This window comes from Aquarana catesbeiana, linkage group LG06 (genome assembly GCF_042186555.1).
Source record: "Aquarana catesbeiana isolate 2022-GZ linkage group LG06, ASM4218655v1, whole genome shotgun sequence".
NCBI classification, from domain to species: Eukaryota; Metazoa; Chordata; class Amphibia; order Anura; family Ranidae; genus Aquarana; species Aquarana catesbeiana.
In genome coordinates this window covers 15,463,104-15,607,282 of record NC_133329.1, presented here as the reverse complement: position 1 = coordinate 15,607,282, position 144,179 = coordinate 15,463,104, and the positions used below count along the sequence as shown (strand labels likewise).

The 144,179-nt window shown below is 43.8% G+C and overlaps 2 protein-coding genes across 6 annotated transcripts; both read left to right on the top strand.

Moving 5' to 3' along the window:
• Window positions 1-40,816: 40,816 nt before the first annotated feature.
• Window positions 40,817-69,134, top strand: LOC141147861 (3-oxoacyl-[acyl-carrier-protein] reductase FabG-like). The gene is made up of 8 exons (XM_073635029.1): window positions 40,817-40,837; window positions 43,689-43,859; window positions 44,025-44,203; window positions 52,028-52,121; window positions 56,134-56,203; window positions 59,741-59,777; window positions 62,427-62,490; window positions 66,833-69,134. The coding sequence occupies exons 1-8, from the start codon at window positions 40,817-40,819 to the stop codon at window positions 66,986-66,988; spliced, it is 792 nt and encodes a 263-aa protein (XP_073491130.1). The 3' UTR covers window positions 66,989-69,134.
• A 4,318-nt stretch (window positions 69,135-73,452) lies between these two features.
• Window positions 73,453-132,570, top strand: LOC141148171 (3-oxoacyl-[acyl-carrier-protein] reductase FabG-like). 5 transcript variants are annotated; one of them, XM_073635362.1, is made up of 10 exons: window positions 73,460-73,562; window positions 79,466-79,548; window positions 79,781-79,873; window positions 81,981-82,151; window positions 82,389-82,567; window positions 84,185-84,278; window positions 90,216-90,285; window positions 91,489-91,525; window positions 98,373-98,436; window positions 101,203-101,446. In XM_073635362.1, the coding sequence occupies exons 3-10, from the start codon at window positions 79,853-79,855 to the stop codon at window positions 101,356-101,358; spliced, it is 792 nt and encodes a 263-aa protein (XP_073491463.1). In that variant the 5' UTR covers window positions 73,460-73,562; window positions 79,466-79,548; window positions 79,781-79,852; the 3' UTR covers window positions 101,359-101,446. The 5 variants fall into 5 exon arrangements, with proteins under 5 accessions (XP_073491462.1, XP_073491465.1, XP_073491463.1 ...); XM_073635361.1 differs by lacking the exon at window positions 79,466-79,548 and having other exon boundaries at window positions 73,453-73,562; XM_073635364.1 differs by lacking the exons at window positions 79,466-79,548; window positions 79,781-79,873; window positions 81,981-82,151; ... (4 more) ...; window positions 98,373-98,436; window positions 101,203-101,446 and adding exons at window positions 114,149-114,241; window positions 114,974-115,144; window positions 115,299-115,477; ... (3 more) ...; window positions 129,284-129,347; window positions 132,329-132,570 and having other exon boundaries at window positions 73,454-73,562.
• Window positions 132,571-144,179: the final 11,609 nt, after the last annotated feature.

Genomic DNA, 144,179 nt, shown 5'->3' with positions numbered 1-144,179 from the left:
CAAGCACAACCAGATCACCTAAAATAGAGTAGAAAAATTACATAAAATAAAAGGCAGCCATGCATAGATTACCGTAAGCTGGTGTGTCAGACACTGACCTGGTGGGGTGCCCATGTCGCCCACCTCTCCTTCCTCCACATCCTCAATGGGACTTGGGCTTATTTCCCAATCATGTTTTGCTTTGGGTTGGCTGAGTGATTTTTCCCCTATGTGAAACAAAAAATTATTTTAATCTAATTAGCACACAGATATTTTAGTACATAGTAATTTTCCAACATTTGTAATGAAGTGGTTTGTGTAGAGTTCCTATTTTACCTCAATATTTAAAATTAGAAAGACATATCGGATAGATAGATATCAATATCTCAAAATATAGTTACTAATCTTTTGATCTCTCTCTATATCTGGAACAAAATCTCAAACTATCTAACTAAATGTAAAGCCAAAAAATTAAGATAACTTCAAATCTTCCAAAAGAATGTTTTAAATTTCTATATCTATCTATCTACCTATCTCTATATTTCTCTCTCTCTCTCTCTCTCTCTCTCTCTCTCTCTCTCTCTCTCTCGTTTATATATAGTTAGATATGTATGTGTATATATATGTATGTGTGTATATATATATATATATGTGTGTGTGTATATATGTGTGTGTATATATATATATATGTGTGTGTGTATATATATATACACATGTATATATATGTGTATATGTATATATAGATATATATCTATAGATATGTAACTAACGAGGTTTCTTAAAAGATCGTTTAAAACGATGAAAACAAAAATCGGATAGGAAGGAAAAGCACATGGAGCAATATACAAGGTAATAAACACAAGATAAAAACACGACAAGTACTTACTTTTTTTAAGAACTTTCCGGATACGTCGGTATTGATCCGGCTCCCTGAGTTTCAGGTCAGACCATCTTTTTCGCAGTTGGTCTTTGGAGCGCTGGACCCCAAAAGATGCCTGCAAAGTTTCCACGACCTTCGCCATGATTTTGGCCTTGCGCAAATTTGGCCGTGCGTACGGCCCATACTTCCCATCATAGTCGTCTTTGTGAAGAATGGCCACCATCTCCACCATCTCTTTAAAACTCATATTAGAGGCCTTAAATCTAGGCCTCACAGATTTTGTTGACGTTCCAGCCTCCGGGCTGTCTCCACTACCTGAGGTCGTCAACATTTCAGGTGTCTCCGCCATTCTTTAACTCCACTACGCGCCGTAACAAAAAATGGGCGGAGAACATGAGTTAAAATCGAACGTCAGGGGCGGGCGACGCAGGCGGAGTTTCACACATGCGTAGTGTATAAAGAGGGGCCTTGCGCACGTGTCGTACGTACGTTCTGTGCGTCGAATTAGGGGGCGGAGAACATGAGTTAATTTCGAACGTCAGGGGCGGGCGACGCAGGCGGAGTTTCACACATGCGTAGTGTATAAAGAGGGGCCTTGCGCACGTGTCGTACGTACGTTCTGTGGTAGGTGATAGTGGACCTGGACGTTACAAAACGAAGGTAATTTTAGATATATTCTTTTTTTTTTTTTTTTTTTTTTTGGTTTTTATGGTCATGACTTTGTAGCAAGCGGCCTATATGGCTTGATAGATTGATGAGGCCTACATAGGGAGAAGATGATGAGGGGTTAGCCGAAACCTATAATAAAAGTGTTTTTTGTCTTGTGACTTCATCTTTTCCAGATATAATGAATCCCCTATTTAAGGATCCAGAGTTCCTTACATCTTTTATTTCCAAATATCGAGAGATGAGGAATTTGTGGGAGGTGAAACACCCTCAGTATTATGCTAAGCATGTGAGGAAGTCAACGCTGGAGAGACTTCTGGCCTTTGTCCAGGCGACCATCCCGGAAGCAACAATGGAGACATTGCTCAAGAAAATTGGGGTCTTGAGGAACATGTATAAGAGGGAGCATAAGAAGATCCAGGAATCAAGGAGATCAGGAGCATCAGCAGATGATGTTTATGTACCCAGGCTGTGGTACTACAATCAACTCCGTTTTCTGGATGACCAGAATGAAGCCAGGCCATCACTTTCAACCCTTCCCTCCACCCTTCCCTCCACCCTTCCCTCCACCCCAGCAGAGGCTGATGAGGAGCAAGCTGGGTCTTCCATCCTGGATGAACCAGATATGACCATCTGGAGTCAGGTAAATTATTTTAACAAATATTTACTGTACTAATATTAATGATGTTAACTGGATGTTATAATTGTCTAAAATAATTTGGCACTCAAAATTGTGTATACATATCAATTGACAGTAGTGGCTAAATATGTTTGGCACCTGCTTGAAATAATTATGGTGTCTGATTAGACTCTTTTATTAAAGAGAAGTATTCACATTGAATTTGCTATTCATGAGAAGCAAACTGTGTGTCATTGATGAACCCAAAAAAATATACTCAAACTATTGTCCTTTTTTTATACACAGGATGAGTCCATCCAGGAGGAATGGGGGGAAAGTGGCAGGCAGGAGGAGACCAGGCCCATGGACAGCCTGGAGGAGGCCGGATTCACCATCATCCTGGAGGAGGCTGGGCCCAGTGTCAGGCAGGAGGTGGCTGCTCCCAGTGAGGTGGCTGCTCCCAGTGAGGTGGCTGGGCTAAGTGAGGTGGCTGGGCCAAGTGAGGTGGCTGGGCCCAGTAGGAGCCTGACCGAATCCCAAGTGCCTCCCCTCCACCTTCCCAAAAAAAGGGCCAGGAAGGGGATGGTCACACAGGACGCATCCCTGCGCCTCATGCAAGAGGCCACCCGTTTTTTAAGGAGCCCCCCTGAAGCGGAAGAATCCTATGGCTGCTACTTAGCCAGCAGGCTTCTTCAGATGAATAGGGAGCAGCGCCTCATTTGTGAGCGCCTATTTGGGGAAACAATCCATAAGGGGCTGCAGGGCACGCTAACACAAAACACCCAACTACATGAGGCAGCCCCCCCTCCTCCTCCTCCTCCTCCTCCTCCTCCTCCTCCTGCCACAACTGAAACACCAGAGCCACAGCCTCAAAAGAAGGCTACAGGGAAGGCTGCAGGGCAGCGTGGAGGAAAGGCTGCAGGGAAGAGAAGAAAATGATGACCTGGGTTCAGTCTGGTCTGACAGAAGACGCAGGCTGTTGTAGGACCACAGTCTGGGGACATCTAGATCATCTGCTGGTGCTGTTGATCTCTGGGATTCTTGGACCAGATTGTGCTCCCTCTTATATGGACTCCTCAAGATCCCAATTTTCTGGTACACCGACTTTTTCCAGCGTTGACTTCCTCTTTATTTTATTTTGACCATGAATAAATGGATATTTTTTGAGTTTAGCAAAAGACTTTATGTGTTTTCTTTGAAATCATTGATTTTACACACAATGTTAAATTAACAAGGGACAACAATCTCATTGAGTTTGAAAAAAAACACACCAAAAATACATTACTAATGTTAATAATGTTCAAGTGGTAAGTCTTGAAAATCCAAAAAATTACGTAACCAAAAACGGTGCTTTGGGTTAACTTTATCTAAAAACTAAAAAATAAACACTATAAAAAAAAAAAAAAAAAATAATGGGTTCTTTGTGTTAACTTTACAAACCTAAAAAAAATAAAAAAAAAAAAAAAAAAAAATAAAAAGGGGAAAAAGTATTATTAGTATGGAAACATTGTTTTAAAAAGGCATACTATATCATTCATGAGATCAAAGAGAAAAAGAATCCAGAAATCAGTTTGGGAGAACTCTGATTATGAACAGCAAAACACCTTCGTTCTTTAGAGCCTTCGTAAAGAAGAAATAAAATGCGCTGCATTGAACGATCACAGATTTTGCAGCGTGATGAATGTGCTACCTACAATACGAACACTAGTTTTACTAGACCGAGTGCTTCCGTTTAGTTTTTGCTTATGAGCATGCGTCGTTTTTTTGTCCGTCGGACTAGCATACAGACGAGCGGACTTCGGGGTCCGTCGTACTTACGACGTAAAGATTTGAAGCATGCTTCAAATCTAAAGTCCGTCGGATTTGAGGCTAAAAAAGTCCGTTGAAAGTCCGGAGAAGCCCACACACGATCGGATTACCAGCCACCTTTAGTCCGTCAGCGTCCGTTGGACTTTTGTAGACGAAAAGTCCGACCGTGTGTACGCGGCATAACAGTTTTTTGGTAGCGTTTTGAATCAGTCGCTGACAGTCGGGAGCTTTTTTGCCTGTGAGTCTCACTAGTGTACCCCTAAATTTAGAGGCCAAAATGGCAAATCGAAGGTACACTAGTGAAGAGGCCTACAGGATTCTGAGCATGACAGATAGTGAAGAGGAAGTCACTCATCTGTCAAGTTCAGGCTCAGAATACGATCCTGTAGAGGACAGCGGCTCCATGACAGATAGCTCTGACGACGGAGTTGTGGTCCCTGCTAAGGTCAGGCGTACCAGACCCCGAACTTATGCTGTCCTTGAAGTGCAAGAACCGCAGGGCTCTCGTATGGAGCAGAGAGGTACTAGTGCCGCTACTCCTTCTGGTGAACTGGCAAGCACCAGCGGCCTAGTACACCCTGGTCGTACATCCAGCACTGCAGTATCACGTGGTGACGTGGCGAGTCCCATAAGTGCAGTTCAAGCTGGCGAGGTGGCAAGCACTAGTAGTGTCCCGCTGCCACCAAGAAGACGAACACAGGCCCGTCGTGCCCATAGTGCCCTTCCTGCTGCATTGGCCAATCCGAATTGGGTACCCACCACTTCTGCAGCACCCGTACTTCCCCCTTTCACTGGCCAACCCGGAATTCAGGTGGAAACCGTTGACTTTACGCCACTGGATTTTTATTCGCTGTTTTTCACCGAAGATCTCTATAGCTCTATTGTGGACCAAAGCAATTTATACGCTGGTCAATACATCACCACTATGCCCCAGTCCACCCTTGCCAGAGATTGGAGACCAATTACGGTCTCCGAATTTAAGATCTTTCTGGGCCTTTCCCTCCTCATGGGGTTGAATAAAAAGAGTGAGTTGCGGTCATATTGGTCCACTGACCCAATTTACCATTCACCCTTGTTCTCTGCTTCCATGGCCAGGGCACGATACGAGCAGATTTTGCAGTTCATGCACTTCAACGACAATGAACTCTGTCGTCCTCGTGGAGACCCTGAATACGATCGGCTCTACAAAATTCGGCCCCTCGTAAACCACTTCAACCAACGTTTTGCAGACTTGTTTACCCCCCATCAAGTTGTCTGCGTTGATGAGTCCCTGGTTAAATTTTCTGGCCGCTTGTCATTCAAACAGTACCTTCCCAGCAAGCGTGCCAGATACGGGGTCAAGATGTATAAGCTCTGTGACAGGGCCACAGGCTATACATGTAGATTTATGGTTTACGAGGGAAAAGATAGTCACGTAGAGCCGACAAACTGCCCTGACTACATAGGAAGCGCTGGCAAGATAGTGTGGGACTTGGTGTCACCCTTATTCGGAAAGGGGTACCACTTGTACGTGGACAATTATTATACGAGCGTGCCACTTTTTAGCCACCTTTTTGATCATCAGATTGGAGCATGTGGCACCGTGCGACCTAATCGCCGGGGCTTTCCCCAGCGGCTTGTAGATTCCCGTCTTAGGCTGGGGGAGAGAGCCTGCTTGAAGTATAATAATTTGCTCGCTATGAAGTGGAGGGATAAGAAGAATGTTTTCGTTCTCACCTCCCTTCATGCAGACACGATGGTCCAAATTCCTACGGCGACTGGTGTTGTGGAGAAACCCCTCTGTGTCCACGAATATAACCTTAATATGGGAGGGGTGGACCTCAACGACCAGTTGTTGGCGCCGTACCTAATTGCCCGTAAGGCCAGACGCTGGTACAAAAAAGTGTCTGTTTATTTATTTCAATTGGCTTTGCTGAATGCTTATGTGCTATACAGAGCTTCAGGACGGACTGGATCCTTCCTTAAATTCCAGGAAGAGATCGTCAGAGCCCTTCTGTATCCAGACGGTGCTCCACCTCACCAACCCCAACCAAATGCAGTAAGCCGGCTGCATGAGAGGCATTTTCTTTATGCCCTCCCGAGTACCCCTACCCAACGAACCCCCCAAAAAAGATGTCGTGTCTGCAGCAAGCGCGGATTTAGGCGTGACACCCGGTATTGTTGTCCCCTCTGTCCTGGCAATCCTGGTCTTTGCATTGGTGAATGTTTTGAACGCTACCACACACTAGTGGAGTATTAGCGTAGGGTACAGCACTGCACAGACTAGGCACACTTCCACAGGGTCTCCCAAGATGCTGTCGCATTTTGAGAGACCCAAACCTGGTACCAGTTAAAAAAGTTAAAGTTACAAAAAAAAGTGTAAAAAAAACAAAAAAAAGTGTAAAAAAAAGAAAAAAACACAAAAAAATATAAAATAAAAAAACCAAAAATAGTTGTTGTTTTATTGTTCTCTCTCTATTCTCTCTCTATTGTTCTGCATTCTATACTGCAATGTTTTATTGTTATGTTTTTATCATGTTTGCTTTATAGGTATGCAATTTTTTTATACTTTGTTTTTTTTATTGTTAACCACCTTTGTGTTTTCAGGTATGCCATTCAGCTGCAGAGCGGATTTATTTATCTTGACAGCAACAGCGTTTGCTCCCACGATACATAAAGCCGCGACTCCAGCGCTGTCGGAGGTGATTTCACCACCACAGTTACATACTTCAGCATATATGCCGAAGCGTGGGGGCAGCAGTGGGTGGAGGAGCGATTTGCTCCTGCCTTTTGCGGGAGGATGCCCCCATGCTTCGGCATATATATTTTTTAGGTAGGCACAGGTTGCGTTAAATGTTTTATTTTTTACTATGTTTTTTTTGTATTTTGCTTTGCAGGTATGGTAAGTATTACTGTTATACTGTAATGTTACTTTGTTTTTTTGTTAACCATCATTTGCTTAGCAGGTACGCCATTCAGCTGCAGAGCGGATTTATTTATCTTGACAGCAACAGCGTTTGCTCCCACGATACATAAAGCCGCGACTCCAGCGCTGTCGGAGGTGATTTCACCACCACAGTTACATACTTCAGCATATATGCCGAAGCGTGGGGGCAGCAGTGGGTGGAGGAGCGATTTGCTCCTGCCTTTTGCGGGAGGATGCCCCCATGCTTCGGCATATATATACGGTGCATGTATGCCCATCATTAGAAGTGGGTGGATGAAGGGAGGTATTCTAATGGTGGGCATACCCACCGATCAATATCTTTTTTTCGTTCAGCCCACAGGCTGCATGAAAAAAAAGTTTACAATGTATGCCCAACAAGGACCAGCAACGTACTGGTATGTTGCTGGACTTTGAGTGGTTATACCAGAATGATGCCTGCAGGTTTAGGTATCATCTTGGTATCATTCTTTTCAGCCAGTGGTCGGCTTTCTTGTAAAAGCAATCCTAGCGGCTAATTAGCCTCTAGACTGCTTTTACAAGCAGTGGGAGGGAATGCCCCCCCCCCACACCGTCGTCCATGTTTTTCTCTGGCTCTCCTGTCCCAACAGGGAACTTGAGAATGCAGCCGGTGATTCAGCCAGCTGACCATAGAGCTGATCAGAGACCAGAATGGCTCCAAACATCTCTATGGCCTAAGAAACTGGAAGCTACAAGCATTTCATGACTTAGATTTCGCCGGATGTAAACAGCGCCATTGGGAAATTGGGAAAGCATTTTATCACACCGATCTTGGTGTGGTCAGATGCTTTGAGGGCAGAGGAGAGATCTAGGGTCTAATAGACTCCAATTTTTTCTAAAAAGAGTACCTGTCACTACCTATTGCTATCATGGGGGATATTTACATTCCCTGAGATAACAATAAAAATGATAAAAAAAAAATAAAAATGAAAAGAACAGTTTAAAAATAAGATAAAAAAGCAAAAAAAATAATAAAAAAAAAAAAAAAAAAAGCACCCCTGCCCCCCCCTGCTCTCGCACAAAGGCGAACGCAAGCGTCGGTCTGGCGTCAAATGTAAACAGCAATTGCACCATGCATGTGAGGTATCACCGCGAAGGTCAGATCGAGGGCAGTAATTTTAGCAGTAGACCTCCTCTGTAAATCTAAAGTGGTAACCTTTAAAGGCTTTTAAAAATGTATTTAGTTTGTCGCCACTGCACGTTTGTGCGCAATTTTAAAGCATGTCATGTTTGGTATCCATGTACTCGGCCTAAGATCATCTTTTTTATTTCATCAAACATTTTGACAAAATAGTGTGTTTTAGTGTATTAAAATTTAAAAAAGTGTGTTTTTTCCCCAAAAAATGCGTTTGAAAAATCGCTGCGCAAATACTGTGTGAAAAAAAAAAATGAAACACCCACCATTTTAATCTGTAGGGCATTTGCTTTAAAAAAATATATAATGTCTGGGGGTTCAAAGTAATTTTTTTGCAAAAAAAAATAATTTTTTCATGTAAACAATAAGTGTCAGAAAGGGCTTTGTCTTCAAGTGGTTAGAAGAGTGGTCGATGTGTGACATAAGCTTCTAAATGTTGTGCATAAAATGCCAGGACAGTTCAAAACCCCCCCAAATGACCCCATTTTGGAAAGTAGACACCCCAAGCTATTTGCTGAGAGGCATGTCGAGTCCATTGAATATTTTATATTGTGACACAAGTTGCGGGAAAAAGACAATTTTTTTTTTTTTTTTTGCACAAAGTTGTCACTAAATGATATATTGCTCAAACATGCCATGGGAATATGTGAAATTACACCCCAAAATACATTCTGTTGCTTCTCCTGAGTACGGGGATACCACATGTGTGAGACTTTTTGGGAGCCTAGCCGCGTACGGAGCCCCGAAAACCAAGCCCCGCCTTCAGGATTTCTAAGGGCGTAAATTTTTGATTTCACTCTTCACTGCCTATCACAGTTTCGGAGGCCATGGAATGCCCAGATGGCACAACCCCCCCCCAAATGACCCCATTTTGGAAAATAGACACCCAAAGCTATTTGCTGAGAGGTATAGTGAGTATTTTGCAGACCTCACTTTTTGTCACAAAGTTTTGAAAATTGAAAAAAGAAAAAAAAAATACGTTTTTCTTGCCTTTCTTCATTTTCAAAAACAAATGAGAGCTGCAAAATACTCACCATGCCTCTCAGCAAATAGCTTGGGGTGTCTACTTTCCAAAATGGGGTCATTTGGGGGGGTTTTGTGCCATCTTGGCATTTTATGGCCTTCAAAAGTGTGATAGGTAGTGAGGAGTAAAATCAAAAATGTATGCCCTTAGAAATCCTGAAGGCGGTGCTTGGTTTTCGGGGCCCCGTACGCGGCTAGGCTCCCAAAAAGTCCCACACATGTGGTATCCCCGTACTCAGGAGAAGCAGCAGAATATATTTTGGGGTGTAATTCCACATATGCCCATGGCCTGTGTGAGCAATATATCATTTAGTGACAACTTTGTGCAAAAAAAAATTAAAAAAAAAAAAAAATTGTCACTTTCCCGCAACTTGTGTCAAAATATAAAATATTCCATGGACTCAACATGCCTCTCAGCAAATAGCTTGGGGTGTATACTTTCCAAAATGGGGTCAATTGGGGGGGGGTTTGTGCCATCTGGGCATTTTATGGCCTTCAAAAATGTGATAGGTAGTGGGGAGTGAAATTACAACTTTACACCCTTAGAAATCCTGAAGGCGGTGCTGGGTTTTCGGGGCCCCGTACGCAGCTAGGCTCCCAAAAAGTCCCACACATGTGGTATCCCCGTACTCAGGAGAATCAGCAGAATGTATTTTGGGGTGCAATTCCACATATGCCCATGGCCTGTGTGAGCAATATATCATTTAGTGACAACTTTGTGCAAAAAAAAAAAAAAAAATTGTCACTTTCCAGCAACTTGTGTCAAAAAATAAAATATTCCATGGACTCAACATACCTCTCAGCAAATAGCTTGGGGTGTCTACTTTCCAAAATGGGGTCATTTGGGGGTGTTTTGTGCCATCTTGGCATTTTATGGCCTTCAAAACTGTGATAGGTAGTGAGGAGTGTAATCAAAAATCTATGCCCTTAGAAATCCTGAAGGCGGTGCTTGGTTTTCGGGGCCCCATACGCGGCTAGGCTCCCAAAAAGTCCCACACATGTGGTATCCCCGTACTCAGGAGAAGCAGCTGAATGTATTTTGGGGTGCAATTCCACATATGCCCATGGCCTGTGTGAGCAATATATCATTTAGTGACAACTTTTTGTAAATTTTTTTTTTTTTTTTTTTTGTCATTCAATCACCTGGGACAAAAAAAATAAATATTCAATGGGTTCAACATGCCTCTCAGCAATTTCCTTGGGGTGTCTACTTTCCAAAATGGGGTCATTTGGGGGGGTTTGTACTGCCCTGCCATTTTAGCACCTCAAGAAATGACATAGGCAGTCATAAACTAAAAGCTGTGTAAATTCCAGAAAATGTACCCTAGTTTGTAGGCGCTATAACTTTTGCGCAAACCAATAAATATACGCTTATTGACTTTTTTTTTTACCAAAGACATGTGGCCGAATACATTTTGGCCTAAATGTATGACTAAAATTGAGTTTATTGGATTTTTTTTATAACAAAAAGTAGAAAATATAATTTTTTTTCAAAATTTTCGGTCTTTTTCCGTTTATAGCGCAAAAAATAAAAATGGCAGAGGTGATCAAATACCATCAAAAGAAAGCTCTATTTGTGGGAAGAAAAGGACGCAAATTTCGTTTGGGTACACCATTGCATGACCGTGCAATTAGCAGTTAAAGCGACGCAGTGCCAAATTGTAAAAAGTGCTCTGGTCAGGAAGGGGGTAAATCCTTCCGGGGCTGAAGTGGTTAAGACCGGGATGTTCACTTTCACATTTGATTTTTAATTTTGCAGAGGAACCCTGTGCTTAGAGAACTAAATCCTGATATACTGGAATGAACTAGATGGAAATGGTATTGATGTGTGTGGCACACGCACTCACACACACATTGGAATAAAATATCTGCTCTTAGTTCTCCTCTCCTAAAGATTCTATGTTGAAGATATGGGAGGAGTTACCTTTATCTCTAAGTGAGTAAGTTCTGATAAAGTCAAATCTTTTACAGCGATTGATGCAATCCCTATCTTTTTTATGGTTCGTGCAGATGACATGTCTAAAAGAAATAATGGGAATAGACATTTCTCATCCAAAGAGGGAAAGAAAATGGAATTAATGGATTAAAATTAAATTCTAAGCAGATTAGGCTGGGACTCCAAAATATCTCATGGTACAATGCCACCACCCTGGTAAGAATTGCTTTAGCTTTTTTTTTTTTTTTTTTTTTTTTTTTTTTTAATATCTCTGTATTTGGAACAGCAAAGCTAAGGGTGTCTCTATATCCTATCTTGTTACACACAAAGAAAAAAATGAGTACCTGGAAAAACAATTGGGTCACCCTTCTTTACAGATATCCTGAAGGCCAGGAACCTATCTCTGGTAATATCAAGAGAAAAGATTTGAGAACTTATGTTATTTGCCAATCAGAGGTAACATAAATCAGAAGTGAAGATAAAACTATCTTTCATTTTAGCTAGAGTAAGGGAGGGTGTAGATAGATTTTTGCAATCTGTTCCAATGGGGAAATTTTGCTTCACCTCTTGTCTCATAGGTAAAACAGGAAGTGAAAGGAAATCCCTTCAACCTGAGGGAATCCCCATTGAAATATTTCTGTTCTGGGGACAACCCAAACTTTTTTTTTTTTTTTTTTTCTTCTCTTTTTTTTACTTCTCTTTTTTTTCTTCTCTTTTTTTTACTTCTCTTTTTTTTTCCTCTCTTTTTTTTACTTCTCTTTTTTTTCTTCTCTTTTTTTTTTCTTCTCTTTTTTTTTCTTCTCTTTTTTTTTTCTTCTCTTTTTTTTCTTCTCTTTTTTTTACTTCTCTTTTTTTTCTTCTCTTTTTTTTTTCTTCTCTTTTTTTTTCTTCTCTTTTTTTTACTTCTCTTTTTTTTTTTTTCTTCTACTTTTTTTTTCTACTCCCCCCCCCCCCCCCCCCCCCAAGGCAGTGCAAAGCCTACCACCATGTAACTTATTTGACAATCCCCTGTCTATTTGCATAGAATATAGCCATTACAAATTTGTTAACATTCATTTCATTGGGGTTCAGATTTGACACCCAAACTTCTGTAATGGTGGCCAAAGCCTGCTCAACCTTAATGCACGTTCATCTCATCCCTAATCAATACTGTACATAGAGCTGAGGGAAGGACCCAGCAGCTTCACCCCTTACCGGCTGGCGGCTGCATTCACAACTCCTACAAGAGGGGCAAAGATGAGACAAGTTTTAAATTGAAACATGAACGATATACAAAGTCTTTTTCAAATAAACAATGTCATCAGATGAAAATCCAACCACAATCCTGTCATCCAGGGAAAGTAGATTCAACATCAGTCCCGATGACCCAACGCTATTCCCACCCTGGTGTCCTCACAACCAGCGACTTATCCTTGCCTGGCACATTTTAATAGACATGTGAATGTAAACCAACATTGTAAAGAAAAAAGGTCTGGTATGGATTTTAAGAGGGATCCCCAAGAAAAAAAAAAAGTGCCCCCCATTTCATACCTGACTGAGTCTGGTAGGAGTTTAGGTGGGAACCCATGCAAAAAAAAAAAAGCACGGAGTTCCCCCTTAAATCCATGCCAGACCCTTTTCAGAGGATGCAGCCTGGGTGGCCAGGAAAGTGGGGACAAGCATGCGCCCCCCCGCCAAACCATATCCGGCCATAAGCCCTCAACGTGGGGCAGGAGGGAGCTTGCAAAGCAACTTGTCCCCATGTTTATGAGGACAAGGGCCTCTTTCCTGCAGCCTTAGCCTAGTTCTTTGAACTCAATGTGCATTCCTGCCCTACCGGTGAGTAAATGTGCTCCAATCAATACATAAATCAAACATGAATCCTCTAAGTGTGAAGCTGCTGCAAACACCAAACTTGTGTTCTCCCGATGCTGGACAATATATTAACTAACAAAATGCAGTGCTGCTATACGCTTGTGCAGTGAAAATATTCAATAAAATTAAAGTCAAATCTATTTCCGTGTCACAATACAATATATATGTATCACATAACTTAAAATAAGTCCATCAACAGACAAATGAATGATCGGTAGAAGCTCTTCATCGACACATTGTTTCTTTAGTGCTCATAAAAGTCCCACACCTCCTTGATATTTTTAGGTGCTTCTTTATGAACTCACATGTGCCACCTCTGTGCTCCTAAAACTCTCACCTTCATACATCGGACATGACGCCTAATTATATCATCAACCATCAAGTTTGTTGCTCTACAGATGGTTTCCCAGCCTCCTCTCCACTAGGGGGCCCTCCAGATATCGTTTTACAATGTTTCCAATGCTAATGGGAACTGTCCCTTTAAGACACCAGATTGCTCATGTACAGGTAGGCATGTTAGGAGAAAACATATACAGAGCCTCTCATTGTGTAGTATTTAAAATGTGCCTGAGGTATTTGCACTTACAATATAAAAAGCACCACTAAAAAAAGAGAAAACCAGGGCAGAGCGCCCTCCTATGTCACTTCTGGTCAGCAGCTGCCTCCGACATGCCCCACGCGTCTTCATCTTCATGACTACGTGACCTCATCAAGGGAACTGGATTGGCAGTCAATGAAGGCTTTTTATACACTGGGGGCAATGATGGAACAGTCGCCATTTTGTTGAAGCCTATTTACTGATCGGTGGCCATTTTGTTGTATGTATAATGACCTTTGCTCCTTTTGTTGAGGATGTAAACATAATTAGCGACTTTCTTGATTAGATCTACATCTAGCCATAACCAAAATGATAAACCTTCTTATAGCTTGCGCTGATTTTTTTTTTTTTTTAAAAGCTAAACCTTGGGATGTTTTTAAGAACTGATATGTTGTTATGCCCTGTACACGCGGTCGGATTTTCTGATGGAAAATGTGTGATAGGACCTTGTTGTCAGAAATTCCGACCGTGTGTGGGCTCCATCACACATTTTCCATCGGATTTTCCGACACAAAAAGTTTGAGAGCAGGCTATAAAATTTTCCGACAACAAAACCCGTTGTCGGAAAATCCGATCGTGTGTACACAAATCCGACACACAAAATGCCACGCATGCTCAGAATAAAGAGAGGAAAGCTATTAGCTACTGCCCCGTTTATAGTCCCGACGTACGTGTTTTACGTCACCGCGTTCAGAACGATCGGATTTTCCGACAACTTTGTGTGACCGTGTGTATGCAAGACAAGTTTGAGCCAACATCCGTCGGAAAAAATCCATGAATATTGTTGTCGGAATGCACGATCAATGTCCGACCGTGTGTACAGGGCATTACACATTGGGGGTTATTTACGAAAGACAAATCCACTTTGCACTAGTGCACTTGGAAGTGCAGTCGCTGTAAATCTGTTTGTTTTCGTTTTAAGTACAATTAAGTACATCATTTTTCTTCTTTTTTTTTTTTTTTTTTTTTTTAAACATTGTCCAGAAGGAAAATAAAAGAGATACAAAGTAACATTCTTTATAAACTTTGCTCAGACGGGAGACAGAGAGATACAAAGTACCTTTTCTGTGCACTGACAAAAAATTTAGTTTTCGTTTCATTTGTTTTTTTGCTTTTTTCGGAAATTCAGAAATTCTGAAATTCAAAGTTTCGGAAATTAAAAAATTCAAAAGTTTTGGAATTAACGGATTTATTGAAATTTTTTAAAAAACGAATTTGGAAATAAACAAATTGCACATGTCTAGTAAGCATATCCCTGTGTTCCAGAACATGGGGTGGAGGAATACTGTGATACCAATATGGACTAGTAGGTGTGAAGAAAAAAAAGATCACCACTGCTACCAGGTAAATCACTGGTAAGGAGCGGCCTCAGCCCACATGCCTCCATCAAACCTCACACACCCCCATTGCAATTTGCCCCGCCCACCTGGGCTTAGTCATAGGGTGGGAGCGTAGAGCGGGATGAAAGCATTTTATACGTCATTAGCTGCACGGAGAGAATACTGATAAAAGGTCAAAAACAGGCGTAAACTAACTAAAGAGCAACCAGAGTCAAAACTGCAGCGGAGAAAAAGAATGTATAGAAAATGTGTAAGCAACAACTATGAGAGAGGGTTGTTTTAAACCACAATTAAAATAAATAAATAAATGAAAGGTGGAATAACGAAATAAAGAATCTTAATGAAAGGAAAAAAAATATTTAAAAAATGGCTAAAACAAAGATAAAATATCATGGAAAAAAAGTGAATAATAGGAAGGATGAATAATGTGACGGACCTGGCCGGGACAGAGGCTGTTGGAGAGGACTGTATGCAAGCCTCTTGCCCACCGATTATGGGCCCTAGCATTTGGGGGAATGGTGCTCTCTGTGAGCTGTATGCCTGGGGACCCTGGGGTTGGTGTTACTTTGGATTCAGCTCCATGTCCCCCCAAAAACACACAGACTCTGGGAACCCTTTATATGCCATATTAGAATGGTGACTGATTTATACCATTGGGACTCGTACTGTTAAATGCTAATGTCATCAATTCTGCTATAATGTGTTTATTGTAAATAAGTCTAGTGTGGCTCTAAGAGTCTTTTCACCCATTGTTGTTTGTGTTAATTAACTGTGTGAAGCTCGGTGACCACAAGTCTGGGCGAAATGTCTCAGTCACCTAGGCTGTATAAAGGATTAGATAATTAGCTCATGTTAATTAGGTTACAGTTGTATTGTTAGAGGAGGTTCCAACAGCATATAAAGTCTTGTAACTTTGATTCATAATAAACAGTCCATGTTAGCAGTGAAGCAAGTGTCGCCTTGTTTTCTGCTCAGAGAGGTTGGAATATCTGATATCTGTATACAGACTGGGAGGAAGTGGTATATGGCGGAAGCACTTCAAGCGGAGTGTGGGACGTTCCGTGACAAATAAAATAAATGAAGAGTGGAAATAAATCCTTCTAAGAAAAAAATCAACCTCTTGGCACCAACAGTACGCAAATATGCGGCCTCTTGGCGAGTGGGGCCTTAACGCCGGGTGGCGGCATATTTGCGTACCAGAATGTAAATAAATCACCCCAGTTTTTGGTGAAATGGCTTTGGCGGTGCTCTTCTCTGTTTAGGAGATACAGAGTAATTTAAAAAAAAAAAAAGCTTGCGTGCAGAAGCGAACGCATACGTGAGCAGCACCTGCATTTGAAAACAGTGTTCAAACCACACATGTGAGGTATCACCGCGATCGGTAGAGCGACAGCAATAATTCTAGCCCTAGACCTCCTCTGTAACTAAAAACATTTTTTTTTCCAAATTACATTAATTTGATTTATTTATTTTTATTGCATTTTGGTGTAAATATGAGATGTGAAGTCTTTTTGACCCCCCAGATCTCATATTTAAGAGGACCTGCCATGCTTGTGTTCTATTACAAGGGATGTTTACATTCTTTGTAATGGGAATAAAAGTGACCCTTTTTTTTTAAAAAGAACAGTGTAAAAATAAAAAATAAAAGGTAAAATAAATAAGAAAAATAAAAGAATTTTTTTAAATGCGCCCCGTCCCGCCGAGCTTGCGCGCAGAAGCGAACGCATACGTGAGTAGCGCCTGCATATGAAAATGGTGTTCAAAACACACATGTGAGGTATCGCCGCGATCGGTAGAGCGAGAGCAATATTTCTAGCCCTAGACCTCCTCTCTAACTCAAAACGTGCAACCTGTAGATTTTTTTTAAAAGTCGCCTATGGAGATTTTTAAGGGTAAAAGTTTGTCGCCATTTCACGAGCGGGGCGCAATTTTGAAGCGTGACATGTTGGGTATCAATTTACTTAGTGTAACATTATCTTTCACAATATAAAAAAAGATTGGGCTAACTTTACTGTTGTCTTATTTTTTAATTCATAAAAATGTATTTTTTCCAAAAAAAGTGCGCTTGTAAGACCGCTGCGCAAATACGGTGTGACAAAGTATTGCAATGACCGCCATTTTATTCTCTAGGGTTTTAGAAAAAAATATATATAATGTTTGGGGGTTCTAAGTAAATTTCTAGCAAAAAAATAAACTGTATTTAACTTGTAAACAACAAATCTCAGAAAGAGGCTCGGTCCTTAACCACTTCCCGACCGCCGCACGACTATACACGTCCTAAGTTTGAACGGGGATATCGTTGTTATGGCAGCAGCTAGCTGCCATAACCCCGGTATCCCCGTTTTCGTGCGGCGGCCGGCTTTCAGATAAAAGTGGTCCCTGCGGCGGATTCGCCGCGAGATCACTTTTATCGGTGGCGGGAAAGGGGCCCCCCCCTCCCGCCGCGATCCGGTGCCCTCCGCCGCTTGCCGGAGCCGTCGGTAGCGGCGGAGGCGATCGTGTCCTTCTGCGTGGTGTGTCTGGAGACGAGTGAGGCCAAGATGGCACTCACTCGTCTCCATGATACTGCTGGGCGGAAGCGACGTAAAAACGTCACTTCCGTCCACGCCTCTTAAAGGCATATTTTTTCAAATGTCATTTTTCTAAATGACTTTTTTTTTTTTTTTATTGCATTTTAGTGTAAATATGAGATCTGAGGTCTTTTTGACCACAGATCTCATATTTAAGAGGTCCTGCCATGCTTTTTTCTATTACAAGGGATGTTTACATTCCTTGTAATAGAAATAAAAGTGACACAATTTTTTTTTTTTTTTTTTAAACAGTGTAAAAATAAATAAAATATTTTAAAATAAATAATAAAAATAAAAAAAAAAAATTTTTAAACTCCCTGTCCCGATGAGCTCACGCGCAGAAGCGAACGCATACGCGAGTAGCGCCCGCATATGAAAACGGTGGTCAAACCACACATGTGAGGTATCACAGCGACCGGTAGAGCGAGAGCAATAATTCTAGCCCTAGACCTCCTCTGTACCGCAAAATATGCAACCTGTAGAATTTTTTAAACGTCGCCTATGGAGATTTTTGAGGGTAAAAGTTTGACGCCATTCCACGAGCGGGCGCAATTTTCAAGCATGACATGTTGGGTATCAATTTACTTGGCGTAACATTATCTTTCACAATATAAAAAAAAAATTGGGATAACTTTACTGTTGTTTTATTTTTTTATTCAAAAAAGTGAATTTTTTCCAAAAAAAAGTGCGCTTATAAGACCGCTGCGCAAATACGGTGCAAAAAAATGTATTGCAATGACCGCCATTGTATTCTCTAGGGTGTTAGAAGAAAAACCATATATAATGTTTGGGGGTTCTAAGTAATTTTCTAGCAGAAAAACCTGTTTTAAACATGTAAACACCTAAAATCCAAAACGAGGCTGGTCCTTAAGTGGTTAAGTGGTTATGTGGTTAAGTTAAATCTCTCATAACGTTTTAGTATGTAGTGCTACTAATAGTAGGACAATATGACATTGCCTTGCAGATGTTTTTTTTTTCTTTAACTGCAGTTTACTACTGCAAATCTGACTTGCAATGTGTTGCAGCACGTGCTGATAACTTTTAGATCTGTTGTATCTCAAATGCTGAATTCTGGTCTATTACTTGCTAGATAGAAAAAAATAATGTTATAGCAGAAACTATCCAGTAAAGAGATTTTTTTTTTTTTTTTTGTTAGTTCAAATTAATCAGAGCATAGGTGTGCGCAGCCTATTGCATTAGGGTGTGCACTCTTAAGCTTAAACACACATGCGTGTGCGATTGCCTACATATATATGACCCCGTCACATTGATCTCCCTGCCGCCACAGTGAAAGAGAAGAGCATAAACACTTCTCTTATAGCAGAGCCGGTAAGAGGGAGATCTTTCCCCTGTTTCTGCTGCTACACAGAGCGATAACACTAATGTGCACGGGGTGATTAGGGTGTACCTGGGCACACCCAGCACACCCTGTGCGCACGCCTATGAATCAGAGTGGGATGCTGTTCCCAGATAGCAAGTAATTTCAAAAGTTTGAAAATGACTTTCTAAGCTCTTACTAGACTTGCCAGGCATTGTATGACTCCAGATCAACTTTCTTTGCAAACATTCTGCAAGTTCTGCTGCAAGTTCTGGTTCAGTTATGTTGTGTAATAATATAGTCATCCCACCACAGGGGGGCACTGTCTTAGCTCCCAACAAATGACCCCATTTTGGAAAATAGACACCCAAAGCTATTTGCTGAGAGGTATAGTGAGTATTTTGCAGACCTCACTTTTTGTCACAAACTTTAGAAATTTGAAAAAAGAAAAAAAAATATGTTTTTCTTGTCTTTCTTCATTTTCAAAAACAAATGAGAGCTGCAAAATACTCACCATGCCTCTCAGCAAATAGCTTGGGGTGTCTACTTTCCAAAATGGGGTCATTTTGGGGGGTTTTGTGCTATCTTGGCATTTTATGGCCTTCAAAACTGTGATGGGTAGTGAGGAGTGAAATCAAAAATTAACGCTCTTAGAAATCCTGAAGGCGGTGATTGGATTTTGGGGCCCCGTATGAAGCTAGGCACCCAAAAAGTGCCACTCATGTGGTATCCCTGTACTCAGGAGAAGCATCAGAATGTATTTTGGGGTGTAATTCCACATATGCCCATGGCATGTTTGAGCAATATATCATTTAGTGACAACTTTGTGCAAAAAAAAAAAAAATTGTCACTTTCCTGCAACTTGTGTCAAAAAATAAAATATTCCATGGACTCAACATGCCTCTCAGCAAATAGCTTGGGGTATCTACTTTCCAAAATGTGGTCATTTGGGGGGGTTTTGTGCCATCTTGGCATTTTATGGCCTTCAAAACTGTGATAGGTAGTGAGGAGTGAAATCAAAAATTTATGCCCTTAGAAATCCTGAAGGCGGTGCTTGGTTTTCGGGGCTCCGTACGCGGCTAGGCTCCCAAAAAGTCCCACACGTGTGGTATCCCTGTACTCAGGAGAAGCAGCAGAATGTATTTTGGGGTGTAATTCCACATATGCCCATGGCATGTTTGAGCAATATATCATTTTGTGACAACTTTGTGCAAAAAAAAAAAAAAAAATTGTCACTTTCCCGCAACTTGTGTCAAAATATAAAATATTCCATGGACTCAACATGCCTCTCAGCAAATAGCTTGGGGTGTCTACTTTCCAAAATGGGGTCATTTGGGGTTTTTTTTTGCCATCTGGGCATTTTATGGCCTTCAAAAATGTGATAGGTAGTGAGGAGTGAAATCACAACTTTACGCCCTTGGAAATCCTGAAGGCGGTGATTGGTTTTCGGGGCCCCGTACGCAGCTAGGCTCCCAAAAAGTCCCACACATGTGGTATCCCCGTACTCAGGAGAATCAGCAGAATGTATTTTGGGGTGCAATTCCACATATGCCCATGGCCTGTGTGAGCAATATATCATTTAGTGACAACTTTGTGCAAAAAAAAAAAAAAAAATTGTCACTTTCCAGCAACTTGTGTCAAAAAATAAAATATTCCATGGACTCAACATACCTCTCAGCAAATAGCTTGGGGTGTCTACTTTCCAAAATGGGGTCATTTGGGGGTGTTTTGTGCCATCTTTGCATTTTATGGCCTTCAAAACTGTGATAGGTAGTGAGGAGTGAAATCAAAAATTTATGCCCTTAGAAATCCTGAAGGCGGTGCTTGGTTTTCGGGGCCCCATACGCGGCTAGGCTCCCAAAAAGTCCCACACATGTGGTATCCCCGTACTCAAGAGAAGCAGCTGAATGTATTTTGGGGTGCAATTCCACATATGCCCATGGCCTGTGTGAGCAATATATCATTTAGTGACAACTTTTTGTAAATTTTTTTTTTTTTTTTTTTTTGTCATTCAATCACCTGGGACAAAAAAAATAAATATTCAATGGGTTCAACATGCCTCTCAGCAATTTCCTTGGGGTGTCTACTTTCCAAAATGGGGTCATTTGGGGGGGTTTGTACTGCCCTGCCATTTTAGCACCTCAAGAAATGACATAGGCAGTCATAAACTAAAAGCTGTGTAAATTCCAGAAAATGTACCCTAGTTTGTAGGCGCTATAACTTTTGCGCAAACCAATAAATATACGCTTATTGACTTTTTTTTTTACCAAAGACATGTGGCCGAATACATTTTGGCCTAAATGTATGACTAAAATTGAGTTTATTGGATTTTTTTTATAACAAAAAGTAGAAAATATAATTTTTTTTCAAAATTTTCGGTCTTTTTCCGTTTATAGCGCAAAAAATAAAAATGGCAGAGGTGATCAAATACCATCAAAAGAAAGCTCTATTTGTGGGAAGAAAAGGACGCAAATTTCGTTTGGGTACACCATTGCATGACCGTGCAATTAGCAGTTAAAGCGACGCAGTGCCAAATTGTAAAAAGTGCTCTGGTCAGGAAGGGGGTAAATCCTTCCGGGGCTGAAGTGGTTAAGACCGGGATGTTCACTTTCACATTTGATTTTTAATTTTGCAGAGGAACCCTGTGCTTAGAGAACTAAATCCTGATATACTGGAATGAACTAGATGGAAATGGTATTGATGTGTGTGGCACACGCACTCACACACACATTGGAATAAAATATCTGCTCTTAGTTCTCCTCTCCTAAAGATTCTATGTTGAAGATATGGGAGGAGTTACCTTTATCTCTAAGTGAGTAAGTTCTGATAAAGTCAAATCTTTTACAGCGATTGATGCAATCCCTATCTTTTTTATGGTTCGTGCAGATGACATGTCTAAAAGAAATAATGGGAATAGACATTTCTCATCCAAAGAGGGAAAGAAAATGGAATTAATGGATTAAAATTAAATTCTAAGCAGATTAGGCTGGGACTCCAAAATATCTCATGGTACAATGCCACCACCCTGGTAAGAATTGCTTTAGCTTTTTTTTTTTTTTTTTTTTTTTTTTTTTTAATATCTCTGTATTTGGAACAGCAAAGCTAAGGGTGTCTCTATATCCTATCTTGTTACACACAAAGAAAAAAATGAGTACCTGGAAAAACAATTGGGTCACCCTTCTTTACAGATATCCTGAAGGCCAGGAACCTATCTCTGGTAATATCAAGAGAAAAGATTTGAGAACTTATGTTATTTGCCAATCAGAGGTAACATAAATCAGAAGTGAAGATAAAACTATCTTTCATTTTAGCTAGAGTAAGGGAGGGTGTAGATAGATTTTTGCAATCTGTTCCAATGGGGAAATTTTGCTTCACCTCTTGTCTCATAGGTAAAACAGGAAGTGAAAGGAAATCCCTTCAACCTGAGGGAATCCCCATTGAAATATTTCTGTTCTGGGGACAACCCAAACTTTTTTTTTTTTTTTTTTCTTCTCTTTTTTTTACTTCTCTTTTTTTTCTTCTCTTTTTTTTACTTCTCTTTTTTTTTCCTCTCTTTTTTTTACTTCTCTTTTTTTTCTTCTCTTTTTTTTTCTTCTCTTTTTTTTTCTTCTCTTTTTTTTTTCTTCTCTTTTTTTTCTTCTCTTTTTTTTACTTCTCTTTTTTTTCTTCTCTTTTTTTTTTTCTTCTCTTTTTTTTTCTTCTCTTTTTTTTACTTCTCTTTTTTTTTTTCTTCTACTTTTTTTTTCTACTTTTTTTTTTCTCCCCCCCCCCCCCCCCCAAGGCAGTGCAAAGCCTACCACCATGTAACTTATTTGACAATCCCCTGTCTATTTGCATAGAATATAGCCATTACAAATTTGTTAACATTCATTTCATTGGGGTTCAGATTTGACACCCAAACTTCTGTAATGGTGGCCAAAGCCTGCTCAACCTCAATGCACGTTCAGCTCATCCCTAATCAATACTGTACATAGAGCTGAGGGAAGGACCCAGCAGCTTCACCCCTTACCGGCTGGCGGCTGCATTCACAACTCCTACAAGAGGGGCAAAGATGAGACAAGTTTTAAATTGAAACATGAACGATATACAAAGTCTTTTTCAAATAAACAATGTCATCAGATGAAAATCCAACCACAATCCTGTCATCCAGGGAAAGTAGATTCAACATCAGTCCCGATGACCCAACGCTATTCCCACCCTGGTGTCCTCACAACCAGCGACTTATCCTTGCCTGGCACATTTTAATAGACATGTGAATGTAAACCAACATTGTAAAGAAAAAAGGTCTGGTATGGATTTTAAGAGGGATCCCCAAGAAAAAAAAAAAGTGCCCCCCATTTCATACCTGACTGAGTCTGGTAGGAGTTTAGGTGGGAACCCATGCAAAAAAAAAAAAGCACGGAGTTCCCCCTTAAATCCATGCCAGACCCTTTTCAGAGGATGCAGCCTGGGTGGCCAGGAAAGTGGGGACAAGCATGCGCCCCCCCGCCAAACCATATCCGGCCATAAGCCCTCAACGTGGGGCAGGAGGGAGCTTGCAAAGCAACTTGTCCCCATGTTTATGAGGACAAGGGCCTCTTTCCTGCAGCCTTAGCCTAGTTCTTTGAACTCAATGTGCATTCCTGCCCTACCGGTGAGTAAATGTGCTCCAATCAATACATAAATCAAACATGAATCCTCTAAGTGTGAAGCTGCTGCAAACACCAAACTTGTGTTCTCCCGATGCTGGACAATATATTAACTAACAAAATGCAGTGCTGCTATACGCTTGTGCAGTGAAAATATTCAATAAAATTAAAGTCAAATCTATTTCCGTGTCACAATACAATATATATGTATCACATAACTTAAAATAAGTCCATCAACAGACAAATGAATGATCGGTAGAAGCTCTTCATCGACACATTGTTTCTTTAGTGCTCATAAAAGTCCCACACCTCCTTGATATTTTTAGGTGCTTCTTTATGAACTCACATGTGCCACCTCTGTGCTCCTAAAACTCTCACCTTCATACATCGGACATTACGCCTAATTATATCATCAACCATCAAGTTTGTTGCTCTACAGATGGTTTCCCAGCCTCCTCTCCACTAGGGGGCCCTCCAGATATCGTTTTACAATGTTTCCGATGCTAATGGGAACTGTCCCTTTAAGACACCAGATTGCTCATGTACAGGTAGGCATGTTAGGAGAAAACATATACAGAGCCTCTCATTGTGTAGTATTTAAAATGTGCCTGAGGTATTTGCACTTACAATATAAAAAGCACCACTAAAAAAAAAGAGAAAACCAGGGCAGAGCGCCCTCCTATGTCACTTCTGGTCAGCAACTGCCTCCGACATGCCCCACGCGTCTTCATCTTCATGACCATGTGACTTCATCAAGGGAACTGGATTGGCAGTCAATGAAGGCTTTTTATACACTGGGGGCAATGATGGAACAGTCGCCATTTTGTTGAAGCCTATTTACTGATCGGTGGCCATTTTGTTGTATGTATAATGACCTTTGCCCCTTTTGTTGAGGATGTAAACATAATTAGCGACTTTCTTGGAAAATGTGTGATAGGACCTTGTTGTCAGAAATTCCAACCGTGTGTAGGCTCCATCACACATTTTCCATCGGATTTTCCGACACAAAAAGTTTGAGAGCAGGCTATAAAATTTTCCGACAACAAAACCCGTTGTCGGAAAATCCGATCGTGTGTACACAATTCCGACACACAAAGTGCCACGCATGCTCAGAATCAATAAAGAGATGAAAGCTATTGGCTATTGCCCCGTTTATAGTCCCGACGTACGTGTTTTACGTCACCGTGTTCAGAACGATCGGATTTTCCGACAACTTTGTGGGACCGTGTGTATGCAAGACAAGTTTGAGCCAACATCCGTCGGAAAAAATCCATGAATATTGTTGTCGGAATGCACGATCAATGTCCGACCGTGTGTACAGGGCATTACACATTGGGGGTTATTTACGAAAGACAAATCCACTTTGCACTAGTGCACTTGGAAGTGCAGTCGCTGTAAATCTGTTTGTTTTCGTTTTAAGTACAATTAAGTACATTTTTCTTCTTCTTCTTTTTTTTTTTTTTTTTTTTTTTTTAAACATTGTCCAGAAGGAAAATAAAAGAGATACAAAGTAACATTCTTTATAAACTTTGCTCAGACGGGAGACAGAGAGATACAAAGTACCTTTTCTGTGCACTGACAAAAAATTTAGTTTTCGTTTCATTTGTTTTTTTGCTTTTTTCGGAAATTCAGAAATTCTGAAATTCAAAGTTTCGGAAATTAAAAAATTCAGAAGTTTTGGAATTAACGGATTTATTGAAATTTTTTAAAAAACGAATTTGGAACTAAACAAATTGCACATGTCTAGTAAGCATATCCCTGTGTTCCAGAACATGGGGTGGAGGAATATTGTGATACCAATATGGACTAGTAAGTGTGAAGAAAAAAAAGATCACCACTGCTACCAGGTAAATCACTGGTAAGGAGCGGCCTCAGCCCACATGTCTCTATCAAACCTCACACCCCCCAATGCAATTTGCCCCGCCCACCTGGGCTTAGTCATAGGGTGGGAGCGTAGAGCGGGATGAAAGCATTTTATACGTCATTAGCTGCACGGAGAGAATAGTGATAAAAGGTCAAAAACAGGCGTAAACTAACTAAAGAGCAACCAGAGTCAAAACTGCAGCGGAGAAAAAGAATGTATAGAAAATGTGTAAGCAACAACTATGAGAGAGGGTTGTTTTAAACCACAATTAAAATAAATAAATAAATGAAAGGTGGAATAATGAAATAAAGAATCTTAATGAAAGGAAAAAAATATTTAAAAAATGGCTAAAACAAAGATAAAATATCATGGAAAAAAAGTGAATAATAGGAAGGATGAATAATGTGACGGACCTGGCCGGGACAGAGGCTGTTGGAGAGGACTGGGTGCGGGCCTGTTGCCTTTTGATTATGGGCCCTAGCATTTGGGGGAATGGTGCTCTCTGTGAGCTGTATGCCTGGGGACCCTGGGGTTGGTGTTACTTTGGATTCAGCTCCATGTCCCCCCAAAAACACACAGACTCTGGGAACCCTTTATATGCCATATTAGAATGGTGAGTGATTTATACCGTTGGGACTCGTACTGTTAAATAGGGATGAGCTTCGAGTTCGAGTCGAACTCATGTTCGACTCGAACATTGGCTGTTCGCAAGTTCACCGAACAGCGAACAATTTGGGGTGTTCGCGGCAAATTCGAATGCCGCGGAACACCCTTTAAAAGTCTATGGGAGAAATCAAAAGTGCTAATTTTAAAGGCTAATATGCAAGTTATTGTCATAAAAAGTGTTTGGGGACCTGGGTCCTGCCCCAGGGGACATGGATCAATGCAAAAAAAAGTTTTAAAAACGGCCGTTTTTTCAGGAGCAGTGATTTTAATAATGCTTAAAGTCAATCAATAAAAGTGTAATATCCCTTTAAATTTCGTACCTGGGGGGTGTCTATAGTGTGCCTGTAAAGGGGCGCATGTTTCCTGTGTTTAGAACAGTCTGACAGCAAAATGACATTTTGAAGGAAAAAACTCATTTAAAACTACCCGCGGCTATTGCATTGCCGACAATACACATAGAAGTTCATTGATAAAAACGGCATGGGAATTCCCCAAAGGGGAACCCCGAACCAAATTAAAAAAAAAAAATGACGTGGGAGTCCCCCTAAATTCCATACCAGGCCCTTCAGGTCTGGTATGGATATTAAGGGGAACCCCGGCCAAAATTAAAAAAAAAAAAATGACGTGGGGTTCCCCCTAAATTCCATACCAGACCCTTCAGGTCTGGTATGGATTTTAAGGGGAACCCCGCGCCAAAAAAAAAAAAAAAAACGGCGTGGGGTCCCCCCAAAAATCCATACCAGACCCTTATCCGAGCACGCAACCTGGCAGGCCGCAGGAAAAGAGGGGGGGACGAGAGTGCGGCCCCCCCTCCCTCCTGAACCGTACCAGGCCACATGCCCTCAACATTGGGAGGGTGCTTTGGGGTAGCCCCCCAAAACACCTTGTCCCCATGTTGATGAGGACAAGGGCCTCATCCCCACAACCCTGGCCGGTGGTTGTGGGGGTCTGCGGGCGGGGGGCTTATCGGAATCTGGAAGCCCCCTTTAACAAGGTGACCCCCAGATCCCGGCCCCCCCCCTGTGTGAAATGGTAAGGGGGTACATAAGTACCCCTACCATTTCACGAAAAAAGTGTCAAAAATGTTAAAAATGACAAGAGACAGTTTTTGACAATTCCTTTATTTAAATGCTTCTTCTTTCTTCTATCTTCCTTCATCTTCTGGTTCTTCTTGTTCTTCTGGCTCTTCTGGTTCTTCCTCTGGCGTTCTCGTCCAGCATCTCCTCCGCGGCGTCTTCTATCTTCTTCTCCTCGGGCCGCTCCGCACCCATGGCATGGGGGGGAGGCTCCCGCTCTTCTCTTCTTCTTTTCTTCTCTTCTTCTCTTCTTCTTTTCTTCTCCGGGCCGCTCCGCAATCCATGCTGGCATGGAGGGAGGCTCCCGCTGTGTGACGGCGCTCCTCGTCTGACAGTTCTTAAATAACGGGGGGGCGGGGCCACCCGGTGACCCCGCCCCCCTCTGACGCACGGTGACTTGACGGGACTTCCCTGTGACGTCACGGGGAATGCCACAGGGAAGTCCCGTCAAGTCACCGTGCGTCAGAGGGGGGCGGGGTCACCGGGTGGCCCCGCCCCCCCCGTTATTTAAGAACTGTCAGACGAGGAGCACCGTCACACAGCGGGAGCCTCCCTCCATGCCAGCATGGATTGCGGAGCGGCCCGGAGAAGAAAATGAAGAAGAGAAGAAAAGAAGAAGAGAAGAGCGGGAGCCTCCCCCCCATGCCATGGGTGCGGAGCGGCCCGAGGAGAAGAAGACAGAAGACGCCGCGGAGGAGATGCTGGACGAGAACGCCGGAGGAAGAACCAGAAGAGCCAGAAGAACCAGAAGAACCAGAAGATGAAGGAAGATAGAAGAAAGAAGAAGCATTTAAATAAAGGAATTGTCAAAAACTGTCTCTTGTCATTTTTAACATTTTTGACACTTTCTTCGTGAAATGGTAGGGGTACTTGTACCCCCTTACCATTTCACACAGGGGGGGGGCCGGGATCTGGGGGTCACCTTGTTAAAGGGGGCTTCCAGATTCCGATAAGCCCCCCGCCCGCAGACCCCCACAACCACCGGCCAGGGTTGTGGGGATGAGGCCCTTGTCCTCATCAACATGGGGACAAGGTGTTTTGGGGGGCTACCCCAAAGCACCCTCCCAATGTTGAGGGCATGTGGCCTGGTACGGTTCAGGAGGGAGGGGGGGCCGCACTCTCGTCCCCCCCTCTTTTCCTGCGGCCTGCCAGGTTGCGTGCTCGGATAAGGGTCTGGTATGGATTTTTGGGGGGACCCCACGCCGTTTTTTTTTTTTTTTTTTGGCGCGGGGTTCCCCTTAAAATCCATACCAGACCTGAAGGGTCTGGTATGGAATTTAGGGGGAACCCCACGTCATTTTTTTTTTAAATTTTGGCCGGGGTTCCCCTTAATATCCATACCAGACCTGAAGGGCCTGGTATGGAATTTAGGAGGACTCCCACGTCATTTTTTTTTTTTAATTTTGGTTCGGGGTTCCCCTTTGGGGAATTCCCATGCCGTTTTTATCAATGAACTTCTATGTGTATTGTCGGCAATGCAATAGCCGCGGGTAGTTTTAAATGAGTTTTTTCCTTCAAAATGTCATTTTGCTGTCAGACTGTTCTAAACACAGGAAACATGCGCCCCTTTACAGGCACACTATAGACACCCCCCAGGTACGAAATTTAAAGGGATATTACACTTTTATTGTTTGACTTTAAGCATTATTAAAATCACTGCTCCTGAAAAAACGTCCGTTTTTAAAACTTTTTTTTGCATTGATCCATGTCCCCTGGGGCAGGACCCAGGTCCCCAAACACTTTTTATGACAATAACTTTCATATAAGCCTTTAAAATTAGCACTTTTGATTATTCATGTTCGTGTCCCATAGACTTTAACGGTGTTCGAATGAACTTTTTTCCTGTTCGCGTGTTCTGGTGCGAACCGAACAGGGGTTGTTCGGCTCATCCCTACTGTTAAATGCTAATGTCATCAATTCTGCTATAATGTGTTTATTGTAAATAAGTCTAGTGTGGCTCTAAGAGTCTTTTCACCCATTGTTGTTTGTGTTAATTAACTGTGTGAAGCTTGGTGACCACAAGTCTGGGCAAAAGGTCATGTCTCAGTCACCTAGGCTGTATAAAGGATTAGATAATTAGCTCATGTTAATTAAGTTACAGTTGTATTGTTAGAGGAGGTTCCAACAGCATATAAAGTCTTGTAACTTTGATTCACAATAAACAGTCTATGTTAGCAATGAAGCAAGTGTCGCCTTGTTTTCTGCTCAGAGAGGTTGGAATATCTGATATCTGTATACAGACTGGGAGGAAGTGGTATATGACGGAAGCACTTCAAGCGGAGTGTGGGACGTTCCGTGACAAATAAAATAAATGAAGAGTGGAAATAAATCCTTCTAAGAAAAAAATCAACCTCTTGGCACCGACAGTACGCAAATATGCAGCCTCTTGGCGAGTGGGGCCTTAACGCCGGGTGGCGGCATATTTGCGTACCAGAATGTAAATAAATCACCCCAGTTTTTGGTGAAATGGCTTTGGCGGTGTTCTTCTCTGTTTAGGAGATACCAGGAGATACAGAGTAATTTAAAAAAAAAAAAAAGCTTGCGTGCAGAAGCGAACGCATATGTGAGTAGCGCCCGCATTTGAAAACAATGTTTCAACCACACATGTGAGGTATCACCACGATCGGTAGAGCGACAGCAATAATTCTAGCCCTAGACCTCCTCTGTAACTAAAAACATTTTTTTCCCAAATTACATTAATTTTATTTATTGATTTTTATTGCATTTTGGTGTAAATATGAGATGTGAAGTCTTTTTGACCCCCCAGATCTCATATTTAAGAGGACCTGTCCATGCTTGTGTTCTATTACAAGGGATGTTTACATTCTTTGTAATGGGAATAAAAGTGACCCTTTTTATTAAAAAGAACAGTGTAAAAATAAAAATTAAAAGGTAAAATAAATAAGAAAAATAATTTTTTTAAATGTGCCCCGTCCCGCCGAGCTTGCGCGCAGAAGCGAACGCATACGTGAGTAGTGCCTGCATATGAAAATGGTGTTCAAAACACACATGTGAGGTATCGCCGCGATCGGTAGAGCGAGAGCAATAATTCTAGCCCTAGACCTCCTCTCTAACTTAAAACGTGCAACCTGTAGATTTTTTTTTAAAAGTCGCCTATGGAGATTTTTAAGGGTAAAAGTTTGTCGCCATTTCACGAGCGGGGCGCAATTTTGAAGCGTGACATGTTGGGTATCAATTTACTTAGTGTAACATTATCTTTCACCATATAAAAAAAGATTGGGCTAACTTTACTGTTGTCTTATTTTTTAATTCATAAAAATGTATTTTTTCCAAAAAAAGTGCGCTTGTAAGACCGCTGCGCAAATACGGTGTGACAGAAAGTATTGCAATGACCGCCATTTTATTCTCTAGGGTTTTAGAAAAAAATATATATAATGTTTTGGGGTTCTAAGTAATTTTCTAGCAAAAAAATAAACTGTATTTAACTTGTAAACAACAAATCTCAGAAAGAGGCTCGGTCCTTAACCACTTCCCGACCGCCGCACGACTATACACGTCCTAAGTTTGAACGGGGATATCGTTGTTATGGCAGCAGCTAGCTGCCATAACCCCGGTATCCCCGTTTTCGTGCGGCGGCCGGCTTTCAGATAAAAGTGGTCCCTGCGGCGGATTCGCCGCGAAATCACTTTTATCGGTGGCGGGAGAGGGGCCCCCCCTCCCGCCGCGATCCGGTGTCCTCCGCCGCTTACCGGAGCCGTCGGTAGCGGCGGAGGCGATCGCGTCCTTCTGCGTGGTGTGTCTGGAGACGAGTGAGGCCAAGATGGCGCTCACTCGTCTTCATGATACTGCTGGGCGGAAGCGAAGTAAAAACGTCACTTCCGTCCACGCCTCTTAAAGGCATATTTTTTCAAATGTCATTTTTCTAAATGACTTTTTTTTTTTTTTATTGCATTTTAGTGTAAATATGAGATGTGAGGTCTTTTTGACCCCAGATCTCATATTTAAGAGGTCCTGCCATGCTTTTTTCTATTACAAGGGATGTTTACATCCCTTGTAATAGGAATAAAAGTGACACAATTTTTTTTTTTTTTTAAACAGTGTAAAAATAAATAAAATATTTTAAAATAAATAATAAAAATAAAAAAAAATTTTTTTAAAACCCCCCTGTCCCGACGAGCTCGCGCGCAGAAGCGAACGCATACGCGAGTAGCGCCCGCGTATGAAAACGGTGGTCAAACCACACATGTGAGGTATCACAGCGACCGGTAGAGCGAGAGCAATAATTCTAGCCCTAGACCTCCTCTGTAGCGCAAAATATGCAACCTGTAGAATTTTTTAAACGTCGCCTATGGAGATTTTTGAGGGTAAAAGTTTGACGCCATTCCACGAGCGGGCGCAATTTTCACGCATGACATGTTGGGTATCAATTTACTTGGCGTAACGTTATCTTTCACAATATAAAAAAAAATTGGGATAACTTTACTGTTGTTTTATTTTTTTATTCAAAAAAGTGAATTTTTTCCAAAAAAAGTGCGCTTATAAGACCGCTGCGCAAATACGGTGCAAAAAAATGTATTGCAATGACCGCCATTGTATTCTCTAGGGTGTTAGAAGAAAAACCATATATAATGTTTGGGGGTTCTAAGTAATTTTCTAGCAGAAAAACCTGTTTTAAACATGTAAACACCTAAAATCCAAAACGAGGCTGGTCCTTAAGTGGTTAAGTGGTTATGTGGTTAAGTTAAATCTCTCATAACGTTTTAGTATGCAGTGCTACTAATAGTAGGACAATATGACATTGCCTTGCAGATGTTTTTTTTTTTTCTTTAACTGCAGTTTACTACTGCAAATCTGACTTGCAATGTGTTGCAGCACGTGCTGATAACTTTTAGATCTGTTGTATCTCAAATGCTGAATTCTGGTCTATTACTTGCTAGATAGAAAAAAAAAAATGTTATAGCAGAAACTATCCAGTAAAGAGATTTTTTTTTTTTTGTTAGTTCAAATTAATCAGAGCATAGGTGTGCGCAGCCTATTGCATTAGGGTGTGCACTCTTAAGCTTAAACACACATGCGTGTGCGATTGCCTACATATATATGACCCCGTCACATTGATCTCCCTGCCGGCACAGTGAAAGAGAAGAGCATAAACACTTCTCTTATAGCAGAGCCGGTAAGAGGGAGATCTTTCCCCTGTTTCTGCTGCTACACAGAGCGATAACACTAATGTGCACAGGGTGATTAGGGTGTGCCTGGGCACACCCAGCACACCCTGTGCGCACGCCTATGAATCAGAGTGGGATGCTGTTCCCAGATAGCAAGTCATTTCAAAAGTTTGAAAATGACTTTCTAAGCTCTTGCTAGACTTGCCAGGCATTGTATGACTCCAGATCAACTTTCTTTGCAAACATTCTGCAAGTTCTGCTGCAAGTTCTGGTTCAGTTATGTTGTGTAATATAGTCATCCCACCACAGGGGGGCACTGTCTTAGCTCCCAACTGCCCCTGATTTCAAAGGGACTGTCCCTGATTTGGAGCAATTTCCCTCTGTCCCTCTTTCCTCCTCATTTGTCCCTCATTTTGGTCTGATCTATAAAGATGTATATAAAATTCACTTTTTATCTTTCAAAAAATGTTTCCCAGAGCTAAACCTTTTATCTGATTTCTAAATTGCTGCATTTGTACATTTTAACCACTTCAGCCCCGGACCATTTGGCTGGCCAAAGACCAGAGCACTTTTTGTGATTCGGCACTGCGTCGCTTTAACTGACAATTGCGGAGTCGTGCGACGTGGCTCCCAAACAAATTGACATACTTTTTTCCCCACAAATAGAGCTTTATTTTGGTGGTATTTGATCACCTCTGCGGTTTTTTATTTTTTGCGCTATAAACAAAAAGAGCGACAATTTTGAAAAAAAAAACGCATTATTTTTTACTTTTTGCTATAATAAATATCCCCCAAAAATATATAGAATATTTTTTTTTTCCTCAGTTTAGGCCGATATGTATTCTTCTACATATTTTTGGTAAAAAAAATTGCAATAAGCGTTTATTGATAGTTATAGCATCTATAAAATGGGGGATAGATTTATGGCATTTTTATTAATATATATATATATATATATATATATATATATATATATATATATATATATTTTTTTTTTTTACTGGTAATGGCGGCGATCTGCGATTTTTTTTTTTTTTTTTTTTTTTTTATCGTGACAGACATTATGGCGGACACATCGGACACTTTTGGCGCTATTTTGGGGCCATTCACATTTATACAGCGATCAGTGCGATAAAAAATGCACTGATAACTGTGTAAATGTGACTGGCAGTGAAGGTGTTAAGTGTGTCCTAGGGAATGATTCTAACTGTGGGGGGGGGAGGGGCTACGTGTGACACCACACTGATTTTTATCGTGACTGCGACATTATGGCGGACACATCGGACAATTTTGACACATTTTTGGGACCGTTGTCATTAATACAGCGATCAGTGCTAAAAAATTGCATTGATTACTGTAAAAATGTCACTGGCAGTGAAGGGGTTGACCACTAGGTGGTGCTGTAGCGGTTAAGTGTGTCCTAGGGAGTGATTCTAACTGTTGGGGGGCGTGGCTACGAGTGACACATCACTGATCACCGCTCCCGATGACAGGGAGCGGTGATCAGTGTCCTGTCACTAGGCAGAATGCGGAGATGCTTGTTTACATTAGCATCTCCCCGTTCTTCCTCTCCGTGAAACGATCGCGGGTTTCGCAGCAGACATCGAGTCTGCGAGACCCGCGATCACGGTCACAGAGCTCCCGGCAGACGCACCCGTGAGCCGCCTCTTAAAGGGCAACGTACAGGTACGTTAATCTGCCTGTACGTGCCCTGCTGCCACAGTATATCGGCGTGAGCCGGTCTGGAAGCGGCTAATATACATGCAAATAAGTGTACAGTATTGGCACTTGTGTTTGTTGTTTCAGGTCTATACTCTACGGAAGTAATAGGGTGATTGAGCACCTATGAGAAAGTGAAGGAAGGTTTGTCTGACGGCAACACAAACGCTGTTTATCCAAACAGAGGAGCAGTCTGGAGACTTGTAGGATCACCATTGGAGAGTGAATGTGGATCCATAGTGGTGGACATGAGGAGTGATCTGTCTATGCTTTTACAATAATCTTTGAGGTGAGCAGACACTTTAGCTGGTGGAGTTGTTTTTTTTTTTTAATTTTTTGACATTTTCATTTTTGAATTTAAATTATTTTTTTGATAATGAAATGTTTTAATATAAATTTTGTATGCACATTATTTAAAGTGGAGTTCCACCCACTTTTACAACTCTTCAGCATCCCTCACTAAACTGTGCACTGTAAACGAATTGGATATTTTTTTATTTTTTTTCTCAGCACCTACTGTATATCTGCTGTATTCATTTTTCCACTTCCGCCACCCTGGCCGTGGCCCATCGCATCATTTCCTGTTTGCAATGCCTTCTGGGAAGGGGCGGCAACTTCTGACACTGCCTTTGCTATGGAAACCTGACCTGAAACCTATTACACTGCTTGTGCTGCACTGAGCATGTGCGAGATCTGCAAGAATGAGATCCAGGAGGAAATACAGTCTGGCTTCAGATGCCCACACTTAAGATGGCCACGGCCTGCTGTAAGTTTATAAAATAACAAACTCCTGCTATAAACTAACAAAACAAACCTTAGTTTACAGACTAACTTTACTAGAATACATTAAGCTTGTGTATTACAGGGGTATTTTTATTTAAAAAGTATAATTTCGGCCGGAACACCACTTTAATGAGACACAACGCTGCACTATTTAGAAAACAATATTGAATTTGGTGTGGTGTAACTGTAATGCCGCGTCTGGCGTTTGGGAATTTCGGTCGGAAAAAGGTATGACGGCTTTTCCGACGGGATTCCGCTCAAGTTTGCCTTGCATACACACGGTCACACAAAAGTTCTCTGAACTTTCGACTGTCAAGAACGCGGTGACGTACAACACTACGACGAGCCGAGAAAAATGAAGTTCAGTTCTTCCGAGCGTGCATCGAATTGTTTCCCAGCATGCGTGATTTTTTTTTTTTGCGCGTCCGAATTGCATACAGACTAACGCATTTTCGGATAGGAACTTTTTTCTGACTGAAAAATAGAGAACATGCTCTCAATCTTTTGCTGGCTGGAATTCTGCCAGCAAAAGTCAGAGGGAGTGTACACACGGTCGCATTATTGCAGTCACGTATATTGGTGATTTTACACATTTACCCTGTTATAGGAGGAAGTCATTTATTTTGGCGCTGATTGTTTTTTTTTCACAACATATGAAATTTTTGATGCAAGCACTTCACTAATGAATAATATTTTCTTGCACTAAGCACTTTTTGTTCACTGTTTCAGCACACAGTTTTTTCTTTTGCACTTTTTTTTAACAGCATTTGCACTTGGTTTGTTTCATACAAACAAATATTTTTTGTATGGTAGATGAATTATTTTTATGCAATGGATTGAATGCATTTCGCATGTATACAGTGAGGGATTCGGTTAATGGCAGTGGGTTCACTATCACCAGATTGAGGGATTATGGTTGTGCAGACATCTCAAGTCTCCCGCAAATCGCGGGAGACTCCTGCATTTGGATGCTGGCTCATGGACACCTGCGAGCGCCGGGCGATCTCCCGGTTGAGCCTGTCACTCAGAAGGGCAGAGCAGCCAGGGGGGCGGAACATTACTGAGCTGACACGCTGCCGCTTCCCTTCCCAGTGTTATCAAATAGACAGCACCCCTGGCTTCCCTCTAGACGCGCACTTCTCCCTTCCTGCCACTGGGGGCTGCTTGTATATGCAGGTGAATTGGAATGTGATTTTACAGCATCCCCAGTTTGCTCTAGCCGAGACTGACTGTTCTTCATGTTCTACACCCCAAGGTATGCCACTGTTTGCTAATGTATATTGCAAATAGAAGTTTTCAGTAGATTATGCCAAAAGTCTTTATAATATTGGATGTTACAGTGGCAGTCCTAGCGGATCCCTCTGTGAAGAGCTGAGTGCTGGGGATATGGCAGGAGAACTTGCCATAATATGACGACATACATTTTATTGCAAATTTTAATTTGAAGTTTCCATGTTCCAGCACTTAGTTTTGCACTCTCCCTTCTCTCTGACGCAGACCGTACTCCTTCAAAAAACATTTAGTGTGCTTTCACACTGAGGCGTTGGGGGCATCGGCGGTAAAGCGCTGCTATTTTTAGTGGTGCTTTACCGTCATTTTAGCGGCGCTCTTCGGCCATTAGCGGGGTGCTTTTAACCCCCGCTAGCAGCCGAAAAAGGGTTAAAACCGCTCACAAAGCGCCACTGCGGCAGCGCTTTGCCGGCGCTGCCCATTGATTTCAATGGGCAGGGGCACTTTAGGAGCGGTGTATACTACAGCACTGCAAAGATGCTGCCTGCATGCATTTTGTTTTACCATCCTGCAAGCGCACCGATCCAGTGCGCTTGCAGGACGGTAAAACAAAATGCCTGCACTCGGGCTTTCACACTGGAGAGACAGGAGAGGCTCTTTACAGGCGCTATTTATAGCGCCTGTAAAGCACCTCAGTGTGAAAGCAGCCTTACTAGTAAAAAAAGAAAAATAAGAGACACACAATGCCTATGTATGCCAAAAACAGCAAACTTTAATTGGTACTGACGCGTCACCTCCCTGAAATGAGTTTTTGCAGGTTGGGATGTCTGGATGCGCACTGCTTGCTTCTTTTTTCTTGCCAAAAATGGAGACTTGCATAACTCGTGCTGTAGACTTGCGGGGCTCGTGCTGTAGACTTGCGGGGCTCGTGCTGTAGACTTGCGGGGCTCGTGCTGTAGACTTGCGGGGCTCGTGCTGTAGACTTGCGGGGCTCGTGCTGTAGACTTGTGGGGCTCGTGCTGTAGACTTGCGGGGCTCTTGCTTTAGACTTGCGGGGCTCTTGCTTTAGACTTGCGGGGCTCGTGCTTTAGACTTGCGGGGCTCTTGCTTTGGACTTGCGGGGCTCTTGCTTTAGACTTGCGGGGCTTTTGCTTTAGACTTGCGGGGCTCGTGCTTTAGACTTGCGGGGCTCGTGCTTTAGACTTGCGGGGCTCGTGCTGTAGACTTGCGGGGCTCGTGCTGTAGACTTGCGGGGCTCGTGCTGTAGACTTGCGGGGCTCGTGCTGTAGACTTGCGGGGCTCGTGCTTTAGACTTGCGGGGCTCGTGCTGAGACTTGCAGAGCTCTTGCTGTAGTTGCTGTGTGTAAGCCAAGGAGTAATGGAAACAAATAAACACATACAATGTATCTCATGTCAGAATATGGTGTCACTGACTCTGCTAGAGAGAGTTGCACTGTTCCATATCCCCAAGTACAGCTTGAAGGCATCTCTGAAGCATGTCATTTGAAAAATGATTCCATGTCGTCCTCCAGGTCACACAACATGGAGGGTCCCTTTTCCACTCAGTGGTGTTTATATTATTCACTGGTCCCCTATGTCCCCTATGGCAGTGCCCAGCTCCCCATGCCCTTTGCTTGTTTGACTTTAGACTAACTTGCTAACATACCCCCCAGGATACTAAAGCATGTCCCCTCATACAAATCATATTCTCATATTACCTCCCTCACTCTTCTGCTTCTCCTAATCGCTGGAGACATTTCCCCAAACCCTGGGCCTCCCTTATTTAACTGTGCCCAACACACCCATCACCATCACCCTACACCCTCTGGAAGTAGTCGCAATCTACACAATTTAGTCTCCATTCCTCTTCTTTCCAACGCCAGCCTCCCTCTCTCCTGTGCCCTCTGGAATGCCCGCTCTGTCTGCAACAAACTCACTGCTGTTCATGACCTCTTTGTCACTAATTCCTTTAATCTACTTGCTCTCACCAAAACCTGGCTCCACGAATATGACACCCCTTCTCCTGCTTCCCTCTCCCAGGGTGGCCTTCACTGGACTCACTCCCCTAGGCCTAATGGACGCAAGGGAGGTGGAGTGGGATTCCTCCTATCCCCCCAGAGCACCTTCCAGGTTATTCACCCTCCTCCCTCTTTTTCCCTCTCATCATTTGAAGCCCACTGTATACGTCTATTCTCTCCTACTTCCCTAAGAATTGCTGTGATCTACCGGCCCCCTGGACCATTATCGACTTTCCTTGATGAGTTTTCTGCCTGGCTACCCTACTTTCTCTCTTCAGATATTCCCACAATCCTTCTCGGTGCTAATACAAACACTCCTGCTACTTCTAAACTTCTTAGTCTAACCTCTTCATTTGACCTGAAGCAATGGGTACAGGCTTCTACTCACTCTGATGGCAACACCCTTGACCTTGTATTCTCCTACCTATGCACTCCGTGCAACTTCTCAAACAATCTTTTTCCTCTCTCCGACCACCACCTTATTAGTTTCTCTCTCCCCCTGTCTTCCACCACCTTTCCCTCCAATCGCCTAACCATCACCCGTAGAAGCTTTCGCAACTTCAACTCCTGTCTCCTCTATTCTGCTACTGACCACCTCTATGACAAAATCTCTCCCCTGTCCTGCCCCAACCAAGCCATGTCCATCTACAATAAATCTCTGTCCTCCACCCTGGACAAGCTCGCTCCCCTCACTACCCGCAGAATCAGGCCTCGACCCCTACAACCCTGGCAAACAGATGACACTAAAATTCTCAAAAAACGTAGTCGCGCTCTTGAGCGTCTGTGGCACAAGACTAAGTCTCTCAAAGACTTCAACCAATACAAATCTGCCCTCCAAATATACTATTCTTTCCTCCACACTGCCAAGCAAACCTATTTTACAACTCTTATTAACACCTTCTCATCCAATCCCCGTAAACTCTTCTCTACCTTCAACTCTCTAATTTGTCCTCCACTGCCTCCACCCACTGACTTACTCACTGCCCAGGAAATCGCTAATCACTTAAAAAACAAGATTGATACAATCCGTGATGAAATCTCCATTCTACAGGTATCTCCCCCAGCTAAGACCCCATGTCAACAGGTACAACTGACACTCCCCCTATTCAAATCTGCTACTACAGATGAAGTTGCTAAACTCCTTTCTATCACCCACCTAACCACCTGTCCCCTGGACCCTATTCCCTCTCAAATGCTACGGTCACCCTCTGAACCCATCCTACACTCTCTAACCCACATCTTCAATCTCTCCCTCACCTCTGGCATCTTCCCCGACGCTCTAAAACATGCACTGGTCACCCCCATACTCAAAAAGCCGTCCTTGGACCCCACCAATCTTAACAACCTACGCCCAATCTCCTTGCTCCCCTTTTCCTCTAAACTCCTTGAACGCCTGGTTTACAATCAACTGAGTGACCACCTCATTAAAAACAACCTTCTTGATCCCCTTCAATCTGGATTTCGCCCTCAACACTCCACAGAAACTGCTCTTTTAAAACTCACAAATGACCTACTAACTGCAAAAACCAACGGACACTATTCTGTACTCCTACTTCTGGATCTTTCAGCTGCCTTTGACACGGTTGACCACCCCCTCCTCCTCAAAAAACTTTACTCCCTCGGTCTCCGTGACTGTGCTCTTCAGTGGCTCTCATCCTACCTATCCCAACGCACCTTCAGTGTCACTTACAATTCTACTTCCTCCACTCCTCTTCCCTCAGCTGATAGCCTCTCACGGCTTTCAATATCATTTCTATGCTGATGACACACAAATCTATCTCTCCACCCCTCAACTCATTCCATCAGTGCATCACTAACCTACTAACCGACATATCTGTATGGATGTCACACCACTTCCTCAAACTCAACTTGTCCAAAACCGAGCTTATAATATTTCCTCCCCCCACGTTCCTCTTCCCCCAACTTCTCTGTCAAGAGCAATGGCAAAACCATCCACCCATCCCCACATGTCAGGGTGCTAGGTGTGATCCTGGATTCTGAACTCTCCTTTCAGCCCCACATCCTATCACTTTCCAAAGCTTGCCGCCTCAACCTCCGCAACATCTCTAAACTACGTCCCTTCCTAACCAATGAAACCACAAAGCTCCTGATTCACTCCCTGGTTATCTCTCGCCTTGACTACTGCAACTCACTCCTCATTGGCTTACCTTTAAATAGACTATCCCCCCTTCAGTCCATCATGAATGCTGCTGCCAGACTCCTCCACCTTACAAACCGCTCAGTGTCTGCTACCCCTCTCTGACAATCCCTCCATTGGCTACCACTCGCCCAACGAATTAAATTCAAAATACTAACAATAAGTTTCAAAGCCATCCACAACTCTGCCCCCAGCTACATCACTAACCTAGTCTCAAAATACCAACCTAATCGCCCTCTCCGTTCCTCCCAAGATCTCCTGCTCTCTAGCTCCCTCATCACCTCCTCCCATATCCGCCTCCAGGACTATTCCCGAGCCTCGCCCATCCTCTGGAATTCCCTACCCCAATCTGTCAGACTGTCTCCAACTTTATCCACTTTTAGGCGATCCCTGAAAACTTTCCTCTTCAGAGAAGCCTATCCTGCCTCCATCTAACAACTGCACTATTTTCTCCATTAGCTCATCCCCCACAGCTATTACCCTTTTGTATAACTTGACCCTCCCTCCTAGATTGTAAGCTCTAACGAGCAGGGCTCTCTGATTCCTCCTGTATTGAATTGAATTGTATTGTACTTGTACTGTCTGCCCTAATGTTGTAAAGCGCTGCGTAAACTGTCGGAGCTATATAAATCCTGTATAATAATAATAATAATAATAGACTATTAGCCTTAAAAGTGGCCAGATTTGATTTTCAAGAATCGTCCACCCATTGACCACTGGATACATTTGCAGCTTCTGACAGAGACTTCCCAGACCGGTTCTCCAGGTGTTCATTCACAGAAATGTGACCAATCAATTAAAAAAGAAAAAATCTTTGTCTATCCTGAGCTTCTGCATTCTTTCAGCAGTGCTAATACATTTCTAGATTAGAACAGACATGGCGGCACAGCAGGAACAGGTGAGCGGCATTTGTCAGTTTGCAGAGTGTCACCCCATGTGTAATGTGTCACCAATGACTTTATTCAGCAATGAGTTCTTATTCTTAAAGGGGACCTGTCATGACTGTAATATGGCAGCACTGCAAGGGCACTTGGAAGTGCAGCCGCTGCGGACTTGCTGCAATTGTGCAACAAATTGGAGAAGCCCGGCAAGTCTAACAATAGCTTAGAACGTTATTTTCAAACTTGCAGCTCAATTACTTGCTATCTGGGAATTTTGGAGCACAGAGGTGACACCCCTCGCATTTCTACCATGACCTTTTCTTTTAAACCTGTACGCCGGCAGCTGGGAACAAAAAACTAAAAAACAAGGTAATGGATGTACCGTATATACTCGAGTATAAGCCGAGTTTTTCAGCACTTTTTTTGTGCTGAAAGTGTCCCCCTCGGCTTATACTGGAGTCACTGCCGTCTGCATACCTGATCAGCCCGTGTCATGCAGTCAGACGGCGGCCGACCAGTGTAAAAAAAAAAAAGCCGCACCTCCTCCTCGTCCTTGTCCGTCATAGGGGAACACTCAGTTTCCCATCAGTGAGTCAGTGTTCCGCCTATCACAGACATCCTCTCGTCCTCGTCTGTGGGATGAGGACGTCCGTGAGAGGTGGAACACTGAACACTGACTCACTGCTGGGAAACTGATTGTTCCCCTATCACGGATGAGGGCGAGGAGGAGGTGCGGCTTTTTTAGACTGGTCGGCCGCCGTCTGACTGCATGACACGGGCTTATCAGGTAGGCAGATTGTTATAAAGAGGGGTGCAATGGACACAGTGAGGCACGCAATGGACACAGTTAGGCACGCAATGGACACAGGCACGCAATGGACACAGTGAGGGATGCAATGGACACAGTGAGGGATGCAATGGACACAGTGAGGGATGCAATGGACACAGTGAGGGATGCAATGGACACAGTGAGGGATGCAATGGACAAAGTGAGGGATGCAATGGACACAGTGAGGGATGCAATGGACACAGTGAGGGATGCAATGGACACAGTGAGGGATGCAATGGACACAGTGAGGGATGCAATGGACACAGTGAGGGATGCAATGGACAAAGTGAGGGATGCAATGGGCACAGTGAGGGATGCAATGGACACAGTGAGGGATGCAATGGACACAGTGAGGGATGCAATGGACACAGTGAGGGATGCAATGGGCACAGTGAGGGATGCAATGGGCACAGTGAGGGATGCAATGGGCACAGTGAGGGATGCAATGGGCACAGTGAGGGATGCAATGGGCACAGTGAGGGATGCAATGGGCACAGTGAGGCATGCAATGGGCACAGTGAGGGATGCAATGGACACAGTGAGGGATGCAATGGACACAGTGAGGGATGCAATGGACACAGTGAGGGATGCAATGGACACAGTGAGGAGCTGCAGATGGGCATTGTTGACCCTCTTTTCCACTTACAGTAGCTGCTGCATTTCTCACCCTCGGCTTATACGCGAGTCAATGAGTTTTCCCAGTTTTTTGTGGTAAAACTAGGTGCCTCGGCTTATATTCGGGACGGCCTATACTCGAGTATATACAGTAATAGATAGATGTATTTTAAATGCAGTTAATATAAGTACCTGAATCTGTCTTGGTATTGGTCACCTGTAATCCTCTGCACAGCGCCACCCACAGATTACTAAAACCCAATCAGTTTCTGCTATACGCAGGACACGACACTTGCTTGTTGCATGCGCTTCGGCTCCTTCACTGTACAAACAGAAGGCTGCAGATGCGTTTTGACCAAGCGGTGCTCCTGTTGTAGACCGAGGATCGGGCTGTGTCGTCTGGTGGTGGGGTCTGGATCAGAAGACTGGTTGAATAGCACACCCTCTGCAGAACAAACGGCTCCCATAGATGTATTTTCACCTTTGTATTTAGAGGTTTTCCTGCAGTTCAGATTAAGGTGTAGACCCCCCCTGTCAGATTGTCACCAATGTTCCCTTCCCTTGTCCAGTCAATTCATTAAGGAAGTCAAGTGAATCAGCGAAGGATAGGTGGAGCAAGGCACCACATCCCAAATTAATTGATATAAAAAAAATAGAAATTGGAATGAAGGGATTTTTTATCGTGCCTAAAACAATACAAAACTATAACATTGTATAGTAAAAGTAACACATTTTATTTAATACTTTTGTTAAAAAAGATATAACAATCTTTAATTTAAAAATGGCATAATCAGACCGAGACATTAAAGAATGAAGTACTGTACAAAAATGTGATTCTCGACATGTTTCGCTAGAATATACAGCTTCTTCAGGAGATTCGTAATTTTCTGCGTACAGCGTATTTACTGCAATATATAAAGAAATACATAAGACCAAATATTAATGGTGAAAACTAAGGACCAAATGACCTCAATCAAACATCTTAAAACAAAAAGAAAAAAAAAAAACACATAAAATTGCACAGGATCGACTGGAATTGTTCTCCGTTTTGGGGTAAGAACAGTTCCAGTCGATCCTGTGCAATTTTATGTTTTTTTTTTTTTTTTTTTGTTTTAGGATGTTTGAGGACATTTTGTCCTTAGTTTTCACCATTACATTTGGTCTTATGTATTTCTTTATATATTGCAGTGGATACGCTGTACACAGACAATTAGGGGGCACTGTCTCTGGGCCCTTGAGGTCCGGGGGCCCCAGCTGTGTGTTCAGGGAATAGAGACTCCATTTTATTCCTGCAGCCAAAGGCATGGAACATGGACATGGACATATCTGTCCTCCCCCCATCATGGTCACACATGAAGTTCATGTTTGTAGCATTTCCCGGGTTTTGTGTCCCTCTTCATCTCCCATTCTGTGTCAATTTCCAGGTGGTGTCCCTGCATGGGAAGGTGTGCCTGGTGACCGGAGCCAGCTCTGGGATTGGGGCTGGAACTGCCATCCTCTTCGCTGGTTTGGGGGCCCGACTGGCCCTAAACGGAAGAAACCAGGAGAAGCTGCAGGAGACAGCCCAGAGCTGTGAAGCGACCTCCAGCATGAAGGTGGCGTGACCATATCATATGTACTGTGCGTGTGTCCTTCATTACTGTCCTTTCATCTATTCTCTATGTGTCACTTTCATTAGTGACCCTCATCTTCTCCTGACCCCTCAATGTCCTGTGTCACCTTGGTTATTTTGTTATTAATGTCTTTTTTTTTTTCTGCAGCCTCTCCTGGTCCTCGGAGATCTGACAGATGAGAAGGTCCTCCAGAGACTTGTGGAGGAGACAGTTGGTCACTTTGGACAGCTGGACGTGTTGGTGAACTGCGGGGGGATCACATCATTTGGGTCAATAGAGAACACCACACTGGAGGATTATGATCGTGTGATGAATACCAATGTGCGGTGAGATACAGGAATTATTTAGTACGGGAAAAGGGTGGTATGGGTCACCATGTGTGGTCTCCATCGGACTTTTTCCATCGGAATTTCCGACACACAAAGTTGGAGAGCAGGCTATAAAATTTTTCGACAACAAAATCTGATCCTTTAAATTCCAATCGTGTGTAAGCAAATCCGACGGACAAAGTGCCACGCATGCTCAGAATAAATAAAGAGATGAAAGCTATTGGCTCCTGCCCCGTTTATAGTCCCGACGTATGCGTTTTACGTCACCGTGTTCAGACCGATCGGATTTTCCGACAACTTTGTGTGACCATGTGTATGCAAGACAAGTTTGAGCCAACATCCGTCGGAAAAAAATCCTAGGATTTTGTTGTCGGAATGTCCGAACAAAGTCCGACCGTGTGTACGGGGCATTAGAATCACTCCCTAGGACACACTTAACGCCTCTCTCGCCCCCTAGTGGTCAACCCCTTCACTGCCAGTGTCATTTTTACAGTAATTAATGCAATTTTATAGCACTGACCGCTGTAAAAATGACAATGGTCCCAAAAATGTGTCAAAATTGTCCGATGTGTCTGCCATAATGTCGCAGTCACAATAAAAATCACAGATCGCTGCCATTACTAGTAAAGAAAAATTATTAATAAAAATGCCATAAAACTATCCCCTATTTTGTAGACGCTATAACTTTTGCGCAAACCAATCAATAAACGCTTATTGCGATTTTTTTTTTTTTTTTTACCAAAAATATGTAGAAGAATACATGTCGGCCTAAACTGAGGAAAAAAAAAATATATATATTTTTGGGGGATATTTATTATAGCAAAAAGTAAAAAATAATGCGTTTTTTTTTCAAAATTGTCGCTCTATTTTTGTTTATAGCGCAAAAAATAAAAACCGCAGAGGTGATCAAATACCACCAAAAGAAAGCTCTATTTGTGGGGAAAAAAAAAGGACATCAACTTTGTTTGGGAGCCGCGTCGCACGACCGCACAATTGTCAGTTTAAACGACGCAGTGCCGAATCGTGAAAAGTGCTCTGGTCTTTGGCCAGCAAAATGGTCCGGGGCTGAAGTGGTTAAGGACCGGAAGGATTTGCCCTCTTAAAGCTCAGGCAATTTTTTTGCAATACGGCACTGCGTCGCTTTAACTGACGCGGTCGTGCGACGCTGTACCCAAACAGAATTTTTTTCCCACAAATAGAGCTTTCTTTTGGTGGTATTTGATCACCTCTGTGGGGTTTTTTTGCAGTATAAATAAAAAAAAAAGCGACAATGTTGAAAAAAAATCAATATTTTTTACTTTTTGCTATAATAAATATCCAAAAAATAAATAAATAAATAAATAAAAAAAAATTCTACATCAATTTAGGCCGATGTGTTTTCTTCTACATATTTTTGGTTAAAAAAATCGCAATAAGCATATATTGATTGGTTTGCGCAACAGTTATGTCTACATCGTCTAAAAAATAGGGGATAGATTTATGGCATTTTTTTGTATTCATTTTTTTTTTTTTTTACTAGTAATGGCGGTGATCAACGATTTTCAGCAGGACTGCGACATTGCGACGGACAAATTGGACACTTTTTAGTAGTATAAGAAAGGTTTCCGCGCTCACGGACCGAGGCTTGCAGCCCCCCCTTTTTATAATTGGACACTTTTTGACACTTTTTTAGAAACAGTGACATTTATACAGCGATCAGTGCTAAAAATAGCCACTGATTACTGTATAAATGTCACTGGCAGGGAAGGGGTTAACACTAGGGGGGCGATCAAGCGGTTAACTCTTCCCTAGGGAGGTGTTTCTAACTGTGGGGGAGGGGACTGATTAGAGGAGGAGACTGGTCGCTGTTCCTGATTACTAGGCGCAGACGATCACTCTCTACTCCCCTGAAAAACGGGGAGATGTCTGCGTACATTGACAGATCCCCGTTCTGTCTCTCTCAGGAATGATCGCGGGTGGCCGGCAGACATCGCGGCCGCCGGCCACGCACATCGGCTCCGCCCATCGGGCCACGGGCATGTGCCCCTAGACCTCTTAAACCGGCCGATGTACAATGACGGCGATTCACCCCAGAAGAGCCAACCTGCCGCAGTACAACTGCGGCGGCTGGTCTTAAAGTGGTTAAATATATGTGGCAGGTCACAGATAACATACGTCTGGTAACCAATATCATTAAGGATGCTAAGTTACACTCTAAGGCCCCATTCACACCTGAGCGTAGCGTTTTTTTAGCGTTTTGTCGCTTGTTTTCTCGCGCGTATTTGCGCATTTCCATGCAGTGTTTTCTGGCATTTTTGAGCTTTGGCGTTTATTTTATTAGCCAATAGGAAAAACAATCATCTGTTTCATCATTTGTTGCTATGTTTTTAGATTTTGTCATCTGCTTCCTGCTCCAAACACGCCCAAATCTTCCCGATTCTAGCGACAAAAAAAAGGTCCAGAACTTGTTTGCGCTTCAAGCGTAGGGCTTCAGGCGACTTGGAGTGGAGATGTGAACCATCTCCATAGAGAATAATGGATTTTTTCCCCTCCAAGCATTTTGTAGCTTCAAGCTACAAAACACTCAGGTGTGAATGGAGCCTAATGCCGCGTACACACGAGCGGACTTTACGGCAGACTTTGCCCGGCGGATGGGATTTGGTCGGACAATTCGATCGTGTGTGGGCTCCAGCGGACTTTGTTTTCTCAAAAGTTGGACGGACTTAGATTTGAAACATGTTTTAAATTAATCCGTCGAAATCGAGTCCTGTCGAAAAGTCCGCCGTCTGTTTGCTAGTTCGACGGACATAAAGCCACGCTAGGGCAGCTATTGGCTACTGGCTATGAACTTCCTTGTTTTAGTCCGGTCGTACGTCATCACGTACGAATTCGACGGACTTTGGTGGATTGTGTGTAGGCAAGTCCGTTCATTCAGAAAGTCCGTCGTAAAGTACGTCAAAGTCCGCCAGGCAAAGTCTGCCGTAAAGTCCGCTCGTGTGTATGCGGCATATGTCAGTACTCCTCCTTAGCCTTGATATTCGCAAGGCCTTTCACAGCGTCAGTTGGTCATACTTAGATCATTTGCTACCCAGATATGGTATTACAGGGGATTTTCTCAAAGGTTTTCATATCAAGCCCCCGAGACCCATATAAAACTGCCAGGCACTAATTTTTCTCTGCAATAGGGCACCAGGCAGGGATGTCCCTGGTCTCATCTCCTTTTCGCTTTGGCAATAGAGCCCCTAGTGAGAGCTATCAGAGAGGATGTTAATGTTAAGGTTAGTGCAAAGGCCCAGGAGAATTGGTTGATGACCTTTTGTTATTCCTAACTAATCCTTTAATCGCACTACCCAACTTGGTCTCTGTATTAGATTCCTTTCAGGCTATATCGGGACTAGGTGTCAACCTATCCAAATGTTCTGCCATGCCAATAAATATATCAGAGGGATTGACTACCTCATTGCAACAACATTTTTCCTTTTCTGCATGGTGCGCTCAATCCTTCCGATACCTCGGGATACAACTTGGCTGTCAGATAAGGGTACTCACCGAGGCCGAGATGCTGAGAGCGGTAACCTCTTGCGACTAAGCGCACTCCACTCCTGGAGATGGTACAGGGGGTGAAGGGCACAAAGAGGCATGAGTCACCAGCAGGCTGGGCAGGTCTTGCGTGGTCACCGGCAGGGAGACAGATGTGCAGGACTGGAAGATGCTGAAGCTCAAGAAGGAGGATGAACAGCTGATCCAACCACAGGCCGGGGGTCAAACGCCGTTGACTAGTAAGAGTCTCTAGATAGGCAAAAACGGTCTAGTGCAAAGGACTGTTAGCGGGTCTGTCAGCAGGCTGATGACTTAGTACTGAAGATTGATAGCAAAGTCCGTAAACAGGCCGAGGGTCAAACACAGGTAACTGGAAGCAAAGTCTGTGAGCAAGCCAGGGGTCGAGCACTGAAGACAAAAGCAAAGTCCAGGAGCAGGCTGAGGGTCAATCACTGGAGACAGGAAGCAATATCCGTAGACAGGCCGAAGGTCAATCACTGGAGACAGGAAGCAATATCCGTAGACAGGCTGAAGGTCAATCACTGGAGACGGAGCAATATCCGTAGACAGGCCGAGGGTCAATCACTGGAGACAGGAAGCAATATCCGTAGACAGGCCGAAGGTCAATCACTGGAGACAGGAAGCAATATCCGTAGACAGGCCGAGGGTCAAACACAGGAAGCAAGTGGAGAAGTCCGAGAGGCAAGCCGAGGGTCAGATGCAGGAAGAGATCAGAGCAGGTCAAGGTCAATCTAGGTCACAACAGGTAATCAAGAATCAGGATACAAGCAGGAAACACACGGGGAGCTGAAAGACAAACCAGCAATCTGGCCATGGCACAGAGTGGCTTTTATAGGCCAGTGGGAGGCTCATGTTGTGCGTGTACTATTGCGTACGCGCGTTCGCCGTTCCGCTGAATCACGCACGCGCCTTAGCCGTCTCGCTGTATTGTGCCCAGGGATTCGCCGGAGTGCCACTCTGCCGCGCATGTGCGAAGGAAGGCGGCGATATTGGCGAGACCGGTACTTGCCTCTTTCCTGACATTAGCCCTACTTATCAAGTCCTTTTCTACAGTAATTACCACCCTATTTTTTTCTCACATCGGGTCCCTATTGAAACTATGGTCCACATACCACATCTCATTTTTGGGCAGGGTTACGACTATATAAATGGCGAATTTGCCTAAAGTATTTTTTTTTTTTTTTTTTTTTTTTTTTAGGTCTCTCCCTATATACGTTACCAAGTCCTGCATTGAGTCCCTCCAAAGAAACCAAAATTCCATAAATCTCTTCTACTAAGGCCCCAATTGCCTGGTGGCCTGGGCCTAGCAAACCTATGGCTATACTATATGTCAGCGAGATTCGCTCAAACTGAACAATGGCATGCTCCTATGGGGGACTTCCCCTGGCTATTTTTTTAAACTTATTCCATTTCACCATATCACTTCCCAGGCCTACTATGGTCCAGGTCCATATCTTCCCCCTCAACAGAATCATAGCCCAAACTCTCCAACTTTGATCTCTATATAAAAAGAAATTTAACTTAGATTCTTCAGTCGCACCCCTTTCCTCCTTTTTAGGTGGTCTGACTTCTCCCAAGCCTTTCAGGAAAGAGACAACTTTACCCTATGGTCCGCCCTTGGGTTAATAACGTTAAAATCCCTCTAATCAGATACCCACTTTAAACAACCCCAATCAGAATGTAACTTACCTTATACTAATGCCACCTACACACGACCGAACTTTACGGCATACTTGGTCCAGTGGACCGGAGTCCGTCGGACAATTCGATCGTGTGTGGGCACCAGCGGACTTTTTTTCCCCAAAAGTTTGACGGACCTAGAAATGAAACCTGTTTCAAATCTTTTCAATGGACTTGTCGAAAAATCCGCTCGTCTGCATGCTAGTCCGGTGGACAAAAACCAACGCTAGGGCAGCTATTGGCTACTGGCTATGAACTTCCTTATTTTAGTCAAGTCGTCCGTCATCACGTACGAATCCGTCGGACTTTGGTTGATCGTGTGTAGGCAAGTCCGTTCATTCGGAAAGTCCGTCAAAGTCCGCCGGACAAAGTCTGCCGTAATGTCCGCTCGTGTGCATAAGATGTTTAGATGCATCCAAATCAAACATTTTTTTTTTTTTTTGTTGCATGAGCTCACTAACGTCTGGAATGCAATATATTCAGTTTGAACATATTTGCAAATCCCTTTCTAGAGAGAGTGGTATTATATCACGTAGTTCCGGCTACCTTAATAAAGGCTCTTTCACTGAGAAAACTAAACCAATGGCCCAATGGGAAGCCGAATTAGGTCTCACTTTTACACCTCCTGAATAGGAAAAGATACTCAGTAACATGCTTAAGAACACACAATCAATTTCAGTTCGCAAAACTGCGATCGAGCTACACACTAGATGGTACATGACACCAGTTGGGCTCCACTCTATTTATCCTTCAGTTTAATTTTTTTCGTGGCCGCCCGGACCATGGTTCCGTTTATCTCCATTTTTGGAGCTGCAAGCATCTTCAACCACTATGGCAATGTGCGGCCACAAAATTCATCCTAGTAGCAGGATGCCCTATGACTCAAACGATACAAATGTGCCTTTTTTTTTTACCCCCACCCCTTGTGAAAAATTGCTACACGCTCTTTTTTTTTTTTGTTTATATTAATTGGGTAACGGCATTAAACTGGCATTCCTCCTCTGTCTCCTGGTCGCTGGTGTTAGCCAGAATGGAAATAATCAAACTCTCACAATGTATTCACCACATGTTGTATGACACTATGCATCTCTATAACAAGAAATGGGATAACTGGGACACCCCCTTTTTGTAATACATGGTAGTTCCCTTTATCATGCTATACTTGATCAATGCTCTACCTGATATAGTGGCTCCTCCTTGATTTCACTCTGTGTTTTTGTCTATCAACCAGACTACCTCTCTGCTACCAGCTATTAACAAACACATTGTAACCAGTTTTCATATACTGTTCTATTTTGTATAATATTACTTTGTACTTGATATATCTTGTATATTGTCTGTTGGTACTTTTATAGTATCTTGATTGTAACATGATCTTTCAAATAAAATGTTTGTAATCAAAAAATATTTTACTAATTTTCCAGAACTCCAAAGATAGCCAAAAAGGGGGCAAAACCAAGGGATCCAAAACGAAAACTACGGAGGGCTGTAGAGCCAAGCCAGGCCCACAGAGCTTCATAGAGCCAAGAAGAACCCCAAGCATGGTCAAACAGCTAAGAGGGGCCCCTCAAATGACCTAATCGAATGGAAGGGGGGATATGGGACTTTAGATTAGGCACATATGCGGTGTGCCTCCATCCCTAAAATGTATACAAAAGAGAAGGAAAAGTGGAGTTTATTCAACTTTGCCTCCACAAAGTCATCCATCTCATTCAAAGTCCCACTTTTCCTTTTCTTTTGTCTTCCAATGACCTAAAACCTGAGAGGGACCCTACATGGAGCCATAGAGTGGAGATAAACCCCTCTGAGTGTGACCCTAAATAAGAAAGCCAAAGAAACTCACAGAGGTTTAGGGAGCCTGAAGGGGTTATTATGAGGGATTCTCATTCAAGTCTTCATACCTGCTGTGCCCATTATGAAAAGTTTTCACTACCCCTACTAAAAAAACGCAGTAGGGGCGATAACAAGGTGGACAGTAAAGGAGCCAGGAACTCTGGCAGGAAGTGCTCAGCAGCACTGGACTTACTGGAGATGTTAGAATGCTGTAGGCAGTTCAGTTCACTAGTCTTCCTCTATAAATAAAACACTATGCTTGGTAGGACTGACCATTTCACTAAACAATAAGACACAAAAAGGGACTTTCTGGTATAATGTAATGTGTTGTAAATTTTTCCATTCAGTCAACAGCAATGAGAAAGTTAGGACCACCAAGAGGTTGCCTATTCATGTACTGCATACAGTTTCCTTCCAGAATTATTTGTGAAAAGCAATTTATGGAGAATATATTCAAACAAGCCCTGGCACTATTCTCCGTCATCACCTCAGTTTACCACTTGATGACATCGCACACATCATTAAATCCTAAGAGAGTTTGTTCTTTTAACTCTTTCTTTTCCAGCATATTGCGGTTATTCCTAGTTAACTTCCATTTTAAGTTTTCTGTTTTGTAAGTGTGTGAATTATATATTTATCTCCAGGTATTTATCAGACCAGTTACAGGGTTTATTATGCTCTGCTCATTTTTCGTAAGCGTTTAGACTTTACAGAACAGGAAGTGAGAGCAATTGTAACATTTTTCCCCTCGTCTCTGGACTTTTCCAGGTCTCTTTTCTACCTATCTCAACTGGCGGTGCCTCATCTCATCAAGACCAAAGGAAACATCGTCAACGTATCCAGCTTCTTAGGTCGGGGATCAGTGAGTATTTTCTTTTGCTCCTCTATAAGAAATAGATAAGGGCTGCCGAATATTCTTTTGTCTTCTGAGTGAGATACGATGAACTATAGAACAGTGTCCCCATTGTGATTCTCCTTCTTCTATACTAATTTTTTTTTCTCCAAATTTCAAACAGATAACTAAATATATAACCACATGCCTGCAATACATACATATCCACTATTTTTATATTCCAAAATATTTGTTGTTTTGTTCTTCTCCATCTTTGATTCACACGCCCCAGCATTATCGTATAACCTTATGGGTGATTCCTCTTCCTCGGTTATGGGTAAAAAGCCTACTACCTGTGATCACTTACCTTCTATTGTAGATGAGGTCCACCCCCTTGTAGTGGAGATGTGACACAAACTCCTGTCCCCATATTTCAGTATCCCAATACTTCAGTATAATGTGACATATTGACAGTCCAGGGCATTGTCACATTGGGGGTGGTGGTGTGCCTGAGATCAAGCAAATAGGCTCTTGAATGAACCCATTTCAGTTGCAAATGGTTGCTTATGAAATTCACTGGTATAAGCAATCATAATGTGTAAAAAATCTGTAAAAAAAAAAAAAAAATTATAATCTTGATCACTTCTAGAATAGTAGAGTAGTTATTATGGTAACAATGTATTGCTCTGGTTACAGTATGTTACAAAAAAAAGTATAAAAAATAGAAAAAACTTAATCAAAAGAAATAAAAAGAAAAAAAAATGAATAATAATAATAATAATAATGATAATAATATTATTATTATTATTATTATTTTTTTTTTTTTTTTACATACCGTCACCAGTCAGTATCTCTGATCACCGCCACAGCAGTTATGTGATGAAAGTGTACTGCACTGGTGACAGTATGTAAAAAAAAAAAAAAAAAAAAAGTTGTGGAAAGTGTTTTTTGTTTTTTTTTTGTTTTTTTTTTTTGTTTTTTTTTTTCTTTGTTTTGTTTTTGTTCCCATTTTCTCATTTTCCAAAAAAAGTGACAAAAAGTCACAACTTTAAAAAACCCACCATGCCTCTTACTAAATACATTAGACTGTCTACTTTCCAAAAATTGGGTCCTTTAGGGGTATTTGTACTGTCCTGGCATCTTAAGGGCCTCAGGATATGACATCAGAACGTCCGGATCGATCGATTTTCATATATATATCGCCATAGTTTGTGGGCTCTATAACTACCCTACAGACTAAATAATATACAGTGATTTGGGTTATTTTCACCAAAGAAATGTAGCAGAATATGTTTTAATTATGAAGAAAGATTATTTGTTTGCAAAATGTTATAACAGAAATGAAGAAATGCTTTTTTTTTTTTTTTTTTTTTTTTTTTTAACATTTTCAACTTCTTTTGTTTATTTAGCAAAAAATAAAAAAAAACCCAGCGGTGATTAAAAATCACCAAAAGAAAGCTCTATCTGTGTGAAAAAAAAATGTATCAAAAATGTCATTTGTGTACAGTGTTGTATGACCGCGTAATTGTCCTTCAAAATGTGACAGCACTGAAAGCTGAAAATTTGGCCTGGGCAGGAAGGGGGTAAAAGTGTCCGGTATTGAAGGGGTTCATTTTTATTTCATTTCTTTTTTTTTCTACACACTTTTGTTTATGTACATCTTTCACAATGTGTGTCTCTCTCTATTCAAAAGGAAAGAAAACATAGGGGCAAGCTGCACAGTGATGGATCACTAGCCAATCAGTGGCTATCACAGCGATCAGGTGACCCTGGAACAGGAGTTCTGGGTCCCAAATGTTAGTACAGGACCAGGGGCTCCTGGTGAGAGACAGTTTTCTGTGCTGGGAGTACAGCACAAAGACAGATATACATACACTATATTGTCAAAAGTATTGGGACACCTGCCTTTACACGTGAACTTTAATGACATCCCAGTCTTAGTCCGTAGGGTTCAATATTGAGTTGGCTCCGCCCTTTACAGCTATAACAGCTTCAACTCTTCTGGGAAGGCCGTCCACAAGGTTTAGGAGTGTGTCTATGGGAATGTTTGACCATTCTTCCAGAAGCTCATTTGTGAGGTCAGGCACTGATGTTGGATGAGAAGGCCTGGCTCACAGTCTCCCCTCTAATTCATCCCAAAGGTGTTCTATAGGGTTGAAGTCAGGACTCTGTGCAGGCCAGTCAAGTTCCTCCACCCCAAACGCACTCATCCATGTCTTTATGGATCTTGCTTTGTGCTCTGGTGAGCAGTCATGTTGGAACAGGAAGGGGCCGTCCTCAAACTGTTCCCACAAAGTTGGGAGCATGAAATTGTCCTAAATGTCTTGGTATGCCCTTCACTGGAACTAAGGGGCCAAGCTCAACCCCTGAACAGCAACCCCACACCATAATCCCCCCCCTCCTCCACCAAATGGTTTAGACCAGTGCACAAAGCAAGGTCCATAAAAACATGGATGAGCGAGTTTGGGATGTAGGAACTTGACTGGCCTGCACAGAGTCCTGACCTCAACCCAATAGAACACCTTTGGGATGAATTAGAGCGGAGACTGCGAGCCAGGCCTTCTCGTCCAACATCAGTGCCTGACCTCACAAATGCTCTTCTGGAAAAATGGTCAAACATTCCCATAGACACACTCCTAAACCTTGTGGACGGCCTTCCCAGAAGAGTAGAAGCTGTTATAGCTGCAAAGGGTGGGCCAGGAAGACCATAGCAAATATTAATCCATCCGCCGACACCCCCCCCTCGGTTGGTTGGGTCACAGACACCCTCCTGCTGGTCGGTCAGTCACCAGCCCCACACATTACCCTATCTAAGCTGTGGGCGGCGTCTACGCCTCCTGGTGCTTCACGGTGGCCTCCTCTGCATCTCCTTCTTCCTCCTCAGCGGCCACCCTTATTTGAAGCCTATTAGAGCCTCTGGCTCTAATCATGTGCTCCTAAAAAAAACATTGGAAACCATGCATCCGACAGCCCGCATGTAGATTAGGGGGCCAAACGCATGGATTAGGGGGGTGGTGCCCCATATGGACGGGCCGCCACTGCTCATGCTCAGCCTGATCCAGGAAAAACTCTTTACAGGCAGGGACCACGGTGTAAAAAAGTCCCAGTGTCCAGCTACCTTCCTGTGGCTACTGATCCCAAGCACCACCTCTTCAGGCCCTGCCAGCCCACCTGGCTGCAGCTGCCCCTTTTACTAGCCCTGCTGGCTAATCTTCCACAGTCCTCCCAAACTGACTCAGATTGCCACTCCTCAGTCCTCCCAGGCTGTCTCTCAGTCCTCCCCAACTGTCTTACTTACCAGCCACCCGAATGTCTTCCTAGAGACCTCCTGGACTTGATCGCTGGCTCCTGCTGTCCTCACACCTGCTCCTGTGCCATTGGACAGGACTCCTCCGTGTGTTGAGTGGATCCTTCCTGCACCCAAGCCTGAGGTCATCTCTCTTCCCCCCCCCCCAAGACCAGGGGGCTACCCTCCAACAGCCTCCTCAGCACTCCATCACCAAACTTCCAGCAAAGCTCCCCTGCCCCTGCTAGACTGAGTATTTAGGAAGGTCCCTCCCCCTGCCAGCCCATTTGGCTGGGGATTGGTTGGGGCCCTCATCAATACTCCAAGCAGATCCTCCTAACCTTCCTCCCATTCTTCTGGAAGTTTCTCCAAAGTTGCAGTCAGTAGGGGGAGGTAACAGGGGTGCTGCCTGATGAGTCATCCAGCCTCCCTGAGTCACTCACCCTGACCCAGATTCAGCTGCCAGTCAAACCTATATTTACATACACTACAAAAAATAAAAACTCCTATTTACAATACCTAGCACTTTACACTAGAGGGTGCTACATAAAGAACACTAGCAAACAGATACAGCTATGACAAAACCATTGATTATGCAACTGACGTCAGCAGATTTACATGAAGAGTTCACAAACAAACGTCTTATTGCTATAACACACCGATGGGAGCTCAACTCCGAAATTACATTTCAAATAATGCCTAAACAAAGGACCAGCTATGTGGTGGCCTCCTCAAATCTCCCCGCTTGTTTTCTAGATCCCAAACATCATAGCGTACTGCATGTCCAAGTCGGCGGTAGATCACATGACCAGATGTGCCGCTCTCGGTGAGTAGGTTACAATCTCCGATTATTACATGAAGTGTATATATTGTAAAGGAAATTTGTGAGTTCTGTATATAATTGTATTCTATTTTGTAAGTATTGCACATTGCCCTCACTGTGCACAGGCCACTAATAGTAAATGTTTACATTCTTTCCAGTCCTGATTAGAATAAGCCTGTCTATGTTACGCCCCTTGTTACCATAAATGTACAATTGTAATATTAATGTGATACCTACGTAATCATGTGCATAAAAACCTTCAATTGCGTCATAATAAAGCAGAACAGTAATTTGGAAAGATGCTGAGCGTATCTTTTGTGTCTGTTCCCTACTGCAGTAGTCATTATTAATTTGGAACCACTAATCAATATGGAGGATAGGAGTTGCCTATCTATAAAATATCCAGGCCAGATGGCGAGCTTTGTCTGACACCCCGCAACACCGATCTAGGTAAAGAGTCTCTGACGGAGACTCTTTACCACATGATCAGCCGTGTCCAATCACGGCTGATCACGATGTAGATAGGAAGAGCCGGTGATCGGCTCTCCTCTTCTCGTATCTGTCAGACGCAAGTGAGGCAAAGCCGATCGGCTGCTCTCCTGACATGGGGGGGTCTGGCCCAGGACCACCAGGGAAGCCATCCACACTGGACCACCAGGTATGCCCCTAGACCCCCAGGGAAATACTATTCTGTGCCCAGGCAGCTGCCAATCAGTGCCCACTCACAATGCCTACCACTGCCAGTGCCACCAGGGATGCCTATCAGTGCTGCGTATCAGTGCCACGTATCAGTGCCACGTATCAGTGCCCATCGGTGCCCAGCAGTGCCGCCTATCAGTGCCCATCAGTCCCTAGCAGTGCCGCCTATCAGTGCTCATCAGTGCCACCTATAAGAACCCATCTTTGCAGCCTTTTAGTGCCCATCAGTGTTGCCTATTAGTGCCCATCAGTGCCCACCAGTGCCACCCAGTGCCACCCATGAGTGCCCATCAGTGCTGCCTATCAATGCCCATCAGTGCTGCATATCAGTGCCATCCATCAGTGCCACCTACCAGTGCCCATCAGTGCCCATCGTCAGTGCCCACGCATTGGTGCCACCTCATCTGTGCCGCCTTATCAGTGCCTGTCAGTGCTGCCTTATCAGTGCCCATCAGTGAAAGAGAAAACTTACTTATCTACAAAATTTTTTAACAGAAAGCAAAAACAAAACTTTTATTTTTTTTCAAGATTTTCAGTCTTTTTTTATTTGTTTAACAAAAAATAAAAAACGCAGAGGTAATCAAATACCACCAAAAGAAAGCTCTATTTGTGAGAACAAAATGATAAAAATTCAGTTTGGGTGCAGTGATGGATGACCGCACAATTGTCATTCAAACTGCGACAGCGCTGAAAGCTGAAAATTGGTCTGGGCAGGAAGGTGTATAAGTCCCCGGTATTGAAGTGGTTAATAAAAACTGCTGCAGTAGGGAACAGACACAAAAGATACGCTCCGCATCTTTCCAAATAACTGTTCTGCCTTATTATGACGCAAGTGAAGGTTTTTATACACATGATTATGTAGGTATCACATTAATATTACAATTGTACGTTTATGGTAACAAGGGGCGTAACATAGGCAGGCTTATTCTAATCAGGACTGGAAAGAATGCAAACGTGATGAAAACCTCCAATTGCGTCATAATAAAGCAGAACAGTTATTTGGAAAGATGCTGAGCGTATCTTTTGTGTCTGTTCCCTACTGCAGTAGTTATTAATTATTTGAAACCACTAATCAATATGAGGATAGGAGTTGCCTATCTATAAAATGTCCAGGTCAATATGAAGGCTTTTGGAGCAACAACACATAGTCTAAAATAATATTTTATTACAGCAATTTAAAAACATACACCAAAGTTGTGCCACAACAAGGCACTAAAATCATTCTCACTTGAATGGATTATTATACAGTGATGCCAAAAGGCTGGTACTCGTGGTCTATCACAAGGAGTATATCCATATCTTCTCAACATGTTTCGTGGTAGCATCCACTTCCTCAGGAGTATTTGAGATCAAGCTTTATCGATGAAGAAACAGTAACAATTATAACAAAAATATTGATACATGGTTCATATGTTTGAACATGAAGAAGATGCAGATAAAATTCTACATAGAATCTTACCCAGCAACCAGAGAGTGACCATATATGGAGCACCAGAGGAGAGACGTCTGTCCGGGCGAATGTGGGAACACTATGACAAGGGGCATCTAAAGATGTAAACAATAACATAAAGAACTCCAACTAGTGCTAATATTGTCAACTAAAATATTTTCGTAGACTAAATGAATACTATTTTAGTCAAATAAAATACGACTATAACTAAAACAATTCAGACGACTAAATTACGAGTAAAACTAAAATGGCATGTAAAGTATCTTGATGCATAGTTTTTAACCACTTAAGGACCGGACCTATTTTTCAAATTTGTTGTTTACAAGTTAAAATCATTTTTTTTTTTTTTTTATAGAAAATTACTAAGAACCCCCAAACATTTTATATATATTTTTTCTCGGACACCCTAGAGAATATAATATCGGTCGTTGCATTACTTTATGTCACATCGTATTCGCGCAGCGGTCTTACACATTTTTGGGGGAAAAAATACATTTTTTAAAGATTAAAAAATAAGAAAACAGTAAAGTTAGCCCAATTTTTTTATATTGTAAAAGATAATGTTATGCCGAGTAAATTGATACCCAACATGTCACGCTTCAAAATTACGCCCGCTCGTGGAATGGCGACAAACTTTGACGCTTAAAAATCTCCATAGGTGATGTTTAAAAATTTCTACAGGTTACCAGTTTTGAGTTACAGAGGGGGTCTAGTACAAGAATTATTGCTCTCGCTCTAACGATCGCGGTGATACCTCACATGTGTGGTTTGAACACCGTTTACATATGCAGACGTGACTTACGTATGCGTTAGCTTCTGCGCATGAGCACAGCGGGACGGGGCGCTTTAAATTTTTATTTACTTTTTTTCCTATTTATTTTACTTTTTATTTTTAATTTTTACACTGTCCCTTTAAAAAAAAAATGACATGACAGGACCTCTTAAATGTGAGATTTGGGGTCAAAAAGACCTCAGATCTCATATTTACACTTAAATGCAATAGAAAAAAAAAAATGTCCCTTTAAGTCCATTGGGCGGAAGCGACGTTTGACGTCGCTCCCGTCATCCAACGTCATTGAGTCGAGTGGGGGCCATCATCAGAGCGGAAAGGATTAGATCGTCTCCACCGCTACCGACAGCTCCTGTAATCGGCAGAGACGACCAGAACGTGGAACCGCCGATAAAAGTGATCTCGCGCCAAATCCGCCGCAAAGACAAATTTTATCTTAAAGCAGACCACCCGCCAGTTCATATGCCTGAGAGGGGGGCCATTATATATTTTAGGAAGATTGCACACAGTGAGGCGTCATGCCACATAGATTTTGGATGTGTGCAAATTTAATAGATCTTGCATTAAAATCACATTCACTGTGTTTTTTTTTTTTTTCCAGAATTGGGCAGTAAGCAGGTCCGAGTCAATGCTGTTTGGTGAGTAGAATACATACACAGTGTGTGTGTATATGTATATGTATAGATATATATAGATAGATTAATATTATATATATATATATATATATATATATATATATATATATATATATATATATATATATTATACACTGATTTGGGTTATTTTCACCAAAGAAATGTTGCAGAATAAATGTTGGCCTAAATTTATAAAGAACAATTATTCCTTTGCAAAATTGTATAACATAAACAAAGGAAAATGTGGGCTTTGTTCAAAATTGTTGGTCTTTTTCTTGTTTATTTAGGAAAAAAAAACCCAGTGGTGATTAAAAACCACCAAAATAAAGCTCTTTTTGTTGTTTTTTTTTTTTTTTATATATATATTAATATTTTTTATATATATTAATACTATGATGTTTAGAATATATTGTTTTTATGTTGTTGTTTTTTTTTTTTTTTTTTTTTGTACCATTTGACCTCCGGAAGCTTTTTCCCCCCTTCAATGACCAGGCCATTTTTTGCTATTCAGCACTGCGTTACTTTACTTGACAATTGCGTGGTCATACAACACTGTACACAAATTTAATTAATTTTTTTTTTTTTCACAAAGGTAGAACTTTCTTTTGGTGGTATTTGATTACCACTGTGTTTTTTTTTTTTTTTTTCACTATATAAATGAAAAAAGACAGAACATTAAAAAACAAAACAAAACAAAAAAAAAAAAAACAACTGTATTCTTACTTTCTGAGGCGGGCAAATTATGAAATCTGGAAATGCAGCACACAATTCTCTTCTTCTATAATGGGATGATAATGAAGCTGCTTTGCTGGTGATACTGATGGAGTTTATTGCAAACACATTTACAAAGGCTTTTTTTTTCTAGTGATATCAAGAATAATATTATTATGCTTTTGTTTTTTTGGGCAAATTACCACAACACCATTATCCCGTAGTTTTTAAGATCAAAGATACAACTATGTTGGTGTCCCTTGTTCATTTTACATTGTATTTTTTAAAATGTAACTGTCGACTCCCAAACTGTCATTTGAAGTAAAACACAAAGCCAAGTATTATTCTACACAATTATTTTATTGTGCATTAAAAAAATTTAAAAAATAAAATTAGACATGCTATCTGCCAATAGAACTTAAAGCGGGGGTCCACCTAAACCGCCAAAAAAAAAAAATATTTAAAAGCCAGCAGCTACAAATACTGCAGCTGCTGACTTTTAATAAATGGCCACTTACCTGTCCCGGGGTCCAGCGATGTCGGCAGGCGACGCAGAGAACCCGCTCGGTTCTCGGCAGCTGCCGCCGCCATCCTAGGTGAGGAAATCAGGAAGTGAAGCGTTGCGGCTTCACTTCCTGGTTCCCTACTGCGCATGCGCGAGTCGCGCTGCGCATCGTAACTGGTCCCCGCTATCTCCTGGGAGCTGTGTGTTTCCCAGGAGACAGCGCGGAGGGACAGGAAGAGGCGTAGACTCCCATGGGAGTCTATGCCGGAAGTGGGTGCAAATACCTGTCTTAGACAGGTATCTGCACCCCCCTCCCCCCTGAAAGGTGCCAAATGTGACACCGGAGGGGGGGAGGATTCCGAAAAGTGGAAGTTCCATTTTTGTGTGGAACTCCGCTTTAACCAAAAAGTGCATTCTATGTATCCAAAAATATAGAAAATATACCAAATCAAATCATTATTATTCAACCAAAAAAATTAAATAAAAGCCTCATGCATGTGTCCTGTTCCTTAATATAGGGGGTCAGCAATGCCAAGAGTTGGTGAAAGTAGGGGTCTGTCATCCGGAGATAATCCAGAAAATCTTCCGGATTATTCTCCTGGAGCTCCCGCAGCAAAGGCATATGACATAATTGGTCACCATTAATAAAGCAACCAATTTTTGGTCCAATAAATCCTCCTCCTCCTGTTTCTGGAATGGACTTGGGTCAAAGCAATAACTCCGAGGCCAATAATAAATAACGTGTTATCTCCTCAGATTCCGCAACATGGCTGGTTGACGAACGGCCGTTCAGAAACGAACTGAAAAGCGCGAACTGAAAAGCGCAAATCAACACTCACCAAACTTCTACTAACACGAAATTAGCAGAAGGAGCCCAAAGGGCGGTGCCTCACAATTGAACTTCCTCTTTTTCAGCTCTTAGTGCGTCACTACATTCGTGTTTGTTGGCCGACAATTCCTTGCCGTTTGTATGCAAGAAAAATTCCAGGCACACGCCCTTCGGACAAATGTCCGACGTTTTGTCGGCGGAAAATCCGATCATGTGTACAAACGAGGCTTAAGTGCTCTGGATGGCGACAAGTACACCCTATAGAGGGATATGCTTTGTTCATATGTCATGTCTGAGGTTTACAACCATTATATATCCCCTGTCCTATTGGTTGGGCTGTACCACCACTGAATGTGACTCATTCAAATGGATAAGGCCACGTTGCAACTACGTGGGAATGTGGTTACTCAGGATTTTCAGGGTTAGAACATGTAGTGAGAAGGCAACAAAATGCCCACCCCCCCCCCCCCCCCCCGCCCGGCCGTATGTCAACTGTCCTCAGAAAGTGTTCCACCGCAGATGACTTTTATATTTATATGTATAATCTTATGATAAAGTCGATTAAACCAGCATGCTCCAGCTGACAATGTCTCTGCTTCTCTTCCAGTCCCGGGGTGATTGTAACTGAGGTTCACAAGCGGGCCGGAATGAGTGAAGAGCAGTACCAGGAGGTACGTAGTTGGAGTTTCTACCTGGATTATTGGGGAGCACACTATCACAGCTTCTACCATATCTCCATACAGGGCCGCTGATAAGGCAGAACAGTCAGCCCTCCTGTACTGGGCCCGGGCCCCATCAATGGGGGTCCGGGCACCTGCTGAGCAGGAGGTCTGCCTGTACTGTCTTATTGCAGACACCGATCATCTTTTGCCTCCCTTTGCAGCTTCTCCGCCCCTTTTCTTCCTCCATCTGCACTGCAGGGGGGGGGTTGGTTCCAGCACATGCATGTTCAAGTCCTTCCATTTGTTGTCCGGGCCCCCCTATGTGCCCCTTTCCCCTGCAGCGCTGCCGGGTTCCCTCCTCTCCTCTCCTGCTAGCAGCTGCTGCGGGCACACGGGAGGATGTTTCAGGATGGAGAGTGGGGGCAGGGGCCGGTAAATAAGTAATTTAATGGCTCTTTCCATTCCTGAATGAACACGGTGAGCAAACGGTAACAATCACTCACTGTGTCCATTTGTCACCGAAGCATAGTAAGTTGTGTTTACTATGCTTCAGTCTGTGAATGAGCAGGAAGCCTCTTGAAGGAGCACTTCCTGTTCATTTGTCTGTGTAGATGAAGCTACAGAGAAAGGGACTGGCAAATCTGTGTCTTCGGTCACTTTTGGCCGGGGGGGGCTGTCAGGTAGGCTGTATGAGGCCCTGTGATTTCTAACTGCAGTCCTGTCTCCATGACCGGATTGTTTTCATCAGACATGGGCGGCCCGTCCATTAAGGGCGCACGGCCACCGCCCCCCCCCCCCCTGTCCATCGCTGCCCCCCTATCCATGCGTCCGGCCCCTTTCAGGACAGGACCCCGGCTCATGGATTGCAATGCTGGGGGACTGTTTTTCTTTGAAGCAACAATTAGAGCCAGAGGCTTCAATATAGGCTTCAATATAGGGTGGACTCGGGTCGTAGAGAGTGCGCTCCCATTCCACCCAGGTGTGTTACAACAGCGAATGAATATTGATCCTCCTCCTGGCCAATCAGGAAGCCGGTTTTGACACCAGTCACCTGATTGGCTGAAAGGACAGGCGATTGGACACCTAGGAAGAGGAGGGGAGGAGATGGAAGCCACCATGGAGGAGAGGACACGGAGCCGCTGCACCACGCTGCCTGTCACCCACCGCCACTGATGGAGTGGGGAGGTGGTTGTTTGCTGCCCCCCCCAAAGAAAAAAAAAAACACCAGCGACCACTGGGTTCAGATATAGACAAGGGTCCCTTATGTTTTAATATAGTATTTTTGAAACTTTGGTCACAAACATATTTTCATTTCTAGTGTACCCCCAAATGCCTCAACAAAGGGCTCAGCAAAATTCAACCAGGACATTCTAGATGTAAAGGTCTCATCTGAGGCCAAATAATGCCCCCGGAGCCTTCATCGTTAAAGTGATATTAAAGTCTTGTTTTTTTTTTTGTTTTTGTTTTTTTAAATAACAAACATGTTATACTTACCTGCTCTGTGTAATGGTTTTGCACAGAGCAGCCCCAATCCTCCTCTTCTTTCATCCCCTGCCGGAGCTCCTGGCTCCTCCCTCCTGCCCCTAGTGCAAGCAGCTTGCTATGGGGCACCACCCTAGCAGGCGCACTCCTGCCTGTCCATTCACACACTGAGCCGTGGCTCTGCCCCACCCCTTCCTTTCCTAGCACCCGCCGCTTTCTCAGCCAATCAGGAGTGAGAGTCTCCAGAGAGCCGAGGCTCTTGTGGACATCACTTGATTGAGAGGGGGCTCAGACAAGTATTAGGGGTGCTCCAGGCAAACCACCAAGTACACAGATGACATACATAACGGGGCCTGTTTTTGCCTAATAAGGGATATGTATTTTTGTCCCTACAGTTCTGAGCTTTACACAGCTTCGTCACATAGCCCAGCCCTGTTTGGTGGAGAAGGGGGTCTGTAGTTTTCTCTTCTACAGTTCAGTGACATTTACAGATCTTGTCGTCCCCCCGACTGCGACTGGAAAGTGAAGGGAAGAGCAGCAGACTGATGAACTCATCTCTGAGCATGATCTTCCTGAGCATTGTAGTACACCTGATTGGCTCCTTATGCCTCCCCCAGTCTGAGCTCTGCTATATAGGAAGAGCAAGAGGCTAAACCCAGGTCAAATATAGAGAGTTACACTGATTGTATTTAAACAAAAAATATATTCAAGGATTATAGAGCTGCAGAGCAAGAAAAAAATCGATTTCTATAGATATATTGAATCTGAGTATTTAGCTGTTTGCCTGGGGTTCAGTTTTAACCACTTGAAGATGTTAATCCTAAGAGATACAGTATGTCCAAACAAAGAATGTTTTTCTTCCAGTCTCTCTGCCCTTGCCAATATTTCTGGCAATTACTGTACTGGCTGTTAAAAAAACAAATGTCTTTGGTGACATTGTAAATATTGGCATTGATTCTCTGAGTTCATTCTCTCCTCATGTCTGGATAATGATCTCTCACTCCCAACTCTCCTCATGTCTTGGAATAAATCTTTCATCTGCACCACTCTTCATGTCTTGGCATAGATCTCGCGGCTCCTTCTTTCCTTGTGTCTTGGCACTGATCTCTCTGCTTCTTCTTTCACCATGACCTGCCATTGATCTCTCAGCTTCTTCTCTCCCCATATCTTGGCATTGATCTCTCAGCTTCTTCCCTCTCCATGTCTTAGTATTGATCTCCCAGCTTCTTTTCTTTCCATGGCTTGGCATTGATCTCTCAGCTTCTTCTCTCTCCATGTCTGGACATTGATCTCCCAGCTTCTTCTCTCTCCATGTCTGGACATTGATCTCTCAGCTTCTTCTATCTACATGGCTTGGCATTGATCTCCCAGCTTCTTCTCTCTCCATGTCTTGGCATTGATCTCCCAGCTTCTTCTCTCTCCATGTCTTGGCATTGATCTCTCAGCTTCTTCTCTCTCCATGTCTTGGCATTAATCTCTCAGCTGCTTCTCTCCCCATATCTTGGCATTGATCTCTGCTTCTTACCTCTCCATGTCTTAGCACTGATCTCTCAGCCTCATCTCTTTCCATGTCTTAGCATTGATCTCCCAGCTTCTTCTCTTTCCATTTCTTGGCATTGATTTCTCAGCTTCTTCTCTCTCCATGTCTTGGCACTGATCTCTCTGCTTCTTCTTTCACCATGTCCTATCATTGATCTCTCAGCTTCTTCTCTCTCTATTTCTTGGCATTGATCTTTCTGCTTCTTCCCTCTCCCCCTAGCTTGGCATTGATCTTTCTGCTTCTTCCCTCTCCATGTCTTGGCATTGATCTCTCAGCTTCTTCTCTCTCCATGTCTTGGCATTGATCTCTCAGCGTCTTCTCTCTCCATGTCTTGGCATTGATCTCCCAGCTTCTTCTCTCTCCATGTCTTGGCATTGATCTCTCAGCGTCTTCTCTCTCCATGTCTTGGCATTGATCTCCCAGCTTCTTTTCTCTCCATGTCTTGGCATTGATCTCTCAGCTTCTTCTCTCCATGTCTTGGCATTGATCTCTCAGCGTCTTCTCTCTCCATGTCATGGCATTGATCTCCCAGCTTCTTCTCTCTCCATGTCTTGGCATTGATCTCTCAGCGTCTTCTCTCTCCATGTCTTGGCATTGATCTCCCAGCTTCTTCTCTCTCCATGTCTTGGCATTGATCTCGCAGCGTCTTCTCTCTCCATGTCTTGGCATTGATCTCTCAGCTTCTTCTCTCTCCATGTCTTGGCATTAATCTCTAAGCTCATTCTCTCCCAATATCTTGGCATTGATCTTTCTGCTTCTTGCCTCTCCACGTCTTAGCACTGATCTCTCAGCTTCATCTCTTTCCATGTCTTGGCATTGATCTCTCAGCTTCTTCTCTCTCCATGTCTTGGCATTGATCTCTAAGCTCATTCTCTCCCAATATCTTGGCATTGATCTTTCTGCTTCTTGCCTCTCCACGTCTTAGCACTGATCTCTCAGCTTCATCTCTTTCCATGTCTTGGCATTGATCTCTCAGCTTCTTCTCTCTCCATGTCTTGGCATTGATCTCTTGGTTTCTTCTCTTTCCATGTCTTGGCATTGATTTCTCTGCTTCTTCTCTTTCCATGTCTGGACATTGATCTCCCAGCTTCCTCTCTCTCCATGTCTTGGCATTAATCTCTCAGCTTCTTCTCTCCTCATGTCTTGGCACTGATCTCTCAGCTGCTTCTCTCCCCATATCTTGACATTGATCTCTCTGCTTCTTACCTCTCCATGTCTTAGCACTGATCTCTCAGCTTCATCTCTTTCCATGTCTTGGCATTGATCTCTCAGCTTCTTCTCTCTCCATGTCTTGGCATTGATCTCTCAGCTCCTCCTCTCTTATTTCAGCTCCTGAAGTGCACACAGAAAACGCATGCCCTGGGGCGGCCTGGCAGAGTGGAGGAAGTTGCCCGGACAATTGCTTTCCTGGCATCAGATGCAGCGTCTTTTATCACTGGAGAGACATTGCTCGTGGATGGTGGTGAACGTGTCATGAGTCCATGATGAATCCACAGATAACAGAGAAAATCATGATCTCACAGAGCATCCTGGACTTATATATTCAATCAATACATTATTCATTTTTCTTTATAACAATCCATGTCTGCCACATATCAGTCTGAATTCTGCAGAACCTCTGTGACTCTTATCTTCATTTACTCCTGTCCATGGTTAGTGATGAGGAATCAGATCAAAGTTAGTTCATAGATTTCTATTTATTACATGTGTAAAAAAAATATGCATCCAACAATAGCTCCCCGATTTCAAAGTTATACGATTCTCTTTTAATGGGAGGATTTAAAATTTTTGATGCTTGTCATGACAAAGTGTCTAAGGAGTATGAATGGAGACCCCATAAAAGAGAACCAAACAGGATATAGGCCACGGTGCTCCTCATTGGAATTCGACAACTCCTGGTGGTAAATGATTACTTTTGTCATGAAAAAGATCTGGGGAATATAGTAAGCCTAGAAAAGGGAAAAGCTGGTCTTCTAAGCGGATGCCAAGAAGGCATTTGACAGAGTTCAATGGGATCAAATTATAGAAACCTTGACAATATTTAATTTCAAGGGTAACTACTTGCAAGGTTTGAGGAACCTGCATCAGATCTACTCAAATTTAAAGTTGATGTCCACTTTCACCTTTGATTTTTAATGTTGCAGTGGAACCCCTTGCATATGTGCTGAGAAAACACAATTCTGGTCGACTGGTAGGAACCAAGTCAGGGAATGTTTAATTCTATGAGGATTATTTGTTTACGAATGTCTTGGAACCAACATTATATCTAATGTCTATATCGAATTGAAATGTTGGATCCTTTGCAGGATATAAAATGATTTCAGAAATGTCCAAGTATTTACAGTTAAATAAGGGTGTCGGGTATATCACTCCCAGTAGGGTACACAGAGATTTTGATATGGATAATAATTGGGATAAAATACACTATATTGTCAAAAGTATTGTGACGCCTGCCTTTACACGCACATGAACTTTAATGGCATCCTTGATCCCTGTCTTAGTTCGTAGGGTTCAATATTGAGTTGGCCTTCCCTTTTCAGCTATAACATCTTCAACTCTTCTGGGAAGGCCGTCCACAAGGTTTAGGAGTGTGTCTCTAGAAGAGCATTTGTGAGGTCAGGCACTGATGTTGGACGAGAAGGCCTGGCTCACAGTCTCCACTCTAATTCATCCCAAAGGTGTTCTTTCGGGTTGAGGTCAGGACTTTGTGCATGCCAGTCGTGTTCCTCCACCCCAAACTCACTCATCCTTGTCTTTATAGACCTTGCTTTGTGCACTGGTTTGATTTGTGCAGATGACAGGGGCGTTGCTGGCTTGCCAGTGCCCATCAATGTTGACCACTAAAAACTGACTTACTTGACCCACAGTGACCTACCTGACACACACTGACTATTACACTGACCCACACTGACCTACCCGACCCACACTGACCATTTCACTGACCTACCTGACCCACACTGACCTACCCGACCCACACTGACCATTACACTGAACTACCTGACCCACATTAACCATTACACTGACCTACCTGACACACACTGACCATTACACTGACCCACACTGACCTACCTGACACACACTGACATGCACTGACCTACCTGAACATTACACGTCAGACTTCAGGTGACCTCCTCCTACAGCTCAGCCGTAGTGTGCGGTGCGCCCATCCCAGTAGACCGCAGGCAGGCAGCCAGAGACAGCAGAGGAGAGCTGTCCACCCGAGCGAGGATCTCGTAGCGCTCGTCGCGGCCGCATTGTAATTCCCGCCTTCTGGTGCCTGCAGTGCCTATGATGGACATCACACATCCCCCGGTCCCGACATTGGACCAGTGGGACGTCCATCATAGGTGCTGCAGGCTCCAGAAGGCGGGACCTGCTATGTCACTCGGCCGCACTCGGAGTCGGGGCTGATAATAGAATTGTGAATGCCAGAGAACCAGGGCTTTTTGGGGGCCCACTCGGGGGGGTCCAGCCCCCCTTAGCAACCCCCCGGCGCCACTGGCAGATGATAAACCTACATTAAAAAGGGACATATCACCTTCTCTACACCTAATATACTGTCTCTGTCTCCTTTCTCTCTCCCTCTATAAAGCAAATAACTTATAAATTCCACTTGTGACTTGATGTTTTTTATATGACACAAAGCACACTGATTTTGCTTAATAAAACATCTGTTTTACTACATTTTCCTGTGTAATGATATGAACAGCTAGAGAGAATGATGGGCTGAAAGGTGAACATTGTGTAACGAGACATCAGTTCTTGAAAACTTTTCTTAGTTTAGTTATATGTTGCACCCTCTACTTAGGTAGGTGCTAGAGGTAAGATTTTTGGTAAGTGCAGGTAGGCCTGTTTGTTTTGATCTGTGTGGGCTGGGAGTGGCTCAGAGTAGGCTGGTGACTCACAGATAGCATCACTTCTCTGTTACCTCCCTCTGGCTTCTAGAGGATTCTAGAACAGAGAAAGGGAAGAAAGGTGGAGCTGTCTAGGGTGTCTCAGGAAGCCCTGACCAATCCCCAACTAGGACTGGCAGGGGGCAGGCCTCCTTGATATACCCAGGGTCAGCCCAGCTAGGGAGGAGTTGTTGGGAGGATGGAGTACTAGGCTGTTGGGGCCTTTGAGGGTGCTCCCCATTGTGGGGAGGGGTGACCTTGGATCTGGGACTCGGGTGCAGGACAGATCCCTTCAAGAACGCATTTAGGATGAGAGAGAGAGAGAGAGAGAGAGAGAGAGAGAGAGAGATCTACACTGGGAATCCCTCAATAAAATAACAAAACAAACATATAGACTGTTCAGTGTCTCCAAGGCTGGGTAGGGGGAAGGGTGGACCACAACTTTCAGCTGCCCATACGGGGGTGCTGCTACATATAAAAAAAAAAAATGTAAACTCTGAGAAGTTTTATAAAAACAATGGCTCTTGCAGAATGTAAACAACACAGAGCCCTCTTCTGACAGCAGCGTGTGTACCGGGTTTTGTTTCCCTGCAAAGCAAAAAAGCCGACACATCCCTTAGTAAAAGAAGCACACACAGTAAACATAGTTAGGCACACATTTAACCCTTTGTTTGAAGAGAGCATACCAGGCCCTTCAATCTGATATGGGTTTTAAGGGGAACCCCCACGCCCCAAAATCCATACCAGACCCTTATCCGAGCACACAGCCCAGAAGGTCAGGAAAGGGGGTGGGGACGAGCAAGTGCCACATGCCCTCAACATGGGTGGTGGGTGCTTTGGGGGCAGGGGGGGCCCTGCGCCCCTCCACCTCAAAGCACCTTGCCCTGTGTTGATGAGGACAAGGGCCTCTTCCAGACAACCCTGCACGTTGTTTGCTGGGGATTGCGGGCGGGGAGGTTATCGGAATCTGGAAGCCCCCTTTAATAAGGGGGCCCCCAGATTCCGCCCCCCACCCTACGTGAATGAGTATGGGGTAGATGGGGCAGGGTCACGGGAGGCCATCATGCCTTGGACGGTGACTTCATAAGGGGCGGGTCCTCCAGATAACATCACCCGGTGACCCTGCCCCATGCCAATATAAGTAGTGGCCCACCGCGCACCCAGCATTAGAGGGGGAGAGAGCGTTGAGTCAACATCGGAGGAAGAACAGAGGGAGAAGATAGCGGAGAAGACCCAGCAAAACAGCGAGAAGATAGTGGAAAAGACGACGGACAGAGGGAGAAGAACCAGAGAGTGCTGGAAGATATCAGCGAAGACCCGGAGAGGGGAGAAGAACTGTCAGAGGCAGAAGACATCAGCGGAGGAGGCAGAAGAGCCAGAAAGGGGAGAAGAGATCGGAAGAGACAATGGAGCTGCCTTAGTAAATTACTTTAACTGGTTCCCAACCGGCTCACGCAGATATACTGCGGTAGAATGGCTCTCCTGGGCGAAACCCCGTACGGGTACGTCCTTCCCCTTTCTGGCCACCAGAGGGCGCGTGGCTGACGGCCACGATCGCCGCAAGCCACGCGCAATTGCATGCACAAGCACCAGCACAGGGATTTGTGTGTTGTAATAGTGAGAGTCCCTGTCACTATGAAAATGGGGTTAAAGTGGACACAGAATATGCACATTTGCTTGGTGCAAGGCTACAGAGCATAAATGTTGACTGGAGAAAACTGCTTTCGCAGCTTTCTCCAGGTTTTGGTATTCGGTCATGAGGCTCTGTAGTTTGGAGATTCCATAGTGTCTTAGGTGGGATGAAATCCCCAGTCCTGGGTCCAGATTTTGAGATCCATCAGCATATTGACTGGTCAGGTGTGTGTTGGGCTATTTGTAGACACCTGACCATAGTTCTGGGCTCCACCCTCCCGAGGAGTCAAGGCAAGCAAGGGAGAAGTGTGCATGTCTGCACAGGTCTGTCAGAGTAGACAGAGGGTCCAAGCCTGTGGGCTGGAAAAGGAAGCTGGAAAAGAGTGCTGAGGTACTGGGTTACTGGGTGTACAGGAACTGTTATAGAGCCTAGAGGGCTGAAGCATAAGTCTGAGCAGCAGTGCTGCTAAAGAGAGCCAGGTGGCTTGGTATCTTGGATTGAACTTACATTGTTGCTGTGGAAAGCTGAAACCCCTGTGTGGGCAACACTTCTGTTATCGGACATTTTCTTTCTTTAATAAAAGTGGGCCTACAAGCCCTTAAAACTGCGTATCTGGCGTGGACTCAGCTCACTGGTAAGCTCTACCTTTAAGCTAAACCAACCCCCGATGTTACAAGTGGTGGAGAATGCGGACAACAGACGGTGAAATCCGGGTCCTTGCTCCACAGTGAGTTCAAGTCAGTAACTATTGGCTGTGTGTGGAAGTACAGCCAGGCAAAAGGCATTGCATGTTGCAGGTGGTGTACCTGTGAATGAAAAGTCAATTTTTTTTTTCTGCTATGAACTGTGTTTGTGTGCATGAGACAGCACAATCTGTGTGTGCACTGTGAAGGTGAGGAAAGCTTGCATGAAGTGAAAAGCAACTTGCTCTAAAGTGACAGTGCTTCATTTTTTGCTGGAGGCCGCAAAAGTGCAGTGGAGTGACTGCGAATATGGAAAGTCCACCAGTGTTTGAATCGGCTGTGGACTGGTGCAAGCGGCACCTGGCAGCGCTGAACCAAGCTACAGAGGAAAGAAAGCCAACCCTCAGTGTAAGGGGAGAGCGGCTGGATGTCCATAACTGGAAGAGGGGTGTTGTTGCCCCTGGCAACGCTGCTGCTGTTAAAACAGTAGCTATTGTGAAAAATGTCAATGTGTCAGGATCCAGCAGAGAGAAGCCCATGCTAATTACAAAGAGAAAGGCTGATCAAAGGCTGAGACCAAGAGTGGTTGCCCATAGCAACAGAGAGGAAGCCAGTCGGGCTGTCTGTGTACCATGGGGTATGTCTAACCAGGATCATGGCAAGTGGCTTCAGGAGAAGCCGATACATCATGTTGGAGAGAGCCAGCAAAGTTCTGCTGGGAGAGTGCGATCTCCCATGGCGACGAGAGTGAAAGTGGTGCCGGACAGGAGGAGCTGCAGAGGAGATTTGGCTCAGCATCCCCGCAAAGAGGCTTGTGCGTTCCAGCCAGCTGGGAATCGCCAGGAGAGAAGCGCTCTGGGAAAAAGTCGTCCAGTACCATGCCTGGAATGTAGCCAGCTGGGGCGTGGCATGTTTTCTTGTCCTAGGTTCTGGAATTCAGCTGGAGATAATATTGCTGAGAAAAAGTCTTTATCTGCTGGCCCAGATTCCTGTGAAAATATGTTTGCAGTCACCCCTAGCAACAAGGAGTTTCCTGTTGTGTCGGCAGGTGGTGCTAAACAGTGGGAGATGCCTGCTGTAGTTTCATCCCGTGGCCACCAGGGGGAGTTGGCCAGTAAAAGTGCAGCAGAGGATTGGTTCATAAGACAACGTACTCAAATGAAGATGGTGACCCCAACTACTGCGGTGGGTAAGACTGACTTTAATGAAGTGATGGCTGGAACTGCTGATTTCATGTATAAAAGGACTGGTTACAAGACTGTCCCTGATGATGTGAGACTGACCCCAGTTAGTGGGGCCACTGAATGTGCATTTGAGAATGACTTTTCCCTAGGCTAGGACAGCCTGCAAAAGCTAAAAGTGCTGTAAGTGTTACTGTTAATGAAAAGTTTGTTGCGGTTGGGAAAACCCCAGGTTCTTTCAGAGCAAAAGTTATCACAAATGGGCCGTTGCCTGTAGCAACGGGTGGTAAGATAGCACAGTTGTCCCCAGAAATCTCCAGGGAACTTCATGTATTGGAGTCGGAGGTTGCCCTGGACAACTGCGATGTCACTCTGGTGGGACAGTGTGGAACTGTAGCGTGTAATGGTACAGTAATGTGTTAGTACAAGCTGCTAGTACTAAAAATGTGCAGGTAAATGGTGGGTTAACACAACCTGTGAAAAATGCAAAGGGGTGTGAGGTTTATGAAGCGCCAGCCGAGCAAGGTGGTGAATATGGTATATTGCAACCTGCTGTGTTAAAACACGTATTACCACAGTCTGACATGATTCGCAATGATTTGTGTAATGAGCCTGAGCCCATCTGTTATGTGTCCCCTTGGGCGGATGAATCTGTTCTGAGGAGTACAGGTGAATGGAGCGCACAAACAATGGATTGGGATAGTTGGGGTAAAAATCTTATCTCCATGATAGATAAGGTTTTTATGCACAAAAATAAGGTGGACAAAGTTTCTCCTGTGCCAGCAGGAGGAACTGCAGAACAGCTTGTACCGGAGTGCGCAGTGGCTGCTGCAGAGGTTAACCCTCATGAGCAGGATGAACCAAATAAGGGTGAGCGCACAGCAGAGACATTGTCCGTGACCCAAAAAACTAAGGTTGACATGGAGTGTCAAAGTGACGTTGTCACTGGTAATGTTCTGGAGCAGTTCACTGACACTGAGCCTGAGAAGTTGGGTATGAGTCCAGCACCTGGCAGCGCTCTGGGTGAGCACCAGGCTGTGGTTACCTCCAGCTGCCAGGATGTTTTGATAATTGCAACTTCTCAAGTCTCAGCAAATGAGACTGTCTGCATTCCCAATGTAATGAAAGTCCCCAGAAAGGACTTGGGTCTGGGATTAAGGGTCTGGTCTGTAACCAAAGCATTAAAGGAGATGCTTAAACTTTGGGATGTACAGCCAATCTATATTGGGGTGTCTCCTCCACAGTCGGACGGCCTGGTACTGTGGAGTACCACTAGGTGGAGCACTAAATGGCAGGCTGTACAGAACAAAGGAGAACAAGACAGGAATGGTTTATTCTTGAATGTATTACTCTTGTTAAAAGTTGCTTCTGGATATGCTGCTGGGTTAATTCCTGAAAAAATGGTATATGGGAGATGCTTTGGAGAAATTAAAAATGAGTCCAAAATGTCTGAGGTTTCACCTCCTAACAGCCCGATGGGAAGCATTTCTGCGGCTATGGTCCAGGGTGGTGCTGGTCCGTTGTCGGTGAAGGGCGCGTATACTGCACCGGTGGACAAACCACGTGAGATGGAACCAGAAAACAGCAGAAATCCTGACCGGAGCTCAGACAGAGGTGGTTAAAGAGACTGGGGTCACCAGTCCAATAATAGGTTTATGTGACAAACCTGATATGGTCCCTGAGACAGGGAAATGGGTAAAAAGTGCAATAAGGTTGGTACGCGGATCAGATGAGAGCTCGCCTGTTCCGGTTTTGGATAGAAATCCAGGTGGTATTAAAGGTCAAGGGGTAGGACAGCTGTCTGCAGAGTGGGTGAACCCAGGGGAGGTGACATCCTGTGAGGTTCCCGTGGGTGATGGCGGCCCTCCGGTATGTGTGCCCTCTGCAGACTCTGCCCTAGCAAATGCTGAAAAAAAAGGCATTGGTGACATGTGCAACATTGAGAGGTGTAATGTTGGTTTGAAAATGTCTGTCAATGATGAACCAAGTAATGTGTTAATGGTACATTATAATGTGGTGTCCAAAGGTACAGGTAAACCTGGTAAACAATTAGTGACTGCTGAGTCAGGTACCAGAAATAAGAGGAGGGGTCCCGTTATAAACACCATAAAAATAGGCCCCCTACAGTCTCAGAACAGTAATGCTGAGAGAGGTTTTGGGGAAACCAGGAAACTTGAAGCGGGGAGGCAAAAGAGTTGGTAAACCCAAGAGACCTATTGTGATGGGGAAAACGGGTACCAGTGAGGGAAAAGGCGGTTATTCATCAGGCGTAGTGTCTGGAGGAGGTTCTCTACAGAATCAGGAAACTGAGTTGGAAGGAAGTAGCAGGAAAGGCAGGGGGCCAACAGAAAAGAAATGTGAGCTCAGGAACCCCAAAGACAGAGGGAGAAGGCTGAGTATAGGAAAATGTAGGACCCTGTTAAGATCCAGGGTGGGACGTACCTGGAAGCGCACACGAAAAAATGGGTTGGGCCTACGTGGCTGACAGCCAGCACAGAGGTGTCCCAACCATGACGGGTGCTGGTGTTCCTCCCTCCGGATCGAAACAAAGGGGGGAGATATGTAATAGTGAGAGTCCCTGTCACTATGAAAATGGGGTTAAAGTGGACACAGAATATGCACATTTGCTTGGTGCAAGGCTACAGAGCATAAATGTGGACTGGAGAAAACTGCTTTCGCAGCTTTCTCCAGGTTTTGGTATTCAGTCATGGGGCTCTGTAGTTTGGAGATTCCATAGTGTCTTAGGTGGGATGAAATCCCCAGTCCTGGGTCCAGATTTTGAGATCCACCAGCATATTGACTGGTCAGGTGTGTGTTGGGCTATTTGTAGACTCCTGACCATAGTTCTGGGCTCCACCCTCCCGAGGAGTCCAGGCAAGCAAGGGAGAAGAGTGCATGTCTGCACAGGTCTGTCAGAGTAGACAGAGGGTCCAAGCCTGTGGGCTGGAAAAGGAAGCTGAAAAAGAGTGCTGAGGTACTGGGTGTACAGGAACTCTGTTATAGAGCCGAGAGGGCTGAAGCATAAGTCTGAGCAGCAGTGCTGCTAAAGAGAGCCAGGTGGCTTGGTATTTTTGATTGAACTTACATTGTTGCTGTGGAAAGCTGAAACCCCTGTGTGGGCAACACTTCTGTTATCGGACATTTTCTTTCTTTAATAAAAGTGGGCCTACATGCCCTTAAAACTGCGTATCTGGCGTGGACTCAGCTCACTGGTAAGCTCTACCTTGAAGCTAAACCAACCACCGATGTTACAAGTGTGTAAACGCACAAATCCCTGTGCTGTCAGAGGAGAGGAGACATATTGTTTGTTCCTAGTAAGTAGGAAAAGCAATATGTCTCCTCTCTTTCTCCTATCCCCATATAGTTAGAAAACACTGAGCACACATTTAACACCTTGATCGCCCCCTAGTGTTAACCCCTTCCCTGCCAGTGACATTTATACAGTAATCAGTGCATTTTTATAGCTCTGATCACTGTATAATTGTCAATGGTCCCAAAAATGTGTCAAAAGTGTCCGATCTGTCCACCGCAATGTCGCAATACCGCTAAAAATCATAGATCACCGCCATTACTAGTAAAAGAAAAATGCCATAAATCTTTCCCATAGTTTGTAGATGCTATAACTTTTGCACAAACCAATCAATATGCGCTTATTGCGATTTTTACCAAAAATATGTAGAAGACTATATATCGGCATAAACTGATGAAGAAATGTGTTTTTTAAAACACATGTTGGATATTTGTTATAGTAAAAAATATAGGTTTTTTTTTTTTCAAAATTGTCGCTTTTTTTGTTGTTTATAGCGCAAAAAATAAAAACCGCAGAGGTGATCAAATGCCACCAAAAGAAAGCTCTATTTCTGGGAAAAAAAGGATGCAAATTTTGCATGACTGCACAATTGTCAGTTAAAACGACGCAGTGCCAAATTGTAAAAAATGCTCTGGTCAGGAAGGGGGTAAAATCTTCCGGGGCTGAAGCGGTTAAAAAAATGTGTAATGTGTTTTATTTTTGACACTTTTTTTTAGGTGAATAGGTAGTCATATAATGTACCCCATACTCATTCACATAGGGTGTGGGGCCGGAATTTGGGGGCCCCCTTGTTAAAGGGGGCTTTCTGATTCCGATAAGCTCCCTGCCCACAGACCCCGGCAACCAATGACCAGGGTTGTCGGGAAGAGACCCTTGTCCTCACCAGGGCATGCAGCCTGGTATGGTTCAGGAGGTGGAGGGGGGGCGCTTGCTCGTCCCCACCCCCTTTCCTAACTTGCCAGGCTGTCTGCTCGGATAAGGGTTTGGTATGAATTTTGGGGGGACCCCATGCCATTCTTTCAGCGTGGGGTTTCCCCTTAAACTGCATACCAGACCGAATGGCCTGGTATGCTCTTGGAGGGGGAACCCATGCTGTTTTTTTTTTTTTTTTTAATTTGGCATGGACTTTCCTCTAAAGATTGATACCAGACACGGTACCTGGTATTTTCGAGGATCAAAGTCGGATCCCTGTTCATTGAAGTCGGACACATGTGGGACTTCAAGTCGCAGGGCAAAGTCAGATCCAAAGTGATACGACTGTTGTGTCGTACCAGTGTGAACCCGGCCTGAAGGGTACTTTCACACTGGGGTGGGGGTGCTTTACTGTCATTTTAGCTGTGCTTTTTAACCCCCCGCTAGCGGCCGAAGTAAGGGTTGAAAGCGCTCGTGTTTGCAGACGCTTCGGCAGCGCTGCCCATTCATTCCAATGGGCAGGGCATTTTGGGAGCAGCAGTGGCATTAGCAGGGGGGCTGACAGTGGCTGAAGCCCTGAGTGGGTCCCCAAAAAGCCCGGGTCTTGGGTGGGCACTGTTCTATTATTAGCCCCAAGCGCCGCCGCTGAGCGGGGACCAATCTGATCCTGAGCACTGCCGAGTGCGGCCGAGTCACATAGCAGGTCCCGCCTTCTGGAGCCTGCAGCGCTTTTGATAAACTTCCCACTGGGCGGGACCGCGGGACGTGTGACATCCATTATAGGTGCTGCAGGCTCCAGAAGGCGGGAAATACAATGCGGCCGTCGCGCCACATTGATCGGCGCTAGGACGGGGGTTTTCCTCCTCTTCTCTGGCTGCCTCGCACACCATGGCTGAGCTGCTGCTGCAGGACCTGTGAAGTCTGTCAGGTAGGTCAGTGTGTGTATGTCAGGTAGGTCAGTGTATGTCAGGTAGGTCAGTGCATGTCAGGTAGGTAGGTCAGTGGGTGTCAGGTAGGCCAGTGTGTGTCAGGTAGGTAGGTCAGTGCATGTCAGGTAGGTAGGTCAGTGTATGTCAGGTAGGTCAATGCATGTCAGGTGGGTAGGTCAGTGGGTGTCAGGTAGGTCAGTGCATGTCAGTGTGTGTCAGGTAGGTAGGTCAGTGTGTGTCAAGTAGGTCAGTGCATGTCAGATAGGTAGGTCAGTGGGTATCAGGCAGGTCAGTGCATGTCAGATAGGTCAGTGTGTGTCAGGTAGGTAGGTCAGTGTGTCAGGTAGGTAGGTCAGTGGGTGTCAGGTCAGTGTATGTTAGGTAGGTCAGTGCGTGTCAGGATGGTAGGTCAATGTGTGTCAGGTAGGTAGGTCAGTGCATGTCAGGTAGGTAGGTCAGTGCATGTCAGGTAGGTAGGTCAGTGCATGTCAGGTAGGTAGGTCACAAACTACGGCCCTCCAGCTGTTGCAGAACTACACATCCCATGAGGCATTGTAAAACTCTGACATTCAGACATGACTAGGCATGATGGGAAATGTAGCTCCTGAACAACTGGAGGGCCATAGTTTGAAGACCCATGCCTTAGGAGTTCCCTTCACTGGAACTAAAGGGCCAGACCCAACCCCTGAATAACAACCCCCTACACCATAATCCCCCCTCCACCAAATGATTTGGACCAGTGCACAAAGCAAGGTCCGTAAAGACGTGGATGAGCGAGTTTGGGGTAGATATTAAATAGAAACCTAACAACATGTCACACTTTAAAATTGCGTCTGCCCATGGAATGGCGGCAAACTTCAGCTCTTAAAACAACGCCCATTCCTCTCTCTTTGTCCCGTGCAGCCATCGCCTATATAGACACTATAACTTTTGCACAAACAATCAATATGCGCTTATTGGTATTTTTTTTATTTTTTTTTTACCAAAAATATCTTTGGGGCAGTTTGGGAGCGCTGTATACACCCCTCCCAAACCGCCCCAAAGATGAATGGGCAGCGCTGCCGAAGCGCCTGCAAAGCGTTTCGGCAGCACCACGACACGGGCGCTTTTAACCCTTTCTTAGGCCACTAGCAGGGTTAAAAACACCCCGCTAGGGGCCAAAACGCACCTCCTAAACATAGTGGCGCTTTACTGCTAAAGTCATATAAAATGGAGGGTCTTTCTCTCGTTCAACGGTTACTAAAATTATAATTTTTTAGGCTGGAACATGTCCACTATGGCAGTGCCCAGCTCCCCATGACCTTTGTTTGACAATCTTTTGCCTATTAGCCTTAAAAATGGCCAGAATTAGTTTACAAGAATTTCCCACCTTTGGCTTCACTCTGGTTTGAATTAAAGTTCACCTTTTCCTGCCTTCATAGCGTGTTCAACGAACCCCCCGCAAAGTCAACCCGAGCCCAGCCACTCATCACTACTGCATAGGATGTAGGATTTGGTCTTTCCTGTAAGTTTTTTGCATTTATTTTTATGATTATTATTATTATTATTACTGCTCCTAAATTTGAGAAGATTAATATAATAAATGATAGCTGTGTCCAGATGCAAGTTTGCAGCTTCCAGCAGAGACTTCCCAGACAGGTTCTCCGGCTTTTCACTCACAGAAAGCGCCCCGAGAAAGCAATTAAAAAAAAAAAAATAATGTCCATCCTGAACTTCTGCATTCTTTCATCTTTCAGCAGTCAAGCAGGTAAAAGCTCCGCCGGTCAGTGCTGAGTGCCAATACAGTTCTGACCTGGACTGGAGAAGACATGGCTACACAGCAGGAACAGGTGAGCAGTGTGTGGATGTACGGTGTGTGGATGTACGGTGTGTGAATGTACGGTGTGTGAATGTACGGTGTATGTCAGTGTGGCATGTGTCATTAGGACTGTAGTATGTCACCCTAAAACAAAGAAGAGGGAAGTTGGAATTCATGGTGGCTGCAGCACAGGTGGGGGGTGGGTGATATATTGATATCTTTATACTCTGAAGTGTGATGTACATTACTAGGTCACATAGTTACATAGTTAGTAAGGCTAAAAAAATAGACACAAGTCCATCTAGTTTAACCAAAAAAAAAAACATTCCCATATACACAATCCTTCACTCACAGTTGATCCAGAGGAAGGCGAAAAACCCCAGCAGAGCATGATCCAATTTGCTACAGCAGGGGAAAAAATGTCTTCCTGATCCCCCGAGAGGCAATCAGATTTTCCTTGGATCAACTTTACCTATAAATGTCAGTACCCAGTTATATTCTGTACATTTAGGAAAGAATCCAGGCCTTTCTTAAAGCAATCTACTGAGCTGGCCAGATCCACCTCTGGAGGGAGTCTATTCCACATTTTCACAGCTCTTACTGTGAAGAAACCTTTCAGTATTTGGAGATTAAATCTTTTTTCCTCTAGACGTAAAGAGTGTCCCCTTGTCCTCTGTGATGACCAGTGAATAACTCAACACCAAGTTCACTATATGGACCCCTTATATATTTATACATGGTGATCATATCCCCCCTTATGTATTTATACATGGTGATCATATCCCCCCTTATATATTTATACATGGTGATCGTACCCCCCCTTATGTATTTATACATGGTGATCATATCCCCCCTTATGTATTTATACATGGTGATCATATCCCCCCTTATGTATTTATACATGGTGATCATATCCCCCCTTCATGTATTTATACATGGAGATCATATCCCCCCTTATGTATTTATACATGGAGATCATATCCCCCCTTATGTATTTATACATGGAGATCATATCCCCCCTTATGTATTTATACATGGAGATATTATCCCCCCTTATGTATTTATACATGGAGATCTTATCCCCCCTTATGTATTTATACATGGAGATCATATCCCCCCTTATGTATTTATACATGGAGATCATATCCCCCCTTATGTATTTATACATGGAGATCATATCCCCCCTTATGTATTTATACATGGAGATCATATCCCCCTTATGTATTTATACATGGAGATCATATCCCCCTTATGTATTTATACATGGAGATCATATCCCCCCTTATGTATTTATACATGGAGATCATATCCCCCCTTATGTATTTATACATGGAGATCATATCCCCCCTTATGTATTTATACATGGAGATCATATCCCCCCTTATGTATTTATACATGGAGATCATATCCCCCCTTATGTATTTATACATGGAGATCATATCCCCCCTTATGTATTTATACATGGAGATCATATCCCCCCCCTTATGTATTTATACATGGAGATCATATCCCCCTTAAGTATTTATACATCTTTCCTCATAGCTGAGCTCCTCCATGCCTCTTATCAGTTTTGTTGTCCTTCTAATTTTGACTGTCCTATCATCCTGGACCACAAACCTTCCTCACTGTGTTATATGTTTTCTGCTGCACCATTGGTATGGTTATATCTTCTTAGTCCTCCGCATAACATTATCAGAAATTTGTGCTTAAATTAGAACTATAGGCAACACCTTTTTTAAAAAATTTTGGATAGAGTAAGGGAGGGTTATAGCCCCTGTCAGTTTATTTTTTTAGCATCCCTGTCCCATTGCAGAGATTTCCCTTCACTTCCTGTCCCATAGCCGAACAGGAAACGAGAGGAAATCTATGCAAATTAAGGGAATCCATTGCCTGCCCCCCCCCCCCCCCCCCTCCCAGGCCCTCAGAACTAGTGTCCCCACTCGAAAATTTCAGGGCAGGTCTTTAACAGCAAGGGGTGTGGCCTTGACAGGAAGGGGTCATATTTAAATTAGGGGGTGCACGAGTTTAGTCAGGCCTAGGGCAGCACAAAACCTAAATACACTACTGGTCATACATGCAGTTATTGTCTGTAGCAGTTCCTGGGTTTGTGTCCCTCTTGATTCTGTTCCTATTTTCAGGTGATATCCCTGCAGGGGAAGGTGTGTGTGGTGACCGGAGCCAGCTCTGGGATTGGGGCTGGAACCGCTATCCATTTTGCTGGTCTGGGGGCTCGACTGACCCTAAATGGAAGAAACCAGGAGAAGCTGCAGGAGACGGCCCAGCGTTGCGAAGAGATCTCTGGCCTGAAGGTAATACGACATGTCATATGTACTCTGCATGTGTGCGTCCTTCATTACTGTTTTTTTATTAGTGTCCCCTCATCTCTTCTGTAAGTGTTACATTACTGTCCCTTTATTTTGTCCAATGTTTGTTACATTTATTACTAACCCCTTCTATGTATCTCAATCATGCCACCTCATCTCTCCTCCCCCTATGTCCTTTACCACCACCCTTGGTTATCAAACTTGTCTTTTTTTTCCTCACAGCCCCTCCTGGTCCCTGGAGATCTGACAGATGAGAAAGTTGTCCAGCAGATTGTAGAGGAGACAGTCAGTCACTTTGGACAGCTGGATGTGCTGGTGAACTGTGGGGGGATCCTGGCGATGGGGACGTTGGAGAACACCACACTGGAAGTCTATGACCGTGTGATGAACACCAACGTGCGGTAAGGGGAAGGTCTCATTCAATATTGTAAAGGGGTGGTATGGACCATTAAAAACATTACATATATGTGGATTCAAATATTTACTAATACCCCAGAGAGAGCCAAAGGGGGACCAACCAAGGCCCACAAAGCCAAAATAAGAACCACAGAGAGCTGTAGAGCCAAAACAGGCCTCACAGAGCTTCATAGAGCTAAGGAGAGTCTGTGCAGGGTTGAGGAGCCGAGGAAGGCCACTTGAAGGGCCTAAAATTCAAGAGGGACCCTACAAAGGGCTACAAAATGGAGATAAACTTATTTGTGAAGGACCTTCTGGAGGCAATGGAACCTCTCTGGAGTCCTGAGAGCCTAGAGTTCCTGATCTACAAATCAGCTGTGTCCATTATGAGGGGTTTCCACCATCCTTGTGCTCAGTAGGCAGTTCAGCTTACCAGACTCCTACTATAACTGAAACACTATCGTTGGGAAGAATGACTATTTCACTAAACAATCAGACACAGAAAGGGACTTTCCAGTAATGTGTTGTAAATTTTCAATTCAGTTACATAGTTATATAGTTGCATGGTTAATCTGGTTGAAAAAGGACACTAGTCCATACAGTTCAACCAACAGAGAATAGATAAAAACAACAAAATAAAACACACACAAAAGGAAAACCTCCATATACACTATCCTATACCCACAGTTGATCCAGAGGAAAGCAAAATAACTCCAATAAAGCATGATCTAATTTGCTCCAGTGGAGGGAAAAAAAATCTTTCTTGATCCCCAAAGAGACACTCGGATATTCCTTGTATCAACTTTACCTATAAATAGTAGTATCTAGTTATATTATGTGCATTTAGGAATGCATCCAGGCCTTTTTTTAAATCTACTGGCCAAAACCAGCTCTTGAGAGAGTCTATTCCACATTTTCACTAACTCTACTGTGAAGAAGTCTTTCGGTATTTGGAGGTTAAATCTCTTTTTTCCTCCAGATGTAAAGAGTGTCCCCTTGTCCTCTGTGATGACCTTAAAGTGAATAGCACTATAGTTCACTATATGGACCACTTATGTATTTATACATGGTCATATCCCCCCTTAATCTCCTCTTCTCAAGAGAGAATAAATTCAGTTCCTCTAATCTTTCCTCATAGCTGAGCTCCTCCATACTTTTTTTTTTTTTTTTTTTTTTTGGCGGTGATCAGCGACTTCTAGCAGAATAGCAATATTGCGGCCAACAAATTGGACACTGACACTTCTGACACTTTTTTGGGGACCAGTGACACTAATACAGTAATCGGTGCTAAAAATATGCACTGTCGCTATACTAATGATACTGGCTGGGAAGAGGTTAACATCAGGAGTGATCAAAGAGTTAACTGTGTGCCTAGCTGGTGTTTTACTGTAATGTGGGAGATGATTTAAATATTGGAAGGCATGGATCCTTGTCCATGCTTTGCAGAGACACAGTATCCATTTGTAAGTGTGTAAAATGTATTAATCTCTGGGCATTTATTATTTTCTAAGACCAGCTGATTGGATTTATTATGCTCTGAACTATTTTGTATAATTTTACATTTTACACAACAGGAAGTGAGTGCATATTGTAAAATAACCCACGTATCTGTACTTTTCCAGGTCTCTTTTCTATATGTCTCATCTGGCAGTGCCTCATCTCACCAAGACCAAAGGAAACATCGTCAACGTATCCAGCATCTTCAGCCAGAGAACGGTATGAGTTTTCCCTCTCCTATATAAAAATATATATCGGCTGCAGAATTTTTTTTTTTTTGTTTTCTGAGTGAGATATGAGGTATTAAAAACAGTGCACATATTGTGCTTCTGCATCTTCTTTTTTTTCACAAAACTTTTTATTGAAAACAATATGAATGAAATATGTTTTCTCCCTGGCAGTGCTCCTTTCCCTTCATTCTCCCCGGCAGTGCTCCTCTCCCTGTGTTCCTCCTGTCAGTGCTCCTTTCCCTTTATTCTCCCCCTGGGCAGTGCTTCTTTCCATGTGTTCTCTCTGGCTGTACTTCTTTTCCCTGTTTTCTCCCCAACAGTACTCCTTTACCTGTGTCCTCTTTTTCAGTACTCCTTTCCTTGTGTTATTCTCTACAGTCCTTCTTTATCTGTGTTCTCTCCAGCAATACTTCTTTCCCTATGTGCTTCCCAGCATATGCTTTTTTTCCTTGCCTTCTCCCCAGCAGTACTCCTTTCCCTATGTCCTCCCCGGCAGTACTCCTCCTTTTTCTGTGTTCTCTCTGGCAATAATCTTTTCTCTATGTTTTTCCTAGCAGTACTTCTTTCTCTGCGTCCTGCCCAGCACTATTCTCTTCCCTATGCCCTGCCTAGAAGTACTCCTTTCCCTGTATTTCCTGGCAGTACTCCTTTCTCTATGTTTTTTCTTGGCTGTACTCCTCTCCCCATGTTCTCTGTGCAGTACCCCTTTCCCTTTGTTCTCCCCAGCAAAGTTGAAGTGATCACATCAATCATCTATATGCATTGGACATTACCATATGATTAGTTATATACATGTATTTGTGTGGGTGTGAGATCCCGCCACTATGTGAATTTAAGTAGAGATGACACTGGATTCTCAAAGGTGCATTTTGAAAAGCACCAGCTTGTGGACTGTAAACAGAGAAAGCTCTGTTTTAATTTTCTCTCGGTTTGGTAATCCCAGATTGGGGCCTGGAGTATGAAGGTTCTGAAGTGTCTTGTGTATGAAGGAACCTTCAATCCTGTGTCCACACTTTGCAAGACGCCTGAAGCCTGTGTGAGTGTACAGGTTTGCATGATTGTTATAAGCCTAGTCGTTCAGTGTTCCCTTGTTTCTTTCCAGGTATGTGGTTTATTGGGAGCCAGTGGCGTAGCGTGGGGGGTGCGGGGGGTGCCACCGCCCCGGGCGCAAAATTTAGAGGGGCGCTGTTACATGTGTGGACCGTCTAGCACGGGGATAAAAGCCCCTGTTAAACTTACGACAAGTCCACATTGTCCAGCAACAGTTCTTGGGGTGCGGGCGAGCAGCAGGGGGATCTCTCTCATGGCAGTGACCAGCGAGGGGCCGAGCTGAGGACAGAATGGCCTGAGAGCCAGGGAGTCGGGAGAATAGTTCCTCCGCGGCCGCCTCCTCCTTGACCTCGCCCCCCCCCCAAGAGGTGAGAAAAGGCGGGCGCAGAATCTCCCGTGACTCTAGAGCATGGATTGCTCTAACTTCCTTCCTGGGCAACAGGCTGACTGGGGACCCAGAGGACAGGCATGCTGCCAGGGAGCCGCTGGAAGGATGAAAGGAGACACAGGCATGGAAGGTAGGGATAGCAGTCTCTCTCGTCATCTCTCAGCCTCCCCCTTTCCCTCAGCTCCACTGTCTCTCTAAACCCAATGTCTCTCTCAGTGAATCCAAATCACCAGTGTTGCAAAAACACACAATTGTGCAAATATATAAATAAACAACCTATTTTTATATAATTATCAATAAAATGTTAATTCATAGCCATGTTTTTTGAATGCTTTTTATTGCTTGTTATATGGAACTAGTTTGTTTATTTATATATTTGCACAATTGCGTGTTTTTGCAGCACTGGTGATTTGGATTCACTACCCAGCAGAACTATCTTAGAATTATTGTATTTGATGAATTGTTTTATGAAATTTTCTGTACTTTATTTAATTGCTTTATTTGAACAATGAGGTTGAGGTTTCTGGCAGCACCGGTGATTGGGACTCACTAACAGTAGGGTTATTTTATAATATTACAGTTAATGGAAGCTACATATCTCATATTCATGCTATAATACTTGTTGCAGCACTGTGCAGTTGGGATCAATACCCATTAGGGTTTTTTTTTATTTTTTTTAACCTTTTTGAATTTTTTCTAATATATAGATATATACCAAAATAAATATATATAGAACATTTTCAAAAAGGTTAAATACAAAACCCTACTGGGTATTGATCCCAACTGCACAGTGCTGCAACAAGTATTATAGCGTGAATATGAGATATGTAGCTTCCATTAACTGTAATATTATAAAATCCCCCCTCCTAATGCCTATGATGGCTAACCTGTGTAGAAAAGATGTAAACGCCTATTTTCAGGCTGTCTGGTCATGTTATTCCCTGTGTGAGCCGGGGAGATATGTATGCAGGGGAGAGGAGGGAGCGCCAACAACAGATGGGACATAGCAACCTATAGGTGATGCCACCACTCCATGCTTTACCAGTCATTGTCAAGCACGCTCTCCTCTCCCCTGCAGCCACCGCTGGCTCACACAGGGGATCATGTAACCAGACTGGAGCTAGCTGAAAATAGGTACGTTCGCGAGTCAGGGCAGAGCAAATTACTTGTCCTGCCCCGGGCGCTGACAACCCACGCTCCCCCTTTGTTGGGAGCTCAGTACACTAGCATGATGTATCCCTCCAGCTAGTGGCAGCAAGATGTCCTGGCTGCTTCTCCACTTAATGCTGTGCAATGTGAATAACAGATATCTGTTGTCAAACTAGTTACCCCTTCAAGGGGAGTACCATCAATTATTTGAAAGTCAAACACTTTTGCAACGGTTTACCTAGAATGGTTTGGTACAGTTTACCTAGAATGGTCTGGGACAGTTTATCTATTAGGGGTGGTGTAGTGGATAGCACTTTCGCCTAGCAGTAGGAAGGGTTGCTGGTTCGAATCCCAACCACAACACTACCTGCCTGGAGTTTGCATGTTCTCCCTGTGCCTGCGTGGGTTTCCTCTGGGTACTCCGGTTTTCTCCCACACTCCAAAGACATTCTGGTAGGTTAATTGGATCCTGTCTAAATTGATTTATCCAATCAGAAGAATCATTTTGGATTCTAGTATATGTATGAATGTGTGTTAGGGACCTTAGAGTGTAAGCTCCTTGAGAGTAGGGACTGATGTGAATGTACAATGTATATGTAAAGCGCTGCATACATTGACGGTGCTATATAAGTACCTGAAATAAATCTAAATTGGTTTGGAATGGTTTACCTAGAATGGTTTGGAATAGTTTAGCTAGAATAGTTTGGGACAGTTTACCTAGATTTGTTTGGAATGGAATGGTTTATCTAGAATGTTTTAGAATGGTTTACCTAGAATGGTTTGGAACAGTTTACCTAGATTGGTTTGGACTGGTTGACCTAGAATGGTTTGGATTATTTTACCTAGAAAGGTTTGGAATTTAACCATTTACCTAGAATGGTTTAGGACAGTTTACCTAGAATGGTTTGGAACAGTTTACCTAGAATGTCTTGGAATGGTTTACCTAGAATGGTTTGGAATGGCTTACCTAGAATGGTTTGGAATAGTTTAGCTAGAATAGTTTGGGACAGTTTACCTAGATTTGTTTGAAATGGTTTATCTAGAATGTTTTAGAATTGTTTACCTAGAATAGTATGGAACAGTTTACCTAGACTGGTTTGGAATGGTTGACCTAGAATGGTTTGGAATGGTTTACCTAGAATGGTTTGGAATTGAACCATTTACCTAGAATGATTTGGAACAGTTTGCCTAGAATGATTTGGAACAGTTTGCCTAGAACGATTTGGAACAGTTTGCCTAGAACGATTTGGAACAGTTTGCCTAGAACGATTTGGAACAGTTTGCCTAGAACGATTTGGAACAGTTTGCCTAGAACGATTTGGAACAGTTTGCCTAGAACGGTTTGGAACAGTTTGCCTAGAACGGTTTGGAACAGTTTGCCTAGAACGGTTTGGAACAGTTTGCCTAGAACGGTTTGGAACAGTTTGCCTAGAACGGTTTGGAACAGTTTGCCTAGAACGGTTTGGAACAGTTTGCCTAGAATGGTTTGGAACAGTTTGCCTAGAATGGTTTGGAACAGTTTGCCTAGAATGGTTTGGAACAGTTTGCCTAGAATGGTTTGGAACAGTTTGCCTAGAATGGTTTGGAACAGTTTGCCTAGAATGGTTTGGAACAGTTTGCCTAGAATGGTTTGGAACAGTTTGCCTAGAATGGTTTGGAACAGTTTGCCTAGAATGGTTTGGAACAGTTTGCCTAGAATGGTTTGGAACAGTTTGCCTAGAATGGTTTGGAACAGTTTGCCTAGAATGGTTTGGAACAGTTTGCCTAGAATGGTTTGGAACAGTTTGCCTAGAATGGTTTGGAACGATTTACCTAGAATGGTTTGGAACGATTTACCTAGAATAATTTGGAACCGTATGCCTAGAGTGGTTTGAAATTACTTACCTAGAAAGGTATGGAATGGTTTACCTAGAATGGTATGGAATGGTTTGCCTAGAATGGCATGGAATGGTTTAGCCATTTCTGGGTCTGTGACAACACAAAGTTCTAGAACAAGTTATGGAACTTGAGATGGCCACAGATAAACGGCTCCCCCCTCAGTGGTGACACAAAGTCTCCAACAATCTAATCCTTCCAAGAGGCCGATATTCTACTCTCATCATCATTCAAATTCAGCCTTGTCACTGCTTTGTGTTCCAACCACAGAGGTTCTTCTCTATGTAACTCTCTCTCCTTTTCTGGGATTTTGTATTGGTTTTTTTTGGTATGTGAATAAAAGGTAACATTTTTGCAGGAGGTGCCCCTAAAAGGTGTGCAGGGACATCTGTGCAAAATCTGTGCTACAAGTAAGGTGCTCAGCCCTCAAGAGAAAAAGGTTTAGATAAATAAGTTTTGTTAGCAAAGAGTGGAAATCAATGTGTAAATATTTGCACTTAATAAACATAGTATTTAATAAAGTAACATTAATATATTTGGTGATGATTGAATCAACATTCTTGCTGTTGGCTCATTTTGGATTCTTCTGAATATCTTGCGTGTCAGTTTGTCTGATCTGCGGAGAATGACACAGTTTCGCCATCAGGGCATTAATGATTCGCATGCTGATTGGATAAATCTGCAGGATCAAAATATCTAATGCCCCGTACACACGATCGGATTTTCCGACAACAAATGTTGGATGTGAGCTTGTTGGCGGAAAGTCCGACCGTGTGTACGCTCCATCGAACATTTGCTAGCGGACTTTCCGCCAACAAATGTTGGCTAGCAGGTTCTCAAATTTTCCGCCAACAAATTCTGGTTGTCGGACTTTCCGATCGTGTGTACACAAGTCCGAATGCACAAAAGTCCACGCATGCTCGGAATCAATGCTCACCAAACACAACATTAGCAGAAGGAGCCCAAAGGGTGGCGTATGACTATTGAACTTCCTTTTTATCAGCTCGCCGTACGTCTTGTACGTCACTACGTTTTGTAATTGTTGGCCAACATTTGTGTGACCGTGTGTATGCAAATTGGAGCCAACAACCTTCAAACAAAAATCCACAGCTTTCTTGTCTGAAAGTCCCATCGTGTGTACGGGGCATTAAATTTGGGAAATTCTCAAATTTTTAGGCATCTCACTATCAATGACTGTTTTGTGGAGGAACACGGGAGCTCCTTATGGGGTTCAGCATAGATTAAATACATAAAGGACGCTAGCGAGGAGATATGACAAAAAACTTTTATTATCCAAATTGGTGTCAGCTTATTCATATGCAAACTTTATAAAAATAATGTCTTATTGCTATTACACACCCTACACTGATGGGAGCTGAACTCCAAACTGTAAACTTCAAATGACTTCCAAAAAAAGGACAGCCTACGTGCCAGCATTTCCAAATGTCCCCGTTTGTTTTTAAGGTCCCGGGCTTTGTGGCTTACTGCACGTCCAAGTCGGCGGTCGATCATATGACGAGAAGCGCCGCTCGAGGTGAGTAGAATACAATCTCCATTTAAACCCTGAGTATATATTTGCCAGTCAAGGTGAAATAATCCCAAATATGAGCTGTATTTGTGGCTGGAAGTGCATGAAAATCCCATGTAGAGATAAAATGTATATATTGAGAATGTATTGGACTTTCCTATGGTGTAACCTAAAACAAGACTGCCTGTGTTGGCAACCATTTTGGGCTGGAGAAGGGTTAGCCTCAGTCTGATGCTGCGTCTGTCCCCTGCCGGCTCTAGGACTAAGAATTGATAGATCACATGACCTTTGATCGCCCAGTTCCTGGTCATCTCTGAGCAGAGGGCACGGACTGTGAGTCAACACTTTCTATTCACCCCCTTCAGCGCTCACTGGCAGCAGAGAGGGTGGGAGTCAGCTGTCACTCGGGCGTTTGGGTGGATCCCAACAAAAAAAGGTCGGGATCCTTCTAGAGAATGGATCGGCTTTGTGACGTCAGCCGACAGCAGACTTGGGCCCGCTGTCAGCTGATTCTGGGTGACAGGAGAGCCTAAGTAAATGCACTCCTATGACACACAAGGGAAGTATGGCTAAAAAAAAGCTATGGCAATGCTTATCTTTATCTTATCTTAGTGCAGGAAAAATGCAGCATGTTCTACTTTTTTTTTTTTTTCTGGAACTGGAACGCACTGGAACTGCAAGCACTGGTGTGAGCTATGCCATTGAAAACCATATAACCTACTTTCCAATGCATTTCTGGTGCCCTCCGCTGAGCCATCGGTAGCGGCGGAGGCGATCGGGGGCCTCTTCCCCGTTGGGTATGGAGCTGAGTGAGGGGAAGATGGCCCCCACCCGTCTCCATACCATTGCAGGGCGGAAGTGACGTCAAAACGTCACTTCCGCCCATAGCTCTTAAAGAGGATGCATTGAGGTGAAAAAAACACAAGGGTTTACAACCCCTTTAAGCACCCCAACTGCCAACTGAAATAGCCAGAACAGGAAGCTGACAACGTTGTTGCTAATTGAGAGTCAGCAGCTTAGTGTGGTCAGCCTGGAATAGGAAGTGCTGTAGATGGCAGGATCTCCACGTAACAAACTATACAACTAAATAAAACAATATTTGATTAAGAAAACTGTATACAATGGGACATAATGTAGAACACAGTGTACATTTGTTTAGTAAAAGTCTTCCATTAAAATCACATTCACTGTGTTTTTGTTTTTCTCTAGAGTTGGCCAGTAAGCAGGTCCGAGTCAATGCCGTTTGGTGAGTAGAATTGCCAAAATCTGACTATATGTACTGTGTGGAATCTATGCCACGAAGAACTAAGGTAGTTCTCAGAGATTTTGTTCCATATTGACATGATAGCTGCAGATTTGTCGGCTGCACATCCATGATGCCAATTTCCTGTTCCACCACATCCCAAAGGTGCCCTATTGGGTGAGATGTGGTGAGTGTGGAGGCCATTGGAGTACAGTGACCTCATTGTCCAGTGGTGAGATGATTGGAGCTTTGTGACATGGTGCATTATCCTGCTGGAAGGAGCCATCAGAAGATGGGTACACTGTAGTCATAAAGGGATGGACATGGTCACCAACAATACTCAGGTAGGCCGTGGTGATTAAACCATGCTCAATTGGTACTAAGGGGCCTAAAGCGTGCAGAGAAAATATCCCCCACACTATTACACCCCCACCACCAGCCTGAACCGGTGATTGCCCATCCCCCACACCATTACACCCCCACCACCAGCCTGAAATGGTGATACAAGGCAGGAGGGATCCATGTGCCAAATTCTGACCCCACCATCTGAATGTCGCAGCTGAAATACAGACTCATTAGACCAGGAAATGTTTTTTCAATCTTCTATTATCCAATTTTGGTGATTCTGTGCCAATTGTAGACTCAGTTTCCTGTCCTTAGCAGACAGGGGTGGCACCCGGTGCTGTCATCTGCTGCTGTAGCCCATTTGCTTTAAGGTTCAATGTGTTGTGTCTTCAGAGATGGTATTCTGCATACCTTGGATGTAACGAGTGGTTATTTGAGTTACTGTTGCCTTTCTATCACCTGGAACCAGTCTGCCCATTCTCCTCTGACATCAACAAGAATTTTCCTCCACACAACTGCCGATCACTGGATATTTTCTCCTTTTTTGGACTATTCTTTGTAAACCCCGACAGATGGTTGTGCGTGAAAATCCCAGAAATACTCAGACTCAGACCAGCCCGTCTGCCACCAACAACCATGCCACGTTCAAAGTCACCTAAATCCCCTTTCTTCCCCATTCTGATGCTCAGTTTGAACTGCAGCAAGTAGTCTTCCCCACGTCTAGACGCCTAAATGCATTAAGTTGCTGCCATATGATTGGCCGATTAGCAATTTTTGTTACTGAGCAATTGAGCAGGTGTACCTGATAAAGTGTCCGGTGAGTGTATATGTATATAAATATATACTGAGCAAAATTATAAACACAACACTTTTGTGTTTGGCCCTATTTATCATGAGCTGAACTCAAAGATCTACGACTTTTTCTATGTACACAAAAGGCCAATTTCTCTCGAATATTGTTCACAAATCTGTAAAAAATTGGAGAGGTGGAAATGTGGGGGCAGTTGCTGACGCTGACCAGTACACATGACCACCTGAAGTGATTAATGGACAGGCCCGGATTTACTCCCTTTGCCGCCCCAAGGCCGGGTCCTTCAATGCCGCCCCCCCCCACACACACACACACATAAACACACACACCACGTCCTTTATCGATGACTTCTACAATAGATCAATTAAAAACATATCTCCATACACGAGAACACTGAAAATAACTGGCTTTAATTGTACAGACTAAAAATACTTCAGGGTAAGCGCGCGAGGGGTAAGGATTTTTCACAGGCAATTTTTCAAGGCAATAGTTGGTGTTAGTGCTTCAATCATCTCCGGCACCATGGTTGTTATGGTGTCAGGATGATTGAAACACATTACTTCTATCATTACATTGTAATATAAACTAAAATAGTTCAACTCACCATAATGCAGAATCATTGGGAGCCCTGAGCGTGTCACTTGCCACCATCTCTTGTCACTTGCCACTATGCCTGCCACCAGATGGGGATGTCACTTGCCACGCTGCCTGCCACCAGATGGGGATGTCACTTGCCACTATGCCTGCCACCAGATGGGGATGTCACTTGCCACGCTGCCTGCCACCAGATGGGGATGTCACTTGCCACGCTGCCTGCCACCAGATGGGGATGTCACTTGCCACGCTGCCTGCCACCAGATGGGGATGTCACTTGCCACGCTGCCTGCCACCAGATGGGGATGTCACTTGCCACGCTGCCTGCCACCAGATGGGGATGTCACTTGCCACGCTGCCTGCCACCAGATGGGGATGTCACTTGCCACTATACCTGCCACCAGATGGGGATGTCACTTGCCACTATGCCTGCCACCAGATGGGGATGTCACTTGCCACTATGCCTGCCACCAGATGGGGATGTCACTTGCCACGCTGCCTGCCACCAGATGGGGATGTCACTTGCGACGCTGCCTGCCACCAGATGGGGATGTCACTTGCCACGCTGCCTGCCACCAGATGGGGATGTCACTTGCCACGCTGCCTGCCACCAGATGGGGATGTCACTTGCGACGCTGCCTGCCACCAGATGGGGATGTCACTTGCCACGCTGCCTGCCACCAGATGGGGATGTCACTTGCCACGCTGCCTGCCACCAGATGGGGATGTCACTTGCCACGCTGCCTGCCACCAGATGGGGATGTCACTTGCCACGCTGCCTGCCACCAGATGGGGATGTCACTTGCCACGCTGCCTGCCACCAGATGGGGATGTCACTTGCCACGCTGCCTGCCACCAGATGGGGATGTCACTTGCCACGCTGCCTGCCACCAGATGGGGATGTCACTTGCCACGCTGCCACCAGATGGGAATGTCACTTGCCACCAGATGGGGATGTTCCTTGCCAATGTTGTCATGCTGCCTGCCATCAGAAGGAGGAGGGCGGAATAGTGGTGCGGGCAATGAGAGATGTCATCTTTCTCCCACGCCGCCGCACCGCTGACACTACTTGCTACTGTACTCTCAATTTTTTTAAAAATGGCGCCGGGCAGCGCAATCACGCTACTGCGCATGCGCCGCCTGGCCGAGCGCTTACGAGCTTTCCCGAGCCCGGCCGGCTTCGGAACGGCGCATGCGCAGTTGCGTGGTCGGCTCGCGGCCATCTTTTCTATGGGCACTGGTGCCCATAATAGACGTTAATGGGCAGCACGAAAGGGGGGGCGGCCGCGAAGTCGCTGCAGGAGCGGCGCCGCCCCTACACCACTGCCGCCCCGAGGCCTGGCCTCGGTGGCCTTGTGGCTAATCCGCCCCTGTTAATGGACTGTCTCGGTACTGATACAATGACAAATTAATTGTGAATAAAAGACACATTTTAATACATATAAAAAAAACATACAAAGGTATTAAAAAATACACCACAAATAACTAGCTACTAAGGGGTTCCACCGTAGAGTTTCTGTTGGAGTGGAGTATGAGTTGTTTCCTCTACCGGTTTAACGGCATAAACCGCTTCTTCAGGAGGAATGGTCTATGGGGCAGATAATACATTTAGACATTTAGGAATAATTACAAAGCAAAATAGATTTTAACAACACATTACATTCAATGTTAAGTTAGGAAGACCCGCTGACACATTTGGATGAAACCAACTAGCGACAGGACCCGACAAATTCCCCCCACAGCGGACAAGGGGGATTGTAAATGACAGTCTCTAATTAAAAGGTAATAATAAGGTTAGAATATACATGAGTTTTCTACAGAAGGTGATGTGGTAAGGGGACCAAACCAGTGCTACCGTGGGACCCTCCCCAATTGGTCCCACGGTAGCACTGGTTTGGTCACCTTACCACATCACCTTCTGTAGAAAACTCATGTATATTCTAACCTTATTATTACCTTTTAATTAGAGACTGTCATTTACAATCCCCCTTGTCCGCTGTGGGGGGAATTTGTCAGGTCCTGTCGCTAGTTGGTTTCGTCCAAATGTGTCAGCAGGTCTTCCTAACTTAACATTGAATGTAATGTGTTGTTAAAATCTATTTTGCATTGTAATTATGCCTAAATGTCTAAATGTATTATCTGCCCCACAGATCATTTCCCCTGAAGAAGCGGTTTATGCCGCGAAACCGGTAGAGGAAACAACTCATACTCCACTCCAACAGAAACTCTAAGGAGGAACCCCTTAGTAGCTAGTTATTTGTGGTGTGTTTTTTTATATGTATTAAAATGTGTCTTTTATTCACAATTAATTTGTCATTGTATCAGTACCGAGATAGTCCATTAATCACTTCAGGTGGTCATGTGTACTGGTCAGCGTCAGCAACTGCCCCCACATTTCCACCTCTCCAATTTTTTACATATCAACTTGGATGATGGCACTTTCATATCACATATTATTTATTAATATATGAGGCTATACTCAAAAAATTGTCATGTCCACAAATCTGTGTTAGTGAGTACTTCTCCTTTGCCGAGATAATCCATCCACCTCACAGGTGTGGCATATCCAGATGCTGATTAGACAGCATGATTATTGCACAGGTGTGCCTTAGGCTAGCCACTATAAAATGTGCAGTTTTATCACACAGCACAATGCCACAGATGTCGCAGGTTTTGAGGGAGCATGCAATTGGCATGCTGACTGCAGGAATGTCCACCCGAGCTGTTGCCCTTGAATTGAATGTTCATTTCTCTACCATAAGCCGTCTCCAAAGGTGTTTCAGAGAATTTGGCAGTAAATCCAACCAACCTCACAACCGCAGACCACATGTAATCACACCAGCCCAGGACCTCCACATCCAGCATCTTCACCTCCAAGATCATCTGAGACCAGCCACCCGGACATCTTCTGCAACAATCGGTTTGCATAACCCAAGAAATTCTGCACAAACTGTCAGAAACCATCTCAGGGAAGCTCATCTGCATGCTCGTCGTCCTCATCAGGGGTCTCCACCTGACTGCAGTTCATCGCCATAACATGAGTGGGCAAATGCTCACATTCAATGGCGTCTGGCACTTTGGAGAGGTGTTCTCTTCACGGATGAATCCCGGTTTCCACTGTAGAGAGCAGATGGCAGACAGCGTGTATGGTGTCATGTGGGTAAGGGGTTTGCTGATGTCAACGTTGTGGATGGAGTGGCCCATGGTGGCAGTGGGGTTATGGTATGGGCAGGCGTATGCTATGGACAATGAACAAATTTTATTGATGGCATTTTGAATGCACAGAGATACCGTGATGAGATCCTGAGGCCCATTGTTGTGCCATTCATCCACGACCATCACCTCATGTCACAGCATGATAATGCCCGGCCCCATGGTGCAAGGATCTGTACACAATTCCTGGAAGCTGAAAACATCCCAGTTCTTGTATGGCCAGCATACTCACCGGACATGTCACCCATTGAGCATGTTTGGGATGCTCTGGATCGGCATATACGACAGCGTGTTCCAGTTCCTGCCAATATCCAGCAACTTCGCACAGCCATTGAAGAGCAATGGACCAACATTCCACAGCCCACAATCAACAACCTGATCAACTCTATGCCAAGGAGTTGTGCTGCACTACGTGAGGCAAATAGTGGTCACACCAGATACTGACTGGTTTTCGCCCCCCCCCCCCCCCCCCCCCGGACCCCTCCAATACAGTAAAACTGCACATTTTAGAGTGGCCTTTTATTGTGACCAGCCTAATGCCCTGTACACACGGGCAGACTTTTCGACGTACTAGGTCTGGCTGACTTTTCGATGGACTTTCCGAATGAACAGACTTGCCTACACACGATCAACCAAAGTCCGACGGATTAGTACCTGATGACGTACGATTGGACTAAAACATAGAAGTTCATAGCCAGTAGCAAATAGCTGCCCTAGCGTTGGTTTTTGTCCGTCGGACTAGCATACAGATGAGCGGACTTTTCGACCGGACTCGAGTCCGTCGGAAAGATTTGAAACATGTTTCATTTCTATGTCCATCAAACTTTTGGGAAAAAAGTCCGCTGGATCCCACACTAGATCGAAATATCCGACGGACTCCGGTCCGCCAGACCAAGTCTGCCGTAAAGTCCACTCATGTGTACGCGGCATAAGGCACACCTGTGCAATAATCATGCAGGTGCAGTTGGACTGCGTACTGAAGAAGGACGTGCAGCTGCTCATGACTGCACACCTTCGCAGTCACGCCAAAATCCCCTGTTGTATTTGGTGGGCTATACCTCTGCCGAACGTGACCCATTCAAGTGTGTAAGGCCATGCTGCAAACAATAAATTGCCCCCCCAGTCACTTGTCAACCACCCCCTGAAAAATGTTCCACTGTGGGTCAGTTTTCAGAGGGATATCGAGGGCTGCTTGTCAGGGCTGGGCTTAGCCCTTCCTTCTCTGAGCTGGCCACTCAGCTGTTGGCTAATTGCCAGCTTCTATCTCTCCACAGTTACTCACCTGTTGATGATGTCCTGCCTACTTAAGCCGTCCAGTCCAGAGGAGCTCTGCCTTCTCCTTGGTCAACATCACGGGAACTATCTCCGGTGATCCTGTTCAAGACTTGCTTTGCTGACATTCCTTCTGGCTCCAGATCCTGCTTGCTGTTCCACTACACTGATCCCTGACTTCTGGCTTGGCTGACTATCCATTCTGGTTACTGAACTTTGGCTATGTTTTGACTACGTTTGTTCTTTTTACTTTTATTATTTAAACAATGTGATTTAACTGTACTTCTGTCTCGGCCTGATTTCATGGGTTTCTGACACTGTTGCCCTCTTAATGAGGCCTAACAGTGTTAACACATAGCCTGACCCTTGACATCAGATCAGAATGAAAGTGTCCAAAAGAGGATGCATACATTAGTAAAATATCCTTATTATATGTATAGTGACATGATAAAATCAGGTAAACCAGTTTTTAAATACTGAGCAAGATTTGTGGTTATTGTTTGCATCAGTTAGCTAAAACTTTATGCTACATATCGAAAAAAAGGAAGGTGAAATTACAGGGTGGTCATTCTTCTCCATATGCTCCAGCTGACAATGTCTGTGCTTCTTTTCCAGTCCGGGGGTGATTGTAACTGAAGTTCACAAGCGGGCCGGAATGAGTGAAGAGCAGTACCAGGAGGTATGTAGTTGGAGGAGCTTGCCCTGTGTATGACTATTGAGATACCCAAGATTTATTTTTCTAGCCAGACTATGGGGAGCATACTATCACTACCTGTATCATGTCTGGGTATTTTTAGGTTTCCATATAGACAAGGTCTGGGGTCCAACAAAGAGTACTGAGCAATATGGAGGCTGTACACATGACTGTGGAGCGAATCATTTGCCGCTCTATGTTGGTGAACGTGGCCTCCAGCTTCTAAAAACAATCATAATTGTGTCTTGTTCTTTCTGTCTGGTTGGGAAATTAAAGAGAACCTGTTATAATAGAAATATAGGACCTGCTGTTAAAGACTTGGGATCCAGGGCTGTCATCCTGATTTATATGGTCTGTCTTATGTTTTTATATAATGTAGCATTTTGAAGCCCTTGGGTCACAAATTCCATTTTTTATTTCTAGAGTTTCCCCAAATGCCTCAACAAAAGGGCTCAGCAAAATTTAACTAGGACATTCTAGATGTACATTTCTCATCTGAGGCCAAATAATACTCCCGGAGTCTTCATCATTATCGCTGAACTCCAGGCAAACCGCTAAATACACTGATGAAATACATACACATACAGTATACGGGGCCCACTTACAGGTCTTGTATCTCCCCCAGCCTGTAACTTAAAAGTGGGGTGAGAAGTGGCAGACTGATGAGCTCATTTCTCAGCATGAACCTTGTTAGCAATATAGCATAACTGATTGGCGTCTTGTGCCTTCTTCAGTCTGAGCTCTGATATCAGGTAAAATCTAAGGAGTTGTGCAGTTCTTGTGCAGTATGTATAAAAATACATTTAATGATGTGCTAACAAAAAATATTTGTTTTGATTTGTATTTATTGGCATTGATCCCTCAGCTCCTGCTCTCCTCGTGTCTTGGCATTGATCTCTCAGCTACTTCTCCCCTTGTTTCTTGGTTCTGATCTCTCAGCTCTTTTTTTCTCCTATTGTCTTGGCATTGATTTCTCAGCTATTTCTTTGCTAATGTGTTGTCGTTGATCTCTCTGCCTCTTCTCTCCTCATGTCTTGGCATTAATCTCTCATCTTCTTCTCTCCTCGTGTACAGTTTTGGTGTTGATCTCTCAGCTTATTCTTTCCTTGTGCCCTCACATTGATCTCTCAGCTCCATCTCTCCTTGTGTCTTGGTAATGGTCTTTCAGCTCCATCTCTGTTTGTGTCTTGGCATGAATCTCCCAGCTCCTTCTCTCTTTATGTCTTGGTATTGATCTCAGCTCTTTCGTCTTCTTATGTCTTGGTATTGATCTTTCATCTTTTTCTCTGCTCATTTGGTATTGTTCTCTCAGCAACTTCTCTCCTCATGCCTTGACATTGAATGAATAATCAGCTACTTCTTCTCCTTATGGCTTGGTATTGATCTCTCATCTTTTTCTCTCTTCACGTATTGGTATTGATCTCCCAGCATCCTATTTCCTTGTGTCCTCACATTGATCTCCCAGCTCCTTCTTTCCTAGTGTCTTGGTATTGTTCTCACAGCTCATTCTCGTTTTGTTTTGTCCATCTTCTTCTCTCCTCATTTCTTGGTATTGATCTCTCAGCTCCCTTTCTCCTGATGTCTTGACACTGATCTCCCAGCTACTTCTCTCCTTAAATCTTAGCACTGACCTCTCTATCCCCTTCTCTCCTCATGTCTTAGCACTGATTTCTCAGTTTCCGCTTTTCTTGTGTTTTGACACTGATCTCTCAGTTACTTCTCTTCTTGTGTCTTAGCACTGATCTCTCAGTTACTTCTCTTCTTGTGTCTTAGCACTGATCTTTCAGCTCCTCCTTCTTCTTATGTCTTGGCATTGATCTCCCATATTCTTCTCCTTATGTATTGGTATTGATCTCTCAGCTTCTTTCCTTGTGTGTTGGTATTGATCCTAGTTTCTTGGTATTGAACTCTCAGCTCCCTTTCTCCTCATGTCTTGGCATTGATCTTTCAGCTACTTCACGCCTTGAGTCTTAGCACTGATCTTTCTGCCCCTTCTCTCCTCATGTCTTAGCACCGATCTCTCAGTTACTTGTCTCCTCATGTCTTCGCACCGACCTCTCAGTTCCTGCTCTCCTCATGTCTTAGGACTGATCTCTCAGTTACTTCTCTCCTTGTGTCCTAGCACTGAACTCTCAGCTTTTTCTTCTCCTTGTGTCTTGGCATTGATCTCCCATATTCTTCTCTCCTCATGTATTGGTATTAATCTCTCAACTTCTTCTCTCCCAGTGTCTTGGTATTGTTCACTCAGCTCCTTCTTTCCTCAAGTCTCGGTATTGACCTCCTCAGCTCCTTCTCTTCTTGTGTCTTGGCATTGAACTCTTATATTTTATCTCTTTCCATGTCTTGGCATTGATCTCTCAGCTCCTTCTCTCCTCATGTCTTGGAACTTATCTCTCAGTTCCTGCTCTCCTCATGTCTTAGCACTGATCTCTCAGTTACCGCTCTCCTTGTGTCCTAGCACTGATCTCTCGGCTTCTTCTTCTCCTTGTGTCTTGGCATTGATCTCCCATATTCTTCTCTCCTGGTGTATTGGTATTAATCTCTCCACTTCTTCTCTCCTAGTGTCTTGGTATTGACCTCTCTGCTCCTTCTTTCCTCATGTCTTGGTATTGACCTCTCAGCTCCTTCTCTTCTTGTGTCTTGGCATTGAACGCTTATCTTTTATCTCTTTCCATGTCTTGGCATTGATCTCTCAGCTCCCGTCTCTCCTCGTGTCTTGGCATTTATCTCTCAGCTCCTTCTCTCTTCCAGTTCCTGAAGCGCACAAAGGAAATGAATGCCGTGGGACGGCCTGGCACAGTAGAGGAAGTTGCCCGAACAATCGCTTTCCTGGCATCGGATGCAGCTTCTTTTATCACTGGAGAAGCATTGCTTGTGGATGGTGGCCAACATCTCATGTGTCCATGATAAATCAACGGATAGCAGAGAAAATCCTAATATTATAGAGCTACCTGAGTTTTTATGTGCAATCAATTCATCTTTAATAAAACAATCCATGTTTGCCACATATTAGTTTTTATTTTGCACATTCTCTCTAATTTTACCTTCATTTCCTCCTGTTCATGGCTAGTAGGGATGAGCTTTATGTTCGGGTCGAACATAAGTTCAACTCTAACATGAGTTCGACCCGAACGTTGGCTGTTCGAGCGTTCGTTGAAATAAGAACATTATGGGGCATTCGCGCCAAATTTGAGCGGCGCGCCACGCCCCATAATGCACTGCGACATCACAGTGCATTGCTGTCTGATTGGACAAGCATGCACTATGACCCGCATGCTTTGGCCAATCACAGCGTCATCAGCAAAGAGAGCCATAGTTGGCCAAAGGCAGGGTGCTTTTGGAAAATTATGGCTCAGGGGGTTAAGTCCACGCCCCACACTATATAAGGCCGCCTGCACGTCGGCCCTGTGTAGTGTGTTGCTGGCTTTGACCGAGACAGAGTGTCATTTCATTTAGATTGAGTAGACAGGCGATTCAGTTAGCTGCAGTGTATTTAATATATATATATATATATATATATATACATATATACAGTCAGTCTCGTATGTGTGTGTGTGTGTGTATATATATATATATATCTCTATATAGATATAGATATAGATATATATATATATATATATATATATATATATATATCCACTGTATCCATTTTAGCTAGATCTCACTGCAGTCTGTTCCTGGTGTACTTTTTCTAATATACTGTCAGGAAGGCAGGTGATTCAGTGATCTGCAGTGCATAAAATATATATATATATATATATATATATATGTGTATGTCTCCTACATATATATATATATCCACTGCATTCTAGTCTAGCCAAGCCTATATCTGACTGCAGGCCATTCCTGTTGTACGTTTTCAAATACACTTTCAGGCAGGCAGACAGGCAGGTGATTCAGTGATCTGCAGTGCATTATATATATATATATATATATATATATATATATATATATATATATATATATATATATATACATATACAGTCTCCTACATATATATATCCACTGCATTCCAGTCTAGCAAAGCCTATATCTGACTGCAGGCCATTCCTGGTGTACGTTTTCAAATACACTTTCAGGCAGGCAGGTGATTCAGTGATCTGCAGTGCTTTACATATATATCCACTGCATTCTAGTCTAGCCAAGCCTATATCTGACTGCAGGCCATTCCTGTTGTACGTTTTCAAATACACTTTCAGGCAGGCAGGTGATTCAGTGATCTGCAGTGCATTAAATATATATACAGTTTCCTACATATATATATCCACTGCATTCCAGTCTAGCAAAGCCTATATCTTACTGCAGGCCATTCCTGGTGTACGTTTTCAAATACACTTTCAGGCAGGCAGGTGATTCAGTGATCTGCAGTGCATTAAATATATATACAGTTTCCTACATATATATCCACTGCATTCCAGTCTAGCAAAGCCTATATCTTACTGCAGGCCATTCCTGGTGTACATTTTCAAATACACTTTCAGGCAGGCAGGTGATTCAGTGATCTGCAGTGCTTTACATATATATCCACTGCATTCTAGTCTAGCCAAGCCTATATCTGACTGCAGGCCATTCCTGTTGTACGTTTTCAAATACACTTTCAGGCAGGCAGGTGATTCAGTGATCTGCAGTGCATTAAATATATATATATATATATATATATATATATACACAGTCTCCTACATATATATATATATCCACTGCATTCCAGTCTAGCAAAGCCTATATCTGACTGGAGGCCATTCCTGGTGTACATTTTCAAATACACTTTCAGGCAGGCAGGTGATTCAGTGATCTGCAGTGCTTTACATATATATCCACTGCATTCTAGTCTAGCCAAGCCTATATCTGACTGCAGGCCATTCCTGTTGTACGTTTTCAAATACACTTTCAGGCAGGCAGGTGATTCAGTGATCTGCAGTGCATTAAATATATATACAGTTTCCTACATATATATATCCACTGCATTCCAGTCTAGCAAAGCCTATATCTTACTGCAGGCCATTCCTGGTGTACGTTTTCAAATACACTTTCAGGCAGGCAGGTGATTCAGTGATCTGCAGTGCATTAAATATATATACAGTTTCCTACATATATATATCCACTGCATTCCAGTCTAGCAAAGCCTATATCTTACTGCAGGCCATTCCTGGTGTACGTTTTCAAATACACTTTCAGGCAGGCAGGTGATTCAGTGATCTGCAGTGCTTTACATATATATCCACTGCATTCTAGTCTAGCCAAGCCTATATCTGACTGCAGGCCATTCCTGTTGTACGTTTTCAAATACACTTTCAGGCAGGCAGGTGATTCAGTGATCTGCAGTGCATTAAATATATATACAGTTTCCTACATATATATAACCACTGCATTCCAGTCTAGCAAAGCCTATATCTTACTGCAGGCCATCCCTGGTGTACGTTTTCAAATACACTTTCAGGCAGGCAGGTGATTCAGTGATCTGCAGTGCTTTACATATATATCCACTGCATTCTAGTCTAGCCAAGCCTATATCTGACTGCAGGCCATTCCTGTTGTACGTTTTCAAATACACTTTCAGGCAGGCAGGTGATTCAGTGATCTGCAGTGCATTAAATATATATACAGTTTCCTACATATATATATCCACTGCATTCCAGTCTAGCAAAGCCTATATCTTACTGCAGGCCATTCCTGGTGTACGTTTTCAAATACACTTTCAGGCAGGCAGGTGATTCAGTGATCTGCAGTGCATTAAATATATATACAGTTTCCTACATATATATATCCACTGCATTCCAGTCTAGCAAAGCCTATATCTTACTGCAGGCCATTCCTGGTGTACGTTTTCAAATACACTTTCAGGCAGGCAGGTGATTCAGTGATCTGCAGTGCATTAAATATATATACAGTTTCCTACATATATATATCCACTGCATTCCAGTCTAGCAAAGCCTATATCTTACTGCAGGCCATTCCTGGTGTACGTTTTCAAATACACTTTCAGGCAGGCAGGTGATTCAGTGATCTGCAGTGCTTTACATATATATATATATATATATATATACAGTCTCCTACATATATATATCCACTGCATTCCAGTCTAGCAAAGCCTATATCTGACTGCAGGCCATTCCTGGTGTACATTTTCAAATACACTTTCAGGCAGGTGATTCAGTGATCTGCAGTGCATTAAATGTGTGTATATATATATATATATATATATATATATATATATACACACAGTCTCCTACATATATATATCCACTGCATTCCAGTCTAGCCAAGGCTATATCTGACTGCAGGCCATTCCTGTAACTTATCAAATAGACTTTCAGGCAGGCAGGTGATTCAGTGATCTGCAGTGCATTTTATATATATATATATATATATATATATATATATATATAGTCTCCTACATATATATATATATATATATATATATATATATATATATATATATATATATATTCACTGCATTCTAGTCTAACCAAGCCTATATCTGACTGCAGGCCATTCCTGGTGTACTTTCTCTAGTAAACTTTTCAGGCGGTGTTTTGCTAATAAAATTTTACAGCATGCCTGGAAGGCCACCAAGGAGAGGCAGACACTCACATGCCACTAAAAGAGGGCAAGCAGGCTCTGTCTCTACAGCCAACAGTGCTGGTCGTGGACACGGTGCATTCTCAGCAGGTGGCCGTGGGGCACGCTTGTCCTTTTTTTCGGCAGCTGGCCGTGTTGATCCACAACATGCAGAAGAGTTGGCAGAGTGGATAACTAAGCTGTCCTCATCCTCCTCATCCTCTGTCACCCAGGCTCAGAGTAGTTTGCCTGCCAATGCAGATACCAAAGCGGCCTATTCCATCGGCTCAATGTCATCAGTCACTCCTTCCCTAGCCCCATCATAATACACGGAGGAGTCCCCCGAACTGTTCGACCACAGTGTCGGGTACATTCTGCAGGAGGATGCCCAGCGTTTTGAAGGCTCCGATGATGGTACCCAGGTTGAGGAAGGCAGTAACATGAGCCCAGAGAGAGGGGGTGCCCAAGAAGGACAAGAAACTGGCAGTCATGTTCCCCCAGCTGCAGCATGCTGCCAGGTTTGCTCCAGTGATGAGGAGGGAGGGAATGATGAGGTCACTGACTCTACGTGGGTGCCTGATAGAAGAGAGGAGGAGGCACATCTCCGAGGCAGGATGCCCTCCAGGGGCCAGCTTAAGGGCAGCCACCCGACTGCATCACACCACAGAGCTCCGCATGTGTAGGGCGCTGCTGACTCCCCGCGTATTTTGAAAAGTTCTTTGGTGTGGGCCTTTTTTGATACATGTGCAGCAGATCGCACTGTTGCTGTTTGCAACATATGTCTAAAGCGTATCAAGCGTGGCCAAAATAGCAGCCGCTTGGGCACCACATGCTTGACCAGACATATTTGACCTCCCATGCAGTCCGTTGGCAACAGTACTTAAAAGACCCACACCAAAGAACAAGGTGGACTTCTCCTTGCTCCTCATCAGCTGGGATCTCCAACCCCACTATACCTTCAGCCCTCTCAGAAACCTGCACTGAGATGAATGAAGGTGTAGAATTAGGTGTGCCAAGTACTTGCAGGCAATCTGCTATCGCTACACCAACATTCAATTGTAGCAAGCATTTCCCTATCCCAGTTGCTAAACCGTCAAAAGAAATTTTGTCCCAGCCATCCACATGCTCAGGGGCTGAATGCTAGCTTGGCTAAATTGCTAGCACTCCAACTGCTGCCTTTTCAGCTGGTAGACTCTGTCCCCTTTTGTGAATTTGTGGAATGTGCGGTACCTCAGTGGCAGGTTCCCAAACGTCATTTCTTTTCACGGAAGGCCATTCCGGCTCTCTACCAGCATGTGGAAGGCAATGTCTTGGCCTCATTGGACAGGGCGGTCAGGTGCATATTACCGCTGACTCATGGTCCAGCAGGCATGAACAGGGACGTTACCTTTCTTTCACGGCGCACTGGGTAACTCTGCTGGCAGCTGGGAAGGATGCAGGACAGGGTGCAGTAATGTTGGAGCTTGTTCCGCCACCAGCGGTGCTCCGTAGGCGTTCAAGGGGCTACGCAAGCACTCAGGCAAAAAGATGCCATGCAGTGCTTGAGTTGGTCTGCTTAGGGGACAGGAGCCACACTGGGGCTGAGATTCTGTCAGCTCTGCAGGGGCCATGCCAGCTTTAGCCAGGAATGGTGGTTTGCGACAAAGGCAATAACCTCCTCTCCGCCCTCCAACAGGGACACTTGACCCATGTTCCGTTTGGCTCATGTCCTTAATTTGGTGGTGCAGTGGTTCTTGTGCAGGTACCCGGGCTTACAGGATCTCCTGAGGCAGGCCAGGAAAGTCTGTGGGCATTTCCGCCGGTCATATAATGCCAGTGCTCAGCTGGCTGACCTTCAAAAGGAATGCAACCTGCCCAAGAACCACCTCATTTGTGACATGCCAACCAGGTGGAACTCAATATTGGCAATGCTGAAGCAGCTGCACATGCAGCAGAGGGCCATCAATGAGTACCTGTGTGAATATGGCACCAGGACAGGGTCAGAGGAGCTTGGCTTTTTTTCGCCACACCAGTGGCTACTGATCAAGGATGCATGCACTGTCCTGTTACCATTTGAGGAGGCCACGAGGATGGTGAGCAGTGACAGTGCATGCATCAGTGATACTGTCCCTCTTGTCTTCCTGTTGGAGTACACGCTTTGTGGAATAATGGACAGGGCACTTGAGACAGAACAGAGGGGGGAAGAGGAGGACTTCCTTACCCCTCAAGGCCCCCTTTATCCAGACAGTATTCCTGCCTGCCAATCACACAGGAAGAGGAGGAGGAGGATGAGGATTGTGTCAGCATGGAGGTGGAGCCTAGCACTCAGCATTAACAGCAGTCTTCAGGGGATTGTTTTCATTCCCCAGAAACCCATGGACTTGTATGTGGCTGGGAGGAGGTGGCTGTGGATCATGTCATTCTTAGTGACCCAGAGGACTCCAGATCAAATGCCTCAGCAAACCTTCTCTGCATGGCCTCCCTGATCCTGCAAAAAGACCCTCAGATTTGTGGTATCAAGGAGAGGGATCATTACTGGCTGGCAACCCTTCTTGATCCATGTTACAAGGGTAAGGTTGTGGAACTTATCCAGCCTTCACAGAGGGAGCAGAGGATGAAACATCTTCGGGAGGCCTTGCAGAAAGTTTTGTGCAATGCGTTTCCAGAGCCTGGGAGGTTACAATTTCCTGGTCCTCCTGGACAACGTGTTGCTGAGGCTTCGGTCAGTCACAGAAGGAGCGGTGGAGAAGGGGCCATCTGACCGATACGTTCAGACAATTCTTTAGTCCGTAGCCCCAAGGTCTGATCGGCTCCAGCAACCATCGCCAGTGTCTGACTTACATGGTGCAGGAATACCTAGAGGCAAGAGCAGACTTTGAGACCTTTCCAACCAAAAATCCAAAGGGTTACTGGGTCTTGAGGATGGATCACTGGCCAGAGCTTGCACAATATGCAATTGAGCTACTGGCCTGTCCTGCATCCAGCATTCTCTCTGAACGCACATTTAGTGCTGCTGGAGGCTTTGTAACCGATCACAGAGTGCACCTGTCCACAGACTCAGTTGATCGGCTCACCTTAATCAGTCTTGGATCACCAGCTACCAAGCACCTGATGCTGATGTAACCGATTCATTTTTCTATGAATGTGAGATCACTTGATGACTGCCTATGCTGAGTGACTATCCTGTTATGCTTAGTGACTATCCTAGTCCTTCTCAATGTTCATGTTGATAGCTTCTAAGAACCTTTCTTTTTCAGGGCACCACCACCAGTGCCTAAGGCCCAATTTTTCTGCCCTTGTTTAACAGGGGTGTGTAGTTACAATTTTGCTGTAATATTTTGCAGCAGGGCTCGTTCCTGCACTCAACAAGAGTATCTGTGAGGCTTTACAGTGTTGTGCCACCACCACCACCATCATCTAAGGCCCAATTTTTCTGCCCCTGTTTAACAGGGGCATGTAATTACAATATTTTCTCTAATATTTCACAGCAGGGCTCATTCCTGTGCTCAACAACAGAATCTGTGAGGAGTTAGTGTTGTGGCACCACCAACACTGCCTAAGGCCCAATTTTTCTGCCCCTGTTTAACAGGGGCATTTAATTACAATATTTTCTCTAATATTTCACAGCAGGGCCCGTTCCAGCACCCCCCAAGAGTAACTGTGAGGGCTTACAGAGTTGTGGCACCACCACCACCAAAGGCCCAATTTTTCTGCCCCTGTTCAACAGGGGCATGTAATTACAATTCTTGATATAATATTTCACAGCAGGGCCCGTTCCAGCGCCCACCAAGGTAACTGTCGGGGCTTACAGTGTTCTGGTACCACCACCACCTAAGGCCCAATTTTCTGCAGAGTATATAGGGCAGGCCGTATAGTATATACAGGCGGTCCCCTACTTTCAAACATCCAACTTACAAACGACTCCTACTTACAAACGGAGGGAGACAACAGGAAGTGAGAGGAAATCTACCCCTAGGAAGGGAAATTCTCTCCTGTAAGAGTTAATATGGGAAAAAGGTGTCTCCACTGATGCTTTATCACCAATCCTTTATCACCAATGCTTGTTTCCCTAATAACCCCAAATTTTCAAAATCCAATTGTCATTCGGACAGAAAGTGAGGTGAAATCTTCTGAACAGGGGCACAGACAGCAAAACAAATGTTACAGGGGTGATAAACCTTCCCTATGTTATCCAAAAAGCTTAAAAATAGATTTTTTGGCTGGAGCTAGACTTAAAAAATTTACCTGTTCCAAATTACAAACAGATTCAACTTAAGAACAAACCTACAGTCCCTGTCTTGTTTAGACCACCTGTATACTGCTGTTCAGAGTATATGGGACCTGGGGGCCCCACGCCTTTTCTTTTTTTAATTTGGGTGTGGGGTTCCCCTTAATATCCATATAAGACCCAAAGGGCCTGATAATACACTGGGGGGGGGGGGGTACCCATGAAAAGTTCAAGTGTTTATCATAAAATAAGGGTAGTGGGTATTCCGCTCCTGATAGGGAATGTACAGAGATTTTGATATTTAGGATCATATTTTGCTAATAATTGGGACTAGACCTATGCAGAACAAAAAAAAATTTGTTTTGTTTCAATTGGTTATTTACATAAATTTGTTTAGTTAAATTCATTTAACCCGTTTAATTCGCTTTCGGAATTAGTTTTGTTCATTCGTATTCGAATCAATTCGAATTTTCAGAATTCAAATCAATTTGAATAGTTTTTGAATCAATTTCGAATAGTTTTAGAGTTTGAATAATTTTCAAATTCGAAAAAGTTTTCAAATTCGAAAACTTTTTGAATTTCAATAGTTTTCCAAATTTCCAAAGAGAATAAAATAGAATAAAAAATAAAGGAATAGAATAGAAAAAAATATAACAGAAAATAAAAGAATAGAATATAATAGAGTAAAACAGAACAACATAGAATAGAAAATAAAAGAACAGAAGAGAATGGAACAGAAACTAATAGAAACAAATAGAATAAAAAAGAATAGAATAAAATAGAAAGAATATAACCATATTCCTATTCTAATATATTCTATTATTTTATTTTATATTCTATTCTATTCTATTCTATTCTTTTCTATTCTATCCTATTCTATTAGTCTCTATTCAAATTTATTCGAATTTGAAATTCGAATTTCAGAAGATGGTTATATTCTTTCTATTCTATTTTATTCTTTTTAAATTTTATTCTTTTCTATTCTATTATAGGCTATTCTATTCTTTTTTTTCTATTATATTCTTTGCTATTCTATTCAATTTTTTCTAGTCTATTCCTCTATTTTCTATTCTATTTTATTCTCTTTGGAAATTTGAAAAAACTATTCAAATTTAAAAACAATTCGAATTTGAAAACTATTTGAAAACTTTTTGAATTGGAATTCGAAAACAATTCAAATTAGAAAACTATTCAACAATTATTTTAAAATGATTTCAGTTGATTTGAATTAGAATTCCATCCAAATTTTTTTCATTATCTCCGATTTCTTTCAATTCGGTACTATTGTAATTCGGAAATTCAAATACATCCGAATTTCTGAAAAACAAAAATTCGTCCGAACTTCAATTCGAAATGAATATCTTTATACCTTTATGATTAATGCAGATGATCTACCAATACTAACCACCTTCTGTCCGGCCAATGCACCTATGTAGCTGGACAGGAGCAGCACGGATGCGGTTAGACGAGGTGGGGGGGGGGGCACCACAAGGAAATTGGGGGGGGGGAGATTTGTGTTGTGAAGGGGGATTTGGGGGGCAGCAGGGGCTAAGAATTGTTCTAGGAGGGCAAATTTGGAGAGGGGTGCTAAGAAAGGTGATTTGGCGGGATTTGTGTAGGAAAGGGGGATGGGAGAAAATGATTTGTGCTAGGAGGGGGAATTTGGGGGATTTTTGCTATAAAAGTAAAATGGTAGCAGGGAATAATGCATTTTTTGGGGGGGGGGTAGGATTTGTACTAGTTTGGATGACTGGGGGGTATTTGTTTTAGGAGGGGAAATGGGGAAATGGGGACATTTGCGGGGGGGGGGTTTGTGCTAGGTTGGGGGAGTGGGGAAGTGAAAGTTGAGCTGGAAGGGGAGGATTTGGAGTGGAGGGGTTTGTGTTTTAGGGGAAACTTGAGGGGTAGTGGATTTATGCTAGAAGGGGGAATTAGTTTTTTTCAGTTTTTTTTGTGGGGGGGGGGATTTGTGCTAGGGGCATATGACAAGAGAGAGTATTTGAGCTAGGGGAATAGAGGGCAAAGATTTGTGCTGGGAGGGGGCGTTCAGCAGGGAAGTGAGTTTGTACTGGAAGGAGGGGTAATTTAGACTTGGGGGTAAGCATGCAGATTAGTGCCTGTTTTTTTTGGGGGGGTGGGGTTGCTGATGTAATGCTCATACATCTCATGGGGCCGATTTTTCGCAAGTTTGCCCTGGGCTCTATAGATACCAGCACTGATTGTCCCTGTACTATGTCACCACCACACCAAACATATTGTCCCTAATAGCCGCCACACCAATTACAGTGTCCCTGATTACTGCCACACTGGTCATAGTGTCACCATAAAAAATGACTCCTGTTTTTATTTATTTTGGACACTTTTTTTTTGGTAAATGGGTAGGAGTACAATGTATCCCATACTCATTCGCATGGGGAGGGAGGTGTGGGGCAGGATCTGTGGGCCCCCTTGTTAAAGTGGGCTTCCAGAATCCCATTAGCCCCCTGCCCACAGACCCCCAATAACACCGCCCAGCGTTGCCGGGAAGAGGCCCTTGTCCCCATCAACATAGAGACAAGGTGCTTTGGGGCGGGGAGCGCAGAGCAGGTAGAAAGTATTATTTTGTTTGATACAGACGAATTTATAGGTCTGTATAGACAGTTCATTACTATATAATATCGCTGGTTGATGATGGTCCCCTCTCACACAAGATCTAATCAAAAATTGTACACTGGACTAAAAAATACTCAGCTATGTCTTTGTCATCAATAACTGACTACCAATATTTGTGTACAAATATTCTTTGATATTGTCAATAAAAACATATTTGCCACTAAAATAATGTGAGGGGCTCCTGTTGGATACATCTGTGATAAATAACAGTTGCTGATTGTGAGAAGGATGGAGAGGACACAACAAGTATCGGTGTTTCACAAACTAAAAAAAGGATCTCCCCGTCTATTGGTCAGTAGCATGTCTAGAGGTGAGGACAGGAGCTACAGTGGGTGGGTCAACTGTCTATGGGCCCTTGAGGTCAAGGGCCCCAGCTGTTTGCTCAGGGACTCCTCATATTTGCATCCAGTTGTACAGGAAATGTGAAAGATCGGTCCTAATTATGCACACACATGGAGTTATTCAATGGCGGCCCGTCCATTAGGGATGCCCAGGCACTCCCCCCTCTTTCCTCGCCACCCCCTATATGCATAATGGATAGATTCATGCATAGCATGAATCTGTCCATGGCCGCCGCGGCCACCCCCTATTCTTGCATCCGCCCCTTTTTATGGCACCAGGCACATGAATTACAGTGGCCAGGTTTTTTTTAAGCACCTGATTATAGCCAGAGGCTCTAATATGCTTCAAAATAGGGTGGGCTCGGGTTGCAGAGAGTGCGCTCCGACCCCACCCAGGAATGTTACAACAGCGAATCAATATTGCTGGGGATGCCTGGTGTAAGGAGGGACTCTGCTGGGGACACCTGATGTAAGGAGGGACTCCGCCGGGAACACCTGTTGTAAGGAGGGACTCTGCTCTGGGGACACCTGATGTATGGAGGGACTTTGCTGAGGACACCTGATGTAAGGAGGGACTCCGCTGGGGACACCTGATGTAAGGAGGGACTCTGCTGGGGACAACTGATGTAAGGAGGGACTCCGCTGGGGACATCTCATGTAAGGAGGGACTCCGCTGGGAATGACTGGTGTAAGGAGGGACTGCGCTGGGGACACGTGATGTAAGGAAGGACTCCGCTGGGGACACCTGATGTAAGGAGGGACTCAGCTGGGGACATCTGATGTAAGGAGGGACTCCTCTGGGAATGACTGGTGTAAGGAGGGACTCTGCTGGGGACACCTGATGTATGGAGGGACTCCGCTGGGGACACCTAATGGCATCTGGTGGCAGGGCAATGTGGTAAGTGACACTCTCAGCGCTCCCACTGATTCTGCATTATGGTGAGTTGAATGATTTCATTTTATATTACAATGTAATAATAGAAATAATGCGCTTCAATCATTCTGACACCATAACAAGCATGGTGACGGGATGTTTGAAGCGCCAACACCAGGTGTTTGGAGTATCTTTATCTGATTGTTACATTTTCTATTCTATTCTTTTTCTATTGTGGTGTGGGATCTGGGCCTGCTGTCTCTCCACCCCTCTTTCTTTCCTTCCTTCTCTCTCCTTCCCTCTTTATTTCTTTCTCCCTCCATCTGTAGTTCATTTCAGACTCAAACCACACCACAAGCAGTGGGGATGAGCGAGCGCCCCCTTCCTGAACAGTACCAGGCCACATGCCCTCAACATGGGGGTGGGTGCGCACTTCCACCCCAAAGCACCTTGCCCCATGTTGATGAGGACACGGGCCTCTTCCAGACAACCCTGCCCGTTGATTGCCAGGGTTTGCGGGCAGGAAACTTATTGGAATCTGGAAGCCCCCTTTAATAAGGGGGCCCCCAGATTATGGCCCCCCCACCCTATGTGAATGAGTATGGGGTAGGTGGGGTGGGGTCACCAGAGGCCATCATGACCCAGGCATTGACTTCATAAGGGGCGGGGCATCCAGATGATATCACCTAGTGACCCCACCCCATGCCAATATAAGTAGTGGCACACCATGCACCCAGCATTAGAGCAGGAGAGAGCGTCGAGTCAACAACGGAAGAAGAACAGAGGAAAGTGAACCCGAGCCCAGTCACTCATCACTACTGCATAGGATGCAGCTTTGGTCTTTCCTGTAAGTTTTTTGCATTTATTTTTATGATTATTATTATTATTACGGCTCCTAAAGCTGAGAAGTTGAATATAATAAATGATAGCTGTGTCCAGATGCAAGTTTGCAGCTTCCAGCAGAGACTTCCTAGACAGGTTCTCCGGCTTTTCACTCACAGAAAGTGCCCCGAGAAAGCAATTAAAAAAAAATAATGTCCATCCTGAACTTCTGCATTCTTTCAGCAGTTAAGCAGGTAAAAGCTCCGCCGGTCAGTGCTGAGTGCCAATACAGTTCTGACCTGTACTGGAGAAGACATGGCTACACAGCAGGAACAGGTGAGCAGTGTGTGAATGTACGGTGTGTGTATGTACAGTGCGTGAATGTACGGTGTGTGAATGTACAGTGTGTGAATGTACAGCTACTGTTAGTGTAGCACAAGTCTTATGGAGCGGACTGGGCTGAGAGGCAAATTAGTCTAGTGCCCCCATAAAGCAGCCGCACTGCTTTCACAACTGTCGGGGGGGGGGGGGGTGCTGCTTCATCGTGGACCACAAACCTTCCTCACTGTGTAATATGTTTTCTGCTGCACCATTGGTATAGTTATATCTTCTTAGTCCTCTCCATAAAATTATCAGAAATTTGTGCTTAAAGTAGAACTAGAGGCAACATTCATTTTTGATAGAATAAGGGAGGGTTATAGCCCCTGTCAGTTTATTTTTTACCATCCCCGTCCCATTGCAGAGCTTTCCCTTCACTTCCTGTCCCAAAGCCGAACAGGAAATGAGAGGAAATCTATGCAAATTAAGGGAATCCACCCCCCGGTCCTCAGAACTAGTGTCCCCACTCGAAAATTTCAGGGCGGGTCTTAAACAAGGGGTGTGCCCATGACAGGAAGGGGTGGGTCATATTTTAATTAGGTGGTGCACGAGTTTAGTCAGGCATAGGGCAGCACAAAACCTAAGTACACTACTGGTCACACATGCAGTAATTGTCTGTAGCAGTTCCTGGGTTTTGTGTCCCTCTTTAGTTACTCCTTAGTTACTCCTTCATTCTGTGCCCATTTTCAGGTGGTGTCCCTGCAGGGGAAGGTGTGTGTAGTGACCGGAGCCAGCTCTGGGATTGGGGCTGGAACTGCTATCCATTTTGCTGGTCTGGGGGCTCGACTGACCCTAAATGGAAGAAACCAGGAGAAGCTGCAGGAGACGGCCCAGCGTTGTGAAGAAATCTCTGGCCTGAAGGTAACATGACATGTCATATGTACTCTGCATGTGTGTGTCTTTCATTACTGCCCCCTCATCTATTCTCTCTGTGTGTCAGATTTAGTAGTGTCCCCTCATCTCTTCTGTAAGTGTTACATTACTGGTTATCAAACTTGTCTTTTTTTCTTCACAGCCCCTCCTGGTCCCCGGAGATCTGACAGATGAGAAAGTTGTCCAGAAGATTGTAGAGGAGACAGTTGGTCACTTTGAACAGATGGATGTGCTGGTGAACTGTGGGGGGATCCTGGTAAAGGGGACAGTGGAGAACACCACACTGGAAGACTATGACCATGTGATGAACACCAACTTGCGGTAACGGAAAGGTCTCATTCAATATCATAAAAGGGTGGTATGTGGTATGGACCATAAAAAACATTACATATATGTGGATTCAAATATTTACTAATACCCCAGAGAGAGCCAAAGGGGGACCAACCAAGGTTCACAAAGCCTAAATTAGAACCACAGAGAGCTGTAGAGCCAATACAGGCCTCACAGAGCTTCATAGAGCTGAGGAGAGTCTGTGCAGGGTTGAAGAGCAGAGGAAGGCCACTTGAAGGGCCTAAAAGTCAAGATGGACCCTACAAAAGGGCTACAAAATGGAGATAAACTAATTTGTGAAGGACCTCCTGGAGGCAATGGAACCTCTCTGGAGTCCTGAGATTCTAGAGTGCCTGATCTACAAATCAGCTGTGTCCATTATGAGGGGTTTCGTGGGTTGTTCTTAATAAATTGACATTTATTGTTTTCTCATTTGTAAGGGTGTAAAATTTATTAATCTCTGGGCATTTATTATTTTCTCAGACCAGCTGATTGGATTTATTATGCTCTGAAAATTTTTGCATAATTTTACATTTTACACAACAGGAAGTGAGTGCATATTGTAAAATAATCCAAGTATCTCTGTACTTTTCCAGGTCTCTTTTCTATATGTCTCATCTGGCAGTGCCTCATCTCATCAAGACCAAAGGAAACATCGTCAACGTATCCAGCCTCTTAAGCCAGAGAACGGTATGAGTTCCCCTCTCCTCTATAAAAAATATATATATCGGCTGCAGAATATTTTTTTTTTGTTTTCTGAATGAGATATGATGTAAAAAAACAGTGCACATATTGTGCTTCTGTATCTTCTTCTTTTTTTTTTTTTCCCACAAAAATTTTTATCAAAAACAATAAGAATGATGCATACAAAGTATAACAGAAGTCACATGTAATCATGAAATGATCAAGAAAACATATACATTTGAGAAAAACATATCATAATTAAGACTTGAAGTGGAATAACCAGGAACCGAGCATTAAGACAAATTGTAGCTTAGGTTAAGGTGAAGGATCTCTTTTTCTGTTTTCCACCCCTCCTACGGAGATTACTGTTATGCAACCGGTGGGAGGAAGTAGTTTATAGGCTTGTTCTAGATCAGGACAATGTTAACGGTGTCCTATCATGTATGTTTCATGTGGTGACTGTAGATTACATGTAGTGTGGCTCAAAGAACACTCGAGTGACAAAGAGAAAGAAGAGCAGGCTGCAAATGGTGTAGTGGGTAGCTCTCTCACCTAGCAGTAAGAAGGGTCACTGGTTCAAATCCCAAACACGACACTACCTGCCTGGAGTTTGCATGTTCTCCCTGTGCCTGCGTGGGTTTCCTCCAGGTACTCCGGTTTCCTCACACACTCCAAAGACGTGCTGGTAGGGTAATTGGATCCTGTCTAAATTGTCCCTAGTATGTATGAATGTGAGTTAGGGATCTTAGATTGTAAGCTCCTTGAGGGTAGGGACCGATGTGAATGTACAATGTATATGTACTGTGAAGCGCTGCGTAAATTGATGGCGCTAAATAAGTACCTGAAATAAATAAATAAATAGGAGGGGAGGAGGAAGAGGGGCAAGAGGGAAAAAAAAACAGAAGAGAAAAAAGAAAAAAAGGAAAAGGGGAGGGTTGGCCTACAGAGGAAAGGAAGAGGGTTGGTAGGGAGGGGGGTAGGGATAGGTATTTCTACTAGGTAGTAAGCAGCTTAGAGTAGGCCCGCTCCCCATTGCCCTCCCAGGGATAGATAATGTCAATTGCCTGATGGATGTCAGCTACGTTTAAGGAACGTAATGCTCAGTGGTTCTGAAATGAGTCCAGCATGACCAGGTAATTGCACATTTTTTTATCCGTTACTGAGATATATGGATCAATTTTTCCATCTCCTCTATCCTTGAAAACCTGGTGAACCATTGTCCAATCGTTGGATTGTGTGTGGAGCACCAATGTATGGGGATGCAGATTCTGGCCACGTTCACCATATGCATGGCCAGTGACTTAAAATAGTCCTTTTTAGACAGGGTTGTGTGGTATAGGAGAAATTGTGAGGGGGTGTAGTCCAGAGTGAATGTGGTAACATGCGCAATGAGATCATGAACTTCCTTCCAAAAGGGTTGGAGTGGTTCACATTCCCACCACACGTGGAGCATGGTGCCTTCTGTTTTCCCGCACGTCCAGCAAGTGTTGGATATGGCGGGGGGAAAATTTGTGAAGGCGTGAGGGTGTTCTGTACCATCTGGTTACAACTTTGTAGCAATTTTCCTGAATCGCTACGTTCAGGGAGCCTTTATGAGTGTATTCGTAAATGGTGTCCCAGTCCTCTTCAGTGAGATGCTTCTGCATCTTCTATACTACACCACCTTCTTTTCAAATTTCAACCAGATCAGTAAATACATAAACACATACCTGTAATACACGTATATCCACTATTTTTTACATTACAAAAATGTGGTGTTTTGTTCTCCGTTCATGCTTTAGACACCCCAGCTAAACAACATAGCCCCATGGGTGATACCTATTTCTCTATTACAGTTAAAAAGCCTGTTGCTTGATTAAAAAATTAAATCAAGAACTCTAGCACATTACTCAGTCATGTCCACATACTACAGTATAATGTGAATTATTGTCAAACCTTGGCATTCCCACATGGGGGGTGGTGGTGGTGTGCCTGGGATTAGGCAAAAAGCCTCTTGGGTCTCTAACAAAATGGCAGTAGTCCTTTACCTTGTCTGCTGTTGCATTATTCTTTTTCCTATGTCTTCCCAGGCAGTGCTCCTCTCCCTGTTTTCTCCCTGGCAGTGCACCTCTTCCTGTTTTCCCCCTGGCAGTTCTCCTCTCCGTGTTTTCTCCCTGGCAGTGCCCCTCTCCCCGTTTTCTCCCTGGCAGTGTACCTCTCCCTGTTTTCTCCCTGGCAGTGTACCTCTCCCTGTTTTCTCCCTGGCAGTGCTCCTCTCCCTGTTTTCTCCCTGGCAGTGCTCCTCTCCCTGTTTTCTCCCTGACAGTGCACCTCTTCCTGTTTTCCCCCTGGCAGTTCTCCTTTCCCTTCATTCTCCCCCTGGGCAGTGCTTCTTTCCATGCGTTCTCTGGCTGTACTTCTTTTCCCTGTGTTCTCCCCAACAGTACTCCTTTCCCTATGTCCTATTTTTCAGTACTCCTTTCCTTGTGTTATTCTCTACAGTCCTTCTTTCTCTGTGTTCTCTCCAGCAATACTTCTTTCCCTGTGTGCTTCCCAGCATATGCTTTTTTTTCCTTGCCTTCTCCTCAGCAGTATTGCTTTCCTTATGTCCTCCCCGGCAGTACTCCTCCTTTTTCTGTGTTCTCTCTGGCAGTAATCTTTTCTCTGTGTTTTTCCTGGCAGTACTCATTTCTCTGTGTCCTGCCCAACACTATTCCTTTCCCTATGCCCTACCTAGAAGTACTCCTTTCCCTGTATTTCCTGGCAGTACTCCTTTCTCTGTTTTTTTTGGCTGTACTCCTCTCCCCATGTTCTCTGCAGTACTCCTTTCCCTTTTTTCTCCCCAGCAAAGTTGAAGTGATCACATCAATCATCTATATGCATTGGACATTACCATATGATTAGTTATACACATGTACTTGTGTGGGTGTGAGACCCCGCCACTATGTGAACTTAGGTAGAAATGACACCGGATTCTCAAAGGTGCAGTTGGAAAAGCTCCAGCTTGTGGACTGTAAGCGGAGAAAGCTCTGTTTTACGTTTTATCACGGTTTGGTAATCCTGGATTGGGGCCTGGAGTATGAAGGTTCTGAAGTGTCTTTGGTGTGAAGGAACCTTCAATCCTGTGTCCACACATTGCAAGACACCTGAGGCATTTGTGAGAGTACAGGATTGCATGATCGTTATAAGCCTGGTCATTAGGTGTTCCCTTGTTTCTTTCCAGGTATGTGGTTTATTGGGAGGTCAGTACACCAGTGTGATGTATCCCTCCAGCTTGTGGCAGCAAGATGTCATACAGTGTCATACTACTCCAAGGCAGTGTTCTCAGGAATACTACCGGTACATGGAGCCACACCAGAAAGGCAGAGGGAGATTAGGGAAGTAAACAAGTGGCTGAAGAGCTGGTGTAGTAAGGAGGGGTTTGGGTTCCTGGAGGACTGGGGCGACTTCTCAGTCCGTAACCGGTACTATAGAAGGCACGGACTGCACCTAAATGAGGAGGGTGCAGATCTGCTGGGAATGAAGATGGCCAAAAAGTTAGAGGGGTTTTTAAACTAGGCGATGGGGGGGGGGGTCCAGAGACAGAGATAGCCAGCGCGGAAGATATTCCAAAGGGTAGTATTGGGGGCATTAGTGGTAGGTTAACCAAAGCACAAAAACACAAGGTGAGTATAGTAGCAAGTCCTAGTTGCAATCTCGAAACACCCAATACGAAGACAATATGCGACCGGTCTAAACTATGTGGCATGTTCACCAATGCCAGGAGCATGGCGGACAAGATGGGTGAACTAGAGATACTGTTGTACGAGGAGGATTTGGATTTTGTGGGAATTTCAGAGACCTGGTTCAACAGCTCTCATGATTGGCTGGCAAACATTCAAGGGTATACCCTTTACTGCAAGGATAGAGAGGGCAAAAAAGGGGGAGGGGTATGCCTATATATCAAGAATAATGTACAAGCGAATGTGAGAGATGACATCACTGAGGGAGCTAGAGAGGAGGTGGAATCCTTATGGGTAGAGCTCCAAAGGGATAAAGCTAAGGGGAAAATAATACTGGGAGTATGCTATAGGCCCCCTAACCTGAGGGAGGAAGTGGAGATGGATCTCCTATCACAAATTGGATTAGCAGAAAGGATGGGAAGTGTTATCATAATGGGGGATTTTAATTATCCAGACATAGACTGGGCGGAGGGAACCACGCATTCATTTAAGGCTCGCCAGTTCCTTAATGTCTTGCAGGACAATTTTATTGTTCAGATGGTAGACGCACCAACTAGAAATAAAACATTACTGGATCTACTGATTACCAACAATACAGACCTGATCACGGATGTGGAAATACTTGGCAATTTAGGTAACAGCGATCACAGGTCAATTAGTTTCAGTATAAATCACACAAATAGGAAACATAGGGAACACAAAGACACTGAATTTCAAAAGAGCCAACTTCCCTAAACTACAAACCTTGCTAAAAGGCATAAATTGGGATAAAATATTAGGAACAAAGAATACGGAGGAGAGATGGGTTTGCTTTAAGAGCATATTAAATAAGGGCATTAGCCAATGTATCCCATTGGGTAATAAATTTAAAAGAGCGAACAAAAATCCTGGATGGCTTAACGCCAATGTAAAAATGCATATAAAAGCAAAGGAGAAGGCCTTCAAAAAATACGAGGTTGAGGGATCATCCTCAGCATTCAGACTTTATAAAGAATGCAACAAGAAATGTAAGGGTGCAATTAGGACGGCTAAGATAGAACATGAAAGACACATAGCGGAGGAGAACAAAAAAAATCCCAAGAAATTCTTTAAGTATGTAAACAGTAAAAAAGGGAGGACAGACCATATTGGCCCCATAAAGAATGAGGAAGGACATCTGGTTACAAAGGATGGGGAGATGGCAAAGGTATTGAATTTATTCTTCTCCTCAGTCTTCATGAGTGAATCGGGGGGCTTCAGTAACCAAAACTGCAGTGTTTATCCTCATGACACAACACAGGAAGCACCTCCATGGTTAACAGAGGACAGAATTAAAATTAGACTTGAGAAACTTAACATTAATAAATCACCGGGACCAGATGGCTTGCATCCGAGGGTACTTAGGGAACTCTGTCAAGTGATTGCCAGACCGTTGTTCCTAATTTTTACAGACAGTCTACTGACTGGAATGGTACCAGCTGATTGGAGAAAAGCCAATGTAGCACCAATATTTAAAAAGGGCCCAAAATACATCCCTGGGAATTACAGACCAGTTAGCCTAACATCAATAGTATGTAAACTCTTGGAGGGGATGATAAGGGACTATATACAAGATTTTAGTAATAAGAACGGTATCATTAGCATGGATTCATGAAGAATCGTTCTTGCCAAACCAATCTATTAAACTTCTATGAGGAGGTGAGTTGCCATCTAGATAAAGGAAGGCCGGTAGACGTGGTGTATCTGGATTTTGCAAAAGCATTTGACACGGTTCCCCATAAACGTTTACTGTACAAAATAAGGTCCGTTGGCATGGACCATAGGGTGAGTACATGGATTGAAAACTGGCTACAAGGGCGAGTTCAGAGGGTGGTGATAAATGGGAAGTACTCGGAATGGTCAGGGGTGGGTAGTGGGGTCCCCCAGGGTTCTGTGCTGGGACCAATCCTATTTAATTTGTTTATAAACGACCTGGAGGATGGGATAAACAGTTCAATCTCTGTATTTGCAGACGATACTAAGCTAAGCAGGGCAATAACTTCTCCGCAGGATGTGGAAACCTTGCAAAAAGACCTGAACAAATTAATGGGGTGGGCGACTACATGGCAAATGAGGTTCAATGTAGAAAAATGTAAAATAATGCATTTGGGTGGCAAAAATATGAATGCAATCTATACACTGGGGGGGAGAACCTCTGGGGGAATCTAGGATGGAAAAGGACCTGGGGGTCCTAGTAGATGATAGGCTCAGCAATGGCATGCAATGCCAAGCTGCTGCTAACAAAGCAAACAGAATATTGGCATTAAAAGGGGGATCAACTCCAGAGATAAAACGATAATTCTCCCACTCTACAAGGCTCTGGTCCGACCGCACCTCGAGTATGCTGTCCAGTTCTGGGCACCAGTCCTCAGGAAGGAGGTACTGGAAATGGAGTGAGTACAAAGAAGGGCAACAAAGCTAATAAAGGGTCTGGAGGATCTTAGTTATGAGGAAAGGTTGCGAGCACTGAACTTATTCTCTCTGGAGAAGAGACGCTTGAGATTTCAATTTACAAATACTGTACTGGTGACCCCACAATAGGGATAAAACTTTTTCGCAGAAGAGAGTTTAATAAGACTCGTGGCCACTTATTACAATTAGAAGAAAAGAGGTTTAACCTTAAACTACGTAGAGGGTTCTTTACTGTAAGAGTGGCAAGGATGTGGAATTCCCTTCCACAGGCGGTGGTCTCAGCGGGGAGCATTGATAGCTTCAAGAAACTATTAGATAATCACCTGAATGACTGCAACATACAGGGATATACAATGTAATACTGACACATAATCACACACATAGGTTGGACTTGATGGACTTTTTTCAACCTCACCTACTATGTAACTATGTAACTATGTCCTGGCTGCTTTTCCACTTAATGCTGTGCAGTGTGAATAACAGACATCTGTTGTCAAACAAACTAGTTACCCCTTCAAGGGGAGTACCATCAATTATTTAAACGTCAAACACTTTTGCAATGGTTTACCTAGAATAATTTAAAACAGTTTACCTAGAATGCCCCGTACACACGGTCGGATTTTCCGATGGACAATGTCCGATCGGAGCGTGTTGTCGGAAATTCCGACCGTGTGTGGGCGCCATCGGACATTTTCCATCGGATTTTCCGACACACAAAGTTGGACAGCAGGAGATAAAATTTTCCGACAACAAAATCCGTTGTCGGAAATTCCGATCGTGTGTACACAAATCCGACGGACAAAGTGCCACGCATGCTTAGAATAAATAAAGAGATGAAAGCTATTGGCCACTGCCCCGTTTATAGTCCCGACGTACAAGTTTTACGTCACCGCGTTTAGAACGATCGGATTTTCCGACAACTTTGTGCGACCGTGTGTATGCAAGACAAGTTTGAGCCAACATCCATCGGAAAAAATCCTAGGATTTTGTTGTCGGAATGTCCGAACAAAGTCCGACCGTGTGTATGCCCTAGAACAGTTTGGAACAGTTTACCTAGAACAGTTTGGAACAGTTTACCTAGAATGGCTTGGGACAGATTATCTAAAATGGTTTGCAATGGTTTACCTAGAATGGTTTGGAATAGTTTAGCTAGAATAGTTTGGGACAGTTTACCTAGATTCGTTTGGAATGGTTTGGAATAGAATGTTTACCTAGAATGTTTTAGAATGGTTTACCTAGAATCGTTTGGAACAGTTTACCTAGATTGGTTTGGAATGGTTGACCTAGAATGGTTTGGATTGGTTTACCTAGAAAGGTCTGGAAATTAAAGATTTACCTAGAATGGTTTGGAACAGTTTACCTAGAATGGTTTGAGACAGTTTACGTAGAATGGTTTGGAACAGTTTACGTAGAATGGTTTGGAACAGTTTACGTAGAATGGTTTGGGACAGTTAACCTAGATTGGTTTGGAATGGTTGACCTAGAATGGTTTGGATTGGTTTACCTAGAAAGGTTTGGATTTGAACCATTTACCTAGAATGATTTGGAACAGTTTACCTAGAATGGTTTGGAACAGTTTACCTAGAATAGTTTGGAACAGTTTACCTAGAATGGTTTGGAAAAGTTTACGTAGAATGGTTTGAAACAGTTTACGTAGAATGGTTTGGGACAGTTTACCTAGATTGGTTTGGAATAGTTGACCTAGAATGGTTTGGATTGGTTTACCTAGAAAGGTTTGGAATTGAAACATTTACCTAGAATGACTTGGAACAGTTTACCTAGAATGGTTTGGAACAGTTTACCTAGAATGGTTTGGGACAGTTTACCTAGAATGGTTTGGAAAAGTTTACGTAGAATGGTTTGAAACAGTTTACGTAGAATGGTTTGGGACAGTTTACCTAGATTGGTTTGGAATGGTTGACCTAGAATGGTTTGGATTGGTTTACCTAGAAAGGCTTGGAATTGAACCATTTACCTAGAATGATTTGGAACAGTTTACCTAGAGTGGCTTGGAATAGTTTACCTAGAATGGTTTGGAATTGAACCATTTACCTAGAATGGTTTAGAATGGTTTACCTAGAATGATTTGGAACAGTTTGCCTAGAATGGTTTGGAATGCTTTACCTAGAATGGTCTGGAATTGTTTACCTAGAGTGGGTTGGAACAGTTTGCCTAGAATGGTTTGAAATGGTTGACCTAGAATGGTTTGGAATGGTTTACCTAGATCAGTTTGGAACAGTATGCCTAGAATTCTGTCTTTCTTCTGGCAACTCGATCATGTAGCCCATCTTATTGTGCATCTTGAAACAGCCACACCACATGTTTTCAGAGAGTCCTGTATTTCACCTGAAGTTATTTGTGGGTTTTTCTTTGCATCTCGAACAATTTTCCTGGCAATTGTGGCTAAAATTTTAGTTGGTCTACCTGACCATGGTTTGGTTTCAACAGAACCCCTCATTTTCCACTTCTTGATTAGAGTTTGAACACTGCTGATTGGCATTCTCAATTCCTTGGATATCTTTTTATATCCCTTTCCTGTTTTATATGGTTACATAGTTACATAGTTAGTCAGGTTGAAAAAAGACACAAGTCCATCCAGTTCAACCATAAAAAAAAAAAAAAAAATATATCGTACAATCCAATATACCCAATAGTATACCCACAGTTGATCCAGAGGAGGGCAAAAAAACCCCAGAAGAGCATGCTCCAATTTGCTACAGCAGGGGAAAAAATTCCTTCCTGATCCCCCAAGAGGCAATAGGATTTTCCCTGGATCAACTTTACCTATAAATGTCAGTACCCAGTTATATTCTGTATATTTAGGAAAGTATCCAGGCCTTTCTTAAAGCAATCTACTGAGCTGGCCAGAACCACCTCTGGAGGGAGTCTATTCCACATTTTCACAGCTCTTACTGTGAAGAAACCTTTCCGTATTTGGAGATGAAATCTCTTTTCCTCCAGTCGTAAAGAGTGCCCCCTTGTCCTCTGTGTTGACCGTAAAGTGAATAACTCAACACCAAGTTCACTATATGGACCCTTTATATATTTGAACATGTTGATCATATCCCCCCTTATTCTCCTCTTCTCAAGAGTGAATAAATTCAGTTCCTCTAATCTTTCCTCATAGCTGAGCTCCTCCATGCCTCTTATCAGTTTGGTTGCCCTTCTCTGCACTTTCTCCAGTTCCCCGATATCCTTTTTGAGAACTGGTGCCCAAAACTGAACTGCATATTCCAGATGAGGTCTTACTAATGATTTGAACAGGGGCAAAATTATATCTCTCTCTCTGGAGTCCATACCTCTCTTAATACAAGAAAGGACTTTGCTCGCTTTGGAAACCGTAGCTTGGCATTGCATGCTATTATTGAGCTTATGATCTACCAAAACCCCCAGATCCTTCTCCACTACGGATTCCCCCAGTTTTACTCCCCCTAGCATGTATGATGCATGCATATTCTTAGCCCCCAAGTGCATAACTTTACAAACTACCTTTTCCCGCAGATCCTTTGACAATGCTTTTGCTTTCCCCATGACTCAGAATTCAGAAACCTCAGTGCAGCACTGGATGAAAGATGCAAGGGTCTGTCAGGAGTCCAGAAACTCATTGACCTTTTATACACACACACTAATTACAAGGAAACAGATCGCAGGTGAGGATGGTTACCTTTAATAGCCATTCAAACCCCTTTGTGTCAACTTGTGTGCGTGTTATCAGGCAAAAATCACCAGGGTATGAAAAACTTTTGATAAGGGTCATTTGGGTAGTTTCTGTGTCCCATTATGATTTAAAAAGAGTAAACACAGTTGATTGATAATAAATGGCTTCAGCCAAACACTAACCATGAGTGAAAGAAAAGTTTTTGTGTTATCATTTTCATATTCTCCGAAAAATGGCCAAGAAATCCTAAATTCTGCCAGGGTATGTAAACGTATGAGCATAACCTACGTGCCAGCATTTCCAAATGTCCCCGTTTGTTTTTAAGGTCCCGGGCTGTGTGGCTTACTGTACGTCCAAGTCGGCGGTCGATCATATGACGAGAAGCGCCGCTCGAGGTGAGTAGAATACAATCTCCATTTAAACCCTGAGTATATATTTCCCAGTCAAGGTGAAATAATCCCAAATATGAGCTGTATTTGTGGCTGGAAGTGCATTAAAATCCCATGAAGATATAACATGTAAATATTGAGAATGTATTGGACTTTCCTATGGTGTAACCAAAAACAATGACTGCCTGTGTTAGCAACCATTTGGGGCTAGGGAAGGCTTAGCCTCAGTCTGATGCTACGACTGTCCCCTGCCGGCTCTAGGACTGAGAATTGATAGATCACATGACCTTTGATCGCCCAGTTCCTGGTCATCTCTGAGCAGAGAGCACGGACTGTGAGTCAACACTTTCTATTCGACCCCTTCAGCGCTCACTGGCATCAGAGAGGGTTGGAGTGAGCTGTCACTCGGGCGGTTGGGTGGATCCCAACAAAAAAACGTCTGGATCCTTGATTGGTTTGACTATTGTCCCAACTGACATTGCCAGGTGGCACTCATAGGGGTCACTGAGGTGCCCTATTAAAATGTTGCTATGGACCCCATGAATTGTAGTTACGCCCCTTGTTCTTGCTTCTGAAATAGAATGCATGGAGAAGTGTGTGTAGACCCAAAATCTATTTTTAATATTTTATCCCATATCTGGCATCAAGATTCACCATATACAGATTTATAAATCTAATTTTTTTTTGTGAAAGTTGGTGAAAAGTTTCCCTTATGGACGCACCGCCACTGCTGGAGATCCGACCAGTTCCAGCACTTCCCATTGCAGGGTGTCAGCGCTCAGCTGCTGCCCCTCAGATATCAGCGGTGTTGTCACCCTGCAGAGCAGATTCCTTTTTTTTTAGCCCGGTCAGGTCTGCAGGGAGCATGCTCAGTAGATCTAAGCATCCCAACTGCCAACTGAAATAGCCGGAACAGGAAGCTGACAACGCTGTTGCTAATTGAGAGTCAGCAGCTTAGCGTGGTCAGCCTGGAATAGGAAGTGCTGTAGCTGGCAGGATCTTCACGTAACAAACTTTACAACTAGATAAAAAATATTTGATTAAGAAAACTGTATGCAATGGGACATAATGTAGAACATAGTTAAATAGAAAAGGAAATACTCCCCATAAGAACTGAGACTTTAACGGCAACAGAGTACAAAAATACAATATAATTTATTAAACAAAGTGTACATATATACAAATATAGATTTTCAAACCAATAAAAAATTGATGACAATGGTGATAAATTCCCATGTGAGTCTAGATGGACCGACGCGTTTCAGGACACAATACATCCCTTCGTCAGGAACATTAGTCAGGAAGGAGTCACACTGTATAGTAAAGATCAAATACATTAATGAGTAACAAAGTAATAATTGAAATAATTGAAATCAGTTGCTTCAAGTAAAGGACATACAGCATAGAATTTGCATAGAAAGCAAACCCAGAACGATCATCACGGAAGTTTACTGGCGGTGCTTGCATGATGTAGAACACAGTGTACATTTGTTTAGTAAAAGTCTTCCATTAAAATCACATTCACTGTGTTTTTGTTTTTCTCTAGAGTTGGGCAGTAAGCAGGTCCGAGTCAATGCCGTTTGGTGAGTAGAATTGCCAAAATCTGACTACATGTACTGTGTGGAATCTGTGCCACGAAGAACTAAGGTAGTTCTCAGAGATTTTGCTCCATATTGACATGATAGCTGCAGATTTGTCGGCTGCACATCCATGATGCCAATCTTCTGTTCCACCACATCCCAAAGGTGCTCTATTGGATGAGATGTGGTGAGTGTGGAGGCCATTGGAGTACAGTGACCTCATTGTCCAGTGGTGAGATGATTGGAGCTTTGTGACATGGTGCATTATTCTGCTGGAAGGAGCCATCAGAAGACGGGGACACAACCTGATCAACTCTATGCCAAAGAGATGTGCTGCACTGCATGAAGCAAATAGTGGTCACACCAGATACCAACTGGTTTGTGGACTCCCTGGACCCCCCCAATACAGTTGGACTGCCTTCCTGAAGAAGGACGTGCAGCTGCTCATGACTGTATACCTGCCATGACCATGATACTTTGCTTGGCGGTCACCCCAAAATCCCCTGTTGTGTTTGGTGGGCTATACCTCTGCCGAACGTGACCCATTCAAGTGTGTAAGGCCATGCTGCAAACAATAAATTGCCCCCCAGTCATCTGTCAACTGCCCCATGAAATATGTTCCACTGTGGGTCAGTTTTCAGAGGGGTATTGAGGGCTGCTTCTCAGGGCTGGGCACAGCCCTTCCTTCTCTGAGCTGGCCGCTCAGCTGTCGGCTAATTGCCAGCTCCTATTTCTCCACAGTTACTCAGCTGTTGATGATATCCTGCTCGTCAGTCCTGCCTACTTAATCCGTCCAGTCCAGAAGAGCTCTGCCTTTGTCAACATCACAGAAACTATCTCCTCTGTGATCCTGTTCAAGGCCTGCTTTGCTGACATCCCTTCTGGCTCCAGATCCTGCTTGCAGTTCTACTACATTGATCCCTGACTTCTGGCTTGGCTGACTATCCGTTACTGAACTTTGGCTATGTTTTGACTATGTTTGTTCTTTTTGCTTTTATTATTTGACAAGTGTGATTTAACTGTACTTCTGTCTTAGCCTGATTTCATGGTTTCTGACACTGCTGCCCTCTGAATGAGGCCTAACAGTGTTAATACATAGCCTGACCCTTGGCATCAGATCAGAATGAAAGTGTCCAAAAGAGGATGCATACATTAGAAAATATCCTTATTATATGTATAGTGACATGATAAAATCAGGTAAACCAGTTTTTAAATACTGAGCAAGATCTGTGGTTATTGTTGGGATCAGTTGGGTAAAACTTTATGCTATATATCGACAAGAAGGAAGGTGAAATTACAGGGTGGTCATTCTTCTCCATATGCTCCAGCTGACAATGTCTGTGCTTCTTTTCCAGTCCGGGGGTGATTGTAACTGAAGTTCACAAGCGGGCCGGAATGAGTGAAGAGCAGTACCAGGAGGTACGTAGTTGGAGGAGCTTGCCCTGTGTATGACTATTGAGACACCCAAGATTCATTTTTCTAGCCGGCTAATGGGGAGCATACAATGACTACCTGTACCATGTCTGGGTATTTTTAGGTCTATATATAGACAAGGTCCAGGGTCCAACAAAGAGTACTGAGCAATATGGGGGCTGTACACATGACTGTTGAGTGAATCATTTGCTTCATTATGTTGGTGAACGTGGCCTCCAGCTTCTAATAACAATCATAATTGTGTCTTGTTCCTCCTGTCTGGCTGGGAAATGTAAAGAGAATATGTTATAATAGAAATATAAGACCTGCTGTTAAAAACTTGGGATCCAGAGATGTCATCCTGATTAATATGGTCTGTCTTATGTTTTTATATAATTTTAGCATTTTGAAGCCCTTGGGTCACAAATTCCATTTTTTATTTCTAGAGTTTCCCCAAATGCCTCAACAAAAGGGCTCAGCAAAATATAACTGGGACATTCTAGATGTACATTTCTCATCTGAGGCCAAATAATACTCCCGGAGTCCTCATCATTATCGCTGAACTCCAGGCAAACCACTAAATATACTGATGAAATACATACACATACAGTATATGGGGCCCACTTACAGGTCTTGTATCTCCCCCAGCCTGTAACTTAAAAGTGGGGTGAGAAGTGGCAGACTGATGAGCTCATTTCTCAGCATGACCCTTCTTAGCAATGTAGCATAACTGATTGGCTTCCTGTGCATTCTTCAGTCTGAGCTCTGATATCAAGTAAAATCTAAGCAGTTACACTTCTTGTGCAATATGTATAAAAATACATTTAATGATGTACTAACAAAAAATATTTGTTTTGATTTGTATTTATTGGCATTGATCCCTCAGCTCCTGCTCTCCTCGTGTCTTGGCATTGATCTCTCAGCTACTTCTTCCCTTGTTTCTTGGTTCTGATCTCTCAGCTCTTTATCTCCTCTTGTCTTGGCATTGATTTCTCAGCCATTTCTTTGCTAATGTGTTGTCATTGATCTCTCTGCCTCTTCTCTCTTCATGTCTTGGCATTGATCTCTCATCTTCTTCTCTCCTAATGTACAGTTTTGGTGTTGATCTCTCAGCTTATTCTTCCCTTGTGCCCTCACATTGATCTCTCTTTGTGTCTTGGTAATGGTCTTTCAGATCCTTCTCTGTTGGGTCTTGGTCTTGGTCTTCTTCTCTCCTCACGTCTTGGCATTGATCTCCCAGCTCCTTCTCTCCTCATGTCTTGGCATTGAACTCTCATCTTCTTCTCTCCTCATGTACAGTATTGGTGTCGATCTCTCAGCTTATTCTTTCCTTGTGCCCTCACATTGATCTCTCAGCTCCATCTCTCCTTGTGTCTTGGTAATGGTCTTTCAGCTCCTTCTCTGTTTGTGTCTTGGCATCGATCTCCCAGCTCCTTCTCTCCTCATGTCTTGGTATTGATCTCTCAGCTCTTTGGTCTTCTTATGTTTTGATATTGATCTCTCATCTTTTTCTCTCCTCATTTCTTGGTATTTATCTCTCAGCTCCTTCTCTCCTCCTGTCTTGACATTGATTTCTCAGCTCCTTCTTCTCCTTATGGCTTGGTATTGATCTCTCATCTTTTTCTCTCCTCATGTATTGGTATTGATCTCTCAGCATCTTCATTCCTTGTGTCCTAACATTGCTCTCCCAGCTCCTTCTTTCCTAGTGTCTTGGTATTGTTCTTTCAGCCCATTCTCTTCTTGTGTCCTGGCATTGATCTCGTATCTTCTTCTCTCCTCATTTCTTGGTATTGATCTCTCAGCTCCCTTTCTCCTGATGTCTTGACACTGATCTCTCAGCTACTTCTCTCCTTAAATCTTAGCACTGATCTCTCTATCCCCTCCTCTCCTCACGTCTTAGCACTGATCTCTCAGTTACTTCTCTTCTTCTGTCTTAGCACTGATCTCTCAGCTACTCCTTCTCCTTATGTCTTGGCATTGATCTCCCATATTCTTTTCTTCTTATGTATTGGTATTGATCTCTCAGCTTCTTTCCTTGTGTGTTGGCATTGATCTCTCGTCTTCTTCTCTCCTAGTTTCTTGGTATTGAACTCTCAGCTCCCTTTCTTTTCATGTCATGGCATTGATCTCTCTGCCCCTTCTCTCTTCATGTCTTAACTCTGATCTCTCAGTTCCTGCTTTCCTCATGTCTTAGCTCTGATCTCTTAGTTCCTGCTCTCCTCATGTCTTAGCTCTGATCTCTCAGTTCCTGCTCTCCTCATGTCTTAAGTCTGATCTCTCAGTTCCTGCTCTCCTCATGTCTTAGCTCTGATCTCTCAGTTTCTGCTCTCCTCATGTCTTAGCTCTGATTTCTCAGTTCCTGCTCTCCTCATGTATTAGCACTGATCTCTCAGATACTTCTCTTCTTGTGCCCTAGCACTGATCTCTTGGCTTCTTCTTCTCCTTGTGTCTTGGCATTGATCTCCCATATCCTTCTCTCCTCATGTATTAATCTCTGAACTTCTTCTCTCCTAGTGTCTTGGTATTGTTCACTCAGCTCCTTCTTTCCTCATGTCTTGGTATTGACCTCTCAGCTCTTTCTCTTCTTGTGTCTTGGCACTTAACTCTTATCTTTTATCTCTTTCCATGTCTTGGCATTGATCTCTCAGCTCCTTCTCTCCTCAGGTCTTAGCACTGATCTCTGTTATTTCTCTCCTTGTGTCCTAGCACTGATCTCTCGGGTTCTTCTTCTCCTTGTGTCTTGGCATTGATCTCTCTCCTCGTGTATTGGTACTAATCTCTCAACTTCTTCTCTCCTAGTATCTTGGTATTGTTCACTCAGCTCCTTCTTTTCTCATGTCTTGGTTTTGACCTCTCAGCTCCTTTTCTTCTTGTGTCTTGGCATTGAACTCTTATGTTTTATCTCTTTCCATGTCTTGGCATTGATCTCTCAGCTCCTTCTTTCCTCATGTCTTGGCACTTATCTCTCAGCTCCTTCTCTCTTCCAGTTCCTGAAGCACACAAAGGAAATGAATGCCGTGGGACGGCCTGGCACAGTAGAGGAAGTTGCCCGAACAATTGCTTTCCTGGCGTCAGATGCAGCTTCTTTTATCACTGGAGTGGCATTGCTCGTGGATGGTGGCCAACATATCATGTGTCCATGATAAATCAACGGATAACAGAGAAAATCCTAATATTATAGAGCTACCTGAGTTTTTCTGTGCAATCAATTCATCTTTAATAAAACAATCCATGTTTGCCACATATTAGTTTTTATTTTGCACATTCTCTCTAATTTTACCTTCATTTCCTCCTGTCCATGGCTAGTGACGAGGAATCAATTCAAAGTTAGTGCATAGTGTTCTATATATTACATATGTGTAAAAAATGATGTGCCCAAAAACAGCTCCCTGATTCCAGAACTTTACAATTTCCTTCTAACGGGCATAGATTCAGGAGAATCTAAACATTTTTATGGCTGTCATACCAAAGCATCTAAGGAATACAACTGGCGACCATTTCATTCAAAGTGTGACAGCGCTGAAAGCTCAAAATTGGCCTGGGCAGGAAGGGGGTGAAAGGGCCCAGCAGGAAAGTGGTTAGGGAGGCATGGCAGGGGGTGTCCTATGCCTACATACGTTTGCTAAAGGCGTTCCTCGATCCCATCTCAAAACATTAGGAGGTATGCAGATATTGTCTTCTTTCCCACAGCCCTTCCTGGTCCCCAGAGATCTTACAGATGAGAAGGAAGGTCCTCCAGTGGATAGTAGAGGAGACAGTCGGTCACTTTGGACAGCTGTATGTGCTGTTAAACAGCAGGGGGGTATTGGCGATGGGGGCTGTGGAGAATGTCACACAGAATGACTATGACCGTGTGATGAATATCAATGAGCAGTGAGGAGAAGGACTCTTCCAGTATGGTGGAGAGGTGGTATGTGTGATATAAAACATTACATATCTGTGGTTTCAAATATTTACCAATTCACCAGAACTGAAAAGAAAAACATAAGGCATTCAGCAGAAGATCATAGAGCTGAGATGGGAACCATAGAACCAAAGGCGGGCTCCACAGAGGTCAATATTGAAAGGAAATAGTAGGTATTCTGGACGACCACCCGACTATTAGGTACACCAACAGTGCCCACAGATATCTGGAGACATCAAATGAAATGAGAGGCAGGTTGTGCATTCGTTAAATGTCTGCCTTTTGTTAGGTTTGTTACAGCTTATATATGGTTCAACATACCAATAGAAAGAGGGGAGGGGGGAGTGGTTAGTAAATGATGTATTGGTATAAAATATATGGTTATACAAGTCAATGACCCCTAAAATACATCTATCATGAGGTTACAAAAGTCAACAGGGCATCTGGTTATGAGTCATGAGTCATGCATCCTGTCCCATGGCCTACAGAACAGAGAACAGGACAGGACAAACCAACCCACAATGATATATATAGAGTATAGTGCTTGTGCAAGCATCTTTCTAAGCATTCTTTCATAGTTGAACTGGCAACGCATATCAAAGCATATCAATGCATATCAAAACATATCAAAATGGAGTCACAATGGTTTGGGCATATTATTACACATATAAAGCCAAATGGGGAGCCCCATAGAGGTATGCATAGCTGAAAGGGGTTCCCTTAGAGGACATTAGAGCCAAGATAGACCCTACAAGGGCCACATAACTAAAAGAGACTCCTCAGAGGAGAGCCTACAGAGGGCAAGAGTAAAGAGTGACCCAAGAGAGTGGTAAGAGCCAAGATGCACTTGACACAGGGCCACTTATTGGAAGGGGACCACTCTGAGAGAGGCCCCAAAGAGGTACCCCACAGAGGGTTCTCCAGACACTACACCTGCTGTGTCTTTCATGGGGAGTTCCCACCATCCCTGCACTGAATTCCTGGATCTGCACTCCTTCTGTGCTCATTAAGGGGTTTCCACCATCCCTGTGCTGAGTTCCTGGTCTGCACACCTGCTGAAAGGGCCCCCTCCCAACTCCTGATCAGTGTTTTGTTTTATTTAATTTTTTTTATGTTTTGGATAATACAGCAGGGGTGGGAACACCCCAAGGCAAGCTGAAAGCTGGAACAGAGCCAGGAACTCTGGCGGGAAGTGCTTAGTACTGAACTCACCGAGAGTTTAGAATGCTGTAGGTGACTCGCATAGTTGCCAACATTGCAAAAAAAATATGTGGGGCACTTTTTTGGCTGTAGGCGGAGCTTACGATAATTAGGGGGCGGGGGCATTTGTTATAGGCGTGGCTTAGGGCAAATTACAAGTGCGGTGCGCGAGGCGCGCCGTGCCCAAAATGGGTGTGGCTTAAATGGGCGTGGCTCAAGAGGGTGTGGTTAGAGTCTGAGATGAATGAGGGATGGAGAGGGAAAGGGGGAGAAGGAAAGGGGGAGAGAGGGAAAGGGAGAGAGGGAGAAGGAAAGGGGGGGAGGAATGGAGGGACAGCAGCCCCAGATCCTACACAATAGAAATATGTGTATTCTAGAAAGTTTAACAATCAGCAGATAAAGATACTCCAAACACCTGGTGTTAACACTTCAATCATCCCAGCACCATGGTTGTTATGGTGTCAGGATGATTGAAGCGCATTATTTCTATTATTACATTGTAATATAAAATTAAATCATTAAACTCACCATAATGCCGAATCAGTGGGATCCCTGAGCGTGTCACTAGACACGTCGCCTGCCACCAGCAGAGTCTGTCCTTACATCAGGTGCCCCCGGCAGAGTCTGTCCTTGCATCAGGTGCCCCCAGCAGAGTCTGTCCTTGCATCAGGTGCCCCCAGCAGAGTCTGTCCTTGCATCAGGTGCCACCAGCAGAGTCTGTCCTTACATCAGGTGCCCCCGGCAGAGTCTGTCCTTGCATCAGGTGCCCCCAGCAGAGTCTGTCCTTGCATCAGGTGCCCCCAGCAGAGTCTGTCCTTGCATCAGGTGCCCCCGGCAGAGTCTGTCCTTGCATCAGGTGCCCCCGGCAGAGTCTGTCCTTGCATCAGGTGCCCCCGCAGAGTCTGTCCTTGCATCAGGTGCCCCCGGCAGAGTCTGTCCTTGCATCAGGTGCCCCCGGCAGAGTCTGTCCTTGCATCAGGTACCACAAGCAGAGTCTGTCCTTGCATCAGGTGCCCCCAGCAGAGTCTGTCCTTGCATCAGGTGCCCCCGGCAAAGTCTGTCTATGCATCAGGTGCCCCCGGCAGGGTCTGTCCTTGCATCAGGTGCCCCCTGCAGAGTCTGTCCTTGCATCAGGTGCCCCCGGCAGAGTCTGTCCTTGCATCAGGTGCCACCAGCAGAGTCTGTCCTTGCATCAGGTGCCCCCGGCAGAGTCTGTCCTTGCATCAGGTGCCCCCTGCAGAGTCTGTCCTTGCATTAGGTGCCCCCGGCAGAGTCTGTCCTTGCATCAGGTACCACAAGCAGAGTCTGTCCTTGCATCAGGTGCCCCCGGCAGAGTCTGTCCTTGCATCAGGTGCCCCCGGCAGAGTCTGTCCTTGCATCAGGTGCCCCCGGCAGAGTCTGTCCTTGCATCAGGTGCCCCCGGCAGAGTCTGTCCTTGCATCAGGTGCCCCCGGAAGAGTCTGTCCTTGCATCAGGTGCCCCCGGAAGAGTCTGTCCTTGCATCAGGTGCCCCCAGCAGAGTCTGTCCTTGCATCAGGTGCCACCAGCAGAGTCTGTCCTTGCATCATGTGCCCCCGGCAGAGTCTGTCCTAGCATCAGGTGCCCCCGGCAGAGTCTGTCCTAGCATCAGGTGCCCCCGGCAGAGTCTGTCCTTGCATCAGGTGCCCCCGGCAGAGTCTGTATAGACCCCCTCAGTGCAGACCCCCTCCATCAGTGCAGACCCCCCCTCTATTAGTGCAGACCCCCCTCAGTGCAGCACCCCCTCAGTGCAGCCCCCCTCAGTGCAGCCCCCCCTCTATTAGTGCAGCCCCCCTCTATTAGCGCAGCCCCTCCTCAGTGCAGCCCCCCTCTATTAGTGCAGACCCCCCCTAGGTGCAGCCCCCCCCTCAATTAGTGCAGACCCCCCTAGGAGCAGCCCCCTCAGTGCAACCCCCCCTCTATTAATGCAGCCCCCCCGCTCAGTGCAGGAGCAGCCGGCCGGTGTTGTGCCTGCCGAGAAAGTTCCCCTCGGCAAGTATGACCCCCTGTACTGCGCAGGTGCAGCGCTTGTGCAGTACGGGGCTGGGGAACTTCGGCAAGACACGGCGACGCCGTTGTAATCTGCTTCAGTGGAGAGGGGAGGGGCTGTGCAGCTAAAGAAGCCGCTTCATTGGCTGCATGGATCGAGCCCCCTTCCTCTCTCCACTACACAAAACTGTCACTAGGGGGAAGATCGAGCGGCGGCGCCGGCCACCATTTTGCTGGAGCCAGCTGCTCCAAAAACAAAAAAAAAACATTCCCGATTTTCCTTATGGAAAATCTCGATTCGGGACAGCCTCCATCCGGGACGAGAGTCCCAAAATCGGGATTTTCCCGGGAAAATCAGGACTGTTGGCAACTATGGACTCGGCACACCAGGCTCTGCCTACTAAAACACCATGCTTGGATAGACTGACCATGGAAATACACAATTAGTAATCATGCAGAAAAGGACTTATTGGTATAATCCACTGTGTTGTGAATTTTGCATTCAGGTCACAGCACTAGATTAGGACCACTAAGAGGTGGCATATTCATGTACTGAGTTCAGTTTCCACCAGAATCCACACTGGTTCCAGTAATCTTTATGATAAGCATTTTATGGGAAATGTCTCCAAAAAAGCCGTGTCACTATTTTCTGGCATTACCTCATGTCACCACTAGGTGGCATCCTACAGTCACATCCTAACCGATGGTTGCATATTTATGTACTGAGTTCACTTTTCACCAGAATCCACACACTGGTTCCAGCAATGTTTGTGATAAGCAATTTATGGGCAATGTATCCAAAGAAGTCCTGCAACTATTGTCTGTCATTACCTCATGTTACCTCTAGATGGCATTGTACACAGTCACATTGCAACAGAAGTTGTCGCTTTGACCCTTTCTGTTCCAGCATATTGTTTCTCTCATTTACTTTACATTCACAGTTTTCTAATTTGCAAGGGTGTAAAAGGTTTCATCTCTAGGTATTTATTATTTCCTTAGATCAGGGGTCTCCAAACTTTTTGAAGCAAAGGGCCAGTTTACTGTCCTTTAACCCTTGGGGGGGGGGCGACTGTAGCCGGGGGAGTCGAAAATGCCCCGGCATCGGTGGGGGTAAATAATGCCATAGACTTGGTGGTCATTGGAAGTAAAAAATGTACATTGTTGGTGTCAGTGGGAGGAATAGTCCCTGAGGGCCAGATAAAGGCAAGCAGGGGGCCACATAAACTTTCCCATGGGCCACAGTACAGTTTAGGGACCCCCCTGCCTTAGACCAACTGATTGTTTTATTTTGCTTTCCACATTATTATTATTAATAATGCATTTATTTTGGCGGAGGCTACCTTAGAGAGGTGGAGAGCTATTGAACAACATGGGAAAAGTCAAGGATCTCCGGCACAGTGTCACCCAAAGTTGCCTCCCTACACCTGATTTAAACCTATAATTGCCGTACTATTGTGCCGTAATTGCATGCATTGAATGGCAATTATAGGTTTAAATCAGATGGTGTGGAGGCGACTTGTCACCGAAAGACTGCTACAGTGTCAGGAGGGCATCAATCATTTTATAATTTAGTAATTTAGTATTATTTGGTATAATTTGTGGCTGATGGTTGAAGCGCCGCGATTAAGGATGACATTTTATGCAAACACATTAGGTGTTTCACACAGCAGCTGATATTTTTGGTCGTTGAGTCATATTTCTTTGGTCACTGAGCGCAGGCGGTTAATAGGTATACAGAAATATTTGTATTTTTTTTTCTTTTTTTTTTTTTTTAAACTCAGCGCTGCTCCTATAGCTCAAGCCAGTATAGTATTAGGCAAACCTACATCAACACCTACAATATCATGATATGGCTTAACGACATGGTATGAAGTGCTCAGTGCAAAAAATAAAGTGCAAAGAAATATATAATATATAATATATATATAAAGTGCAATCAAATCATATAAAGTCCATCCAATATGGTGTGCTGAACTTGTAAAACAGGTGTAATGATGCTTCTCAGGTGACTATTCGTGCTCCTCCTCTCACGGGTCCCCACTCACCAGAAAAAAAGGCAGTAAATGCGCCTATTAGTATCTCCAGATCAGCACCTCCCGTCACTGGTAACTGGATTGTATGGACACTACATAGGGATAACATACCTCCCAACATTTTGAGATGGGAATGAGGGACACCTACTAACAAAAGTATGTAGGCGTAGAACATGCCCCCCTGCCACACCCCCTTAAAGGAGAATTAACAAAAAAAAAGGTTAATTAACCCGGTTATGTAAACAGTTGACCCCGCCCCCCTCTGACAACACGGGGAAAGCCACAGGGAAGTTCCCGTTAAGTCTCTGTGCATCAGAGGAGGGTGACCCCACCCTCCGTTATATAAGAAGTGTCAGAAGAACCGAAGTGTCACACGGCAGAAGACTCCCACTGAGGCGGATCGTGCGGATGGAGCGGAGAAGAAGCCAGAGGAAGATGCGTGACGAGAAGAGCGGAGGAACAAGAAGATGGAGGAAGAAGAAAAACACCGAGGGAAGACCAGAAGAAAGAGGATGGAAGAAGAAGAAATTAATAAAGGACTTGTCAAAAACCCTCTCTTGTGTTTTTTAACCGTTTTGACACTTTTTTTGTGAAATGGTAGGGGTACATTTGTACCCCATTGCCAATTCACACGAGGGGGCCGGTATCTGGGAGTCCCCTTGTTAAAGGTTGTTTCCAGATTCCGATAAGCCCCCCGCCTGCAGACCCCCACAACCACCGGGCAGGGGTTGTGGGGATGAGGCCCTTCTCACCATCAACATGGGGACAACGTGCTTTGGGGGGCTACCCCAAAGTACCCTCCCAATGTTGAGGGCATGTGGCCTGGTATGGTTCAGGAGGGGGGTGCTCTCTCGTCCCCCCCTCTTTTCCTGCGGCCTGCCAAGTTGCGTGCTCGGATAAGGGTCTAGTGTGGATTTTTGGAGGGACCCCACTCCATTTTTTTTTTAAATGTTGGCGCGGGGTTCCCCTTTAAGATCCATACCAGACCTGAAGGGTCTGGTATTGCTATTGAGGGGGACCCCCACGCCACTTTTTTAAAATTTTGGCACGGGGTTCCCCTTAATATCCATACCAGACCTGAAGAGCCTGGTATGGAATTTAGGGGGACCCCCACGCATTTTTTTTTTAAATTTTGGTTCGGGGTTCACCTGTGGGGGATCCCCATGCCGTTTACATAACTGGGTGACCCCGCCCCCTCTGACAACACGGGGAAAGCCACAGGGAAGTCCCCGTGAAGTCCCCGTGTGTCAGAGGAGGGCGGGGTCACCGGGTGGCTCCGCCCTCTGTTATATAAGAAGTGTCAGAAGAAACGAAGCGTCACACAGTGGAAGACTCCCACTGAGGCGGATCGTGCAGATGGAGTGGAGAAGAAGCTGTAGGAAGATGCGGGACGAGAAGAGCGGAGGAGGAAGAAGATGGAGAAGAAGAAGATGGAGGAAGAAGAAGAACTCCGAAGGAAGATCAGAAGAAAGAAGATGGAAGAAGAAGAGGAAAGAAGAAGAAATTAATAAAGGACTTGTCAAAAACCGTCTCTTGTGTTTTTTAACCTTTTTGACACTTTTTTTGTGAAATGGTAGGGGTACATGTGTACCCCATTACCAATTCACAAAGGGGGGGTCTGGGATCTGGGGGACCAGATTTAACAAAGACCCCTTTGTTAAAGGGGGCTTCCAGATTCCGAAAAGCCCCCCGCCCGAAGACTCCCACAACCACCAGGCAAGAGTTGTGGGGATGAGGCTCTTCTCTCCATCAACATGGTGACAAGGTGCTTTGGGGGGCTACCCTAAAGCACCCTCCCAGTGTTGAGGGCATGTGGCCTGGTACGGTTCAGGAGGGGGGGCGCTCTCTCATCCCTCCTCTTTTCCTGCGGCCTGCCAGGTTGCGTGCTTGGATAAGAGTCTGGTATGGATTTTTGGGGGGACCTGTAGGGTCTGGTATGGACTTTGAGGGGGACCCCCACGCCATTTTTTTTATTTTGGCGTGGGGTTCCCCTTAATATCCATACCAGACCTGAAGGGCCTGGTATGGAATGTAGGGGACCCCCACGCATTTTTTTAAAAATTTTGGTTCGGGGTTCCCCTGTGGGGGAATCCCATGCCGTTTTTATTAATGAACTTTTATGTGTATTACCGGGACCGACAATTCATTATAGCCGGCACTAGCGATAGTAGTTTTACAGTAGTTAGTAGTGATAGTAGCGATAGCAGTTTTACATGACTTTTTTTCCTTTAGAAATGTAATTTTGCTGTCAGACTGTTCTAAACATGGGAAACATGCGCCACTTTATAGGCATACTATAGACACCCCCAGGTACGAAATTTAAAGGGATATTACACTTTTATTGTTTTACTTTAAGCATTATTAAAATCACTGCTCCCGAAAAAACGGCCATTTTTAAAACTTTTCTTTGCATTGATACATGTCCCCTGGGGCAGGACCCAGGTCCCCAGACACTTTTTATGACAATAACTTGCATATAAGCCTTTAAAATTAGCACTTTTGATTTCTCCTATAGACTTTTAAAGGGTGTTCCGCGGCTTTCAAATTTGCTGCGAACACCCCAAATTGTTCGCTGTTCGGCTAACAGCCAATGTTCGAGTCAAACTCATGTTCAGCCCGAACATAAAGCCCATCCCTAATCAGGATCAGGTCAGGTTTACATCAGTATCAGGTCAGGTTTACATCAGTATCAGGTCAGGTTTACATCAGGATCAGGTCAGGTTTACATCAGGATCAGGTTATGTTTACATTGGGATCACATCAGGTTTACATCAGGATCAGGTCAGGTTTGCATCAGGATCAGGTCAGGTTTACATCAGGATCAGGTTACGTTTCATTGCGATCACGTCAGGTTTACATTGGGATCACGTCAGGTTTACATCAGGATCAGGTCAGGTTTGCATCAGGATCAGGTCAGGTTTACATCAGGATCAGGTTACGTTTCATTGCGATCACGTCAGGTTTACATCAGTATCAGGTCAGGTTTACATCAGGATCAGGTCAGGTTTACATCAGGATCATTTCAGGTTCACATCAGAATCAGGTTACGTTTACATCGGGATCACGTCAGGTTTACATCAGGATCAGGTCAGGTTTACATCAGGATCAGGTCAGGTTTACATCAGGATCAGGTCAGGTTTACATCAGGATCAGGTCAGGATTACATCAGGATCAGGTCAGGTTTACATCAGGACCAGGTCAGGTTTACATCAGGCTAATGGGGTGTGCAGTACAGCATTTGGCCAGAGGTGCGGGGGCGCCGGGGACACTCGGAATGGTTCGGAGCCGTTCGGAAATACTCAGAATCACTTGTAAATACTCAGAAACACTTGGGAATACTCCATTCCTGAGTGTTTCCGAGGCTTTCCGAGTTCAGCCGAGATGTCCCCGAGTATTTCCGAGGCTCTCCGGTGTCCCCCCCACCTCTGCCCACATGCAGTATTGCATGTAATTGAAGTCAACGCGGAACTAATTATCTTTGTTTACATAGACTTCTATGGGGCAAACTTGCTTTGATATGCGAGTGCTTTGGATTACAAGCATTGTCCTGGAACGGATTATGCTCGTAATCCAAGGTTCCACTATATATTCGACATGTGCACTGCCAAAAAATGTGTTCGTTTTCGTTTCATTCATGTTTTTTTTTTTTTTTTTTCGTTTTTCAGGTCATTTGTAATGATCACAATTAGTAAATTCGTACATTCGTACATTCGTACATTCGTACATTCGCACATTCGTACATTCGTAAATTAGAACGTTCGTAAATTAGAATATTCGGAAATTCAAAATTCGAAAACCCGAAAATTCGAAAACCTGAAATAGTAACTAACTATTAAATTTTAGGTATTGTAATTTCCTTTCAAATTTGGCTGTTAGTGAACGTAACAATACGAATTTATCCGAAAGTTACGAAGTATCCGAACTAACGAATGCCGCATCTAAACAGATGGAACGGAACAAATTAATAATAAATAATAATAAAAGGTTTTTATTATTATTATTGTTATTTATTATTATTAATTCATTACGTTACATTCGTTTGGATACGGCATTTATTATTTCGGATAATTCGTAAATTTGGATAAATTTGTATTCGTTACGTCACTAACAGCCAAATTTGAATGGAAATTACAATACCTATAATTTAATAGTTAGTAATGGTTAAGTTATTATTAGTTAATTATTATTGCAGAATTCCAAATTTCCAAATTACATATTTAAGAATATACTAATTTACGAATGTACAAATGTACGAATTTACGAATGTGCGAATGTACGAATTTACGAATGTACGATTTTACGAATGTAGGAATTTACAAATGTGCAAAAGTACGAATGTACAAATTTACGCATGTATGAATTTATGAATTTACGAATGTACAAATGTATGAATTTAAGAATGTGCGAATGTACGTATTTACGAATGTACGATTTTACGAATGTAGGAATTTACGAATGTGCAAAAAAAGAATGTACAAATTTACGCATGTATGAATTTATGAATTTACGAATGTACGAATTTATGAATGTGCGAATTTATGAATGTACAAATTTACGCATGTACGAATTTATGAATGTGCGAATGTACAAATTTACGAATGTACGAATTTACGAATGTACAAATTTATGAATTTACGAATGTACGAATTTGCAAATGAACGAATTTATGAATTTATGAATGTACGAATTTACAAATGAACGAATTTACGAATGTATGAATTTACGAATGTATGGATTTATGCATGTACGAATGTACAAATGTATGAATTTACGAATTTGCGAATGTACGAATGTACAAAGTTACGCATGTACGAATTTACGAATGTACAAATTTACAAATGTACAAATGTACGAATTTACCAATGTGCGAATGTACAAATGTACAAGTTTACACATGTACGAATTTACCAATGTGCGAATGTACGAATGTACAAATTTACATATGTACGAATTTACGAATGTAAGAATTTATGAATGTACGAATTTACGACTGTGCACATGTATGAATTTACGAATGTACAAATTTATGAATGTATAAATTTACGAATGTGCAACTGTACGAATTTACAAATTTTCAATTATTCGAATTTAGGAATATTTGGAAAAATATTCGGGTTTTCGTTAATTCGGATAATGAATTTGTCGAAATTTGTTAAAAAACTAATTCGGAACGAAGCGAATTGCAAATGTCTACTATTTATATACTCTTTTCCCTTCATTGCCGACCATGCTTATGGATGTCTGATCACTGAGAAAGATGAGAAGGATCCAGGCTATCCATATGTTTTACCCATACCGGTGGAAGATAGGAGTTATCCCTATGTAGTGTCCATACAATCCTGTTACTTACCAGTGATGGGAAGGTGCTGATCTGGAGATACTAACAGCCTTTTTTTCTGGTGAGTGTGGACCCAGGAGGGGAGGAGCACGAATACTCACCTGAGAACCACCATTACAACCGTTTTACAAGTTCAGCACACCATATTGGATGGACTTTATATGATTGCACTTTATATATATTATATATTTCTTTGCACTTTATTTTTTGCACTGAGCACTTCATACCATGTCGTTAAGCCATATCATCATATTGTAGGTGTTGATGTAGGTTTGCCTAATACTATACTCGTTTGAGCTATAGGAGCAGCGCTGAGTTTCATTTTTAATCTTTTGTCTTTTTATGCTTTGAATAAA

Bases quoted from the DNA above. Each gene is read 5' to 3' on its own strand.
- LOC141148171 (XM_073635364.1), top strand. From the start codon at position 114,221: ATGGCTACACAGCAGGAACAG. The intron at 114,242-114,973 runs GTGAGCAGTGTG...GCCCATTTTCAG, and splicing joins TGGCTACACAGCAGGAACAG to GTGGTGTCCCTGCAGGGGAA. The intron at 115,478-116,082 runs GTAACGGAAAGG...GTACTTTTCCAG, and splicing joins GTGATGAACACCAACTTGCG to GTCTCTTTTCTATATGTCTC.
- LOC141147861 (XM_073635029.1), top strand. From the start codon at position 40,817: ATGGCGGCACAGCAGGAACAG. The intron at 40,838-43,688 runs GTGAGCGGCATT...GTCAATTTCCAG, and splicing joins TGGCGGCACAGCAGGAACAG to GTGGTGTCCCTGCATGGGAA. The intron at 44,204-52,027 runs GTGAGATACAGG...GGACTTTTCCAG, and splicing joins GTGATGAATACCAATGTGCG to GTCTCTTTTCTACCTATCTC.